We start from the raw sequence: 126,933 nt of genomic DNA on the forward strand, positions 1-126,933 counted from the left end.
ATCCCCGGTCAGGGAACTGAGATCCCACATGCCGCGCAGTGTGACAAAAAAAGAAACAAAAAGTCTGTATTTTCTGACTTCCAAGAGCCTGTGCACAAACAAAACACAAGAGAAACAAACAAAAAAAGACTGATTTAGCTGCATAAGAGGTGGCTGGGGCTCATTCTGGTTTGAGGTCAGAATGCTGGTGTTTCAGACTTGAATTAAAGCAAAAACACATATTTTCAGAAGTTTTAAAAAATTACTTCATTCCTGATATAAGCATGAACCTTAAAAGGTACCTTATATCTGCACTTGAATAAGCAGGTACTATCTGACATGCCCCATGGGTGTCAAAATATTTGGTGGGCTCTTGCATAATTATGTTTTGGGTTTATACAAATAAAGTCTTAATCAGTACCACAGAAATTCTGGAGAAATTTCGACTATTCACACTGGATGTTGTTTGTTGATATAAAGGGGACAATTGATATAAAGGGGACAATTTCAATGTGTTCATCTCGTTGAGTATATATCTGAACACAGAAGCTGCCTTTAATATTGTAGGGTTTGTATCATGTAAACTGTCTCTCTCGTCCTGGCATCAGGGATCTCATGCTGCTATCCCGCTGGCCCCAAGCCTCTTTCCTTCTTGCCATCCGTAATTATCTCAAGTACGTGCTTTCAAATGAGTTCAGTGCCCAGATACTTTGAAATTATTTCTTTTCTTATTGTACCATCACATAACCGAACCTCCGAACACCTCACTTCAGTGACTTCTGTTAGCTACTGCAGGACACCAGGGTGTGAACCAAAGATCAAATGTCCCATCTCTTCCTCTCCCTTAGTCTCGGCACCAGCAAATCTGTAACTCTCCCAGAAACCCACTGTTTAAATAGGCGAATGAATGAATCCCTGAAATCCGGAAAGGGAACTAGGCAATTAGTGGAAGGTGAGGCACGGTGATGAGAAGGAAAATTCTGGGCACTGGGTGGGGTGGGAAGCTTTCCTGATACCCTTGAATCACACTGCGTGCGCTGGGGCTTCTCCATGTTGGTCTCACCCAGTCGCAAGGGTCCAGCGAGAATGCTGATTCTGGAGAGGGTTTTAAGGGGGGTGGTAGATTAAAGGGGAAAAACCCCCAAAAGTGCAGGGCTCTTTTATGTTGAATGCCTGAAGCGCTCAGAACACTTTATAATTGTGATCCTATTGAATACATTTAGAACAATTAAGTCCCTTTTATAATGAAAACCAACGATCAATGGGCATTAAATTTATCCACTCTCTATATACTGCAGTAGTTTTCAATCTGCAATGAGGTGGTCTCTGCAAATCGGTCCCTAGCTTTTGTTTTTACCTTTTCTGTCTCTAATCTGGTTATAACATCTGTCATTTTTATTCTTCCTCCAAAGGGTAGAGCCTGCTTCTCTCTCTTTTCTCTCCCTCTCTGAGGTGTGAATCGTGTTTATTTTCGCCTCAGAGCTGATGGACAGTTTCTGAGCGATAATCCCGTTCTCCACTCTGCTATTTCCGTTGAGAACTACCCTCGCGTTCACAGCCAGGCTGAAAGACGTGTTCGTTCGCATTTTGAAGTTCCCAAAGTGGACCTGGCGCTCTTCTTGGCTGCTGTCGGCACGGCTGGACACTGCCATTTACTGAGAAGGCCAGCGCGCCCCGGAGCGAACTAGTGCCTCCAGAGCCCCGCCTCCTCCCACCTTGGTCAGCGCGGACGCCGCCAGGTGGATCCTGGCCTCCGGGGACGGTGACCGCCGGTGGGATCACCAGCACGGCCAAACCTCCCCGACGTCCTGCCCGCCCCGAGGGGGAGCCTCTGTACCCCGACTCCCCGCACTAGCCCGCCTCGTCGGGTGGCGTCTGAGGTGACCCTCCCCCATCAGTACTTACAAGCAGCTTTGGGGGCTGGTCGCGGAACCCACCTCGCCGGGAGTGGGGCAGCCCGGGCAGGGCTCGATCGCGCGAGGAGGGCGCGGGGGAGAGGCGGGAGTCTCGAGAGGTTCTCAAGGTTGCGCCGGGGATGGGCGCAGCGGTGGGGGTGGGCGCGGGGGGTACGGGGTAGGGCGCGGGGGGTACGGGGTAGGGGTCCACGGTGAACCGGGAACGCGGGGGTGAGCGCCGAAGCGCCGGAGGTCGGGTGGGCGCTAAGTGGGCGGGGCCGTAGGAGAGCCCGGGAGGTGGGGCGCCAAGGGGGCGAGGGCGCGGGGCGGGGACGCAGAGAGGGGCGGGGGCAGCGCGGCGGGGAGGGGAAGTGGGCGGGGCGCCGCCGGAAAGGGGGCGGGCCGCGGAGCCTGGGCCCCAGGCGGCGGCGGCGGCGGCGGCGGCGGAGGCGCAGGACTTGAGGGCTAGCGGTCTGGCCGGGCGTAATGAGCGGGCCCGGGGCAACCGGCTCGGTGCGCGGGCTGCGGGTGGACGGGCTGCCCCCGCTGCCCAAGAGCCTGAGCGGGCTGCTGCACTCGGCGTCGGGCGGCGGCGCGTCGGGGGGCTGGAGGCACCTGGAGCGGCTGTACGCGCAGAAGTCGCGCATCCAGGACGAGCTGAGCCGCGGGGGCGCTGGCGGCGGCGGGGCGCGGGCCGCGGCGCTGCCCGCCAAGCCTCCTAATCTGGACGCCGCGCTGGCCCTGCTGCGCAAGGAGATGGTAAGGGAGGTCCGCGGGCTGGGGCGGGGGTCCTTCCCCTCCCGGCTCGCCGTCCCGGGAAAGTTCGCCGGAAGTCCCCGCGACACCCGCCTGTCTCCGGCTCTTTTAACCCAAGCGCCGGCGCCGAAAGAGGGACGCTGTCCGCTCTGTGCCCGCGACTGGACCCTCGCCCTGGGAGGGCACCCCTCTCAAAAGGCAGCTTTTTGGAGACCGGGCTCCCCTAGTCCGGCCCCAGCTGGCTTAGAGACCCGGGAGGCGCGGCGTGGGGCTGGCGCTTGGCCTAGGGCCGGGGGCGGCTGGTCACCCCTCCCCAGAGGGCAGCAGAACCCCCGGGTCGGGGAGCGGCCGTCGCTGCGCGCGAGGGCTTCAGAGCTGTGTGCGATTGTGTTCTTCTGCCCTGAAGAGGAACAGCTTTTTGTCCTTGCGAGTGTAGACGGCAGATGGGAACAGCCCTCGCCCCTCCCCCGCGCCCGAGGCGGCGCGTGCAGAATTGGATTACGGCGGAGCGGCTCCGGCCCACAGATGGCCGTGAAAGCCACCGCTCGACCTGACCGTGTCCGCGCGGTACGGCGACACCCCGAGCCCGCTCGGGGGGAGTGGGGCGGTGGCATCCTCGCCGTCTGGGTGAAGCCCGTGCAGGTTCTTCAGGTTGTGTCCGGGCTCCAAACAATGGGGCTTAGTTTTTCGCAGTCGTTGGGAAGTATGTTAGGTGTTTGTGGACCAGGACGCACGACTTAGGGTGACGCCAGAAGCAACTCAAGGACAGGGATTTGGGTGGCAGGGAGCCTTTCTCCAGCCTTCTCCAGGCTTAGGCCAGCCTAGAAGAGAACAGAACTTCCTCCTTCTAACCCTCCCGCAGGGCCCCTGAGCACCTTCCCCTGGCCACCCTCTCTCTTTTTAGAAGTTGCCCATTCCTTTTACCTAGTGCAGGTTTTTCCCCTCTCCTGGCACAGGTAAATACTTTATTAAGGAAATCTGATATATGAAAACTGCTTTTTCCCCAAGAATAAATTTACCAAAAAATTTATAATAGGAATCCTTTAAATATGCGTCGAGTGCATTAAGATATTCTTCAGAAAAATTCAACTTATGAATTTTTTCAGGAGCATATCTGTTCTGAAAACTAAGAATTAAATCTAGAAAAACAGCCTTAACACCTTTTAATCAATTAGATATTGTCTTCCCGCCCCCCCCCCCCGTGGCTGCCACTGAAGTGATTTCCAGTTCTCTACGAAAAGATTTTTCTAAGCTTCTTACAGAATGACTTAAATTCCAAGCCAACTGTTCTAAATTCATTAATAAACATTAATCGACACCAGCATTGCACAGCTGGTAAGCTGTGTTTTAATTAGATAAATGTACACCGAGTATGTTTACAGCCTGAACTTGGATGCAGCATAAATACGGGGGTGAAATAGGAAGACCCATCCTGGTTAAGTTACCAGAACAGAGACAGGAAAACCTCAGAGAGGTTTTTTCCTGTTGTGAAGCTCTCTCTGCTTTGTGAAAGTGCTTTGGAGTCTCACACACTCCCAAGTGGGAGTAAACATGCCCTTCCCGAAAGTGTTTTTCCAGGTCCCTCCTGGTGCAACTGAAGTATAGCCACAGCCTTCTCATTATGCCTTGGACCAGAGCTCTCTCAAAGCCTAACTATCTGAAGCACAAGGAAAGTAAACAGCCATCTTAGGTCTGTCTGATATTTAGCTGAGAACAAGACAAAATATGGCTACAGGCCTTGACAGGTCCCTTCCAAGAAACATCACGAGGTCTTTCGAAGTACTCTGGTTTTCTGGCTTTTTGAGATTTACTAACCTAGGGCGGTGGGGTCTGAGTGGTCACCTCAAACTGAGGCTCCCACTGGGGGGCCTTGCAAGATCAGAACGGAGAGTTCGTGCCTGAATTATCTGCCTAGTAGTTTGTGTTGATCTATTGACTCTGAAGGCCTGAGGTCAGATCTGTGTCAAGGGACCTAACCAGAAGTCCTGGCAGAATGAAATTAGTTCCTTTTGAAACAGTCCTGTGCCAGCGCAGAAAGAGGGCTAGCTTCCAGCAGCAGTAGTGCGGAAGGCATCAGAACGTGGCTGCATTTTAAGAAGAGAGAGGATGAGAGGACTCTAGCAGCACAGCCAGCCCGAAGGGCGCTCCCATTGGAATAACGCAGGGGTGGACATTGCAGCTGCGAGGGGCCGGGGGCCGGGGCCAGGTGGGTTGCGGAAAGCCTCCAGTAGCAAAGGAAGGGGTTGAGCCGGAGAGCTGGCTTGGAAGCGTTGATGTGATAGCAGGGTGCTGAGGAGGGAGAGCTGGGCCTGGCAGACGCTAGAGGTATGGTCGGGGCAGGTGAGAGCTTCCAGCAGCATGGGGACCCGGGAATGGGAAACAAGAATCAAATGGGGACTACATCTCTGAAACAGAATCTGCAGGAATTGCTGATACAATGTTAGGAGTCAGGGACAGTGATGCTGAGGAACCAGAGATGACTTAAGTGTTTTAATGGAAAGTACAGCTAAGCAAAACAACGAAAAATTACAGTCCTAGCACCTGGAGATAGTCACTGTTAATATCTGGGTGTATCTCCCGATAGGCACAAGGTAAATGCTTTCCTTACATCGTCTTATTTGAATTTTATAACTTTTCCACAAGAGAGGTACTGAAAGTGTCTAGTTTAAAAAATATGACTCAGAATTTAAGTAACTCACCTAAGGCGGACAAACTCAACCAGATGTGTCCGGCCCCAAGACCCTGTTTAATCACTGCATTTTAGTACTTTTGGGGGGCACATATTACAAATATTTTCTAGGTCAGTGTATCCTATAATGTCTTCCCTCACTCCATAGTGTGCCACTATATGGCAGTAATAACCTTGATAAGCCATCATGGGGAAAGTGGGGTTCATCACAGCACTAGGGGCGTCAGGAGGAGTGGCTGCTTATGGGGGAAGGTGGTTTGCCATTACATCAGCGGAAGAGTATGTTAAACATTTCAGAATGTGGAGCTGGAGGCTGGCAGAGTCTGGCCTGGAGATAACTGATTGATGCACGGTGAGGGCAGAACCCGGGGAAGCTGGTGTCCAGGGGCGCCCGTGTGGGCAGAGGTTCTGTCCCATGACTGGCGACGCCCTGCTCTGCTCTGAGAGTGCTGGTTTCCTGTCCTCACAACAGGGTAACTCTGAAGTTCTGTGCTCCTGTGACTTCCCTTCCCCTCCCCTAGCGAGCTCGTTTGGAGAGCTGCGAGGGTCACACAGATGCTTCTTGCTCTTTAGACCTGAAAAAGTCCTTTAAAACAAGAAGCTGAGATTGTTGTTTGTTTGTTTGTTTTCCAACATCAGAGAATAGTTTTGGATCATATTCAACAGATGTTGACCAGGTGTCTGCTAGTTATAAAGTGTTGTGGAGGACACAGAGGTGAATAGGAAGTATCTAGGTGTTAAGAAGCTTATAACATCTGGTAGAGGTGGGCCTCTTTGCAGCAATATGATCGCTGTAGTTTAGACCACTTGTCATTTTTTCATGTCTGAAGACTCTGTGTTAGTAATAGAGACTCAGTTTGAACCAACTCTTGCAAAAGGAGAACCTTGTAGGGCTGCATGTGTACAGAGACAGACTAGAACCAGGGTTGATGGGGAACCTAGGAAGGCCACTGTATTCTCCTTTCCTCTCCTTTTTATGTAAAAAATTTTTCCCCTACATTTTGGAATGTGGCTGCCGAAAGTGTCCACACTCCCAGGTTCAGCCATGCTTCGTTTTTAAAAATATTTATTTACTTATTTGGTTGCGCCGGGTCTTAGTTGCAGATACAGGGCTCCTTAGTTGCGGCTCGCCGGCTCCTTAGTTGTGGCACGCAGGCTCCTTAGTTGCAGCCTGCTGGATCCTTAGTTGCGGCTTGCCGGCTCCTTAGTTGTGGCACATGGGCTCCTTAGTTGTGGCATGCAAACTCTTAGTTGTGGCATGCATGCTGGAATCTTGTTCCCCGTCCAGGGATCGAACCCAGGCCCCCTGCACAGGGAGTGCAGAGTCTTGTCCACTGTACCACCAGGGAAGTCCCTCAGCCATGCTTCTTACTGCCACTTTGAAAATACTGTGTGGAAGGATGCCAGTGGGTCCAGCTTGGTGGGGTCTGGCCAGCCTGGGTCAGCTATCAGTGACCGAGGGCAGGATGGTATTTTACTATGATGGTATGACCATGTGGATGGGGTTCAGGGTTGGGCATCCCTCAAAGAAAGAACAATTTGCAGAAATGGAGCAGGGGGCAGCTGTTGGACAGCCAAAATACTAGATGTCTACCGCAGACCTTTTTCTGGATAAGAATACTTTGCCCTCAAGGCCCCCATAGTTTCAAAGATTTTTATCTGCCACGCTGACAGGCTAGCTTGGCTCAGAAGATCTTGGTTGGCGTTTCAAATCCTTGCGTGTGGTTGAAGGACACAGGCGATTCTCAGGGTCCCCAGGGACCTGGCACACGCCTTTCCCTGCAGGGTTCTTCAGAGACCACTGGCCAGCAGCCCTGTGGGGTTAGCGCATCAAGCTTAGGTCCTCAAAAGCGTCCCACGGAAGCGGAGAGACACAACGAGTGCCTCAGCCGTGGGGCTGGGAGATGGCCGTGTCTGTCCTCGGAGACACGGAGTCTGTGTCTTCTTGGGTTCCACTCCTCAAACCAGCAGCACGTTCTAGTAGCTTTGAAGACTCTTGGCCTCATTTTTTTTCTTTTTTTCTTCAAACTGTCCAGCAGTTACTTTGGTCACCCACTTGTGCGTGAGTGGGAAGTCACCCGCGCAGAACTTTCGAGTTCCAGAGCTGCAGTGGTTTGGGTGAAGAATTTAATCTGAGAAAAAGGATTTGATTCCTGAGAGCAGCAAGACTTACCTTTCCCGCATTTCAGTTGAGACAACAGCTAAAGGCCTGACGAGCTTGTCCAGTGAACTGTATTCTAGGAGACAGGCATGAGCTTGAGTAGTCCAGATCCCTGCAGCGTTCAGTCCTCATCCTACACACGAAACTAGCGTCTCAGAGAGCAGGTTTGAGTCTTTAAATGGGTTTCTGGTTGGAGGTCCAATCTCGAGCCAGGCCTGTGAAATGCCATCTGAGGTAAGAGCATGAGCTCCCAGTGCAGCGTTCTTGGTCGACCTTGGGCAGAGGCGACTGGGGATGGCCGCTGGCCTTTAGTATTGTCTTTGTGTTTCCACTGGTCTTCTCACCAGTATGGCATATCTTGGTGTTCCCCAAATGGACCAGCAGCCCCAGAGTCCCCTGTGGTGCTCGCTAAAAATGCAGATTCCTGGGCCCCTTCCTATACCAACAGAATCAGAGTGGGGGAGAGGCAGAATCTGCATTTTTAGCAAGCTCTTTGAGAGCTGGGAAGCGCATGAGCCGGGCATCGAGAGCTTGGATCCTGTTATCCAATTATGTGATATAACTTGGGCGAGCCTCTTCGTTATTTTAGGCTGCAGGTCCCTTATTGGGAAAATGAGATTAAATGCCATAAAGGATCCAGTTGGCAATAGTAGTATAATTCTTTTCCCCTCATGTTTTTATGGGTCATTGTGGTGCCTATAGAAGACATTTGCTCTGTCATAAAATAACGTGGGCACGGGGGCAGGTCCTCCCTAATGCAGTGTGCTTAGTGCCCCCGAGGACCCTTGCACAGCTATACCTGCTTACAGATCCACTTAATGCAAAGGGCTGGGAGCAGAAAAGGAAGAAGGGTGTAAGTTTGCTATTCTTGGACTTGGTTCATCAGAAATTTGGCTGTCTACAATAGTTCTTAAAGATTTTAGGCCATTCTTACCCTGTGTAATACCTGTCTCCATCCCGGTATCCACCCAACAAAAGCAAAAGCTAAAAGTCTATATGATAGCAGACTTGTGTCTATGGGGTCATTGGCCTGGTTTCATTCCCTTTCAAGGTTATCTCTAAGTGAGATCATACTTATAGTCTTTGTTTTGTTTTGTTTTGTTTTTTGCGGTACGCGGGCCTCTCTCGCTGTTGTGGTCTCTCCCGTTGTGGAGCAAAGGCTCCGGACGCGCAGGCTCAGCGGCCATGGCTCACGGGCCCAGCCGCTCCGCGGCATGTGGGATCCTCCCGGGGCACGAACCCGCGTCCCCTGCATCGGCAGACGGACTCTCAACCACTGCGCCACCAGGAAAGCCCTATACTTATATTCTTAAGATTTGAAGATGTAAAGGATTGAAAGATATGTTTTTGTTCCACTTTCATCTTTTATCTATTACTGTACCTCCCTGTAGAGACTCTAAATTCACATTTTCCCTAACTCAAGTCTCTCATGAATAGCGCTGCCCTTCTGCTTTTTCTCCCCCTTTTGGTTAAAGTCATTCATCTGTTAAGTGTGGCTCTAAAAGTGCCCCAGCTGTTGGCACTTTGGGTGCCTCTTTGTTTACAGAGCCAGTGCCCAGGCCTTTCTGCACCCTGCAGCCATCAGTGTCTCCCGCTCTGGGCCCGGGCCTGACGTTGCTGTAGATCTTCGAGGCAAGGTGGGCAAGGATGTTCACAGAGGGCCCAGGACGAGGGCCACAGTCCTCAGGCAGTTTCTCCCACCCAGCAGTGGTCAGAAGCTGCGCAGTTTTGCTCCTGCAATGCCTGCCTCAGCACTACAGGGACTTCAGAACCCAATTTGAGAAGCTAAATTTTTCACGATACTGGATAAGAAACCTTATGGACAGATCACAGAGTCCCTGAGCAGGAAACCAGCCCTGAGACTGGCCAGGTCAGACGTTTGCCCCCTCTTGCCCAGTGCTGTTCTCCAGGGCCCTGGCCTCCTGTTCACCTCACTCCTTGCCCACATTCTCCAGATGTTTCCAAGTGATAAGTAGGCAGGGCTCACAAAGGCTGCTCCTTCTTTCCTGTGGCTCATTCCCCCACAGACATGACAGAGATGTTCATTCTCCCCCAAGAGACAAACCCTTAGCCTTCCTTGCGGAGCTGCAGAAATTGTTTAAGAGAGGTGGCCTTCTCAGTTTTCATGAGCGCTCTCTGTTCACTTCCGTGATGGGCCCTAAGGAGCCGTGGGCTGGCCTCGTTTTGCAGGTCAGAGAATCCTGTCTTCAAGTATTCGGGGAGGGAGGTGCTGTCCTTGACTGGAGAAGTGGAGGGGGTGTGTGTCCTCTGATCTCTGCTCTCTAGGGGAGGGGTAACGTCTGTGGGATGCGAGGCCTGTCCCAGCCTGGGGAGGCGGGGCTGAGGAAGATTACCAAAATACATATGGAGACTAGAAACTTGGAAGGAGGGTGTTTGGTGTATTCTTAGGTTGTCAGCTGTACTTAAGATTGGCAATAAAATAGCCAAGTTCATGCAGGTAAAGAGAACGGCAAGGTGTTTAAAATCCCTTATAACCACAGATATGCACATTAAAACAATAAGGTATCATGTTTTACCTAAAAGATTAGGAAAGATCGAAAAGAATGGTCATAGTGATGGTGTGGGTTCTGGGAAATAAGCGCCGTAAAACAGAATGGGCACCAACCTCTTTCTCTTGCTTCTTACGTCAGTTTTCTAAAAAACACTAGGTGCTGACACAAAGTTTTCTGTGTATTGTCCAAGAACTTGGTTTTCTGATTTTTAGCTTCAGATGCTCTTCCTTAACTGCATCTGCTCTTGCAGAGAGGCAATTTCAATTAGTTGGATATCATTCAAGAAAATGACAAAATGCAAGCTAACCTTCAAATGTGTGTTGAGTTCCAACGTGTCATTAGTAAGTTGTGTTTTTTCCTCTAGTCCCACCTGATTTTTAGCCTCAACTGCATACACGTTTGCATTCATCATCTTGAGTAATGAACTTTCAGGCCTTGGACACAAATCCTTGATGAATGGTCTGCTGTTTGTGGCCCCAGGATTGGGGAAGGACTGGAAGGAAGGCATCCCATTCCCCTTCTCTGCCTTCTCCCCTGCAATTTCATTTTCATAAATTTATCTTACAGAAATAGTCACACAAGGGAATAACAGTACTTGTACAAGAATATCTTTTGCAGTGATATATAGTAGTATTCTATAATAATAATATATAACAGTGATAGAATACTGTATAGTTGTTGAAAAGAATGTGGTAACTATGTAAATAAACATAGGTGTTCAAGGTATGGAAAAGTTAAGTTACAAAACAGCACATGTATACATGTGTGTATGCATGGTGTCTTGAGGGACATATGCTAAACAGCTAAAAGTGGATATGTTAAGAACAGTGGTTCTTAAATTATGGTCTGAGGACATCTAGGGGTTCCCAGATCCTTTCGGGGGTCCGTAATTATGTGGTGGTCACATTGACAAATGTGATTTTCCAAAATAGTACCTAAGAAAATGTATCAATATTTCGAGGAGCTAAATAATTCAGTGAATCATTTTTCCACATGTTTCACATAACCAACGCTTGACACGTGGTTAAAAGGTCCATTCAGAGTGCGAGACTGGTGGGTTTTAATGAAACAGTATGAAAAGCTCATTGTCCACACTGGAGCCACCTTAAGGATGAGGCCAGGTTTATTTCAACCAAAAAAAGCATGTTACAAGGATCAAGTACAGAGCAGATAAGCCAGAGATTAAAAAGATTTACAAAATCTCATTTATAAAAATGTTATTTATATTAACAATGGGTATAGTGTTTTGAATGGATTAATATTAAAGTTTCTCAGTTTCAATTTTCAATAAGGTAACTACTGATAGGTATAACCCACATAAACAAGAGATCTTGGGGACCCTCGATAATTTTAAGAGTATAAAGGGGTCCCAAGACCAAAACATTTGAAGATTGCTGCTTTAGAGCATGAAATTACGGAAGACTCTTTGTATAATTATGAGCCGTTGACTTTTTTTTTTTTTTTTTTTTTTTTTGCGGTACGCGGGCCTCTCACTGCTGTGGCCTCTCCCGTTGCGGAGCCCAGGCTCCAGACGCACAGGCTTAGCAGCCATAGCTCACGGGCCCAGCCGCTCCGCGGCATGTGGGATCTTCCCGGACCGGGGCACGAACCCGTGTCCCCTGCATCGGCAGGCGGACTCTCAACCACTGCGCCGCCAGGGAAGCCCCCGTTGACTTTTTAATAGTTAGAATATTTTATTTTTGTAATTGGGAAAGTTAAGGAATGTACAAAGACGTTTCTTAAAGACAACAGTTGATCGCTTTTCTTCATCTTCACCTAGGACACAACGAGAGGAAATGGGCTTCATTGGTACTATCATTACTTTAGGTCAGAGATGAGCAAGGACGTCTTCATGAGAACTGCTGAGTTGCAGAATGGGCTCCATCCATCAGTGCGGATGCCTTCTGGTGTAAGCAGAAAACTCCACTCAAACTGCCCTTCCTGGTCGAGGAGTTCACGGGAGAGTGTAGAGGTGGGCCGAGCTTTGGGTCTGGCCTAATCCCTGGCGAGGCCATACACCTGGTCTGTTTGCTGACTCTGAGTCACCGGGGCTCTTCCGAGGCAGTCCTCAGCTCAGTGGGGCCACAGTGTTAACAGGAGACGAGGCTGACTGATGTGCATCCCCCTGGGGAGGAGCCGTGTGACGGATGGAAGCCTGCTTAGGGAGCCCAGGATCACAGCATGCCGGGGAGCTCGGGGTCCTGCAGGGGCAGCTCTGTCCAGCTCCGGCTGCTGAGTTCATAGCTTTTTCTCTATTAGATCAACACCGATGAAGCTGTTCTCTTTGACTTTCCTTTTCTAAACAGTATGCAGGTCAGCGTCCTTCTGTCAACACATCCTTTATTCAGAAACCAGATTATGGTCCATTAGTTACTGCTTTATTGCATTCCAGTCCTGTGGGTGCACACTAGACACTCCCATTAAATTGGGGGCATTTACCAAGTCTTGTCTAAAATAAATTTACAAGCTGTTCATTGGATATGCTTACTCATTCATTACGTTTTCAAAAGATAACTTTGAAAGTTCTCTCGTTATGAATTAATACGTATTCACAGTAGAAAATCTGGAAAATTCAGAAAAGCCCCAAATAGAAGGCACTTGTGATCTCAGCAGCTTGCCGCACCGCGGCTGACATGGCGGCGTCTCCCCGTGTCGTCTGTGCAGGCGGGGAAGCTGAGGGTCCGGCATGGACGCTGGAGTCCTGCCACCTGCTTGCAGCCCCCTGCTCTTAGTGAAGGGCCTGCATCTTTCAGGGCTTCAGTTTCCTCATCGTAACAGAATCCACACCTACCTCACAGAACAAGGATGAGGATTACCTATTTGTGTACAGCTGAGATCTTCTACTCCACGGTCCCCAGAAATGAACTGGTTAGCTGGTTAAAAGTTACGTGAGGGACTTCCCTGGTGGCGCAGTGGTTAAGAATCTGCCTGCCAATGCGGGGGACACGGGCTCGAGCCCTGGTCCGGGAAGATCCCACGTGCTGCAGAGCAACTAAGCCTATGTGCCACAACTACTGAGCCTGTGCTCTAGAGCCCGTGAGCCACAACTACTGAGCCCGCGAGCCACAACTACTGGGCCCGCGCGCCTAGAGACCGTGCTCCGCAGCAAGAGAAGCCACCGCAATGAGAAGCCCGCGCACCACGACAAAGAGTAGACCCCGCTCGCCCCAACTAGAGAAAGCCCGTGTGCAGCAACGAAGACCCAACACAGCCAAAAAAAAAAAAAAAAAGTTATGTTTTAAGGCTTTTGATAGACATTGCCAGTGAGTCCTCCAGAAAGGTTTTACAAGCATGCAGCCCTATTATTACTAGTTTTTAAAATTAGGAGTAACGTGCTTGTTGGAAAAAAAAAATTAAGCAGTACAGAAGGCGGTGAACATCCAGTCCCACTTTCCAGAAGTAAATTCTGCTAACGGACATTTTCTCTTCTAGTCAGAAGCTTGCACATGTGTGTGCATAGATGTATAAAGTGAGATCCTACTAAACATAGTATTCTGTACCTTGAACTTTCGTGCCAAATGGTGTGTGTTGGTCAGTGTCCCACTCTAGTGCTTAGAGAGCTGCTCTGTCTTTTAAATGACTGCCTGGTTTTTATTGTATGACTATAATATAATTTCTTAAGTCAAGTTCCTATCATCCGTTATGTTCCGAACTAAACTTTTACCCGACAGACTTTTTCCGCGTCTGTCCCCATATTTTGGGGCCCCCTGTACTGTAGTTCCCGATTCTATAGCTTAACTTTGCATCTGTACATCCCTCGCCCCATGTGAGGCGGGGTAGTTTTCATCTTAGGTTGAGGAATCACAGCGATAGCAGATAGAGGACTACCAGGGGAGAGGGCTCATTGCCCACACTGGCACCAGATCTGCTTCCCCCTCCCCTGGGCCCAGGCTCCTATACGGAGCTGGGTACAAATGAGGCCATTTCCTTGTATGTTTGTCTTGTTTTCTACTCGCTGCTGTGTTTGGGAAGAAGTTGCACCAGTGAATTACCCCAAATTTTGTTTTTAGTTACTTCAATAAAACAGACTCTTTTTCTTAAATGTATTTTTGACTTCTGAGAAAATCCTAAAATTTTTCATGATGCTTTGTTTTCAATCAACATAAATCTCCCATGAAAGTCTTCTTGCATCTTCTAGGCCTTGTACCCTAATGGTAATGTTTCTATTATAATCTGAAAGTCAGGAAGAACTTCCTCCTCAACACCACCCTCCAAAGATATCCAGAGGCTGGGTGACCCCAGACCCAGCTGGGAGCCACCACCCTGTCTGAGGTGTATGCATGGGGCCAGCCCACTGTGAACTCTTGAAACCGTCGCGAGCGAGGGTTGTTCAGGATTATCCGGCCCCGTCGTTGGAGATGCCACGGGTTGGTGAGCACCTGTGCGTGCAGCAGGCAGCGTGCAGGGAGCTCTGCTCGTGGGAGAAGTTCAGGAAGGAGGCAGGAAGCCTGACCTGGGAGAGGAAGGAATCACGCTAGCAGTTTAAAGAGATGGAAACGAGTGGCTTGTTCTGAATTGTCTCAGAGGTGTAGACCAAGGGGCTGCAAATGGCAGGGTCTTAGAATTCTGTGTTTTTCTAAACTGAGCCTGTCTGAATTTTTCAACTGCACTTTCAAATAAGAGCTGCATTTTCTGAATCCAGCTGTGAATGAGGAGAGCAGCTGTCCTTTAGGGACCCGTGGGAACACGTCTGTAAGGTGACAGGCTTCTGCTCGCAGGGTGGGGACAGTGGCGAGGGTTAGTGGGCTTGCTGAGGGCATGTTCCCCTGCCTAGCCCCGCCCCCCCCCCCCCCCCCCACCGCCGCCTCACTTTCTTCGGGAATGATGAGAAGTTCTTGTTCATGGGTGATTTCATCATGTCCTAGAACATAATGGCAGTTGAGTTCTCTTGGCGCCAGTGTTGAGAGCCTGCTTTCTGGCCTATCATGAGTTTGTCTTCCAGCTGCAGATGGCTGGCTCTGTAACGAGCGCTCAGGAAGGAATCTTGGTTTTGTGCCTTCTCCTGTCAGGCAAGAGGTGAGTGCTTTTTTGATGACGTGGCGAGAACCACGTGGTCTGTGGCTTTCCTCAGGGGGACCTTGGTTTGGAGCCAGGGGCCTGCGGATCTTAGTGCGACCCACTGCCAGGACGCTGCCAGGCGTCCTCTGGGAGGGCACCGAGGTCTCCACGGCGAGGCGCTTTCCCTCAGGCAACCAGTATCCGAGTTTCCTCTGCAGGGTTCTGCGCTGGGTGCTGAGGGACCCAAAGGGCAGATGGGTCCCTGCCATCTGAGCTCCTCCTACAGTAGGAGAAGGAAGACCGTGTGTGTACCCACAGCATAAGGTAGGGAGTGATAAATGCCATGAGACAGGCAGAGGAGGCAAGGGAAAGCAAGGAGCGCTGGTGGCTGAGCCCATCCGGGTCTGAAGAGTGGAGGAGACCCTGGGGCTGGGCTTCAACAGATGTAACTGGAGACAGCCAGGGGACACTCGGGGTGAAGGGGCCTCAGCCTGAACAGTGCATGAGGCGCAGGGGAGCAGAGTTTCAGACCAGATCAGGGGATGCTGCCTAGGGATTTTCAATTTACATCTAGAAAATTCAAGTGAAAATGTTTAAACAAGCGCAGCTGGGGGAGAGGGGGGTCCTGGCTAGGAAGCTAGGTTGTTCCTAGCTTCCTGTTTACTTGCCCCATGTCCTCCTAGCTAATCTGGAGGATTGCTGGTGAATCAGAGGAAGTGGAACCTAGCACCCGAAGAAGGAGGCCCCGAGAAGCTGGGTGGGGTGTGGGCGTGTGCGTGCACGTGTGTTGTTTTTAAATCCCTGCAATCCTGCTCAGTTAGTCCAAACGCTTGGCATCCGCCGGCTTGTGTAACAGGCATGTACAGGGCTGCGCTGTATTCCTAGGCTGGTCAGACTTGGTTTCTAGGCCAGCTTTCTGCCCGATGACAAGGCAGCTTTGTGAATCACCAGCCGCCGCGGTGCAGAAAGGTCCAGGTCATGATCCGACTCCCAGCCTAGTGCGTCTCCCACGTAGGCCTGGGAATGCCTTGGAGAACCTTGGCACCTAAAGAGAACAGCCTGGAACCTCGCTTCGCGGGTAGCACGGCATCGTGGGAGGTCGGGGCCGCTGCAGCCTGTCAGGGGTTGTAGAGCCGTGGAGCCTAGTCTTCTGCCTTCACCTGTGCCCACTGCATTCCAGTGGCCCAGCAGGGTGACAGACCTGGGCCAGTAGCATGTCACTCCCTGGTACTTCTTTTTCCCTTAACAGTTTTGGGATTCCCCCAACCCTACTGGTATCAGAGTGACCCAGTAGAAGCATCTCCAGGATTCTGGATGAATGTTTGCTATGACTTTCAGAGCAAATACTGGTGTGCTCTCTGGAAGGTGTGATGACTTCCTTTATTAAAGTTTATGTCCCCTGTATAAAATCCTAGAGAAGGTAGGGCCGTGTGAATTTGCCAAGTCTGAACCTTGTGGCTTGGTTGTTGTATTCAGATCCGGATACCGTGGAGGAGGCTTTGGAAAGGCCAGAGGAAAGAACTAGATGGTTAATAGAACAGAGTCATCACGAATAGTGGAAGGACTGAGGATATTAGCTCGGAGAAGGCAAATGGTTTAGGGGGTGAAGGTGGTGGAAAGAGATTATCCTCAAATATTTAAAAGGTGGTTAAGAAAGAGAGTAACTAAATTTGTATGTGCAGCGGCGACACATAGCATCTAAGGGCTCGCAGAGTTTGACTTGGTATAAAGAATAATTACATCGGTTTGAAATGAACTAGCTGGTTTGCAAGGTCCTCCTTGTTGGGGTTTGAAGTAAGACACGGGAGGGCCTTTCCTCCTTGAGAGTCTGCAGTTACCACTGCTTCCCACAAAGCAGGCTGATGGGGAGAGCGTGCATCCAGTGTGGCCGCCCCGGCGACGCCACGCACACCCCGGGCCGGATCAGGGCTCAGCTGGCGGAGGAATGAGGCGGCACGCGGGCGCTGCCCTGGCCGGAGCCCCGAGGTCCCTGCCATTCCTTTCCAAGCTGAAACCCTGCAGGCCAGCAGAGTGGAAAAGAACAGTGAAGAGGGAAACAAGGGTGGCAGCAGCTGCCGCTCTTTTCAGGAGCTGAACAGTTGGTCTGCGGTGCTCTCGCAGCTTGGACCGGGCCGGCGGGTGGGCGCCCGGGGCCGCGCCGCGCCCTGGATGCAGCGCCGCGCCCCGGATACGGCGCCGCGCCCCCTGCCGGCCTGCGGTTCCGGGCGCCCAGGACAGTGCCTACACGTGGCCCGGGAGAGGCAGACGGATACTCCCGTCAAGAACCCTGGTTCTTCACTAGAACTGGACTTCAGGATCATCTGCATAATTTTTAGAACACAAATGTCAGGGACCCACTCTTCCGACATACACACGTATATTGTGCGCGCGCGCGCACACACACTCATTAGGAATAGTGGTGGTGTCTTGACCCGACAGTGGGACATTGTGGCCGCCGGTCACCTCTTGGTTTGCCTTCCCTGTTCAAGGTGTGCTTTGGAGAGTAGGATGCCTTGGGGCACGTCTGTCCTTCAGGAAAGCCTTCTCCCAGGCGCTCGCCATTCGTTGAGGACTAAGGAGCGGTGGTTTAGGACACAGAGCCCCAGTGTTTGCGTAGCCACAGATTATCTGGCCCGAAGCCTCCGTTTATTGACAGGTTGAGGGCAAGGGCCTCAACAAAGCCATGGAAAGTGCCGGAGCTGGGCCTGGAGGCCACGCCCCCGGCTTGTGGCGAGGTCTCTTCCTGGGAACAGCTTCTTTAGGAGTTCTAGGTAGAAGGAATTCTAGAATAGAGGGAAACGCTCCAGAAAGAACAGGACCCGCATCTCCGTCTGGGTCTTCCTTTGAACGTCCTGGCTATTATGCAAAGGCGGTGCGAGGGGCTCCGTTTCTGTGGTCTGTTCGGCTGTACTGGAGAGAGGGCTGGTGACTGGGCGTGGTTGACGGTGTGAAGAGTGACCTGGAGTTTATCGCCCAGTCTTGTCACCAGGTGACCGCTCCTTCCTGGGCCCTAGCTTCCCTTGTGCAGAAAATCTCACTGCTGGGTAATATTAAAGACTAACTCCTCTGCTACTCCCTGCGGTTTTCTGTGGACTGTTCCCTGGGCATCGCGACCCCTTTAGCCTAGCGCTTGATACACAGGAGGCATTTGACTCCTGTTTATTTAAATGGCTGATATTTCATTTGATCCTCCCAATAGATTAAGAGGAAGTATTCCATTTTGTCATCAGGTGAGGCATAGAGATGATAAATCTGGCATCTTGTTTAGAGTGTCTCCCCTCGAGACTCCGTGAGGTTTGCCACCCGGCAGCACTGCTCAGTGTTCCCGTCACCAGTGGCCTCAGGCCTGGGGCCCGAGTCAGAACCCGCAGGCTTAGCAAGATCCCCAAGTGGTTCTCATGCACAGGAAAGTGGAGATGCGTTGGTCAAGGCTGCATTTCTAGGTGAATTAACCCTTCTCCCTTTGGGATTGATGGAAACGTTGCATCCATCGCCTGTCCTGACTGTGCTCTCTTCCCTGGGATGGGCCGCGGGGAAGGGAGGAACCTGAGGGTAAACAAATACGTGACTTTTAAATGTTCTTAGTTCTGTCATCACTTGTGGAAATAGTTCCCAGGAGAATCTGGAGAGGTCCCGGGTCTCACTAGGCTGATTCGGTGGCCGCTGTGGCGAGTGATCCCACAGCCATCTCGGGAGGAGGTGTCCTCTTGTCCAGAGGAGAGGGAGTCTGACCACTTGTGAGCCTGGAGACGGAGCTGGTTGGAGGGTGCGCGCTCCAGGGGGCAGTGTGTGACACTGACTGGTGAGTCACTGGCGGTGGCAAGGAGACTGTTGGCCCAGGGAGGAGAGACGGCCGTAGCAGGGCAGGCACACGTGGGTCTTCTCTGAATCTGATCGTGGCAAGAGGAAATGACACCCTTGAGTCTTGCCGTCCAATGTGAAGCCAGCTGGGGCTTGCAGAATATGCAGAGCTGTTGCACCACAGGGCGTGCCGGGGCCCCCGCTGCCCTGCGGGTATGGCCCTTCCCTGACATGTTGAGTAACGTCTGAGGCGTGGGCATCACCTAATTAAGGTTTTCTCAGAACTGGAAATCCGAAGCATTCAGGTGATGCTCTGCGTCGTTTGCCGCGTGGATGGAATGTGCAGGCGCGAGCACATGGCTGGCTGAGGGTACAGCTGAGGTGACACTGCAGTGCTGACTTGTCGTTTTTACCTGCCTGCCCCTTCCCTCAAGGTTGGCCTCCGACAGCTGGACATGTCCTTGCTCTGCCAGCTATACAGCCTCTACGAGTCCATCCAGGAGTACAAGGGAGCGTGCCAGGCTGCGTCGAGCTCAGACTGCACTTACGCTCTGGAGAACGGCTTCTTCGACGACGAGGAGGGCTATTTCCAGGAGCAGAGCCCCCTGCACGACAGGAGGGAGCGAAGCCCCCCGAGGGACCCCTCACCGCCCGTCTCCCCGCTCTGCAGCGCCGACTGGATCCTGGAGTCCATCTAAAGGACCCAGGAGGGAGGCGACTGTCAGCGTGTGCTTCTCCTCTCCTCCCCTGCTGCGGGCATCCCTGGGCCAGTGGGACCTGTGCTGCCCGTTTAGTTTGCAGGCAGGGAGATCTGCCTGGGCGCGGGGCCTCGGGCCATTTCGGGGGCCGCTTTCTACTGAGGTGACTTGGAGGCGTTCAGCAATCTCCTCACAGCCTGGCCCTGCGGCCCTGCGGCCAAGGATTTGTACTGAGAGCATGATGAGAGGGTCCCTGGAGAAGACCTGCTCGGGTATTTTGTGCGAGATGAGAGGACCCGTGTGTAGCTGGCGGCTTTCTCACAGGTAGGGTTTGCCTCCAGTTTACAGTGTAAGAGAGCGAACACTTCCCTGCTGCCCTTCCTCGGTGTGTTCGACAGCCCTTCTTGCTGTTTGCTGAGCTCCGAAGCCACTGGGTTGAGCTGTATTTATTTGTCAGCTGCATTACTCATGGTCCAGTGACTCAGTAAAAGCTTTTCCCTGAAACAGTAAACATTTCAGGTCACACCAATCAAGAGAACTGCATTCTCTTAACCTGTCAGAAATTTTTGTATCATCGTTTGTCCATCAGATGTGGGAGGAAGGAAGATAGTACAAAGATACTTCAAACCGGGGGGAAAAAACTGGAGCAAGCCGTGTTTTGTGTCTCTCATGGTAAGGCGGTGAACGTTTCAGGTTTTAAAGATTCTGAATGTCAGCTACTATGTGAGAAAGCAAACTCTTCCACTCAAAACGGTCGTCACCTTAAGCCTTACTATATTTATTAAAATCTTTCGTGCACACTTTACGCTTTGTAGGTTACAAGTGAGGATAAAATGCTAAACTGTCTGTGGTTGTGTATCGATATTATTTTGGTCTGAATTAAGAATCATCAACTTGAATGCGTTGAATCCGATCAACTGCTGAAAGAAAATTGCAGTTTGTTTTCTTGCCATTAAGAATCTGAAAGCAGCTTTATTCCTCTCTTAGCTCGTTCCTGGAGTTGTTTTATCAGTAGACTGCGGCTGACAGTTCCGTCTCAGGGCTGTTCAGTCACTGAATACTCTGGGCCCCTCGCTTCTCTTCTCTTCTCTCCTTTGGTGCAGTAGTTGCTTATTAGCACCTCTCTGGGGTCAGAGAGAGGACGTAGAACTCACCATCGTGAAGCAGCATGTTGACAACCTGTCATGTACACAACCCCATGTCAGGGATTGGGGTGATAGGCAGAGAAGGAAAAGCCTTCCCGCTCATTTGCTGTGTTGAAAGTCACCGTTAAAATGAAGGGTGGCAGGAAACTGCCTTCAGCGAGTGGCGGGACTGTTCGGTGCGGAAAATTCATTTTATTTATTGATTTTTGGCCGTGTTGGGTCTTTGTTGCTGCGTGCGGGCTTTCTCTAGTTGCGGAGGGCGGGGGCTGCTCTTCCTTGCGGTGTGTGGGCTTCTCATTGCGGTGGCTTCTCCTGCTGGGGACTCTAGGCGCGCGGGCTTCAATAGTTGCGGCACGCGGGCTCAGTAGCTGTGGCTTGCGGGCTCTAGAGTGCAGGCTCAGTAGTTGTGGCGCCCGGGCTTCGTCGCTCCGCGGCATGTGGGATCTTCCCGGACCAGGGCTCGAACCTGTGTCCCCTGCATTGGCAGGCGGATTCTTAACCACTGCGCCACCAGGGAAGTCCTCGGTGGGGACAATTTAAAGTGGCAAAACCAGGTGAAGTCTGGTTGTCTACTGGAACCTCTTCCTTCGAGGCTGGGCCCCTGCTTAACAATGAGGTGAACCTGAGCTCAGCTGTTCTGAACCTTGAGAACAAGAGAATCACTTGGGGGAGATTTTAGAACGGTATCGAGCCCGGATCAAGACTTCCCCTTGTGCCCCCCTCGCGCCCACCCCACTCCCCGCTCCGGCCCCTATAGCATCATTCAGACTTAATTAGTAAGGAGTGAGGCCTGGGTGCCTGTACGGTTCTAAAAGTCCCCCCGACCCCGCGAGTCTAATGTGGATCTAGTTGAGATCTAGAATTCAAGATGTAGTCCGTGGCGCAGGCGTCACTGGAAACGTGGTGCAGAATCTCACCCCACCCAGCCTTCTGCCCCCGGCCCTGCGCCTTGACACGAGTCCTCCGACCATCATTCCGCACAGAGTTCCAGAAATGCTGCCTTAAGTGAGCCCAGCACCAACACTGCCGCTCTTGGAGGGCTGTCCCTGCAGCACTGAAGAATTGCCTGGCCTGCCCCAGGCGAAGCTTGCAGGGCTGGCTCTGTCTGGGGGAGCGCTCTGATTCAGAATGCTTGCGTTCCCTGCGTCTGCGGACCCGCAGTGACTCCTAGGGCCTGTGAGTTTCTGGGCCTTTGTCTCATCACGGTGGGATAGCCTGTCAGAGTCAGAAGTGGAATGAATCAAGGCGAGCAAGGGGCCCTTCCCTTCCGGCTGGGCTGACACATTCCTGGCTCCTGCAGTGAAGTGGCAGGTACACATAAACCACTGTGGGTGGTCAGCGCTCCATCTGAAATATATATAACTCACCCCAAACCTTCTCTTACTCTAAGTGTAGTACACTTTAAATACTGTAAGTACAGCTTGGCAAGGAATATTGAAGTTTCCCAAATCATAAAGTGTTTTCGAATATACCCTTCTACAAAGGTGCCACAGGTGACTAGAAAATAAATTCAGCTGGTTTCCTTTTTTGCTACCTGGCATAAGTCATTCTTGTAAGTTCAGGGTGGGTCTGTCTTGCTACTCGGTGACCAGCAGAGAAACGTAGACGATAAGGCAGTCCAGCATTACCGGACGAAAGCTGCCGAAATTGTGAACTACTCTGTAAGGCGACATCCGTAGTTGTTAAGGAAAACACCTCTAGCTTCCTAGGCATATGTGCAGTGAACTCAGAATTGTTGCTAATTTAAGCCTTGCAATTCACAAACGATACTGTTCCCCTTATGTCCCCAGGGGAATTCATAGTCGGTTAGCCAAGCTGACTCCTTGCTTTCATGCCTCTGTAACCTAGGGTGATGTTACTCCTTCAGCTAGCATTGTTATTTAGCAGTTATTGGGATCACGTTGATCCAGGCGCCCAGAACAGATGACACCGTGAAGAGCCTCTGGCCAGTTCTCCACTTCCACAAACAGCTTAGCACGGGATGTTGAGTCCTGTGATGGGGGAAGTACCGTGGGCCACTGAGTGCCAGAAGGAGACTCCACGGCTACTTGGGGATATTGGTGGAGCCATCTGAGCTGGCTTTGGAGGTTGAATGAGTCCCTCAAGAGGCCAAGAGTGAGAAGGCGGATGCAATGGCTTAAACGAAGTCTCCAAAAACTTTCACGTGCAGTGCCGTGTGCTTACATAAAACACTTTCCTTTCTCTAATTTAAATGGGTTAAGCGATTTGCCTAGGACCGTGGCTAAATAACGGCGGAGCTGGAGTTCTCAGACGCACTTTGTGCTTTACGCTTAAGGCGCAAGCAGGTGCTGGAATAACGTGAAATCTAAGGAGACTGCCTGGTACAGCCCCTTCACCTTCATCACAGTGCTGTATTATTTAATGATTTGTCGTGTAGTGCTTTCTACTGGATCTTGGTCTGACGTCTACATGCACAGGCCTGATTTCTTTCAGAGCCTGTGATGATAAACATACGCCATGTGCATGTGTGACCCAAAGACCCTACAGCAACCAACATCACTACACTGGAGGCGAGTTCTCAGTGGAGTCTCATCTCTCTGCCCAAGGAAAACTTAGCGATTGTCAAAAGCCCAAGCACGTCCAGTCCTCTTGTCTTCATGGATTGTACTTGCAGTTCAGAGAGATGTATCTGAGCCCATTCTGTACGGAGCTGGTAGAACTTCGGTTGGAAGGTGACACCTGGAGGTTACACCTGAAGAATGGCTGACACCTGCTGGGTCAGTGTCATGGGTGAAAAGGCTGTGGGAGCGTGCGGGCCTCCAGACCACCTAGTGTGGGCTTTGGAGAGGGTGTCAACAGCCTGCCTGATGCCTTTGTTCTAATCAACTGTGATAAGGATGCGTGATTTTCCACCTCACTCCTCTGGCCACCAGTTAACTGAGGACAGGTCCCTAGAGACCCAGCTTCCAACCTGGTTCTCCTGACTTTCTGAAGAACTCTCACAAGGAAGCTTAGCATCTACAGAATGTTGAGCACAACCCTTGTTAAATACACGAACAAAGCAAGATTAGCAGAATAAAAGCATGAAGTGATTAGTAGTTTAGGAAGAGTTATAGCCCCAGAGAGGCAGGTCCCTGTGAGAGGGGAGGACAAGAGGATGAGAGAATTGTGCACTGTCAACCTCAGGCAGAAGCTCAAAGACCCCCTCTCTCTGCTCTCCGTCCCATCTCCAAGACAGAAGCACTAATGAAAGTCAGTGACCAGTGGGGCCCCAGGAACGCAGAAACCATTGTTACTGGGAAGGCCGATTTTGGTGGGAGGAGTACTTGCATTAAAAATAGACGTGGTTAAAGCCACAGTTACCATACGACCTGGGAGCATTTCCCAAGTCTCTCACAAGGGCACGGGGTATCAGAGAAGAGAAGTTAGGACTTTGTTCTGGGACTTAGGGAAGAGAGCAGCTTACCTTTCATTCTCTCTCTGCTGCCCTCAGGGTGATGAGATGCCAGGGTGGGCTCAGGGAGAAAGGGCGAGAGAGGAAACCACTTAAGATGACCTCTAGGACATCATTTGTGTTAGAGGCAAGAGAGCTCTGAAATTCCTAAGTCCAGCACAATGATAGGGAAGCCATGGGGACTTGAGGTTGAAGGGCAGGCTGGTAATAGCGCCTATTCATCTGGTGTGTCCCTGTGCATGGACGCCTCAGGAATCTAGATGGAGGTGAGTTTGGAGAACGAGGAAGGTGCTTGCTAACCAGACTCCACCTGCAGTTGCTGTGTGTCCCCGGCCAGGCCATTGCCAGGAGTACTCCCCACTGGGCGCTGGTCCTCTCTGGCCGATGCCCATCTGCCTTCCTGGCAGAAATACTAGGGACGATAAATTCAACTCATTTCCCCTGGGGTCATACACTATGTGACTTTTCTCAACAAGCTATCAAGACACACCCTAAATGACCATTGATCAGTAATTTACACCAGCTCAAGCACGCTGCCCGAAGCACTTCCAGTGGGCTCGGACCTCGAATTGGAAGGAGCCCAGTATAAGACGTGGAGGTTGAACTTCTGTCCCCCAGCTGTGGAAGGAAGAGTAGAAACACGTCCCCTAGGGCAGAAGACACACTCTTGTACAGACATATGCCTGGTCACACATCTATGTATTTTAAATGGACTGGTACGATTTATTTACCACCTGTGTTTAAAAAAACGGTTTAAGGCTGCTTTATAAAAATTCACACAACACAATAAAATGCAGTTTTTTTTAAAAGTGGGTTTAAAAATCAGCGAAGGGAATACGAAGGCAGGAAAGGTAAGATGCAGCCAGGTGTAAAGTCAGCACCGGAAGCACGTGCTGTGAGAAAGACAAGTGGTTCTATTTGCCTGCAGAACATAAATGAGGGAGTTTCTGACCTTGAATTGAAATGAAGGCCACAGATGGATGGAGAAGGCTCAGCTCTAGAGCAGGTGTTCGCCTGGGTGTTTCCCTGCCAAATGAGTCCAAGCAAGGTGATTTCTGGGAAATACGGGAAGGAGCTAGAATGGCATTCTTTCCGTGTCGTGAGGGAGTCGTCATAGCTGCACGGAGTCCACTCCCGGCCAGTGCGGGGAGCCCCGCGCAGTGCGCTGAAATCTGTGTCCCTGGGACTCTGATGAAGCCACAGATAGAAGGTTAAGTTTCACGGGCGAGTCCCGCTCAAATTTGGGAGGTTGTGTGTGTGTTTGCTGGGTGTGGAGCTACTACTATTCGCCAGATGACTTTGTGATAGGCTGAAAAATGGCCTCCCAGAGATATCCGGGCCAAAGATACAGTCTCTGGAACTTGTAAATGTTACCTTATTTGGAGAAAAATGCCTTTGTGGATGTAGTTCAGGACCTTGAGATGACCAGATCATCCTGAATTACCCGGGTGGGTCCTAAATGCTATCACAAATGTCCTTGTAAGAGGGAGGCAGAGGGAGGTTTGACTCACGGAAGAGGAGGTGATATGAAGATGGAGGGGAGATTGACGTGCCCAGGAGCCAGGAACTGGCAGCAGCCACCAAAACCCGCAAGAGGGAAGGAATGGATTCTCCCTTAGAGCCTCTGGGGAGGGTAGTCCCGGCCACACCTCGGCTTTGGCCCAGTGAAACTGACTCCGGACTTCCTTCCTCCAGAATTGCGAGAGAATACATTTGTTGTCTTAAGCCGCAAGCTTGTGGTAATGGGTACAGCAGCCACAGGAAACTGACACAGATTTCTGGGCACCCTTGTGTTCCTCCCGCTTAGCTGTTTATCTCTGTTGCGACAGGACAGCATCATTTAATCTGCCAGCCAAATACACTGTGCCCCCCCCTTTCAGAATACCCAGGATGCATTTCCCAGTGGGCTCTTAGGGTTATCGTGAGGGTGAAGTGCGTTAACGATTATAAAGCCCCTAAAACAGTGCCTGGCGCAAAGTCAATGGTATATATAAACTCTTCTTAAGCAGGAATGAATAACTGTAATCCTGTTTGGGTACTGAGGTTCTTGCTTTTGCAGCGTATTTCCTCTACTGGCTTAGCCAGAGAACGCTATAATTTAGTCTTGGGTTACTAACTCTCCCTGCAGAATGAGTCGCCAGCTTTGGAAATAAGGTTATATCGGAAAGGTACAACACATCTCTTAAGGATCGCAGCAATTCTGAGGAAAGAATACAATACAACGCTCATTTTCTTCTGCAGCTTCTTCCTTGGAGGCAGAGGACTAATATTTAATCTGGTTCTAGTCATTTGAGTTCCCTATTTATTTAAAACTCTGTTGTTCTCTATTCCTAACTGTATTTGAAGACCATTGTCCTTTTTCTTAACAAGGTAAGAATGACTGCAGTACCCCTCATTAGACTAGGGGTGGAGACCAAGATAGACCCAGGGATCCACCCTTAGGCTAGGTAGTAGTGACCAAGATAGACCCAGGGATCCACCATTAGACTAAGTAGTGGAGACCAAGACAGACCTGGGGATCCACCATTAGACTAGGGAGTAGTGACCAAGATAGACCCAGAGATCTCCCATTCAACTAGGTAGTGGAGAGCAAGATAGACCCAGGGATCTACCATTAGACTAAGTAGTGGAGACCAAGATAGACCCAGGGATCTACCATTAGACTAGGGGTGGAGACTAATATAGACCGAGGGATCCCCTGTTAGACTAGGAGTGGAGACCAGGTTTTAGTCCCAGTTCTATCCCTATATGCTTCTGTGACCATGAGCGTATCCCTGAACCATTCTGAGCTTCAGTTTCTTCATATAAGACTGATTTTAAAAATATCTTCAGCTTTTCTGACTGATGTTTGCCTTGTTTTGTTGTAAATACCTAAAAATACGCTTTCTTTGGCTCTCATGTACACCGTGACGTTTTCTTCCCGATTTAGTTTAAAGGCTTCAAACACTGTGACGGAAAATCTTCCAACAGAAGACCACTTGTCCGTTTTCTCTGTGCCTTATTCGTCTATATTGTGCTCTCATAAATTGAGTATTTTTTCTCCTGGTTCTTGGCTGTGTTGAAAACTCAAGAGCCAGCAGTGGGCTGTCTGTGTAGCCACTGTGACGGTAACTGACGCGTGATCTTAAGGTAGCTTTTCTAGGATGGCTTGGGTGCGTATGCTTTTTCAATAAAAGTGTGGATAAAAGTAATTTTTATACCTTCAAGAGCATTTTCATATAAATGCCTTCTTTGTTGTTGTCAGACCATGTTTCAGTGACTGGGGGAGAGAGAGGGATGGCTTGGAAAACATAAACATCATTCTAAGGCCCAAGCACCACCACTGCCTCATCTTCCCGGCACAGCTGAAAATTCTGCCGTCTCAGGAATCACGGGGCAGAATGTAACAACTCTAAAACCTCGGTGGCGGATAGGTGTGTTTTCACTGTACAATTCTTCCAACGTTTTTGTATCTTTGAAACTTTTCATGACGCATGTTGAAAAAGTAGGGCCACTGATAGCACAGAGGTAAGATGAACTCCTGTGCCGGGCACTGGGGCACGGCCTGGGCGGCGGGAGAACTGGCCACCTCGCAGTGACCTGGAAGGCAGTCTCTCTCCCCTGTTCCTGGAGTCTTGCCCTTTCTTTTCTCACTCCAGTGAGTGATGTGGTAGATAGGCTGAGTGGAGTCCAAGGTCAGAGCTGATCAGATGGGTTTCCCTTGCAGTCCTTACCACACATTCTGCAGTGCTTAGCTACCTACCGCTCACGGATACCTCACCGACACCCTGGAAAGGGGTTTCTAACACTTCCTTCATTTTGAAAGATTAACAAGTACCTTTATGGTGATCAAGACAGCCTGGGAATGTATTGAGTACGAATTTATAAATGGGTGATGTGTGTCTCTTTATCTGAGTCAAAGATTTGAAAAGATATGATCAGTGTAGGGTTTTTTTGGTCATTTTTTCCCCCTATTATTTGTTTTCCAATTGCTTTTTTCTTTTGGTTGTATGCCTTTGAACCATGTTTTCTACCCCCTCCTTAACATTTACAGGCTCCATCTGGTGGCCAACGGTCCTCTCCAGCCCTAGGCCGGAGACATTACGGCTACGGCTGTTCTGTGATGTTATCCCAGTTGGTTTTGTCCTGTTTCTTTTTTACTTTGGAGTCTTCTTTTTAACTATCTGTGTTGGTTTCATCATCCTTGGGATAAATTACAACTCACGAGGCCCTTCATAATCCGACCTTTACGTGTCTTCCTAGTGTCCTTTGTAAAACTCCCACTGCCCACGTTCCACCCAGTTGGACTATTCGCTTTCAGCGCCTGCCTGTGCACATTAGCACTCTGCTCTCTGGGAATGTACGTGCACTGGTATCCTCTCTACCAGGGGTAATGGAAAGTTCGTGTCCTTTCCCCTTCCCCTTGGAAGACTTTCTCGACTTCTGAGACTGGAACAGGTGTTCCCACTCTGCCTGTCCTGAGTACCCTATACTCACCCCTTTATAACACTTATGACACTGTACTGCAATTACCTACTCCTGTTTCTAAATCCATCACTACTCGGTAAATATCGAGAGGGCCGTGTCTTTTTTCCCACTGTATCCGTAGTGTCTGACCCAAACAGAGTAGGTGCTCAGTAAACATCTGGTGAATGAATAAGTAAATAATGAATGAAAGAACAAATGAATGAAGCAGGGAGAGAGAAAAGGAGAGAGGTGATATTTATTTAATAACAGCTCTGTTGAGATATAATTCACTCCCGTTAAGTGGACAAATTCAGTTGTTTTTAGTTATTTTTGGATCAGCTGATTTTAAAGAGGAACTTAGTTACAGGGGAAGATACTGAATTAAATATTCACAAAAGCTCAGTTTATTGTGACTGCATTGAGAGAAAAGCGTTTCTCTTGTTTAAGAACACAAAATATTATTTTAACCATTAACATTTAAATGTCAAAGGAACGAACAAAGATCTTTTCTTCTGTGTGACGCATGAATTCACGTTCCTTCAATTCAGATGCTTACCTGAACCATCTATAATGCAGATGGTTCCTTGTGTTTGTGTGAGTGTCTCTGTGTGTGTCCCTGTGTGGTTTAGTTGTTTCCTACATGTAGGGGTGGGGTGGTAGGGTTAGGAGTCCCCAGCGCCATAACCGTTGCTTTCTTTTTCAGGAAGTGTATCCAAATCTTTGCTTCATTTTACACAACAATAACGAGAAGCTTGGTTTGTATTTTACGCCTTCTATTTTACGGATGCAGCTGGTCATGCCCCAGAGAGTAAAAAAAAAAGGACACTGTGGCTGATGAATGAAGTATTCAGAGCGGCACATTCTGCTGAAGATCAAACCAGTAGATACTAGGGCAGGCCCTGTACTATGGGAGAGACAGTTAACGCAGGCATGGCCTCTCCCGGCACCCAACCAGACTGGGGGAGACGAGCATAAAACATGGAACAACGTAAGGGACGTTAAAGACAGGTGACCTTCTCCTAACCAGAAGCTGTCATGGGTAGCCTGACAAGTGAAGCGCTAACAGAAGGAGGGGACAGGCGTTCAGCACCGGAAGGGTCTCAGGAGCGCCGGCAGCGTGACTGTGCTGAGCTGGGCACCGGGAGGTCTACGGAGGGAGTGAGCACGGCAGACTGGAGTGTGGGGAAGGGCTTCGTTCCACGGAGAAGCAGAGGTGACTGGACCTGGTTAGGCGGAGAAGAGGCCCCTCCAGGTCCTGGAGAGGGTGTGACATCTCTGGGGAGGGGGAGAGTGCAGTAGAGAACGTGGGCAGGAGCATGTCTGCAGAGGAGAAGTTAGCACTAGAGCTCAGAGAACACTAAAAGGTGTTCCTCAGGAAGAGGAAGCTCCTGTCCACAGTAGGAAAGGATGAGAAATTCAGAGAGACACCAGGAGCGGTGCTCAGGGAAGAGAGGCAGAAGGTGGGTGAGGCTGTTGTAAACTGTGAAGCAGGAGACCAGGAGGCTTGGGCTGGGGTCGGAGTGACAAGATGAGAAGCCGTCAGGAAGGTTCTGTTTCCGTGGGGACGGGCGGGCGGGGTACTGAGTTCGATTTTAGAGGTAATGGTCACACCGTCCTGGCAGTACCTCGGAGGCAGTGGAAGGGCATGAGTGACCTGGCAGAGGCGGAGGGCTAGAGGTGTCAGATCTGGAAAGATCTGGAAGCAACCTGCACTGAGAGATGGGCCAAGGCGTGCGGAAGCCGGGCGTCTGCACGGCAGGAGGGAGAAGCGGAGGGCCGAGGACGGAAGCCGGGCACAGACAGGGAAGTCGGTGACAGAAGGGGCCCGGGCGGCCTGTTTCAGAAGCCAGCTGCTTCCAGCGCAGGGCGGCGACAGGGAGGAGCCTGACAGCCGGCGGCGGCTGCCTTTGATCGCAGGAGCAGCGGCTCGGGGGACTAGGGAGGAAGGACGTGTCACCAAGAGGGAAGGCAGTGGAGAAAGAGGCTCAGGGCAGCTGCTCGCAAGTGGAGAGCTGCACGTGTCTGCTGGCAGAGGGGAGGAGCCGGCACAGACGAGGGAGGATGGAGGGAGCGATGCCTGGCGGGTGGAGAGGACGAGGCTGAGCTGAGCAGGGCGGAGGGCGGGGGGGGTAGGGGGAGGCCGAGGTACCGGGAGAGGCGGAGAAGGTCTGCGGGACGCGGAGGACGCGCCCGCCCGCAGCTGCTCGCTCCTGCCCCACGCTTCCCTCACCAGCTGCCCCGCCTTCAAGTCGCCCGTCCTGCCTCAAGGCGGACTGCAGCTGTGGTCCAGACCCCTGAGGGTGACCAGAGGCGGGAGGACAGCTGCAGGGTGGAATCCGCCCGGGGTGCGGGGCGTGGAATGCTGAGCAGGGCTCCGAGGCGGGATGGAGGGAGGAGGAAAGAAGGCAGACGCCAAACAAGTTCCGGAACGGAGTGGGGACACCCAAGGAGTTGGTAAGTCTCAATTCTCAGCAAAGTGACAGCAGAGGCGGAAGGAAGGAGCGCGGGAAGACTTCAGAACAACTGCTCTAAGGCCGCTCTGTGTGTGTGTGTGTGTGTGTGTGTGTGTGTGTGTGTGTGTGTGTGTGTGTGTGTGTGTGTGTGTGTGTGTGTGTGTGTGTGTGTTGGGTCCCTAGAGGTGTCCTCGAGACAGGAGCGCCACCCGGCCGTGCTCTGTGCAGACACAGGGACCGCCTGCCAGGCTTCACAGAGGAAACGGCTGGTGGACTCACCCCAAGAGCTCTAACGGGGGCGCTGACAGAAGGGTAGGAAGCTGGCTCGTTTCCAGGGACTAACAGGATAAGGCAACAGCTGCCTCTAGGTTCCAGGCACAGTCAAGAGAGAGGCAAGGGAGGTGAGAAGTAGAGGAAAGTGAGAGGTTTAGGGAAGAGAGGTACAAAAGGCAGCAAAGGCAGGGTTCAGGGGAGGGAGGGAGTGGAATGGTTGGAAAGGGCGGGAGACGGCTGTCGTTCAGAGTCCGAGGTCTTAGGACGAGTGCGTTGGAGGGAAGGTGTTACAGAACTGTGAGAACCGGGCCCCAGAAGCAACAAAAACATAGCTATTGATGTCACTGTGGATGACAAAAGACCCCGAGGGAGATGCAGGTGACCTCGAGGCACCCGGGTGCCGGGTGATGTATTCTGCGACGACATCTGTCTGGTTTGAGGAGGACGCGTGTCTGCGTGCGCGAACACTGCGAGGTGCTCTCTGTGCCTCTGCAGAAGTCTTGAGACTTACGGATGGCAGTCACTTCCAACAGCCCGTGCCATCCTCTGGAGGAAGTAGACCATGGCGCTCTCCACCAGTAAGCCACTCAAGATGGCCAAAAAGGAGAGCTTGCGGTTGACGTTTAGGGTCACTGAAAAAGAGAAGGCAACTGATAAGTTCTTAAGAGTTTAATGAAATGATACTGGCATGTAAATTATGTGGTAGTGTGAATGGAGTTGTTCTGTAAAGCTGTTTTTAGAAAATCTGTTTGTTCTTATTAATCTATGCTGTTACTTTTCCATCTGCAAACCTTCTGAGAGAACCAAAGCATCTGCTTTTAACAAAAACACTGAGCCTCTCCTGCTTGCATCAAGACACGGACTCCCATGAATATTACACAGGAAAATGAAAGATTCTAAGGTTATAAAGAGAGTAACAGAAAAAATTTGCTACTCTTGGTTTTATAGTTTACAAGATGATAAACATTATACAAAGTATCAGATAATAGGTCCATTTAAAATAGCACTTCTCACAATGTGTGGGAAAAAGGAAGACACACAGGGCTGCTTACCCCTTCCTTGAACTGTCCTGAGCTGGGAGGCAGGCTGGCACCCTACCCTGGCCTGATAACTGCCGGCCATGTAACCTTGGTCAAGTGCCCACGAGTCATAAAGTGGAGATAATAATGGCTGCCCTACAGACCCCAGGGGATAGATATAATGCATAAAGAAGGCATTTTGAAAACTAAGGAGTACCATGTGGTTAAACTGAACAAATACCGAATGTGTGCTATATGTAAGGCACTATAGAGATGTTAGGCATCGTGATTATTCTACGAAGAATTCCAGCGTTTAACAGGTTATATAAAAACTACTCTATAGGGCTTCCCTGGTGGCGCAGTGGTTGAGAGTGCGCCTGCCGATGCAGGGGACACGGGTTCGTGCCCCAGTCTGGTGAGATCCCACATGCCGCGGAGCGGCTGGGCCCGTGAGCCATGGCCGCTGAGCCTGCGCGTCCGGAGCCTGTGCTCCACAGCGGGAGAGGCCACAACAGTGAGAGGCCCGCGTAGCGCAAAAAAACCCCCCAAAAAACCCAAAACTACTCTATAGAAACAAGACTTCAAGCTTTCAGATGGGTTGAAAGCTGAGAAAACAATAAGACACGAACATACCTCTAACTGCCTGAAAATTTGACGTAAGGACAAATACTTTAATGAGTCTGAGGCACAGGGGTGTGTAGTCATGTTCCCAGATGACAGCTGGGATGAGCAGGAGTTTTCCGTAGCTGGATAATAACAACGCTTTCAGCAGCAAAGCGAAGTTGGGGTTTTTTTTCGCTGTTAGGGGTCGTTCTACCCACAGGAAAGTAAAGATGCCAGTAAAGTAGGCAGTTTGTTCTAAGGAGGAAATGAAAAATAAAGATATGAATGTCCAATCCAAAGCAGAGCCCCCTAGAAGCAAACCCACAATTCCAAAATGCAGCCATCAGCTGACCACAAAAGAAATGCTTCACCAAGATCAAAGTTTCTTTTTTGTCCCCTTTTCTTCTTCTTTTTTTTTTTTTTAAAATAAACCCCTGTCTCTTGTGTCAAATCCTGTATGATTTCAGAAACGTATTTCAATAATTCTTTCATGAAATACTTCATCATCCTCTGGAGACAAAGTAACTCCATAAGAACTGTAATCATCAACATTCTAAAGTTCCTCTTAGGAAGTAAGGTTCTGTGTAAACAGCTTTAGTCCTAGCGATCTCCACAGAAAGAACAGACAGGAGAACGGACGCTTTTAAATCTGAAAGGTGGGACCCAGCCTAGGAAGTACCTATGACGATGTTTTTCGTGGTTCATTCTTCTACTCTTTATTGAGTGCCTGTTAGCCATAAGATTCTGAATACTCTGTTAGCTAAATTTAAAACTTCCCTTATTCATTTTAACAAACTTCTTGAGTGTAATTCCATATCCTTCCAGAAAGCATTCAGAGACAGAGTCCAGACTAGAAGAAGCAATAGTTCCCCTGGTGTCCCACAGTCAGAATAGGGCACAATCCGCTCTGTCCCCATCAACTAGGGATTTAACGTTGCTTTGAACTGCACTCTTCTTTTTATGAAGGTGGTTAGTGCTGACTTCCCGGCTGCATACATTCTGCATGGTCTGTCCCTAATTCTGCCTGAAGGTTTCTGCAGGATCAGGTTTTTCTGGAACACACGTATCATATTACAGGAGAAACAACTGTATTCTTTCTAAGATGTTTTATAACTGAATCTAGCCACAATAAAGAGGTTCCAAATATAGGTGATTAGGATCGATCAACATAATTTAGGATGGTTAGCCCACATGAAATTTGGTATATTCTTCAGGAGAGACACACTACCTCAGAAGGACTGAAGGGCTTGTCAACGGCAAGGATCTGTTCAAACAGGCAGATCATACAGCCTGGGTTTTGGACCAATAATAATAATAATAATAATAAAGAACTCCCTAACAACAAGAACCACCTAACGATGGTGGGTTGTCTCCTGTCACTGGGGATACTCAAACCCTCTTGCAGGAATCTAGAGAGAAGGGTTTCTTGCACTGGACAGGAGGGCTGACTAGGTCACCCTCCATAGCTTTCTAGCTTAGAACTTGGGAGACTCAGGGAACTGCAGCTGCCCTTGGGCTCTGCACACTCCTTCACAAGGCAGATGTTGGAGAGCCCCTAGTACTTAAGGCGTTCGTGATCAGGTGGCTTCAGTAGGAGCAGCGGTGGAGGAAATGGGAGACAGGGCGCCAGGAGACCTTCCCCTGGCTCTGCGCTGACGGTAACCTGCGGGGGGACTTAGGGTAAACCATTTGCCCTTCCTGTTCCTGTGCTTCCACAGCTGCGGATAGGGAAGGAGCCCCACCTACCCACCGAAGAGGATGGTTGTGAAAACTGACTTGATAATACCGTAAAAACCGTGTTTAGGTTGTAAAATACTGTGTTTGTGTAAAATATTCTTTATGAGTTGTTTTAGGGATTCGAAACCTAACTAGGGATTAGATTAAGACACATAAAAAAGTTAAGTAACAGTAGAAAAAAATTTCTGATCAAGTGTCAAAATGGCCACTGTAGAGTTGGTGCCACAGAAATTCCAAACTATTTGAAAACAAGCCTGGTTTGCTTTTTAGAGATTATGGACATAGAGCAGTTTATCTAGAGCAATTCTAAGAGGCTTTGCTTTAAAGCTTAAAATTATATTAGGTTCTGGTTCTTGGTTTAGGTGATGTGTTCAAGGATGTTTTTAATATTATTACGTACATTTGGGAATTCTCGGCATATAGATGAATTTTAAAACCTCTGGGACTGGATGAATTTTAAAACCACTGGGCTGAGGGAGTAAGGGCAGATTGAGAAGAAAAAGGGATAAAAGAGGACACACAGTCCAGAAATATGACATTGGAGTGGACTGGAGACAACATTACTAAAATAATATTTCAGTATAATGAAAAGATTGTAGAAGCAGAAAAGCATGGAAACCAGTGAGTAATAAAATAGTCACAGAAATTAATTCAACCCAATTCTGACCTAAGTCACAAATGCAATTCGGAAGAAAAGCCATTTCAGAACTTAAAGAATTTGGGGGAGTAGCCCCTTCCCTGCATGCAGCCAGATATATAACAAGTTTCCCCTATTAAATACATTGCATTAGTACAAGACAGTCAGTATAATACATTGAATAATGCCTGACAATTATCAATCTGTTTTAATAAAGATGAGATTCAGGCAATCTTCAGATTGGATAATCAGAACTTAAATTGAAGAATTTTACTAAAAATACTGTGTCTCAAAATACTTTAGGAAACACTCTGATCTGATAAGCATAATTATTTCCATGCCATATGTGTGGTAACAAAAAGAAAGCAGGTGATTTATACACACTCACCTAGCAGATTAGTGGTACAGATGAAAATTTAGTCTCAAGTCTTCTGACTAGCTCCTCTTTACCAGTGATTAAGACCACACACCTTAATTTTAAAATCAAAATGTTAGGTCAACTAAGAATAGAAAGCATGGCTTCTTCCTACCTAGAGAAGCAATTGCAAACATTCTATAGAAATCCCACTCTTTAGCATATCTGATAAAGTCGTCAGGATCAATGCTCCGGCTCGAATCTTGAAGCTGCCACCATCTCAGGTACGCTTCACAAAGCAAACAAAACACGCAGAGTTTTCCGTGCATCTGGTAGGCAAAAAGACATTGCCATGCAATCAGGTAAAGAAACAACTGTACTTAACACCAATAGGCACAGACAGAGCTAACTTCTGTGGTTTTTGAAGGATGTCCCACCTAGTAGCTTGTCAAACTCTGAACTGCCCAATTAAATGCCAACTGTATTCAGTCTGTAACCAGTAGTTCTTAATCAGCAATGTTCAGCAGAAGCATCACATGGGGAGAGTTTTCGAAACACAAATGTCTACGCCCCAGTCCTGATTCAGAATCTGTGGAAGTAAATCCTAGGCACGCATATTTTGAAACAGTTCCAGGCAGAGGGTGAATTTTTTTTTTAACATCTTTATTGGAGTATAATTGCTTTACAATGGTGTGTTAGTTTCTGCTTTATAACAAAGTGAATCAGCTATACATATACATATGTCCCCATATCCCCTCCCTCTTGCATCTCCCTCCCACCCTCCCTATCCCACCCCTCTAGGTGGTCACAAAGCACGGAGCTGATCTCCCTGTGCTATGCAGCTGCTTCCCACTAGCTATCTATTTTACATTTGGTAGTGTACATATAAGTCCATGCCACTCTCTCAGTTCGTTGCAGCTTACCCTTCCCCCTCCCCGTGTCCTGCCCCGAGGTTCTTCATAACCTTTTTTTTTTTTTTTTAGATACCATATATGTGTTGGCATACGGTATTTGTCTCTCTCTTTCTGACTTACTTCACTCTGTATGACAGACTCTAGGTCCATCCACCTCACTACAAATAACTCAATTTCATTTATTTTTATGGCTGAGTAATATTCCATTGTATATATGTGCCACATCTTCTTTATCCATTCATCTGTCGATGGGCATTTAGGTTGCTTCCATGACCTGGCTATTGTAAACAGTGCTGCAATGAACATTGGGGTGCCTGTGTCTTTTTGAATTATGGTTTTCTCTGGGTATATGCCCAGTAGTGGGATTGCTGGGTCATATGGTAACTCTATTTTTAGTTTTTTAAGGAACCTCCATACTGTTCTCCATAGTGGCTGTATCAATTTACATTCCCACCAACAGTGCAAGAGGGTTCCCTTTTCTCCACACCCAGAGGGTGAATTCTAATGTGCACCCCTGGTTAAGAATCACTGCTTTAAATAGGAGTTCACCTTCCATTATATTTTCAACATTCATCTGATACACGGAATCCAGCAAGAATTTGTGTGACTCAGGAGAGATGGAAGCAGCAATAAGAGAACAGATTCAACCTGAAGATTTCATGATTCCTCCGAAGAAACGATTAGTCTGAACATGAATTTCTTAAAAAGTGCCCCTAGGTTGGATGAGTATAAATGAAAATAGTGAAAGCAATTAAAAGCTGGAAGTTTTAAAGAGGCTGAAATTTTGGTAAAAACAGAAAATGCTAGGCAACAAGAAGTGGCTTTGTTCCATATATTTCTCCCATGGGTTGACATTTATCAATATAAAGTGGGGAAGAGAAAGTGTGTGTGCAAACTCAGTGTGGTCCAGGGACGAGCGCGGGGTGAGCTGCTCAGGCCCCTCCAGCTGGCGCACTGGCGCTCCTGGCTGCACTCTGGAATTGCCCAGGGAGTTGTAGAAATACTCCTTCCTGGATCCCATCCCCAAAGATTCGCATATAACTGGTTCTGGGTGAGGCCTCGGCGTGGAAGAATTAACTGCTGTCCCCTCCGTCTCCCCCAGGTGGTTCTAATGTGTAGCAAGGTTTGAGACTCAATTATATTACTAATATAAACACTGCCCGCGTTGTTTAACTTGGGGGAGGAGGCACCGGGAAAATAAATTGCACTGTTACTGTCCCCGTTAGCCCAAAATTAGAGGTGCCAGATTTGGCAAAGAAAAATACAGGACACCCAGTTAAATACACATTTTAGATAAACAGCAAATACTGTTTTTGTGTATGTATGTTCCATGCAATACTTAGGACATATGCTAAAAAATTTATTGTTTATCTGACTTCCAAGTTTAATTGGGTGTCCTGTATTTTATTTGTCAACCCTAGCCAAACTATTAAAAGAGTTCACAAGTCAGTACATTAAATGTATATTTCAAAAAAAAAAAAAAAATCCAACTTCATATATTAGGACTTTTCTGATTTTTCACCTCATGTGTTCCCTGAACAGCAGAGTATAACATGCAATAAGTTAAGTTTTTAAAACTTTTTCTTTCAATGTTTGCTTATTTCTTTTAGGTATAATTCTCTCCCTACCAGGTTATATTTAATTTTATTCTGTTCAAAATTATTGATGTCTGTTTCAAAAGGTAACCTACTAAAAGGCAATCCAGATTATGGTTTGTCAACTTCCTGCTAGTGCCCATATTCTTAAACATACACTAAACACTGTACACTTTTTTAAAAAGCAGTGCCTGCTATTTCTAGAAATTTCCAGACACTGTTGAGATAGAAGACCCACTCTTGTTAGAATTTCTTTGTTTAAATAATATTCTTTAATTCTGTTCAAAATTGTTGATATTATTATTTAAAAATGCAAAATCATCCAGTAAAATTAGAAAAGAAAAAAATTATAACAACTTACATTTATTTTGGTATTGAAAAGAATATGCCTGTAGGCCTGGGCTCTGCATAAAATAGCATTAATCAAGATGATAACAGGATCATACTCGATATATTTGTCTACAGGTTTCTGGCAGGATTTCTGAAATAATGCAAGATAACATTAGAATAAACATATTCATACATTCTGAAATCTTAAAGGATTTCAAAACAGAGGAGTCTATTTTGGATTTGTATGGCAATAAGGTTGTATCAGCATTTATTTAAATAAACTTCCATTCAGATACAAGATGTTCATCTGCATAAGACCTGGTTTCAGAAATGCCTAAATAGAATCTTCTAGGCTAAAAATATTAATCTTTTAATCTCATATTTAAGAAGACCCAAAAGATATTTGATTTAAAGACTGATTTTAGGCAGGAAAGTATCTCAGAGCACGCTACTTTCAATTTGTAGGAATTATTATAAAATAAGTAAGTTTATAATGTACTTTCATTGCCTGTTGGCTAGATGGCCCCAACTTTGTGGTTCTTGAAACATGATTTGGAGAAAAGGGTTCAGAAAAGTAACCCTGCACCCAGAGCTTCTGAGAGCTCCAGGCAGGTAGGAATCCTCGGGTGGCACATACCAAGAGAAGCCTGTCTTTCTCTCCATGGAGAACATGGCAAGAAAATGGTCCTTCTCTGCCATAGTAGACACTGGAGAACGCTGGCTGTATGCAAGGAACGGGGTTGTGCCGCCTGATTCTGAGTTGCCCAAATCAAGGCTCCCTGGGCTTTCAGCCATTCCTATTAAAGGGCTTTTTTTTTTTGGACACGTGATTACAATGTTATGAAATCCCAATACCATCAGAACATATAAAATGCAGGTATAGGAGAACAAGCTCATTAGAGATGACATTTGAAAGAGAGTATTAGCTACAAAGTTGCATCAAGTGTCCTATTCACTGCATAAACTAATGGCTACAATTGAAACACAAAACATTTTGAAACTTTGAGGGGATAAAATAGAAATAGAAGAAGTGATAGATATGCAAACACACCAGGATGGCCTTTTAATTATATCAAAATGCTAGAAGAAGAATGGAGTGCGTTGAAGAATATGAACCCTGCCTTCCCAATGTCACCAAGTTAGATTCAATTCCAATTCAAAGCTTCTCCACTTCACTCATGTCGTTACAAGAAGTGTGTATGTCTGTCTAGTCATCAGGTGAACCAATGAAGGGAGATGTGCTATTACTCCAAATTTAAATCCACCTAATAGATCTGAGGTTTAAGAGGTTAGGCTTTTTAGCTGAGCAAAGAGTAAGCCAGTATCTAAACAGAAGCCACAGAATCAGAAATTCTATCTACATGACAGAGCTGTTTTCTAGAACCTCTCCCTGTGCTCCTCATGTGGAGAACACTTCCTCTCTTTATACAAATGAGAATGGAAGACCAGAGATGCTACTTCACTTTAAAATGAAACTGCAGACTGGTCAGGGATCCTCTCTTTGTCCTTTAAAAGTTCCCTAAAACCCATCTTCTGACAGCATCACAAGTCTAAGACAGGAGGTAGGCAGAAACCAGCAGCAGGAGACACAGCAGCATAGTTACTCCTTTTGCAATCATTTGTCTGACATACGTGTTTGGAGTGCCTATTACACTCACAACAGCTCTCTTTACTTAGCCATGTCTATGGACCAGGCACTTCCACAGTGCTAGATACTTTCCTTGAGACGTAGGCTCTACCCTCAAGGACCTTACAGTTTAGAAGGGGAAGTCAAATACACATGCTACCGTAAGTGCTACAATGGAATGAGCACAGGGTGACATGAACCCCAACAGAAGAGGCAGCTGCTGGTATCATGGGACATGCTATGTGCTCTGCCCATCTCCCTTTCCCAACATGCTGAGTATTTTAGAAACATTGAGAATTCATTAAAGTCTGCTGGTTCCCTCCCTATCAGTTTAGGCCACATTTTCTCCTTGTTCTGCTTCTGTTATTTGCTTTTCCCTTGAGTGCTTCCTTCACCTTGAACGTAATGAGTCAAACCACACACACACGCACAAGACGAGCAAATGTGCTAAAACGTCCGGCTGGGAGACAGCTAAATGCGGTAGAAATGCTTTCTTGTGCTGGCAAGATGGTTCTATTCCGTATCATTTATTACTCAACAGACAAGTATCCTGAAAGAGAAAGCTGTCCTCTAAGAAATCCCTGCAACACAGGGACCGTGCGCACCCGGGGAACTGAAATACTGCTTCCACCAGCTCAGTTTTAACATGGATATGGCTTAGTTTCTGCTGCTATGTTCTCTAATTCTATAATGAATCACATCTCTTTCAGAATATAAATTGGCCATTTTTTTTCATGAATATTCTTGCTGCTTCTTCCTGCCCATCATCTCCAGGACTAACCCCTTCCCCACTCATTCTCAAATTTTAGCTCCACAATAAGCAAACATATCTGAGAAGTGGAACCTGTGAGGGCAGTGCTGTCTTATTCATCTTTGCACCCAGCACCCAGGGGTGAAAACTGCATCTTGTTGCCCTGAACAGAACTAAAACTTGAGACAGTCTCAAAGGAGTCTTGTTTTGTTTTGTTTTGTTACCATTATGGATTTAGCAAATATCTGAGCACTTAAAATAGGCCAGGCTCCTCAGGATATTAAAAGTACAATATCTTTAATATAACTCTAATAAATTGTGAAGCGCTGAAGCAGAGAGAGTGACTAAAAGCAAGGGACATGCTTCCATTAGAAGAATGTTAGAGAAACACAGATAAGCAAGCTGGGAGAAATGGCAGGAAAAAGCAAGAAGAGCAAAGGGAAGGGAGATTAGAATGAAAAATACTGGTAGGAGATCAGGCTGAGTATACTGCTGACTCCAAATACAGCAGAGAAGAGATCAAAGTACCTATAAGTTACCGGCTGTAACCACTTAGAAACTTTGTATATTTTTTCCCAAGAAAGAGCCTGATGTCTAAACACTTTTTCCTTTTAATCCCAGGACTTGGGCTGCCTTTACAAAGTTAATTCATTTATGGTTTGATTTTCAGAGCCTGGCATCACATGAATGATTTATCTGAGTAATGCAATCATGCATATCATTAAGCATTAGCATGATATAAACAAGGATACTACCTACTCTGTTTCATTAGGGAATGACTGTACAGTAATCCATAATGTACAGTGCCACCGTTCAGTATTCCAAATATTACTCTAAAATCTGTCTCCTGGGTGAGAAAGTGCAATGTCTGGGGGAAAAAAGTGGGGGAGAGTATAGCTGTTGACCTAAACAGCTATCCAATAATTATTTTCTCTTTACATAAGTAAAGGTATAGAGAAGCCAGCGTCTGATGATTTGAACAGGGATTTTGTTGTTGTTAGCTTAATGCCAATTTTTTTTAAAATACAGATTATTACAAATCACTGCTAACTAAAATGCATAGGCATTTACTAGCTTTTCTTTGGACAAACTATATTCACAGTTACGTGGCTGTCGTCTTTTAGACGGGCCATTTAATTGGCCTAGTCCAAAGCCATTAAGTTTAGACCACATATAACTTACTGTTCTCTCATACCGGGATGGCCTAGGATATGATCATCTAAAAAACCTAGAAATGGTTCACTCATTCAACAAATATTTATTTAATACCTACTATGTGTCAGACACTGTCCTGGGTGGTCCAACTACATTAATGAATAAAATATACACAGTCTCTGTCCTTGTGTCGCTTACATTCCAGTGGGAGGAGACAGGCAATAAATAATAAAGTCGATTATATACAATATTAGAAGATGATAGGTACTATGGAGAAAGATAAGCAGGGAAGGATGATAAGGTATACCAGCCTTGAAGGGGGGCTCATCATTTTTAATAGGGTGGTCAGAGTAGGCCTCTCTATAAGATATTCGAGAAAAGTCCTTGAAGGAGGTGAGGGAATGAGCCACACAGATACCTGAGAGAAGACTGTTCCAGGCAGAGAATTTTTACTTCCTCATTTTTGGTTTTTATATCACCAACGTCTAGCATCGTACTTTGTACATAATACTCTACATGCAAAAACCACAGCGGATGAAGCTTGAAAAAGTATTCTAGGAGAATTTACTATAGGTTATGAAGTGTAAAGATGGTAACATCTATCAAAGGGAGAATAAGAATGAAATAGCTTTGGCGTGAGCCCAAATGTCACCCTAATCCGATCTTTAAATTTCTACGCACAACACCTGCATCCATCTCCGTCCGAGGATTCGTTCGCCCGGAGCAGCAAACGTGACCGGCATGAGAAAAGCGCTGTAGGGTATGACTTCTCTACCACTACAGGGATTCATGCAAAGGTTCTACTGAGCAGGAACGGGAATGTCAAGCATCGAACTGAAGTCTGTATTAGAGGACCCTGAAACTCGTTGGTTTTTTATTTTTATCACCCTAAAAATCTGGTAGAGGTACCATGGGCTCTCGCGGTTCCCAAACCTCGCTGCGCCATTTCTTCCCCAAGGACAGCCCACACCTGACACTCACACAGATGGTTATCTTCAGCACGCCGTGGCTGTAGTCTCGGTACAACTCCTTGGCCTCTTGGTTGCATTCGATGCACCTGTACTGGCAGGAGGCCGAGGCAGCAGCAGTAGGAGGAGTCACTGCCACCCCATCCGTCTTCCCCTTTCCAGCTGTCACCCCCTCGGCGTTCCCCTTGCCGGGCCGAAGCCCACTCCGCCCATCAGTGCTCATTTCCACGCAACTGCGGGCCAGAACTTCCGATTCAGTGGCGGGGAAGACGTCAGACGCCAGACCGGAAGCCTTGCGCGGCGCGGTGCTTACCGGGACTCGCAGTCCCAGCACTGAAAAGGGGCTCGCAGGCTGGCTGAGCTGGGACTACAACTCCCAGGAGGCGTTGCCACTCCCCTTCTCCCGCCCCCTCGCCACGGCCCACCTGCCAGCCGCAGGTTCAGGCTGGGAGGCCGCAGTGCGCGGCGAGGGCCGCCGCACATGCGCCCTGAGGGAAGATGGCACCTGCCGGCTGCTGGTGCTGCGGCTGCTGGGGCGGCGCTGTGGCCGCCGCGGGCGCCGCCCGGCGAGTCTTGGTTCTGCTGCTGCTGCTGCTGCTGCTGCTGCTGCTGGGGGTTCTGTCCAGCGGGCCGCGACCAGGCGCCCTAGCCACCGAGCACTACTCGCCGCTGTCCCTGCTCAAGCAGGAGCTGCAGCACCGGCAGCAGCAGGAGGCCCCGGCGGGCGGCGGCTGCAGCCCGCAGTCCGGAGACTGGGGGGACCAGTACTCTGCCGAGTGCGGCGGTGAGTGGGCGGCGGCGGCGGCGGCGGGCGGGCGTCCGGGTTGCCGCGGAGCGCCGGCGCGGTGGGTCCGGGGGCTGCGGGCCCCGGGGCCGATGTGTGGGCCGCCCGGGCCTCGCCGGCACCGGCCGCGGCGCGTGCCCCTGCGGGAGCCGGCTCCGCGAAGTGTCACGCCGGGGCTGCTTCCCGCCGCTCACACCCACGCCGCTGCGCGCCCTCCTCCCGAGACCGCCGTGGGGAGGCCGGTGGATAGTGAAAAGAGCTGACAGCATGCCCCCGAGGCCAGGGCGGCCTCTCTGCAGCCCTGGCAACTTTTGAGAGGGTGGAGGAGGAGATGGCAGGTGGCCCGGGGCAGCCCCAGTCCCTGCTCTGGCCCCCGCGGGTGCTGTGGGAGCGAGGGAGGGACCGACGGACAAAGAGGACCGGACCCGCGCCCGGAGCGGGGCTGTCTGGCCCATCTTAGGCCTGGAAATCAGGTTTCCTGACCTCCCGATTGACGTATTGTATCAAACATAGCCTGTAAAAATGTGATCCCTGGGAAGAAAGGAGGGAACAGAAGAGTAACCCCATTGAATCTGTTCATTGACATCTTGCTCCCAGGCGTTTTAAGGTTGACCTGTGATCTGTCAGGTGTCTCCCAGAGAGTCAAAAGGGCCCTGTGGGCCTGTGTACGTCAGAGCTGTGTGTGTGTGGGAACTGGGCCAGTTCATTCATTAAGATTGGGCGCTATTGGCCTCAGTTTAAGGTCCTGGGCAGATTCCTCAGGGGCAAGGTAGATATGTACATGTTTCGTTTTGAAGGTCTGTAGTGAGTCTTTTTACTCTTTAATCCCCTCCCTTGTCCTTTCCCTTTCCTCTTGCCCTCCGTGAGTTCCCCTAAGGCTCGCTGTTGAAACGTCCGGGTCTACCTAACTCACTAGGAGCTGGCTGGTTGCTTTTATGGCCGGACAGCAGTCTAGCATTGTGTACCTGGGAAGACAATAAGTATTTTTTGGTTGAGATGAAATGTCGAGGTTAGCACAGTCAGTCTGATTTCCTTTCAGCACAATCTGACTTCCTTGAGGACGTCTCGCTCACCGAGGGCTATGTGACTTCTGTATTTTGAAGTAAGCCGTGGCTGGTAACAGCATGAACGCCATGGCCAGCACTGCACAGTGGCAAGAGGATGGCTTTTACCCTCTGTCACTTTCTGTGACTCCGAGCAGGTTGATTGCCTGTCTTTGCAAAATTGCCTCCTCTGTAAATTGAAGACACTGTTCCCCAATTACAGGGTTTTATTTTCTTCACAAGGATGCCGTGAGGGAAATGGGAAATCGCGATCGTACACGTACGCGGTGCTCGCTGTGTGCCCTGTGCCGTTGTGACAGCCTTAGGTTGGTTAGGCAGTACCCTCAGCCTGCCAGAGCGCTGGTAACTACATCATTGGGTGGTAGCTCCTTTTCTCAGAGGAGAAGACGGGGGCACAGTGAAATCATCACTTTCCTGAGGGCCCACAGCTGGAAGGGGAGGAGCCCAGGTGGTCAGACTCCAGACAGCATTTGTCTGAAGCACTCAATGATTATAGTTAGGGAAAAAGCATCTGTAATATTTACAAACATACAATAGGTAGTGTGTAAATCGTCCTTTCCTTTCCCTTCCCTCCTGTATTCATGTGATGCTCACTGGCTAAGGGAGACCCAGATTCTAGGCGATGAAAGATACAAATTATGAAATCAATTGATACTATTGCTATAGGTGGCTCATTTCACTTTGTAGCGTCAGGCTTACACCAATGGTTAAGAGTCCTCGTTTGAGCCACCTCTGACTTGTATTATGCTTTTCACCCAAATCGTGATAAATGTAGGTTGTTAGAACCGGGGCATTTGGAGGAATCCTGTTCATTCTCCGTTCCCTCACATATGGAGACCATTATCTAATGTTCTCTGCTTCAGAGGACAAACACTGTATTATGAGGCTTTAAGCATAATTTATTTAAATGTTTCCATTTTCTCTTTATCCCCTCCCTGTAGTACTTATTTTCTTAGTTTAGAGTTAAGAACGTGCTGTTGAAAATTGGTGACACGTCTTCCAGACGGCCTTCCCTGGGCTGACGTGAGTGTCCCAGTGGCTGCCGACAGGTGCTGCAGTGGCTTTGCTGTTCCCGCGGCCACCTCAGGAAATGACCCCCAGGGTCAACTGCTCATGCTACCTGGGCCTCCAGGTGTTCCGCTTAGCTTTGCTGGCTGCAGTGTGTGACAAAAGCCGTCTCTTTTGTGGTAGAAACTCACCCACCTGTCTCTCATTTCTCCTTCCTTGTCCTAGACAGCCAGGTAGAAGCAAGTGAAACCTGCGTCAGTCCCTCTCTGTTCCAGGAAGAACAGCAATTCAGGGTTTACAGCGAGCCAGATTGTCGCCTGAGGGGTTCATGCTCTGCATCGAGAGCCCCCATATGGTCGGCATTAGGGTCTAAGCAAGTGCTGGGATCCAGAACTGATCAGTTATTCAGAATCAAGCCCTGCCCTCACCAACTATTTATTAATCACGTCACTGGCCCTGCTGGCTCATCCAGCCCAAGCCTATCCCTATGCAGAGGGCAGCCACGGCTGCACAGCCCCTTTTCAGAAGCCTGCCCCCTGCTTTTGGGTATAAATGACTGAGTTGATGCCTGCAGGGGTCTGAATGTGCACACCTTCAGATGAGCTGCGTATGTATTCTCTTAAGGCGGAACCTCCAGTGATTGTAGGGCCGAAGAGGACGGCTGGTGGGAGCTGTCTGGACAGCAAAATGACAGTGGCCGAAATCCAGGCCCCAGGGAGCAGCCTCAGGGGGCCCAGCTGCCCAGACGGCAAGCACGGGTGGTCTCAGTGCCACGACCTCAGCCCGGCTTTCCTGTTCCCCAGCCCCCCTTCAGCTCTTTCTCCTCTAGCACGTTTTTACATTTCGCTTTTTATTTGAAAAGCATGTGTAACCACAGACTTCGGATATTCTGTTTTCCCGTGGTGAAAATTACCTTGCTCTTTTAAAAACACGAACACTGTAATGTACATATTTTTCAAATAAAAGTAAATGTCCCCTCCCTTCCTTGTTACCTTTGCCCTGTTTGTAGTTTGGAACTGTGGGAAGAAATAAGGAACAGAAGTTTTCCCCTAATTCTTTTCCTCCGGTTTATCCTTGTCAACACTGCATCCTTATTTCGCACAGTACTTGACACTGAAGTAGGTACTGTTTTTGTCTCCGTTTCATGTAAGGGGAAACTGAGGCAAAGAGAAGTTAAGAATGGTCACGCAGAGAGTCGAGCCAGGATTTGAACCTGGCCTCCCGACCGTTTGTAAACTTCCCGTCAGTAATATTTGCGTGTTAGTATAATTTCGTACTAATATAATTGATAAAGTCCTATGCCCTTAAGCTTTGTTTGTTGTAAGTTATAGTCTTAGGTAACTTGTCCTAGAATTTTATGTTTACGTTATGTGCAAGGATGCTCCATTGAGCTTAATACTTGAACCGTAGAGGGGACTGGATCTGTTCTTTTTTTAAAAGATTTATTTATTATTTATTTTTAAATTTTATTTACTTCGGCCGTGTTGGGTCTTAGTTGCAGCACGTGGGATCTTTGTTGAGGCATGCGGGATCTTTCATTGCGGTGTGTGGGCTCTTCATTCTGGTGCGTGGGCTTCTCTCTAGTTGCGGCGTGTGGGTTTTCTTGTCTCTAGTTGTGGCGCGCAGGCTCCAGGGCGTGTGGGCTCTGTAGTTTGTGACACGCGGGCTCAGTAGTTGTGGCACGCGGGCTTAGTTACCCCACAGCATGTGGGATCTTAGTTCCCTGATCAGGGATCGAACCCTCATCCCTTGCATTACAAGTCAGATTCTTTACTACTGGACCATGAGGGAAGTCCCTGGATCTGTTTTTTACCTTGGAAACCTGTTTGTGTGCCTCCTAGATTCTACTCAGTGTTGTAGACCCTGGGGTTACAGCACGGTCGGCTGAGTTCCTCAGTGGAGCCTGTGTTCTGGTGGGGGAAGGAGCAGTGTGCAATAGGCCTGGTGATAAGCGCCTTGAGGAATAGAGTGGTGTGGGGATGCTTCTTTGAGAGGTGGCCTGGGAAGGCCTCTGCTAAGGTGACACGAGCAAAGACCCGGATGGAGTGAGACTCAGAGAGAGAGCTTAGCCATATCTTAACTTGACCCTGACCCCCTGATTGTCACAGATCTGGTAAAGTAAGATCTAGTTAAGTTGTAACTTGTCCACTGATTCAAGAATTCAGGTTTTCTCATCTGCTCTTCCTACCAAAGTTAAGCTGCATCTTATTCCAGTGCAGCATTCGTCTGTATTAAATGTCTTTATGTGTTCTTTATAGATGGTCCACCTGTATTTTAGTTCAAACATATGCATTTCTAGTACTTGTTTCAAAACGACTTTTGTTTTCCTTATTTGAAAATGTATTAATAAGAACAGTGAATTTATGTGTTTTTCTTTTTTTTTTTATTTTAACTGCCTTCTTGAGAGTTTTTTGTCTGCTCCTAGGTGAGGTAGCTTTGTACTTGATGTCTTTGTGGTCGTTTTCATCTAACTGGTGACATTAGCACTGTCCATGCTTAATGCCTCAGTGGAGTTCAATGATTAATTTGCAACCTGAAGTACTTTTCTTTAGCTTGTTGAAATTAACAATCCCAGATTTGAGTTTATTTCATTTTCCCACTGTTCTTTGTGGAGAACGGAACATTAGTGTCTGTCCGATTTGGGAGCCTTAACTGCCAGAAAAACAAGGAAGTAGCTGTGAACCTAGCTCTGTGTTTTTGACAAAGTCAGTCAGACTTAAAGAGATTGTCAGTATTTATGGTCTCTCTCTTAACTGAGGGATTGGTTATTTAAATACATGCAATCGGTCTTAATGCTCACAGCCTTAAATTACTGCCGTGTCTTAGAGGTGGTAAGGAATCAATAGAGGGAAACTTCTATAATGAGAGCTGTTTCCTCTTTTGCTCTGGCTGCGGGGAAGTTTAGAGCCAAGTTTTTTACGCTCAGTTACGGAAGCTGTGGTAACCCTTACTGATAGTGTATTTGCTTGATCCTTTTTCCCCTTGGCCCTGATTTTCTGCGTTAGTTATCATATCCAGTTTTGTGGCAGATCTCTTCTGATCTTTTCAAGACATACACAGTAAATTTGACGGTGTAAAGGAACTAGCTTGTTTTGAGCACAGAGACTGAGGCACAGAGTGATGAAGAGATTCGTGTATTGTTACCTCAACCAGCCCAGACGACTGATCGCTGTGAGGGGGAACAACATTTTTCAGAAAGTCATCTGATTCAGGGGTGGCTCTTTGTCGTGAGAGCCCTGTGAAGCTGGTAGCCCATGGTATTTGCATACTCGTTAGCTTCTTCCTGTAGATACGTTGTCGTTAAGAATTACATTTACCTTTAACAAGTTTCTGTGCACTGGTAGATGTGTTCAGCTTTGGGTGACAGAGGTTAATTCTCTTCCCCTCTGGATGAGGGCAAAAGATATGTGGCCTGGTTTTTTTTTGATTTGTTTGTTTGTTTTTTTGCGGTACGCGGGCCTCTCACCGCTGTGGCCTCTCTCGTCGCGGAGCACAGGCTCCAGACGCTCAGGCTCAGTGGACATGGATCACGGGCCCAGCCGCTCCGCGGCATGTGGGATCTTCCCGGACCGGGGCACGAACCCGTGTCCCCTGCATCGGCAGGCGGACTCTGAACCACTGCGCCACCAGGGAAGCCCTGGCCTGGGTTTTTAAACCTACATACCTGGAGCATGTGACTACAGGAAGTGGCAGAGTACTTTCCATATAAAAACTTTTCAAGGAGTCTCTTTTACAGCCTGTAGAGACAGCTTGGTTTCTTTGCACTCAGTAGATACTTGCCTGACTGACCAACTTATAAAGCATCCCCTCTTCACAGTGTAGTGTTTTAAAGAGGTCATCTTATCTTTTTGTTTGGGCTTGTTATCTTGCAGATAGAATAAGTACAAAATTTATTAAAATAACAGAATTTTAATACTTTTCCCTTCGGGTTAATGCTTTCCAACATTTTCCTTCTGCTGTCTTTATTTTTACTCTTTATTGAAATATGACATATGCAGAAAAATGCGTGCATCACAAGTGTAACGCTCCATAAATTTTCACAAACTGAGTAACGCGTGTAACCAGAAAGAACCCCAAAGAACCCCAAATCAATAGCTGCTATCTGTTTTAAAGCATGCTAAGAAAGTCTTATTCTACGTCACCCTTGTTTCATTGGGAAATATTTGCTGTGGCTTCATTTCTGCCTCAGGAACCGGCACAGTGCATGGACTCTGCTCAGGCACTGGCGTTCTTCACACAGGTGCCCGGGGGTCCTGTGTCAGGTGGTCTGTCCTCCACCTGGCACGACTTCTGCACGAAAGACCAGTTGACTTCTCTTGTGACTTTTTCCTGCCTGTGTTTGGAGTGTTCTAAGTGACACTGTGTTTCCTTATCTCTAACGGTTTCACATCACTGCCTAGATCTGCTTCAGCTTTCCCAGTAGAGCTGATGACGTTTGACAGTACGTGTGGGCTTATGCGAAAGTCTTCAGCTCTTAAGAGCGCGTGCCACCCTGAGCCTGCGATGCATTTGCAGCGCAGTTTATAACCCCAGGCTAAGTGAGCAGCCTTTGTGGTTACGGCCCGCTGCCCAGTATGCTGGCGGCAGCACCTGCCATCCTGTTCTGTTCCTGGATCGGCGCCCCGTAACTTGCTTCCATGCTTCTTTTTCCATTCTGTGCAGCTGACCAACTCCTTTTCTTTTGGTTTTATACCTTCTTTACAAGTACTTTACTTTTAAAATACTTTACTGAGTTAATACAGCTTCAGTCAAATTACATTCATGTTTTGCTAAAAAGCCGTCCTGTCTCTTTTAAGATGGCTTTTGCAGATCCTTGTTCTAGAGGACTAGTTATGTGTTGACTTTATAATCTAATTCTCAGTGGGCGGCCTCTAATTTCAAGTTGTTTTATGATACCTTACACATCTCAGGCACTGATGAATAGTATTTTATTAGAACAAAAGAAGCATATAAATTCTTCAGAGGAGAATTTTCCCTGTTATTACTTTTCCTGGTATTACATTCTAAAGGAAAAGTACCACCTGGGACCATCCAGCAAGGTAATCTACAACGTCCTTGTTACTGAACCGAACTTGAGTCTGCACGCCCACAGCACCGCAAAGCCAGTCTGCTGACACCGGGCTGTGGTGAAGGAAAGTTCGATTATCTGCAGGGCGCCAAGCCAGGAGGGCTAGCAGCTTATGCTCAGAAAGTCCAAACTCCCCGATGGCTTTCAGGGAAGGGTTTTAAAGGCAACATTTGGGGTGAGAGTTGTAGCCTGTGCACTTCCTTCTGATTGGTTGGTGGTGAGGAAATAAGGTGATGTTTTGGGGATCTTAATCATCAAGCTTCTGGTTCCAACCAGTCTGGCTTGTGATCAGCAGGTCGTCACCATCGTCCACCTGGGTGGGGTCTTAGTTTCTGCAGAACAACTCCAAGGTTATCGTCCTTTAGGAGGAACTAGGACTTCTGTCGCTGAACTGTTTAAGCTACCATTACGTTTCTTGCTTGACCTTTTTTCCTTAGTTTCTGCATTCCCTCACTTCCCTAATTGGTAACTGCTTGAGTCTGCTCTTTGGAACTCAGGGAAGACCTAGGAGACTAAAGCCTTTTTCCACAAACAAGGAACAGGTGACATGAGGGGCTTTGGTACCCGGGAGGACCCCGCAGGGGTCAACCCTCCCCCCACCTTTTCTTTGATACGCCTCAATCTTGAGGGGGAACAGGGAGCAGGATAGGAAAGAGAATAAAGTCTTGGATAGGAAGGTTAATCATAAACTTGACAGGCAGCTTGGTTTCAGGGGGGCCTAGCTTCACTCTCAACAGTGGTTGTCTTACAAATGCAGAAACTGATAAAAGCGAAGTTTCTTGGGTTTTAAGCTCTGAAATATATATCACGTTAAACTTAGTCATGGCTGTTCTAAGATGTACTTAAGGAGAGAAGGAATCTTCTTGTTCATTTTTTATATGTGTTTTATACCTGCATATCTGTGCAAAAACGCTTTTACCAGAATTACTCATTAAAGTCCAGTTATTGACCAAAAAAAAAAAAAAAGCAAAGGTACTACAAGTTGATGCCGTGTAGCACCTGTTTGACCTTCAGGGAGCTCCTCCAGCCACGGTAATGCGGTCTACTCTTCCCGGGTTACCCTACACCTGGGACCAGAATTGTCGATAAATATGTGGTCCTGACTTCCAAGTTCTGGCTCCTCCATGGGAAAAGCCCAGTCATCCTTGTGTTCAGGTGAACCTGGCCCACCATCTGTTATACCTAGAGCCAGGTGGTCAAGTGATGGGCACAGAAGCAGCTGTGGAATTCCTTGTGAAACATTTTCCTTCGGGGAAACACAAACTTTCAGTCAGCTTTCCCTTGCAGGACAGGAATGTGTGACACACGCATGCTCTTTGCAGTAACACCGCCTCTCCTCAGCAGGAGGCAATGCTGTCCTCTTATTTGATTGAGAATTTCCACGCTTTCCCACCATTCTAGCTGTCAGCCCGCCCACAGCTGTACTTATAGCCTTTGCCTGCGGTCCTGTCTCCTTGGAGGACCCGTGGCTTCTGCCTGGTGCAGCGCCCATCTTGAAAAAACAGGCAACAAAGACAGGACCACCGAGTCCTTCCAGCCACCACCTCATCTCTCTGTTCCCTTTTACAGCAGAATTCCTCAAAGAAGATGTTTATATATACTGTCTCAATGTCCTACAGTCAGCTCCTGTCTCTCCACCAAAGATGCTCTTCTTAAAGTCAGCTGTGTGTAAGGTTGAGGGCGAGAAGAAAGAAGTTGGATGGCATTGCTGTAGTAGACTATTACAAGGACCCCGCTTTGGCAGAATGAGCGGTGACAAATGTGCCGTGTGCCCCTATCGATGGGGTGTCCTAGAGCGCATCTGTGGCGAATCTTCGCTTCATTGTTTCTTCATTTTTGTGACCTTAAACGTGTCCATTAACATTGAGCATCATTCCCCACGTGTACAGTGAGCCCAAGGTATGTTCCACCAGCCTCAGAGGATGGAGGACCAAAAGAAATAATGTCTGTGAAAGTATTTTGAAAGCTGTAAAGTACTGTGAAGGCCAAGATAAACTTCAGGAAAGCAGGAAGAAGAAATTTACAAGAAAAACCCAGCAATTTTAGCCTAGATGTATATACTAACATTTAACAATCATTCTGTGAACTGTGGGCATTACGTCTATTCCTCACAGTTGCCCTAAGAGGGTGTGTGGTGGTAGTTATTCCTGTTTTACAGATGAGGCATCTGAGGCTAGGAGAAATTAAAGGACTTGCCCAAAGTCAAACAGCCAGTTGGGCATCTCATCTGAGTCAGTCTGCCACCACGGCCTGTGCTCTGAACCCCTCTGTTACTTTGCTGCAGAACTAATTAATTACATTTGAAGTCAGGGAAAGAGGCGCTTTAAGTAGAAGAGCTGGTTGTTTGAAAATAACTGGTGAAGTTTAGACAATCATCTAGCAAGGGTAATCAAGGAAAATGAGAGGAAACATACAGCTGACCCTTAACCGGCACGGGTTTGAACTGTGCAGGTTCACTTACACGTGGATTTTTTTCAGTAGGAGATACCACAGTGCTACACAACTGCGGATTCGGAGGGCGAACTACAAGTTATACACAGATTTTCAGCCGCATGGAGGATTGGCACCCCAAACCCCCATGTTGTTCAAGGGTCAACTGTATTTGCCTTTAGGAATCACTATAACTCTGTATAGCTTTATGACAAAGATGTAGAACAGTTCAAAGAAATAGGTAGCTCTTTAGAAAAAAGGTAAATTATCAAGTTGATTCTCCCTCCGCCTCTTAAGTATCTTGTTCCCACCAGGGTCAGCTCTTTTCTTCTCATTAAACTTAAGCTTCCTAAGCTTCCTTAGAGATCCTACCTACATTTCCTGCTTAATCATCTACCATCAGTTAATGATTATCAGATTTATATCTGTAGCTCTTTCTCTGGAATTTCCTAACTACATGCAAGACAGCTTCCTGGTTTAGCATCTCATGAGCAATTGCTTAAACCCAGAGTTAGCGCTTTACTTCCCTCTAAAAGCACTCTTCCTCTTAGACTCCCCACTTCAGATACAGGCACTACCCCTCTCTAGCTGCACAAACGGGAAACAGTGCCTCTTTCCTCTTCCTGTGCCCAATTTTCTCAAAGCCCTGTCCTTTTTCCTTCATATCTCCTTCTGTCCCCACTGTCTTTGATCTTTCTTCCTCACCGCTGTGGCCTCTCTCGTTGCGGAGCACAAGCTCTGGACGCGCAGGCTCAGCGGCCATGGCTCACGGGCCTAGCCGCTCCGCGGCACGTGGGATCTTCCCGGACCGGGGCACGAACCCGTGTCCCCTGCATCGGCAGGCGGACTCTCAACCACTGCGCCACCAGGGAAGCCCTCCATGGCATCTTAATACTAAAGAAGAAAGGGAATAAATGAACTGGATACTAAACTTGGGAAACTAGAAGAGGAAATAAAGGAAATTGCAGGGCTAAGAAGACCAAAGCCAGAATAAATGAATTAGAAACAGAGCAACAACGGAATGGATCAATAGACCCAAGAGCTGCTTCTTTAGAAAAGAATAAAATAGATGAATCTGATAAGGCTGACGTGTAAGTAGGGAGCAGATGCAACTGCACGTAATGAATGAGGGGGCATGTGCGCAACTGTAGCGGCCGTTAGAATTTAAGAGACAACAGTGCAGAAACCTCTGCTAATAGGTTAAAAATAAGAAGCAGTAGAGAAATATCCAGGAAGATGATGCAGAAGAAAAAGATGAGATTCTATAATGTGTTTTGAGACTGTTTCTGCAGTAATCACAATGACATTACTTGTATGACCTGAACAAGGAAGAAAACAGACTTTTCCTAATTTCATGGAAATCTGTAGCATTTAAATACAGCTGGTTGGGTTATTATTTGAAAATAACTGAATCCATAGTGAGTTAAATATTTTTAGATTAAAGAACAAATTTAACCTCCTGTTCCAGACAACTCTAGTTACAACTAGAACAAACTAGTCTTGTATCACAGACCTTACCAAACCAGCAAAAACACTGATGTCAGAATCTGATAAAGTTCGGGGGCAGAAAAGAAAGCTATTAACATAGTTATAGAAATCCAAATTAAATATTAGTAAACTGAAGCCAGCAAACAAAAGAATAATCTGCCTTGATTACTTTATTCTAGAAGTACAAAAGATGGTTCAACTTTTTAAGGAATTGAGTTAATCACCTTGATAGGTCAAAGGAGAGAAATGATGATTATCATAAAGAAATATCCAAAATCGCTTGATAAATTTCAGCCAGCTTTCCTGATGTAAAATTTGGGGTAAAGCAAAGAATAGGAGAATTCTTCCTTCATATGGTAAAATGCATCGATCTCCACCCTTCCTTTATATGGTAAAATATATCAGTCTCAAAATAGGCACATAGAGCAGCTTCCCACTGGATGTTTGTAAATGTTAAAAGCGTTACTGTCAAAAGTTGAGGAAATTCTGGGTCATCAAATGACATGTTAACGTCAGGACTAAGCAGGAGTGCCTTTTACCACGAGTATTATTGAGCACTTTGGGGAGGTTTTGTCCAGTAAAATAAGATGCTAAGTGAGTATAAATATTAAAAAGACCTTGATGTAATTACGTGTAGATGGCACAGTTATCCAGTGTGTAAATGAAGACATTAATAGAGCTGTTAAAAGTTCAATAATGTGGACCGATAAAATATTCAGCTCTAGTCAGCTAAGAAGGCAAAAGGTTGACAGTATGCTGCATCTCTGCCTGGGCCACTCTCCCGGTCCTGCCAGCCTCCCATGGACCTTCACCTGTGAAGTCCTTAACTTCGCTTAGATCTGCCTTCACTCTTTCATGGCAGGCAGCCAACCAACACCTCCATTGCTTTGCTGGAGGGTGGCCTTTTGCAAATTGCTTAGGCTATGTCGGCCTCGTTTTCCTCTTCTTTAAAATGGGGATTGGGGGCTTCCCTGGTGGCGCAGTGGTTGAGAGTCCGCCTGCCGATGCAGGGGACACGGGTTTGTGCCCCGGTCCGGGTGGATCCCACATGCCGCGGAGCGGCTGGGCCCGTGAGCCATGGCCGCTGAGCCTGCGCGTCCGGAGCCTGTGCTCCGCAACGGGAGAGGCCGCAGCAGTGAGAGGCCCGCGTACCGCAAAAAAAAAAAAAAAAAATCACATAATGTAAAACCAACCATGTTCAAGTGAACAGTTCAGTGGCGTTTAGTACATTGACCAGGCAGTGCAATTACCTCAGAACATTTCCATCACTCCAAAGTAAACTCCCTTGCCCGTCAGGCAGTTTCTCTCCATTCCCTCCTTCAACCGCCAAGGTGCATACTGTGTCTGTGGATTTGCCTATCCTAGACATTTCATATAAACGGAATCATACAATATGTGACCTTTTGTGTCTAGTTTCTTTCACTTAGTTTTTGTTTTGGAGGTTCTTCCATGTTGTAATATGTATCAGTACTTCATTCTTTTTTTAAAAAATATTTATTTAATTTTGGCTGCGTTGGGTCTTAGTTGAGACGTGTGGGATCTTTCGTTGTGGCACGTGGGTTTTCTCTCTCGAGTTGTGGCACGCAGGCTCCAGAGCGTGTGGGCTCTGTAGTTGCAGCGCGGACTCTCTAGTTGTGCCACACGGGCTCAGTAGTTGCGGCGTGCGGCTTCGTTGCCCCGCGGCATGTGGGATCTTAGTTGCCCAACCAGCGCTCAAACCTGCGTCCCCTGCATTGGAAGGAAGATTCTCAACCACTAGACCACCAGGGAAGTCCCCACTTCATTCATTTTTAAGACTGAATAATATTCCACTATATGTATATACCACAATTTGTTTATTTGTTTTCTGTTGATGGACATTTAGGCTGTTACCACCTTTTGGTTATTGTAAATAGTGCTGCTGTGAACATGTGCGTATGTGTGCTTGTCTGAGTCCCTGTATTCAGTTCTTTGGGGTACGTACCTAGGAGCGGAATAGCGGGACCAGGTGGTAATTCTATCTTTAACTTTTGGAGGAACCAGCCAACTCTACAGTGGCCACACAGTTTTACATCCCCATCAGCATTGCACAAGGGTTCAATTTCTCTGCCTCCTTGCCAGCACTTGTGATTTCCCGTTAAAAAAAAAAAATTATAGCCATCCTAGTGGGTGTGAATTGGTACCTCCTTGTGGTTTGATTTGTGTTCATTAGTTAATAATGATGTAGAGCATCTTTTCATGTACTCAGTGGCTGTTTGTATATCTTCGGAGAGTTGCCGGTTCAAGTCCTTTACCCGTTTTTAAAACGGGGTTGTCTTTTTCTTGTTGAATTTGAGGAGTTTTTAGATATTCTGGATACTAGATCCTTAGCACATACCTCTTAACATCAGGTCTTCCTGGCTTGACTTTGTTCCCCTCTTTGTGATTTTTTTTTTTTAACCTCTGGGAAATGCTGCCACATCAGAGGTATCCCATGAAAGGATCTTAATAGCTGTGTTCACTGTTGTGAGGACAAAATCACCGAGGCGTGTGTGAGATACTTGGAAACTATAAAATGTTACCCAGTTGTAGAGGTGGAAGACAGGATGCCCCTTTTAGTGTTTTTTTACACTTGTCCTTGTTTTGATTTTGTGGATTCTTCACATTGCAATTCATAGTTAAGCACCTAAGAGCCATACATCTAAGGTAAGGAGAATAACAAGGACTGTTTGCTTTTCAGAGTCATCCTTTTTGAACTTCCATGACTCCGACTGCGAACCCAAAGGACCACCACCCTGTGACTCTTTGCTTTCTCTCAACACTGAAAAGATTCTGGTATGCATCTTCTATGCCTTCTGTTTTTGTGACCTGAAACATGGTGATACGAGTTCCAAAAGGTAGAGATTGCGTCTGTTTATCAACTAGGAGTTGAGTCCAGTTGCATAAGATAAAGATAGGTCATCTGGTGTTTAGTCACATTGAATTATTATGTCTTATGCATTGGATGGTTGGTCATTCTGGACCTAGGACTCTTTACTTTCAAGTTCCAAGAAATAAAGGAGATCATGGCTGAACCTTATTTCTAGGAGCCTTACGGATTTGAAGGTAGCGTATAATCTTATTTTTCCAGCCTTTGCCTGTGTATCTTTTGTATCTATGTTTTTTAAATCAGTACCAGCTAAGCTGTACCAGAGACCTCTCCATTCCGGGGACGAGCACCTGGCCCCGTGCCACGTAACGTGCATCTACCCATCGTGCTAGCGCGTGTCCCCCTCTGGCCCGGCTGCCTCAACGTGCCAGGGTATTTTTGTTCACACTTAATTCTGTGAGGCTGCTCTTCTTTCAGTGCCCAAGGTTAACAGTTTTTCACCAGGCCATTTCCTTCAACATCCACATAGATATTGTTGGCTTCTTTTGTTTAAAATTTCCCTTTAGGGATACTCTTTTCTTTTCCAGACAAAGCTCTTCTGCCTTTTCATGTAAGAACTACTCAGTATGGGTAGAAACTGCAAACTAGAGAATGATCAACTGATTTTACTTAACTCATTGCATAGTCGTCAACGTGGTATATGGAAGAACTTTTGAATTAGACTTGTCCCAAACCAGAATGGGCTAATTCGTGAAGTAGTGAGTTGGCCATCACTGAAAACATTTAAATAGAAACTGGATCATCTCCACCTTGGAGAAGTGATTAGATTCTTAGAGTTATTAGGGACCTTCTTGCTGATAGTAATTCAAATATTGCCTACTATTTGCCTTTCCAGTTTAAGATGGTACTAGCTAGTAACCTACGGGAGAAAGCTGATAAGTCTAGGCCTTTTGTTTTCCCTAGGTTGAAAATATGGGAGTTAAACTCTTCATTTATTCATTCATTTTCCAGATATTTATTTTGCACCTATTTTTGTCAAGCGTTGAGCTAAGCAAGTACTTAGCCAGGGAGTGGTGAGCCAGAGAGGCTTGGTCCCAGCACTTAGGGCTCTATAGCTACTAATCAAATAATTATACAAGTAGGCATAGAAGTATAATTGTGCAAATCATATGAAGGAAAAACAAAGGGTCAACATAATCTCCCTTAAGTTAGGGGTATCAGGCAAGACAGCTTTCAGGAACTGAACCATGAGCAGGGACCTGAAAGGTAGATTGGAGTTAGTCTACTAGCAACGTGGGGTTGTGTGTTTAAACTTCCTTGATCATAGCTGCTCCACTCTGTCCACAGAAGATATCTCTAGTTGCAGTATTAGACGTGGGGAAGATTCTTTTTGATCAGGAAATGAATTTGTCCCTACTATACTTTGCCTGCCCACTTCTGTTATAAATTTTATTTCTAATATAATACAAACCCTTTAAAATCAGATATGCTCTTCAGCATATTCTTATTGTTGCTTAGTAAATGATTTCTTCTTCTTATGGGATTTCATTTCTCTTCTCTTCCCATCTTTTTGCACAAAGTCTTGGCAAATGGTGGCCAAGACCTTCGTTGAACACTGGATGAAATGATGAAAAGTTTTTGAAGTATTAAAAGCGTTGTTTATTGACCCCTTTCCTTGGCTCTAAGCTATTTATTAAGTAGAAAATGTTTTGCACTTATGTGTTTGTCTGTAAGCAGCTGGTAAACAGGAAGGACTTGTGTCTGGTCACACCTGGATGTATGTACAGTGCTGTGCTGCCCTCACGTGTTGTGGAATCTACCACTTCCTAAAGAAGCCGAATGAGGTTCCCATGTGTGGAAGCTCCCAGCTACAGAGCAAGGCAAGAAAGAGCTGACAGAGTTCCCCTCTAGCCATCAAGGTTTTACTGGAAGAAATAAAGCATAAACATTCCCAAAGCGGTAGAATTTTCAGGTGTTTCATTTGGTTTGGGGTCCTGAATGGGATGAAGCGAGAACTCTGAGTCTCCTGAGATGGGATCCCTTCTGACCTGTGTCTTTTAACTTGTGTTCTAAGTAGAGGTCGCTTATTCTTGACTTGTTTTATAGGCAAACCCAAAACCACTCTGTATCTGAACATCAATCTTGACTTTAAGAGTGTAGGGAATGTAGGTGGAAATACCTGTTACTCTGTTGAGTCAGTGAAGCCCAAGAGACTATGGCTAATGAGTACCAATCATTAGCCAAAGAGCATATCCATCAGTCAGAAGAGTCACCTGTGTAGAATTATTTGGCTGTCATACATGCCTGTAGGCATCTGTACAATGGATTAACAAAAAGAGGAATTCAAATAATTGAGATGTCACTTGGTTCTGATCGTAAAGTTTTGCCAAAAGCGACATCTTTAGTCTTGTATTATCTTAGTTTTTCCTGTCTATGTGTGTGTACAAGTTTTAATCATATCTTAGGTGAATCTGGTATGAAGTTATCATTTTAATGTGTACCCTGTAGGCTAAGCATATCACAACTTAGTGTCGACAGTCCAATCTTCTGGCAAAGTGACAGCTGTTTGCATAATCAGACATGATTTGTCTCCAAAACACAATAGAGCCGTCATTTTGTATGTTGGACCGTTGCTGCCTATAAAATCTTTCCAATTGCTAAACTAACTTACTTAGTTTTTTCCTAGCTTCCGCTTTTGCTTTAGCTTTTCTGCCAAGTGTGCATGTGCGTGTCTGCGTATGCATCAAGTAGTATGGTTATGTTCATCGCCTGCTCTGCGTTATTTAATAGCATGTCTTGTTTCTTGGTCAGGTTTTGCTGGTCCTATTATGGTGTCATCCCTGTACCACCTATAGCTTTTTTTTTTTTAAAGATTTTTTTTGATGTGGACCATTTCTAAAGTCTTTATTGAATTTGTTATAATATTGCTTCTGTTTTATGGTTTTTTTTGGTTTGTTGGCCACGAGGCATGTGGGATCTTAGCTCCCCAACCAGGGATCGAACCTGGGCCCCCTGCATTGGAAGGCGAAGACTTAACCACTGGACCCCCAGGGAAGTCCCAACAAACTGTAGCTCTTACTTCTAAACTATTTTTAAAGTTTAAAAGGCAGTATTCTGGGGGACTTCCCTAGCGGTGCAGTGGTTAAGAATCCACCTGCCAATGCAGGGGCATGGGTTCGAGCCCTGGCCCGGGAAGATCCCACATGCCGCAGAGCAGCTAAGCCCATGCACTACAACTACTGAGCCTGCGCTCTAGAGCCTGCGAGCCACAACTACTGAGCCCGCGAGCCACAACTGCTGAAGCCCGCGCCCCTAGAGCACGTGCTCCGCAACAAGAGAAGCCTCCGCAATGAGAAGCCCAAGCGCTGCAGTGAAGAGTAGGCCCTGCTCGCCGCAACTAGAGAAAGCCTGCGCGCAGCAGCAAAGACTCAACGCAGTCAGAAATCAATAAATTTATTTGAAAAAATATTCTGTTATCAAGCCACTTTGGAGACCAAACACTAGAGTGTGATCTTTGTAACATGATCGATGTCATTGAGTAGTGTGGAGGGAGCTTTGAAACAGCCGGGAAGATTAATCCCCATGAAAGTAGAAAGATAGGTGTTCCCGGAAACCAAAAACCACTAGTGATAAGAAGAGGAAGCAAATCAGTTACAGCACAAATTGTGTCCCTGAAGTACATGATTGATGTGACTTAATGTGACTATTTTCTTGCTTTCATATAAATCAAAGGTAGCTTTAATTCTTTTAAATACAGGTTTCATGGTAAGTTTCTCCTCATCTGCGATGAGCTAAAAATGTATGTTTGTTTTTATTTCAGAGCCAGGCCAAGTCTATTGCCGAACAAAAGAGATTCCCATTTGCTACTGATAATGACAGCACAAATGAAGAGTTAGGTGAGACTTGACTCGGGGGCTGTTCCTGGGATATTTGCCTAGAACTTATGATCAGATGCAGAGCAGGTAGGCAGGATGGTGAGACAGAAAGAGCACAGAGCCTGGCTCTGCCAGCACGAGAGGTTTGATCTTGGGTAGGGAGGGCATTCAACCCTTGTGAGGGTCTCGGTACTATAAGTCATAAAATAGAAGGCCTGGATGGAATCCGTGAGGACTGTTCCACACCTGTGTTTCTATGGATATTAATAATTATGGTAACGAGTTCTTATGAGCTACTAGCATTCATTAGAAGGTTATTTGTGTGCTGTCATCAAATATGAACGATAGAGAAGTAAAAGCAGGAGAGAATCATACTACTTCAGTCTTCTTTGTTAATAAAATAGCTAGGTTTGAGTTAATTTTACTGTGGGGCCAATCAGTTATTGTTGGGTCTAAGCATGTGGGTGTAGAAAGTTGAGTTCATTCTAATCTGCAAACGGGTCATGCAGTTTGGCTTGTTCAAGGCGTGTCTTAAAACAGTCTGGTTTCGCCAGTGTCTGATATGCTCTGGGTGTGTCTCCATCAGTGCCTGGTCAGCTCACACTTGAAAGAGTGGAAACAAAATTGAATAGAGGACTGAACACTGCAGCTGGACAGATTTCACATAAGTGCATTCTCCCACATGTTGCCTGGTGGCCCAGAGCACTTGCAGAAATTTTTTTCTGTCTGATTTACACATAACCATTTTATCCTTTCTTCTACCATATGCATTTTATATTAAGACTGAGCACTTCTTGTATTGGCGTCTTCCTTTGTTAGTGCAGATAATTGAGAGTTGACTATTTTGAAAGTATTAATCACTTTTTGTTTATATTCTTTGAGTGGGCTTTGAGAATTAATTATCCTTTAAGGCATCAGATTTGGTCTCTGTTGTAGTCCTTGGATTCTGTTCAGCCTTATATTCATTTATTAAATAATGAATTAAGAGTCTGACGTGTGCCAGGCCTGTCCTGTGCTCTAAGAATAATCGTAGTACACCCTGGGATAGGATAGGCCCTGAGCTGGCTTAGGAGCTCTTGAACCTCAGTATTTTTTTTTCTTGGAAAAATGACCTCTGTCAACATACATGTTGTGGGGAGATGTGGAATTGCTGGTTATGAACAATTTCAGGGAGATTCCAGCTATCCTAGTTTTTTCTTTATGTCTTTGAACTCCCACAACCAAATTTAGATCCTAGTACGAATAGTTATTTATATTTGTCCAAGATTTAGGTTACTTTTTAATGCATACTTTTGGGTTTTTCTCAAAAAAAATTTACTTTTAGATGGAAATATTTGAGAGCTGCATTTGATTTTATTTGAGTGGAGTTCAGTAGGCTAGCCAAGGACGAAAATTTTCAACATGTTGCCAAGTATAACATTTATCCGCTAAAGCCGTATTTGTTTTTATGGGTCACTTATTCATTTGTTCATTCAACAGATATTTACTGATTATGGGAAGATAGATAGGGAATTCTGAAAATTTAGATCTGAAAGGAATCTAAGAAGATTTTCTACAGGCTTGTTAAGCAAGACTCAGAGAGTCATGAGAGCGACTGAGGTCCCTGTGGTGACACAGCCAGCGAGTGGCGGGGCCAGAATCTGAGCCCAGTTCTTGGCTTTCTAAGGTATCTTCCTACACTCAAAAATGCACAAGTTTATGTTTCAGTCCCTGTTCATCCAATCAAGAAATTCAAACCATTTTGCAGTCCAGCCCCGTGCACAGTAGTTTCAGTGCAGCCCAGATTTTTCTCAGGGTAGCGTGTTGGTGAGATGGTTGGGTCCTGGAGCCAGGCAGCCTGTTTCCTTTGTCTCACTGCGTGCTGCCTTTGGACAGTTTAAATGCTTCATTTCCGTGTCTGCAAATGGGGATGACAGTTGTACCTACCTCACTGCGATTAAGGAGTAAATGGGTTATAATGCATGTATGTAATTAGGATTGTGCCTGGCACGTATTAAGAGCACTGTACATGGAACTATTATTGTTGTTGTTGTTGTTTTTACTACTAATGCCGCTGACCCCCGCCGAAGAGGTCTCTGGTTATCTCATTGTCTGCTACAACTACCTGAATAGTATCCATGCCCATTATTCTGAATAGGAGTTTGAGTTTAATTATCTTTTCAAAAAAATTAGGATGAAAACAGTCCTCTTTTCATGTTGATGAATGCCCCCCAAAGCTCTTGTATTATTACGATACTCGATGTTTCTGAACTTTACTTTTCTCAGGTTAGTTATAAAGATACTCTAAATCTCTTTCTGCATTTAATGTTTTGACTACTTTTTAGTGTCAAGGAATTTAAACTCTGAATGACATTAAAAGTTTTAGTTCCCCATCTTCTTGAACACGTAATTATGTCCTTGAATCAGAGGGTTGCATAAAGCTTTTTTTGCAAAGAAATATGATCAAAATAGTATTATATTGAGTTAGGAATACAATTTTTCAGGGATATTTGGGACGTTAGGGAGTTAGGGCAAATATTATAGATAAAAATGTAATCTAGAATATTAAAATGTATTGGTTTTTTTGACAGGTGAAAAAGTTCAGTCTAAGTTGTGCCGTGTTTTAAGAGATATTCATGGCTCTAATTTCAAAATACCACTTACCTAAACAATTTGATTAAAAACTATTTGTGATCTTTAGAGTATATTTTGAGTAGTGTCTTGACTATATTTTGAATAGAAGAGCTAGGGAAAAGACTAGTGGTCTTTTGCAGTGCTGTGGATTATATCTACAGTTAAGCACTATATTAATATATATTAATTGGAGCCTCTGTTTTTGTTCTTACTAGGTAATTGGCAGTAAATTCAGCACCTGCAGGAATCGAGATATGTGATGCTATTGGGGTATTTCTTCTAACTTTCACAGTAAAGTCACATCGCCATGTTATATGGACATTATTCAGGCTTATTACTAGCTCTTTTGTATATATAGATAAGAAACATCGTAAAGACTATTTGGTATTTGAAAGTGAGTGATGGGCTTAGAAAAAGATAATTACTTCTTGTAGGCAGGTGTTTTATAGATGGCTTTAATAATTTAAATCTAGATGGAACTAGAAGACTGATTAGCAAGTGCTGAGTGGTAGGAGAATTCAATTACATCTTATTAACTTCCAGGTTTTCTTTAACTGCTTCTAGTCCTTGGAGCTGCCTTTTAAGATTTGGTAAAGAATTTAGTTACCGATTCCAGTCTGAGATCCTTTATTCGTTCCTTTAATGTTTCTGTATTTTTTCATAGCTATTGCATATGTGTTGATTGGCAGTGGTCTCTATGATGAAGCAATAAGACATTTTTCAACAATGCTTCAGGTAATTTTTCTTCTTAATTATATGATTGCAAGTTTATAGTCATGACAAAAATATGGACTTATGCATAGCTAAAGTGCTGCAATAAAACATGGATTTTAAGATTTTACAAGAAAGTAAAGGAAATCAGCCCTGACTGAGCACTTTCTTAGTGCAGGCCTTGTAACATGCTCTCATTTAATCTTTGCAGTATTACTTTATTTTAAAGGAGGAAAATGCGATCTAAGGAGATCAGGCAATTTGCTTGTAGTCTCCCCACCATCAGGTGGCAGAGGTGAGATTCAAACCAAGTTTCAAAAAGACAAACGTCAGCTTCAGTTCATTTTCCTCTCTACCTTGATATCTCCTGTGAGATGTGGACACTGGAAATTCTTGGAGCTACGGATGTTTACTCTCCATGCAGGAGTTGATCTACACGCTTAAGTCCATTCGTGGATTTGTTTCTCACCTTAAAGTATAATTATGAGACTCCTCAGTGGAAGTATTGGGCCTCTATTGATTGATGGCTGTGTTAAAATCCGGTACAGACCAAGTGCTTTCATACGCAAGTGTTAAGAGTTGCATAGGAGACCTGCAATGCAGCCTGACATTGCTGGCTGTGTATCTCAGGTCGTGATTTAACTGTACTCTGGTAGATGCCTGGCCATTATCCATTCTCTGTCCAGGAGGGTCAAGTAGAGTTAGAAATACCCAAGTTCTCATCTACTCTGCTGCTTACTAGCAAGTTATTTAACCACCTGGATTATGGGCATAATAATAACTACCTCCAAAAATATTCTCGTTCAGTTTGAATGAAATATCTTAAAAAGTACTTTACTAGGTGCCTGGACATAGTAAGTGCTCAGTTAATCTCAGCTATTTGAAGGACCATTCTGGCATGTTCATCTATGCTAATACAGTAAGAGCCAATAGATAGTTTTCAATCCAGCAGGCAGACTTAATTTTAAAGTATTATTTTTGAAAGTTTTGCTCCGCTTTTGTTTTCTCTTTTTAAACATATGATTAATTCTGTTGACAATTCTATCTTCACTCTCAAATAATCAATAAGATATTTTTATAGTTATTACTTTAAAGTGCTTAGATCCAAGCGGCTATGTGTTTGAGTGGTCATAGGGAATAATATTCTTCAGTGGAGTTTAAAGTACGACGGGTAGATTATAAAGTTTTAAAAATCGCCTTTCTGTTTAGCATTGCAGTATTTAAAAAGGTAAGAAAGCACTTTAACACCCTGGCTTGAAAGGGAGGTTTTGATACCTTTATAGGAGCAAATGTCAGTTAATTTACGGTAGCCAACAGAAGACAACAGTACAGGCTTGCAGACGTATTAGCAATTCATTTAACTTTTTGAAAAATATTGTTATCAGTCTAGCTGAAGGCAAGATAACAACGTTAAAGAAAAAACTTTAAGTAATGAAAAATTTCCTAATTCTGCCACTCTACCATTATTTAAGTTTATGACCTTTTCAAAGTATGCATTTGTTTTTTATAATCTGAACTTATGTACTATTTTGTATTACTTTTTTACTTAATTTTATAAATGTTTTTCAGTCTTTCTCTACAATCATAATTCTAGTGACTCCATAATATCTCTGTTGTCCATTTATTATCGTAAAACATCTTTTCCTTGCAGTCGCATTCAGAAAGTAGATCAGAATTTTTCTCTTTGTGCTAAGAAAAGATATTAATATGTTGAAGTTTGATATAACATTTTCATCTATCTGCGTTGGGTTGCTTTCGACTGGTAAATTTTTCTTTGAGAATGTGTGGGTTATAAGGTTGGACTGGTGACTTTGGTGATTCAAGCTACGATGGGGCAGGAATAGAGGATGATGGAGCAGCAGAAAGTTCAAACGCTACGGGCCCGCAGAAGACGAGACTGCGTTGTCATTCATGACGCGTCTTTACATGGGAATTCAATGCCTTTGGCTTTCCTGCCGGTGCTCTTCTTGGGGATGTCTCTCTTCCCCTTTGTTTCGGTGCTTCCCAGCCTTTTCTGCCTTATAACACATGTGGAAAATCATGACACGCTGGAGTAAGCAGGAGCAAATTTAGAGACATCCAGATAGAGCTTGGTGAAAATCTGTCACATTTTCTTTACGTTATATGACTATGCTAAATGCAAAATACCAAGATTTGACATTAAGTGCTAAAATTCTTTTTGAAAATTTTAATAAGAGACTTGATCCTGCTTTTCTGGACATAACTTTTGCATTTAGGCTTTATGTTTGAAACTGATGCACATAATTCCTGTTTAAGAGCTTTTCGTGGATTTCTTCAAATCTTTGATAGCCAATCTCATCAAGAAACTGCACAACCACACGGTAGCAAGTGTCCAAAGATTAGTTATTGCTACTTCTCTAATTGACCAAAACTCCTTTTCTTACCTTGAATCAGAATTTGCATAAATCAGTCTCTTTATATTGTATTTTTAAATTATGACCATTCTTTAAATCTAACTGCTCTTCCTTTTCTTTTATTGGCAAATGCAGCAATACTGGGTCTTGGCAGTAATGAAACTGAGTTTTACCCCAGCAATACTTTTTCGTATCCAGTATTCAGAATAGTGGTAAAGCGTTTCTTCAAGCATGGAGGGATGCCAGGTTAGGACTCAACTCAGCATCACCAGAGGGTCATTTGTTGTCAGTACATGCTATCAGATGTTCACCTGTTCCTTGCAGGATCTTTCCACATGTGCGACAACTCTTTATTTATTTATTATTTAAAAAAATTTTTTTTGCGGTACGCGGGCCTCTCACTGTTGTGGTCTCTCCCGTTGCGGAGCACAGGCTCTGGACGCGCAGGCTCAGCGGCCATGGCTCACGGGCCCAGCCGCTCCGCGGCATGTGGGATCTTCCCAGACCGGGGCACGAACCCGTGTCCCCTGCATCGGCAGGCGGACCCTCAACCACTGAGCCACCAGGGAAGCCCAACTCTTTATTTTTAAGCCAATAAACATCGTTTAACAAATCTTCAGTGATAACTGTTCACAGATAAGCTTTTCCAGTTTTTTTTAGCTTGTTATCTCCCGACAAAGTGTTTCTCTTGGACAGCCCGCGGACTCCAGGGTGAAGCAGGAGTGCATAGAATCGGACTTCATTCATAGAAAGCCGAAGACAGATGGGGCCATGGGGGCTAGGATTTTATTATAGTCACCATTTATATAAGATCATTTAATGTGAAATTTGGATCTATGCATGAGGGCCACTCATATTCCAGAGTGACCTTTTGATGTAAAGCTTTTATACTTTCTTGTGGTCTCAGCTCCAGCATCAGAGAACAAACTTAAGGGCTATTTCCGTAATCTTTGTTGTTTCAAACTGTTCCTTTGAATATTTATCCAAGTATGGGGTGTTTGGCACGTCTATAAAGGAATACAGTGTTCCTTGAGCATCAAGGTTTCCAACAGAGCACAATTTCAAGACTTAATAGATCTGTCCGTCTTCATTGGAACCTCTTGATTTTAAAAGTGTATCAGTCAGTATTGTCTCCACGTCAGTGTCCTTGTGTCACTTCCACATGTGTCAGCACCTCCATCATAGCGTTCTTGAAAGTGGAACCCTTTCCTGTTGTCTGTGCTGCTTTGATGCTCATGCAGGGCTGGGTGACGTAAGTGCTGTGACAATGTTATGAGGCAGTTGGCCTTTGCTGTTAGTCGTGTGACCTTGAGCTCATCTGATTCTGATCTGATTCTGGCGGAATTGAATTCATGAAAGAACTTTGCATTAGCAGACAAAGTGTAAAACATTCCTCTGCACGTGATCTTGTAACCATCTTTTATGTACATATGTATGTGCGCCTGCCGCTTACACAGAACTTAATCCTTGCTACATTGCTGTGCGGTGACGTTTTTGACTTATTCGTTTGTCTTTGATCCAGTGACTTTCGAGTTTTAACAAAAAGCCAGCCTTGTGGTGGAAAAATAAATATTTGTAAATTTTAAAATCACTATGTAAATAATATAATGAAGATGGTAAATTAGACTTTTATGTGTTTAAAAAAATTGATTCTTTTGAGAATTGAGACATTTAAGTGGACATGATCCAGTAAGATAACAGTCTTATTATACCATGATTTTGTATTTGCATAAAGTGAGTGATATTGGACGATTGAAATATTAGTTTAATTTAATTCATTTAAAATTCTGAAAACCTTATAAAGTGTAAATATTATTAGACTTGTGTATTCAAAAATACTTTGAAATGATATTCTGAGCTCAATTAGTTTTTAGAAATAAGCATTGTTTTTTATTTGAAACAATAATTCATTGTGACATTTCATAAAGAAAGAGTTTTGACTTGTTAACATCCAAAGCCAGTGATAAAGTAATAAAGTTGTATCAATCAAAAAAAGCAATAAAATCTACTATTTAAATTTAGGAACCTGTAATACTAGGCTATATCGTGGTGTGGTAACAGCCACAATAATTATAGATCCTTCTATGCTGTCGAAAAGAAATTCTAAGAAGAACGTGTAAGTTGAATACTAGAGAAAACAAACGTGCATCTGTAACGTATTTAGGTTTTCTCCATGCGACTGACTCTTCAGAATTTTCTTGCAACCGCACAGAAGGATGTTTAGTTATTGCGGTAGTTATCATAGTTATAGTCTAGTCTTACGGGTTCCAAATCGACTGCCTGCTCTCCCCTGATCCCACCAGACCCTCCCCAGCCACAACTGAAAAAGAATTCCTGCTCGTATCCTAGTGTCGCCAAGCTCAATGAATGGCACAGGGTTATGTGAGGCTACATGTTCCACACACATGTGTGCCACTTACTTCATCACCAGCTCTGTCTGTGTGCCTCCTAAGTATCTCCTTTGTCCATCTGCTACTCCCGGCTCTGTTCAAACCACGGCTGAGCCACTTCCACCTGCCAGATGACAGATGGGGCTCTCGGTTCCTGGCTTCTCTCCTCACACCCTCCACACACACTCACATGTACATACCATACAAACATGTACTTTAAACACACATATACTTTGCTGCTACTTTTAGGTTAGAGATAAAAATCCTTAGTGAGGTCCCTACCTGCCTCTCCAACCTCAACTTGGAGATGCCGTGTTCCCCGCGTCCCTCTGAGCCTTTGTACCGTCTGCCCCTGCTGCCTGGACCAGTCATTCTGGGATTCCCCCATCCTCTACAGATCTCAGCCCAGGTATCGCTTCCGTAGGAAATCCTTCCTAACCTTGTTTAAGTCTTTATACGTTTTCTAAAAGCACCATTTATCACTCTAGCATTTACTGAAGGTGTAACTTTACATTTATGTCTGTGATTCTTTGGCTGTGCTCCAAGAAGGCAAGAATCTTTTTTGCCTCCTGTGTTGGTTCTCGCTTACTATGGTATTCATAGCACATGGGCCGGGACATGGCTCATAGCTGGCCCTGAGTAAATATTTGTTGAATGAATGACTCACATCCATATGACATACAGTGGAACAGAGGAGAGGGGCGTATCTTATTTTCCAGGGGCATCTGGAAGGCGTCAGAAGAGAGGGTTCAAGGATTGAAGGACTTTCTTGGGCACAGAGGCCGTGGGTGGGTGTTTCAGGCAGATGAGAGCATTTGCAAATGCCCCGAGCTTGGGAGACCCTGTTGTATCTAGGGAACTATCAAGTAATGCCAATTATTATTATTTATTTTTTTTAAGATTTTTTTTTTGATGTGGACCGTTTTTTAAAAGTCTTCATTGAATTTGTTACAATACTGCTTCTGTTTGATGTTTTGGTTTTTTGGCCGTGAGACATGTGGGATCTTAGCTCCCCAACCAGGTATGGAACCCACAGCCCCTGCATTGGAAGGCGAAGTTTTAACCACTGGACCACCAGGGAAGTCCCATTAAGCCAATTTTTTTTTTTTTTTTTTTTTTTTTTTTGCGGTACACGGGCCTCTCACTGCTGTGGCCTCTCCCGCTGTGGAGCACGGGCTCCGGACGCGCAGGCTCAGCGGCCATGGCTCACGGGCCCAGCCGCTCCGCGGCACGTGGGATCTCCCTGGACCGGGGCACGAACCCGTGTCCCCTGCATCAGCAGGCGGGCTCTCAGCCACTGCGCCACCAGGGAAGTCCCCATGCAGCCAATTTTTAGAGTATGAATTGTGAGTGGGCAGAGGAAGGAGGTGAACAGAGAGGCAGGAAAATGATCAGTACTTTTTGCAAAGGCATTTAGATGTTACCTCGCTGTTTTTTAAATTATGAGGCGCTACCCTTTAGTGGGCCCTGAAATTAATTGGTGAGTCAAGACTAGCATTTTTTTAATGAAATATACCAGACGAGGAAGTACCAGATTACACTGTGTGTAGTAAGGCTCTTGATGTGACGTTAGTGAAACTTGTTTCTGATGTGTTTGTGTGTATGTTTATGTATATACGTACGAGTGTACTGGGTTACGGTGTAAAATGTATTTCTTACTGTGGATGAGAGTGAAAATGTTCGAATTTTGCTAGTGTAGGTGCTGGGGGGCAGTGAACAGTCTCCGCCAGGGGAGTGTCACGATCACCCTGAGGCGGCTTAGTGTGGGCCTGGAGACGGGATGGGAAGAAACAGGAGCGTGCTTAAGGCCATTGCAGTAGCCAGGTGAGAGGGGAAGGCTGCAAACTGGACAGTGGCTGATCGATCAGCAGGTGAAAGCACCGGGATATCTTGAGTAGATATGTTGGCTGGGGACATGAGGACGACTCCCAGGTGGCTGGAGTGGCCACTGGGTGTATGGAGATGTCCGTCACGCAAGTAGAATAACTCGTTATTTAAATGCACTTTTTTTCTAACCTCCTGTCGTCTGGTATAAAATTTTCCTCAGTTGAGGAGAAAAGCTTCTCTGAAAGTGGGGTTTCCTCTCCCTGGAGGCCTGTCATCAGCAGGTGTGAGCTACGTGGGCTCACCAGCCCCACCCAGCCTGGCCGAGGTGCTGCTCTGTTGACTGTTCTGTCTTCTGGCAGGTGCCGTTGCTAGGGAAAAACGTGAAGACCGTCTGACTTTGATTCCTCAGTGGGGAACTCTTTTTCCTGCTTCTCCTCACCCTCTGTACCTGTATCCCTCTCTCAAACTACTTGCTCTGCCTTTCTTTAAGCCAGGAGGAATATTTATGTGTTATTTATTTATTATTTTTTAATTTTTATTTTTGGCTGCGTTGGGTCTTCGTTGCTGCGCATGGGCTTTCCCTAGCTGCAGCGAGCTGGGGCTACTCTTCATTGCGGTGCGTGGGCTTCTCAGTGCGGTGGCTTCTCTTGTGCAGAGCGCGGGCTCTAGGAGCGCGGGTTTCAGTAGTTGCAGCATGCGGGCTCAGTAGTTGCGGCACATGGGCTCTAGAGCTCAGGTTCAGTAGTTGTGGTGCACGGGATTATTTGCTCTGCGGCACGTGGGATCTCCCCGGACCAGGGCTCGAACCTGTGTCCCCTGCATTAGCAGGCGGATTCTTAACCACTGCACCACCAGGGAAGTCTCCAGAGGAATATTTAAATGTTTAGTGTTATCTCTGGGTGACAGGATTGTAGGATGCCTTTTACCTTATTTTTTGAGCTTTTCTTCATCTCCTAAATTTTCTATAATTTATAATAAATTTTCTCTTTATTTAAATATGATACTTTCAGTTGACAGTAAAGTTTTCTATTATTTTCTGTAATATGTCTCACTTAACACATTTTTTTTCTGATTATAACTGTATGTGTGTTTGTTTTAAACAATTAAAAGGAATGCATCAGTGTATTAAGCAGAATAGGAAGATACCTAGTAATCCCACTCTCTAGAGAAAACTACTGTTAGAGCTTTTTTTCTGTGCACCTACTGGCCCACCTAATCCTATATAAGTATTATTTATAAGAGGTGACTACCATTCCTCTCTCGTTCTGTAACTCACACTTTTTCCCATTTAGCAAATAGCATGGACAACCTTTCATGTCAGTTACACATACGTTATGAATCAGAAATCCAAAACTCTCTGGGAGCCAGAGAAACACATTAAATGAGCAAAGTGAATTGATGTAGTGTAGAGACCATGGGTGGGCTCATGGTAAGCTGGCGAGCACACACCCTTCATCGCAATAGGCAGCCGGTGCCTGTGTTTTTGTCACGTTCTCGCATTCCCATGCCCGAATGTGGGTCTGTCATTGTTGGATTTTTTTATTTTCCAAGAGAAGCTAGAAATCTGTAATTATTTACTTGAATTTTTCCAATTTTCCATATACCATGAGGCCCATCTGCTGGCTGGGCTGTAGGCAGTGATGCACCCACTTGCTACCTGAGGTGATGTACCTGATTCTGTTTATATAGTAGCCTTTTTTTGTTTTTCAGTGCATAGCATCTTATCCTTTATTTTTTCGCACTTTCTCATCATTGAAGTTGATGTGTCTTTTTCGGCAATACCCGCAGACACCCGATCTCAGATTTGAAACTGATAATAGATTAGCCTCTAAAATAGCTCATCTGCTGTAGCCCTGCCAGGTTCTTCCTTCAGGACCTTATAGCCAGAGGCTGTGTACTCTTCTTTCTTAAATATGCAGGGAAGCATTCAGAGAAGAGGCTAAGAATTGCACAGGTTAGATGCAGACGGGAGTTCACGCCACTGCCCCACGCGTAGGGACTTGATGGCGGGGGCAACAGACGCCCTGTCCTTGGGCCTGAGAGGCGTTGCATCCAGTCCACATGGGAGCAGGTTGCAGAAAGGGTCTGGTTCTCACTCTGACCCCTTAGAATAAAGGACTGTATTAATCCCCAACAGTCTGTGGAGTCGACTCACCTCTTCCTCCTTGTTGTGCTGGCTCCGACGGGTTCTCTCCTTTTCAGATGATTTCATGACTCCCTGAAAGCAGACCAACTAGGAGGGGGCGTCACCCAGGCCCTTTACTCCTGTATCTGCTTCTCCGAACCTCCGTTTTCTCTCTGAGCTGTGTTTGCTGGTGGCCCAGCATAGAGTTGCTGAGAGGATTGCATTTTAAGTAAGACGACTGTGCGAAAGAAACTAGCACAGCGCTCAGCAATGTTGGTTTTCTCTATTTTTAAGTGTTTTTTTTTTTTTTTGATGTAAAACTCTTATTCATGTCTCATTCAAATGAGCTTTAGAAATACAGACTTCTGTGGTTGGCGACTGTGTATTGACTGACATGAGCAGTGGGAGCATAATGCAGAGCTGTCATTTGTGGCGTTAACGTGCTTTAAGCAGAAACTGATTTGTTTTGTTTTGTTTTGTTTATGGTTTTTGACGTGTTTCTGTTTTGGTCTGAATAGGAGGAACCTGATCTGGTTAGTGCAATTTATGGCCGAGGGATAGCCTATGGAAAGAAGGGATTACATGTGAGTATGGAATAGTTACGCCTGCCATAGTGTCTACGTGATCGGACTCGGACCAGGGTTCCCATAGAGCCCCTCACCGCTCCCCGGGCTCTGAGGGAACACGCAGTGGTGTCATTCCAGTTCACAGATGAGACCATGGCCGTAGGGGACTTCTCCAAGATCAAGTGGCTGGGATGTGGGGGGATGGGAGTTTCTGCCCAGGTCTTCTGAGGTTACTTTCTATTCCAAAAGGACAGCCTTTGGCAGCCTAAACTTTATTTCATGATGAGCTGGACATAAGCCTAGAAAAACACGAGAGCTTGACTGAATTCCTGAGGAAACACTCATTGCTGTAAAAGAGAGACGGGGCATCAGTAGTGTAGTAGGACTTCGAATCTGAGTTCCTTCCACAATTTTTAAAGGTTGAATAAAAGAACAAAGGTTTTTTTGTAAAATTTATTTTTAATTTGTTACCATACATTATACTTTCCCAGATAGATATGTCTCTGGAGGCTTATTCCCCTTATTTCTGAGGAATGCAGGAGGAAGGTTATAATAAGTATTGGATGGCCAGAACGTTCGTCCGGGTTTTTCCATAAGATGTTCATATTTATTTCTAAATAAGTAGTTATGTCATTACTAAATTACTGGATTTTTCAGAAAATCTATTGAAGCTGGTTTTGAATAACAGTATGTCTCATGATGTTACGGAAAAACCCGGATGAACTTTTTGGTCAACCCAATATATTTTGGTCAAACAAAGGCACTATGGTATAAAAATGAAGACTTTTCCTGAGAGTATATAGTAAATAATGAAGTGGTCTAAGATCAGATGTCCAAATTTTCAGTCTTGAACATTCTACGTAAACTTTTTCTATTATTTTATATTAAAAATATTCAAATGAAATTATGTCTTGAGGGAGAAGTGTCACTTTTGTATCTTTGCCAATTAAAAAAAACTGTCCTAATTGCCTGCCGGCCTACTGGAGAAATCTTGTATAATATTTGTATATTTCTGAGACTTGAGAAGGAAGACTGAGCAGGAACCCAGATTTGGGAATGAAGATGTTTAGGAAGGAAACAATGTTACATTCAGAGCATCAATAAATAGCCCTAGTTAGGTTCAGGGCATCAGTAAATGACCTAAGTTGCCCCAGTAAAGGTCAGCGATGAAGTGCTTCTTCCTCATTCTCATCTCTTTTAATTTTATATCTTGATGTGAAATTTGCTTGTATCTTTAATGCACTTTTAATGTAAAGTAACATGCTCACATATTTTTGATATAAAGTGATGTGTAAATTGTAAAGAGAACAGGTTTACCTAGACTTCTCCAGGTGTAGGTGTGTAGGCCTGGGGGTTTTGACTGACACTGACACGGCTCCTCTCTGTTCCCTCATTGCCACTGGGCAGCATCACTTTGCACACTGGTATCCATATATGTTCATCCCTTGAAATTTGTTGATGCGGTGTTTCAATAGGTTAAATTGAGAAAATGTCTCGCCCTCTGTGGAACTTGGGATAGGTAGCCAGGTCCCATGTGCTGCTGATGGGTAGGTAGACTTGAGTGAGTTAAGTAATCGTAATAGAGCTTATTTAACTTGGCCAATCTCTTATTTAGAAGCTAAGTTCATATTTATTTCTAAATAAGTAGTTATATCATTGCTAAATTATTAGTTTTTTCAGAAAATCTATTCAAGCTGGTTTTGAGGAACAGTGTATCTCACACTAAGCTAATGCCTTTTCAAGGACATTAAGAATGCTGAGCTTTCTCTGTTCGAACTGAGCCGAGTAATTACCTTGGAACCAGATCGTCCAGAGGTATTTGAGCAGCGAGCAGAAGTGAGTGTGGCTTTCTTTTTCCCTCTGTTGTTATTGGATTAGTCGAATCTCAGATTTTTTTCCTATTATTTTATTACTGAGAAATTTTAAAACTCCCGTATACCTATTGTGTTTTCCTCCATACATACATAACGCCTTTAAACACAGTTGAAATTACTAGAAAACTATGGGCCGAGTGATACTCCTGATTTAACATGTAACAGTAACATTTAGTATTAAGGTGTACAGTTTTGATGTGTACTACCACTGTCAATGTTTGTTGAAAAATATGTCACCGTGTTTATTGTATACGTGACATCCTTTAGCAAAACAATATGACAGTATGGTCAAATGAGATTCACAGCCTTTGGAAGCATGTGTGTGTGCGTGTGTGTGTGCGTGCGTGTGCGCACGCACACTTGCATGTAATTTTTATGAGATATACCTATCTACATAGACATGTAGATCAGGTAAGGGCGACCATAACTGGAACTTGGGACTCGCGGTGGAGACAGAGAGGCAACACGTGGTGACAGTTCCAGGTAACGTGTGTGACAGTGGACACCGGGAGAGGGGCTGCTTGGTCAGGAGCAGAGAAGCATGGTCTGCTGGAACCCTGGGACAGATTGGCAAGGGGAGAGGCGTGGGCGGTGTTTGCAGAGGCCTCACTGAAGAGGTGATGCTGGAGCTGGTCAGAAACCATGTCCTGGGGAGCAAGGTAGAGAAGGGCGTTCAGGCCAGAAAAAGGAATGTGTGCAAAGGCACCCCTTTTAATGTTTTTAAATGAAATGGGTCCATTTTACCATTTTCATAAAACAATAGTAAACTATCCAGGTTTCATGTTGTATTTATTTTACTGCACATTTAACCATGTGAAATGCTTTAGAATTTATGTTAATGTTTTCAATCTGAATAAAACGTAACCTTTAATTATCTGATCTGGTGGGATTTCATAGTTGGACAAAAGGGACAAATGACTTTTTCCCCCTCTCTTGGGGGAGGAAACTTAGCAAGCAAAGGGCACACTAAGTGTTTTAGTAATTTTAAAACTGCATTTGTGATGTTTGCATTTGTGATGTTCTCAAAATTATAGTGTCTGAAGTTACAGTTCAGTTTCTTAAAATGAGTTGTTTGTTTTATTGGGGATTTGGCTTTCTGAAGGAAATTCCTTCTCAATTAATGAAAGAATTCGTTTTCTCATGGCACTTTTGGATTGTAACCCTAAGGGCTAAGTGACCGTAATCTGTTCGCTGCTGCACGAGAGTCCTGTTGGTTTTTAGGGTGAGCGTTTGGTGGTTCACTTGGTGACCTTCTGCTCCAGGGGCTGGGTACTGTGCTTTTCCCCGCCATTACGCTGGTGCTGTGCTAAATGTTATGATAAAGCATGAATTTACTTAAGCACACTTAGAAAGAAGACTGAGTTAGCAGCCTTAAAAAATCTGTGTATCTAATAAAACGCTAATCGTGTACCCCAAATGATGTTAGTAATCAGAAAAGTGATTTCCAATGATCTTAAAAATATATAGTAATATCCCCCTTTTCTGGCATCATCAGGCAATAATGTCATGACATAGTGATTCTTCCAGCTAAATTACAGGGTACCATTTATATACGTCAGGCATTATTTTATAAGAAAGCTTTCACTTTTATACTTTCGGAAATAGTCTATATGTAGTGAACATAATTTAACCTTTTTTAGTTACTCTGGTCATTATTATGCGTATTGATTGTTGTGCTGGGGTGTGATAGTTCACATGTCTCTAGGGGTTAATATACTGGGTTGGGATGTTTTTCCTTTGAAGATATAACCCTAGACCCCTATGCTTCTTGAACTCTAAGGGCATATTTTCCATTTCTTTCCTCTCTCTGAGCTTTCTTGCCCCTGGTCGTGTGCCTGCCTGAATCTTCCCTCTCTTGCTGCTTTTAAGTTCCTGCAGAGGAGGAAACCAGTTAGTAAAACTTGATGGAAATGACCTATTATAAGAACAAAATTAACCCTAATTTAAGGACATCTGTTCTGGATAAATTGCTTGAGCTTGACTGCATGAATACTGATACCCATTTTGGGTCTTCTTATGTCATTTGGGTGAACTTCTGCATTCTGAGCTGTCTTCTGTATTGTCATGGTTGCCTGAACACCACCGACGGCTCCATCAAAAGAGCATTCAGAACAGGCCTGCAGATGTTCCTTCACGGCCTTGCAGATCGTGACTGCTGAGTTGAGAGCCGTTCACAGAAGAGGGCTTACAAAACACCTGGAATCCTAGAAATTGCCGTTCATCACTGAATACTCCAGACGGCCTAGCTAGACGCCATGGAGGACTCCAATCCGTGTTGAACAATTCCTCTATTTTAATGGTTCAAAGTTATCTTTCAGGTTAATTTGACATGCCAAATTTTGTTTTGAAAGGTAAATGATAGGTTGGGGAACAAATGGTCACACTTCAAGAAAAGCAACATCTGCTTTGACCTAGAACATGAAACAGTGACAAGGCAATTGCCACGGTCATAGGTCATCCGCCTCCCCGTGGCTGGACAAGATCGGCAGCCCCTCAGCTGTTGACTTTGAACCTCACTGCATAGTACGTGGGGTCAAGGGTTCTAGACTGCTGAGAGGGTCACATTGTGAATGTGGGGTGGTGAAGTGGAATTGAAAAGTCAGAAACATTGACGGTTGTAGGGGCGATCGTTGGGACTTTTCTCCCCTAATTACATTTTTGGGTTTATAGATTCTGTCCCCTCTGGGACGAATTAATGAAGCAGTGAGTGATCTCACTAAAGCTATTCAACTTCAGCCCTCAGCACGGCTGTACAGACACCGCGGGACCCTGTACTTCATATCAGAGGTGAATTGTTCTTGCCTTAAAACGTGCCCTTTCATGATGATAAAGATTTCGCCTTTCCTTCTGCTTCAGAAAGCTGCTATTGGATAGATTTGGGTTTGGGGCTGTATTATAATAGTTCGTGATACAAGACAGTTATGAAAGCATTTTCTTTAGCTGAGGTCGAGCCCAGTGGAGAAATATTAAGTATCAGGAACACATTTTCGTGCTTGAACTGTCAGCAGTAACTAATTCTGGGCTGGGGGAGAAAAGGAAGAGTGAGAAACAGAAGAAGAGAAATTTGGTTTACAGATTATACCTTAACTGTGCTTGCAGATGTCAGCATAGAGAAGCAGGTATGCATGTTGTCAATGTGTGATCATTAAACTTAGAGGTACAATTTGAATTTCTTTGGGTATCCCAACCCGAAAACCATAACCTGAACTAATACGGCTTCCCAGACTGTAGCTTCTCAATGTAGCAAGATCATCTTTTATCGTTAGAGTGGTATTTATGACTGCCATAGCTGTTTTTGTGGGCTTGCAGTCATTTTAATAACAATTTTCTATTGCAAAAGAAAGTAGATTTAAAAAATCACAACATAACACATTTTAAGGTTGATCTATGTCCTAATTATTTTAGAATTCAGTATAATAAAATGCTAGTACCAGAAAATAATTAGTAAAATTTCTGTAACAGATTATGGCCTTAATGGAATTTAAAATAATATTCTTTTCTGTGGCTGAGACAGTGTGCTTAAATTAAACCTTTGTGAGCTTCTCCTGTCAATTGAAATCGACTCTTTCAACAAACAGTGTAACATTCTTCTAATATTCGTGGTCATGAAATGTCTCCTTTAAAGCCAGAAAGGGCACAAGCTAAATTGGGATTTCTTTTCCTCTATCAGTCGAAAGTAGGACATGTCCAAATATGTAACGAATACTACTTTATTTATTTTTTTTCATTCTCCTTTTTGTAGGACTATGCAACAGCCCACGAAGACTTTCAGCAGTCCTTAGAACTGAACAAAAACCAGCCCATAGCTATGCTATACAAAGGTTTAACTTTCTTTCACAGAGGACTTTTGAAGGTGAAAGTGCTGTGCAATATGTGTACCTACAGCAATCCTGCTTCTCCTTTGCGGTGAACTGAGCGGGGTTAAGTCTGGCAGGTTTTAAAATGACGTCTCAAGTGTCTCATTGGTTTATTTTAGAAAGTCGTTTGCATCGAGATATTTATTGAGCGCCTACTATCTGATAGGTACTTGGAGGAGGGTGCAGAAGGGGAGAGGGCGAAAGGTTATAAGGGAGAAATAATGCTTTACACTTGGGACGAATACAGTTTCCAAAGGCTTTCCCCACAGATAACTTATCATAGGGTGAACACACGAAAGAAAGCAGTAGAAGCAGAGTGCTTTGGAAACAGAGATGAGAAAGATTCATTTGAACTCGGGAGTTAGGGAAGGTCCAGAGAGCAAGTGGACTTCGTCCTGACCTGGAAGGCAGAGCAGGGCTGGGAAGGAGAAGGGCTCTGAGGGCGAGAGGAAGTGTGAGTGATGACGTGGGGGGCGGGGCCATGGTCAGGCCCTTGAGCAAATAGGCAGGCTGGGTGTGAAGGGCTGCAGCACGGGGAGGGGCCCTGAAAGGTCTCAGGTGCGGACTTGAGTTGCTAGGCCCAGAGGGGCTGTGAAGTCTAGATCTGGGGGGAAATACAGAGTTGAGACCCAATCTGTATTGAGGAAGTGGTTGCTGATGCAGTGGTGGCCGAGGAGGGTAGGGACAGGGGGAGTGCTGAGGGGGTCGCTGGCCACGTTCAGGTCAGGGGCGGCCAGACTGCCTCGGGTCCTCTGGGGGCTGCAGGAGTGGTCCCAGCACTGTCCCTTGAAGGCTGCTGTGGGAAGAAGGAGGCGAGGGACAAAGGAGAGGCTCTGTGTCAGCTGAGTGGGGCAGGGACGTCACTGCCAGCCTGCCTGCCCCTCCTCCTGCCCGGGACTCTCCATTCTCCGAGCCTGTTTGGGGAGCCTGTCCTACAGCAGCTTCTTTCCGGCCAGGGTGAGGGGCAGAAACACGGCTGAGAGTGGAGCTCTGGCTCTCACCCAAGGCCTGACACTCCAAACTGCCCGACTGAAGACAGCCGGCCTGAGAGTCACAGACGGTCTGCCCGCCCGCCTAGGTGAAGACACTCATTCTGACCAGGAGGTGGAGAATTCAGAGTAGGCTGCACTTAACCCTGAACTTGGAAAGGTGGGAAGAGCTTCAACAACCTGTGGCAGAGAAGGGTACTCTGGCAGAGAGAGCATGCGTGTTATTATTAAAAATCGTTCTGAGGATCTGACACACACATAAACACACACACTGGGAGGGTGGGGAGAGGGTTTACCTCTAAAAAGGCCACAAGTTGTAAGTCCTCCGTGTTACAGACAGTGCCTGTCGCATAGTAGGTGCTCAGTAAGAATCAGTGGGGTAAATGCATGTCAAGGGCAGAGAGCGGAATCGGAGTTGGAAGGCCTTGCTCTGAGCTCTCGCTCTGAATCTTATTAACTGCACTGCTGAAGCCGCTGCTTGAACTCTTTGAGCCCGTCTCTCCACATTTATCAGGCAGAGATGATGGTACCGTCTGCCTCTTGAAGTGAGAGTGAGGCTTCCATAAAACAACATGTGTGAAAAGCCCTTTATAAACTGTAAACCTGAATCAGGTATTGATTATGATACAGATTATTTTACATGTGGGAATGTAGTTTCATCGAAGTTTTGTGGATTCTAAAAAATAACTCCCGTCCGTTAAAAACCAAACTAGAAGGAATTTTGCAAATCTTACTTCATACACCTCATCTCCGGTTTGCAAGTATGTGGAGGTGGTCCTAACAGGGACCCTTTCCGTCCGCCTTCGAGGATTCGGACAGGCAGTGCGGGCTTTGAGTTATTTAACATGTGCTTTGAGCAGCTGCCAGGTGACGTCTTCCAGTTTATTTTGTCTCTGCCGTCTGTCTTATCTTCTCTCAGTCCCCTTCAGTTAAAAAATTGAGAATCGCAATGCTGTGTTCAGAGTCTCTCCCTTGAGTATCACGTGGAGGAGAAAGAGATCTGAAATAGAAAAAAAAAAAAAAAAGGCCAATTATTAGTACTAAGAGGGTCCAGATAATTTTTAAAGTAAACAAATGCAAACAGTTGATTTCACTTTTAACTGTAAAGCCATGTTTAGGAACGTGGGCAGGGCCCTTTGTGTTATTTCGAAATGAGAGTTTTTCAGCAAAGAGCCATAACAGAGACACTAAGTAGAAAATAGACATGGACCAAAATTCAGTTTGGTTTATTCCAAACCTCCCGGATGAAGACCTAGAAACAGTGCTTTCATTCTCTGAGTGTTGGCAGCCCCTCAGTGAACCAGTCTCACCAAACGGTTTGGTCTTCCCTCCTTTTCACCATGCCCACCGACACAGCAGCAACGTGTGTAATAGATGGGAACTTTTTCTTTGCATTTTATAGATCTGCCGTCCGAGGAGGTCAGGGTGTTTCCGTAGCATCTCACTCATCCCCAAAAGCATCCCCGTGAAGTATAGAAGGAGCAGAGGGTGTCCCAGTTACAGAGATTGGAAAACTGAGTCAGTGGTGAAATGCCTTAATTAAATTAATGAACTTAGTTCAGATATCTCTCTTTCTCTCGTTAACTGTAGAGACGAAGTATTAAATGGACCCATGAGTTTGAGCTATCTCTGTACCGTAAAGGTGGTCTCTCCAGGTCAACAGCAGTTTAGAAACAGAGCGGGTGATGGCTTATTTACTTTATGATATAATACATTAGAAATATATTAGGATATATTACATGACAAGTTTCACAATTGTCCAATTCAGAAGATATATCAGACATTCTGGAAATTCCCAGGGAGTAAAACAGCAGGAACTTTTCTACTGAATTCTACCCATGTTGTAAGGATATTTCAAAAATTGTATATTATAAGCCTTTACTTTGAGAGTTACCTGCGTTTGTTCTGTTCAGTTATACCGAACAGCCCCAGGGCGATGGCTGCCCTTTAGCTAGTAAAGAAGATGGTGGCCTAAGTGGTGATGATTGCATTCACGATGCCAACGAATTCAGAGCCAGTTCATGTGCTTAGAGATTGATTCAACAAACGTAGTTTCTTTGTTCCCAATGGCTCAAAATCTTGATTCTGCTATGTCCCCTCTTTGGCAGAATGAGGTAGAGAGCTGTGCAGTGATTAGACAGGAACCCCGAAACCAAAGACTTAAAAGCTGAAGAGAAATCAGACTTTGAAGAACTGTGGCGTCCAAGCATGCAGTAAGTGCAGTGGGCAGCAGCCGCCTCCTGGGCATCTCCACGAGACGTCCACAAACACCCCAGACATCACACGCCCCAGTGGACTCACGACCTCCCCCATACTTCCTAACATTCCTTAACGCCTCCCTCCACCCGGGCTCTCAGCCTAGACTCTTCCTGCCCTCTCTTCTCCCTCCTCCCTCCCTCGTACCCAGACAGCCACCAGATTTTCTCTTAGTTTGCCTTTAAAGCTCTCTCCCGAATTTGACCCTTCTTTCCCTCTCCTCAGAGGCACTGTCTCAATCTGAGCTTGCATTATCTCTTGCCTGTTCCTTCACAGCCGCCTCCCATCTGGGCCCCATCCTCTCCCCTCTCCAGCGTGTCTTCTCCTTTTTTACCAGCATTTTTCATGTTTACGAAGAGTAAATTTTGTGAGGTCCCACACCTCCTCAGAGCCCCCAGTCCTCGTTGCTTCCTTCCTACTGGCCCCGGCTTTCCCTCTTCCCCACTCCCCCCGACCCCATGCCCCCTGCACTCCTGCCCCTCCGGCTTTCCCAGCGTCGGTGAGCGCTCTGTGCCGCTGTGCGGTGCCCCCGGCCCCGTCCCAGATGCCCTCTTGCTTTACCAAACTCCTCGTTCTTTAAGACCCAGCTCAGTTGTCAGCGCCTCTGTACAGCCTCTTCTGGTCTCCCAGGCTCAGTTCAGTGGTTTCTTTCTCTTCATTCCCAGAGCCTCTTCCTCACATCTCTGCTGTAGTTCTTAGTTTGTATTCTAATAAACTGGTTACCTACTTGGCTTTCTAATGACACTGTGAGTTCTCAGAGTACAGAGGTAATGACTCACCCATCTTCGTGTCCCCTTACCTCCTGCTATCCCTGGCACATAGTAGGCGCTCAATACATGTTTGTCGAATTGAAAGTGCAGTTGTACAAATCCTAAAAGGTCGAGATCATGTCACGGCAGGAAGCCCAATGAAGAATGCCCTTTTACGTTTCTTCGGTGTTAAAATTTATCCGTTCTCATCTTTCACCCAAACAGTAGCTATTCAGTGGCATTTCTTCGTGAGGCGATTTTGTCCTCAGTTTTGCCTTTGAAGAGTTTCAAAGCCAGCCTCTCTTGCCCTGCTGGCCCCTTCTGAGAAAATCAAGGAGCAGGGGCTGAATGACTTTCTGAAAAGAATCAAGATTGTATAGCTTTTGCAAAACTATTTTGTGTGCCTACCGGGGCACTAAATATTTATTGAGTGCCTACCATGGGCAAGGCATTTGATATCTTTAGTGGTTTTCTGCTCTGAATTCTCTAATCAGGTTGAAATGATCTATTCCAGAAGTTTTAAAGTCAAGTGTCTCTCAATTAAAGCTCGTAGAGATTGTGAGCCTTTATAGCCGTTAAGTCAGATATGTCTTTTCCTCGGGAAATGTGGGAAATGTCTTCGTAATTTTTTTTAATCACAATAACTAGAGTCATAATGAAAAGTACGTTCAATCCCAGTGTAAGCCTAGGATGTTTATTCTGAAACATTTCATCACCCATTTTTATTTTATCACCAATTTCCCCAGAGAGTCCCCCTGCGGCCAAGTGCACTGTGGTTCTGAGGGCTCCCCTGAAAGCGTAGCGTGTGCAGCTCTGGGCCCTTAGTGCCGCCCTGAGCCGTGCTGGCAGGAGTCATGCCCACCTGCCCCCAACTTGAAGGCTTCTCCTGAATCTTACGGTTTCTTTTTTCCTCGTAGATCATGGGAGTCCTTCAGGTGGCTATCCTGGGAGCCTTTCTTCTTGTTCTATAAATAATTTCACATTGGGCTTGCTTCTTTTGTCTCTTCTATTGGTCCACTGTCCAATGCTGCTAGCTGTGATCGTTTTGCATCATTTCACACAGCTATTAGGCTTACTTTTGTTCCATAGGGTTTTTATTAATTAAGGAACTGATATTAAAATGCAGGTGTTATCAGTACTAAAGTCCTAATGAAAAAGATAGTGAGAAGCTGTTTTCCCATTTTGGAAGGAGAAGCTTAAGGCTCTGTTGTTGTTCATAGTAATGCATTTGTTTACTATTGAAATTAAATCCTCCAGACTCATAGTTTATTGTACTTCCTACCTCTCTCTTTTTTTTGAAGTCCTCCTATTTAAAAAAAAAAGTACTCAGAGACCATGTATTTTATATATATATCTATATATCTATCTATATATATATATGTATGTCCTTTAGTGATTTGAGAGAAACTCAATTTTAACAGTTAAGCAAATGAAATAATTTTCTATATACTTTTTACAGGAAGCTATTGAATCCTTCAAAGAAGCTTTGAAGCAGAAAGTTGATTTTATTGATGCATATAAAAGCCTGGGGCAGGCCTATAGGTAAGTAAAGTACTAATAGTTGGGGTAGGAGGGAGGGCGTAGAGTGGGATAGCCTCACATAATAGTGATTTTTAAAAAAAAAAAATGCGTTTCTTAACCAAAAGAGACGGTCATTCTAAATCACATAGGCATTCACATATTTTTTAAGATCTTCTCTGGAACATAGAACCACGGGTAAGAGGATCTCGTGATACCTGTTACTGTGTCTTAAAACAGCCTCGGTCTGTATGTATTAGTCTAGAAGACGTTAGTCCTTCAAGAGTTGTTGCTTTGCATAGTGGCATCATAAGCTGCTGAGTTACAGACGCTGCTGCCTTTTTAGGCAGTACCTAAGGTTAATACCCACATCACTAGGATCTGTTTGAAGATTCCTAGAATTGCGGGATGGAAATGTTACAGTTATGATGCATCTCTGTAGGGTATGAGTAGTTGTGCCTGGACCCTGGCTTCCTGACTACATGCATTGCCCTGACCAGCAAAGCTATTCTGACTTTTGGCTTAAAATGTTTTTAACATTCTGACTCGTATAAAGGTACTGTAAAAGTTAGGAAAGAGACAGACAGTCATGGAAACCCCCTGTAAAACCCTGTTAGGTGCCCTATTCAGGAAGGGTTACATTTAAGAGCTTATTTATCTGATGCCATCGTTGGAAAAGCTCTCATACTAACTTGGAGAAAGTGTGTTTGGATTTGTTCTAGGTTTAAGGGATGATATTTATCCTTCCTGTCGCACAAAATTGTTGGGTATATAAATTGAAAACAGATTTGAAAACACCTAGTAAATAGTAAAGTGCTGTAGAAATGTAAGTGGGTGTTATATATATATTTTTAAAATCTTCATTATTTATAGAAAGTTGACATATGGGATATTTTGAAGGTTCTTCAATTATTTATAAAAATGTTGATATATAAAAGAGGGCAAGGCTGGTCAGTAATAACCATTTCCACTCTGAAATGATCACAATTCTGAAATATGCTTCTTATTTCAGAATTTTAAAGTAGATAATGATTTACTGGATTTTAAGTGAAGTACCTTCAGTGACAGAAAAAATTGTAAGCCTATGAATTTGATTCGCAATGATATACCTCTGTATGATTATAACCTACTTACTTTTTTCCAAAGGAGAAACATATGTTTCTATCCAGATAACTAAAATTTACACAAAGTTTTTTTAGGGGTTGGAGCTGATCATGAGTTGGGGAAAGGGATTTGAATAAGCATTTGTCTTTGGAAATCAATAAATTAATTTTCCCCCAAAGAATTTCAAGAGCTCTATGGTGATCCTATAATCTGGTAAGATTTAGAAAAAGCAAGTCGGATATGATGCGTCAAAGGCTAAGTAGCTATAAAGTGGTAAAATAAAAAAGCAAACTCCCACATTAAAGTATCGTATTTGTAGACTGAACCATAATTCTGAGGATAACTTATTCTGTATGTTTACTGAAATGCCTATACTATGTTTATTACTATTGTCGAACACCTAGAGAGCTGGGCAATTTTGAAGCAGCCACTGAGAGCTTTCAAAAGGCTCTGTTGCTGAACCAAAATCACGTGCAGACCCTCCAGCTTCGGGGAATGATGCTTTACCACCATGGCAGCTTGCAGGAAGCCCTTAAGAACTTCAAGGTGAGCATCCGTAAGTGAGAAGCAGTGTAACTGCAATTCTGCGTCATTCTTCAACAAAGTTCAGTGAAATGAATGGGGTCAGCGGGGAGGGCGGGCAAGAATAGTGCTTATACTTCAGCAAAAAGAAAGAGGAAAAAACCATGGCCTGGTCCTGTAGACCGATTTACTGAGGATGTATTTGGTCTGATTTAACCTGGAGAGAAGACTTTCCTAATTCCAGATTAAAGAAGAAAGTACTTTAAAGTTTCCTTAAACTGTATTGATTCTAATACAGCATTTTCTCCTTCGATGCCTCAGCGGTGTCTGCAGCTGGAACCGTATAACGAGGTGTGCCAGTACATGAAAGGACTCAGCCACGTAGCAATGGGACAGTTTTATGAAGGGATAAAAGCACAAACTAAAGTTATGCTAAATGACCCTCTCCCAGGCCAGAAGGCCAGCCCAGAGTACCTTAAAGTGAAGTACCTCCGAGGTAAGTCAAACAGCTGCAGAATCACTGACCCTGAGTGCTTGGAGTAGGAGTGATACTGCTTGTGTCTCTGATGTTCCGTGTTAGGCAGTTGAGTCTCAGAGCAGCTGCGTGACTTGTCCTCAGCTGCCCCTTGGTTAGTGGTGGTATCTGGACTAGAGGGACGAGCCCATGTCTTCTAAAGGCCAATCCAGTGCTTTTTTTTTCCTCTTCCTCACATTTTTTCTTTCTAAAGTTAAAAAATTTTACTTATGCCAAAAAAACATATTTTGACCTAAATGTGACAATCATCTGGGTATCCATGACTTGTCACACCTCATCCAGAGATATAGGAATGATAGGAAAGGAACATTTTATGAGGTTTTTACTGTTAAATAAAAACTTGGTATCTTTGAACTGTCATTCCTTCATATCAGAATTCCCACATAGTTTGGAGAATTTAAATTGAGATGAAGAAGAAAGCAGATCTTTGGGTTATCCTTTTATTAGTCAGTCTTACCCTTTCTCTGCCATACACAAAGACATTTTTGTTTTTCATATAAAGCCCAAATCTTTACTTTTATTCCTTCTCTTTCCTTTATCATTAGCCCTCTGTACTAGCACTGTCCAAGTGAAAACATTTACAAGCCATGTGTGTAATTTTAAAATTCTAGTAGCCACACTAAAAAAGTAAAAACGGGGGCTTCCCTGGTGACGTGGTGGTTGAGAGTCCTCCTGCCAATGCAGGGGACGCGGGTTCGTGCCCCGGTCCGGGAAGATCCCACATGCCGTGGAGCGACTGGGCCCGTGAGCCACGGCCGCTGGGCCTGCGCGTCCGGAGCCTGTGCTCCGTGGCGGGAGACGCCACAACAGTGAGAGGCCCGCGTACAGCAAAAAATTAAAAAAAGTAAAAACGAACGGGTGGAATTCATTTTAATAATATATTTTATCTTATTTAACTCGGTACCTCCACAATATTAGTTCAATATATAATAATATGAAAACACTCTTTATTGGATGTTTTACATTTTTGGTACTAGTCTTTGAATGTGGCCTATATTTTACACTTACAGTTCATCTCAATTTGGACGCTACATTTTCATTGGAAATACTTGATCTGAACGTAGATTTCATAAAGTTTAAAGTTGTAAAAGTAGACTGATATACGTAAGTTGTTCCAAACCTACGGCAGTTTTCTAATAATTGAATAAAATATCAGTTTTAAGTTTAAATTAATTCAAATTAAGTAAAATCTAAAGTTCAGTGCTTCAGCCGCACTAGTCACCCCTTCAATTGTCAGTAGCCAGCTGGCTAGGGATTACATTTTCGACAGCATAGCTCTTTACTCTAAATTGTAATTCCCTCTATTTTCCTGGTTTAGGAGAACTTGGACTTGTGAACTATAGACTGAAGCTCGGGGCACTCCATATCCTGGACACCGCGTCCCTAGAGATAAGCAGCAGTTGGTCAGTCAGTTGATGAAATCGCATACGTAGTCAGTAGATCTATTAGTTGAGAAGGAAGCAGGCTCTGTCTAACACTGAACTTGCATTGCCAGACTCTGGAATCGAATAGTGAGATCTTTGGTGTTGCTTATGGAAAGGTGGTTAAAATTTAGTCGAAGTGGACCCTGATTGGCCGGCTTGTATTTGACCCTGGTAACTCAAGTCAGTGGCAGGCCACCTCCGTTATCATATAAGAGTGACTTGCTAAAATTTGGAGTCTCCATTTAGAATGCTTGTAATTTTTTAAAATAAACTTATTTATTTATTTACTTTTGGCTGCGTCGGGTCTCCGTTGCTGCGCGTGGGCTTTCTCTAGCTGTGGCGAGCCGGGGCTACTCTTCATTGCGGTGCGCCGGCTTCTCATTGCCGTGGCTTCTCTTGTTGCGGATCACGGGCTCTAGGCGCAGTGGGCTTCAGTAGTTGTGGCATGTGGGCTCAGTAGTTGTGGCTCGCTGGCTCTAGAGTGCGGGCCTAGGAGTTGTGGCGCACGGGCTTAGTTGCTCCGCGGCATGTGGGATCTTCCCAGACCAGGGATTGAACCTGTGTCCCCTGCACTGGCAGGCGGATTCTTGACCACTGCACCACCAGGGAAGTCCCAGAATCCTCATAATTAAATAACGGTTTGTTATGAAGTATTTGTACAGACTGGCTATAAAAAATTACAGTTAGCTATAAAAACCGTCTCTTTGGCATATCCGGGTGTGTCAGATCCCATTTCCCATCTGCAGAGTATTCTCGATATCTTCATGCCCACCTTGATACTCCCCTTACGGAATATAACATTGACGCGGACCTGCCCGGGAGCTTTAAAGACCACTGGGCTAAGAATCTGCCTTTCCTCATAGAAGACTACGAAGAGCAGCCAGGGCTGCAACCCCACATAAAGTGAGTGCTTTATTTATTTGTTTATTTTTTACATCTTTATGGGAGTAGAATTGCTTTACAATGTGGTGTTAGTTTCCACTGTACAACGAAGTGAATCAGCTATATGTATACATATATCCCCATACCCCCTCCCTCTTGCGTCTCCCTCCCACCCTCCCTATCCCACCCCGCTAGGTGGTCACAAAGCACCGAGCTGATCTCCCTGTGCTATGCAGCAGCTTCCCACTAGCTATCTCTTTTACGTTTGGTGGTGTATATATGTCAGTGCAACTCTCAAAGTGAGTGCTTTAAATGAAGATTTTTTTTTCTTTTTCAACACTGAGCTGTAAGTTCATCATAATATCTCTTGGTCAGTAAATGGCTTTCTATTCATGTTTCTGATGAATTTATTTTTGAATTGGATATGTCCGCAAATATTTCTTTTAGCTTACCTTTGGACATCGTCTTTCCTTTTAGCGTGACATTCCCTGCTAATGTGGGGTAACTTCAAATATACTTATACTTCTTGGTAGCAAGAAGGATATGCATTATTCCTTTACCATGTTACTTTAAAACAAATTTCTTAACATATTAAAAGTTTGAAATTAACTGGCCAATACTGCTGCAATATGGCAAAATGGATATGCTAAAAGGCTATCCCATTACAGAACAATTAGATTTAGAATAGAAATTAATTCCTGGCAGTCTAGCAGTGTCCTAAAAATTAGGAAAAATCTGTAAAGATCGGCTCCCTCTATGCCTAAAAAGAAAGAAAAGAGAAGGTATTCAAACTACAGTGATGGATGGTAAACACATTTTAACGGAAGAAGGCATCCTATCCAGTGGAGTGCCTTGAGACATGGCGGGGTGGGTTTGTTGACCTTCAAAGGGCTAAAGTGATCCCATATTGGAGGCATTCCCAGGATCTCAACAGAAGCAGACGCAGATCCTTCCTGGGGAGAAATTAGTGCCAACTTGTACCCCCAGTATTCCCACAGATTAAGATCATTAGTGTGAGAATGAAAACCAAGATGACCGAAACCATTTGTGAGAATCAACAGAAGCCACAAACAATAGACTTTGACCCTTAAGGACTTCAGATATTGGAATTGTTGAAAACAGACTCTACAATAACTCCAAATGAAATGCTTGAAGAAATTATGAAGAGATCACAAACGTGAGGAAGAGACATGAGATTATAAAAAATGACCAGACAGATGCCACAGACCCACATGCCGCAGACCAAAAACATAAGCTCTAGGAATAGAAAATATAATCATTGAAATGAAGAATTCAGTATACAGGCTAAAAAGCAGATTAGATATAGCTGAGAGAAAATTGCAGAATTGGAAGACAGAGCACAGAGAGTCAAGGAGTTAGAAAACTTGAAAGAGAGCAGATACGTAAAATGTAAGAAGGGCTAACACTTGTGTGTGTAATTGAAACTCCCGAAGGAGAAAATGGAGGAGAGGCAGTATGTGAAGAAATAATGGCTAAGAATTTTCCAGAACGAAGGAAACACATTCATAGATTTTTTTTAAAAAAAGCAGGGTAAACGAAAAAAAATCCATTCAGACACATCATAAGTAACTGGAGAACACCTAAGGTAAAGAGAAAAATCTTAAAAATAGGAAAGTCATATCACCTACTTAGGGTCAATTATTGGACTGACTGTAAACCTTTCAACACCAACAGTTTCTGCAAATAAAAGTCAAACAGCTAATTAGAACAGTGCAAAAGACATGAACAGGTAATTTCATCAAGGGGAAAACGTGAACGGCAAGCATATGAAAAGATGCTTCAGTTCATAAATATATAAGACCACATGAGATCCTTCACCCACTAGGTAAACAAATATTAGCAATACAAAGTCTGATGATAGTAGTGTTGACCAGGAGGAGGATATGGGGAAATTTCATACACTGGGGTATAAATTGCTCCGTGAACTTCTGCCAGCAGTTTGTCCTTATTGTGTAAAATCGAATATTTGCACGTCCTACGATCTTTAAGTTCCGCTCCTGTGTATATTCAGGAGAGAACCATGTACCTGTGCACATGTCTGCTTGGAGACCTGTTGATAGCAGTTTCTTTGTTCACAACTGAAAACGAAATCATCCCAAATGTTCATGAACAGAAAAACGGATAAATGTGATACGGTCGCATAGTGGGGTATTATACAGCAGTATAAACAAATGACCCAAGCAACGGTGTGGACTAATTTTGAAATATAAAATTGAGTAAAAACAGCAAGTTGGTACACTGCAGGGTCACATCATTTTCACCATAGAGCTCATAAGCAAAACTATAGAATATATTGTTTGGGGATATACATATGTAACCTATTTTTTAAAAGAAGAACGTCAAGGAATTGTGAACACAAAATTCAAGGTAAGTTACCTCTTCCTGGGAGGCAGGAGGATAGGACAGGAAAGTGACATACAAGTAGGTAGAGCTACATAATTGTTCAGGTCCTTTCGTTGAGTGATGAGGTTGTATGCTTTCGTAAGTTTCAGTAATCAAGATAATAAAAACCAAATAGATTGCTCAAAGAGGTATGTATGTTCTCTAGCATACATACTAGAGAAATATTTATGTGCAGGAAAGCGGGGGCGCCTGAAGGGCTGTCCTTGGAGAGACCTGCTCACCAGGCTGGCCCTGGGCTGGCGTCTGGGAACGGGGATTTCGGGATCTCCCCCTACCCCCAAGTGCCCAGAGCTAAGAATGGCTCCCAGCACCTGCGCCATGTGTATGAACAGTGTGGTTCATGCTGAACACCTGCCCTCCTCTGGGGGCCTAGGGTACCTGCAAGGCAGGGGTGCTCACGTGGTCAGCCCCCAGTACAGTCCCTGGGCACGGCGTGTCCAGTGAGCGTTTCACTCGGGGAATTAGTGCCACGTGTCTCCCCAGGGTCCTGGAAGTGCGCCTGGCTTCCTCTGGACCTTGCCCCACGTGCCTTTTCCCTCTGACGATTGTGCTGTGTCCTCAGAGCCACGAGTACAACTGTACACAGAGCCTGGGAGTCCTCCTAGTGAATTACTGAACGCTGACACAGTCTGTAACTTAGAATTGCAGTCTTTGTTATGAAAACTTTTAGCAGGTTGGCGGGTAAACAGTAGCAGTCACATACACAGTCCCAAGTACACTTGGCATCATGTAACTTGGGGCCGGAGCGGGAGATGGACGTAGGGTCGGGTTTGGTTGCTTGTCAAAAGAGGCAGTCCCTGTGTTCTGGAGAGGTTTACAGAACAAATAAGGCTCAGACGTGTCTTCTGAATTGCAAACTAGTTATCAGCGTTACTAACAAGCACGTGACAGCGACTGTACACACACTGTCATGAAGAGTCCTGCTTTGAATTTGTGTCTGGTTGGGTACAGACCACTGAAGTAAAGATCATGTGGTCAGAAGTTCCTTGATTATTTTTGCACTGGAAGAAGCGACTGCTTTTCAGGTGAAACTGGATAACCAGATATCTGTGGTAAAAGTCTTTATCATGTACGTAATGTTTCTTCCAGAGATGTGTTACATCAGAATTTTGAGAGTTACAAGCCCGAGGTCCAAGAGCTGATTTGTGTAGCTGATCGTTTGGGATCTCTGATGCAATATGAAACACCTGGTTTCCTGCCAAACAAGAGAATACACAGAGGTATTTTAAAACTATCTGAAAATGGGAGTGTTTATGACAAAGGAGCGGAGGATTGGTAAAACCACGTTGTACTTTTGAAAAGAATCATATGTTGTGCTTCCTGAAAATCTCCATGTGATCAGAACAGAAATGTATAGATTCATTCACACTGAATCTGAGAGAAGAGCGCTTCCAGCGTTGGCTCTCATGCTGTTGCTTTGGTGTAGATGTAGGAGGTAGGTCTTCAGTCATTGCTGTAAATCAGACAGCTCATCCACCAGAGCTGTCTCCTTACTGTAGGGTGAGGAGGGATTTGAACCTCAGTTCTTTCAGGATTGGGAGCAGACAAGTGTGAGGTTGCCTCCAATTTCCTCTGATAGAGTTGAGCTTGAGTCAGGCCATCATGTAATGCATCTATGGTCCTGTTAAATTACCAATACTTGTGATTCTTTTTGTTTTCCCTGGTTTACTTTCATATTTATTTTAATTTTTATTCTTTTTTTGCCTTTAAAATTTTTTGTCATTTTTTTTTAACATCTCTATTGGAGTATAATTGCTCTACAATGCTGTGTTAGTTTCTGCTGTATAATGAAGTGAATCAGCCATATGCATACATGTATCCCCATATCCCCTCCCTCTTGCGTCTCCCTCCCACCCTCCCTATCCCACCCCTCTAGGTGGTCACAAAGCACCGAGCTGATCTCCTGTGCCATGTGGCTGCTTCCCACTAGCTATCTATTTTACATTTGGTAGTGTATATATGTCCATGCCACTCTCTCAGTTCGTCCCAGCTTACCCTTCCCTCTCCCCGTGTCCTCAAGTCCATTCTCTACGTCTGCGTCTTTATTCCTGTCCGGGCCCTAGGTGCATCAGAACCAATTTTTTTTTTTTTTTAGATTCCATGATTCTTTCGCCGAGTTGTCGGCGAAGATCATTCCCTCTAAAGGGTACCTACAAACTCTGTTTTCCCCACATTTCCTTCTTTTAGCCATGGGTTTGGCAGCCTTAGAAGTCATGCAAGCTGTACAGCGTACGTGGACCAGTTCAAAGGTTCGAATGAATGGGAAAACGCGGCTGATGCAGTGGAGAGACATGTTTGACATCGCAGTGAAGTGGAGACGGTAACTGACGTTTCAGTGAAAATAAGCTAGACGTCTTATCATTGTCAGAAAATGTTAAGTCTCCTCTAGTTCACAGGTTTTGAATCCCATTTTATTTACTAATAATTGCCCTTGTAAGTTACGTTTTCCTCTCTACAGTTTGTCAGAAATTCCTGACATCATTATTCTTTGAAATACACTTGACGAATATTTATGAAATAGGAATTGATCGTTGCCATGCTTCCGAGCACATTTCTAAGTGAGGTGTTGTAGAAAAAGCGGTCTCTCTGGAAGAGCATATCGTTCATTACCTGTGGTACCTTTGAACGAGCTTCAGTGCACCAGTCTTCTTATGCTTGAAGTGCGGGCCTGGCCAACCAGCTACAGTTTAGAGGGGGAACCGCTGATACTCATTTTCATGAGAAAAATCCTGCTCTACTAGTAAACCTGTACTGACATCTTCCTTGGTCCAGTTAGAATATCTTTTTGGAATTTGCAGGTTTGTGTTTCATACTTTTAGATGTAATGGACTGAGCAGTTGTTTTCCAAAGACCTCTACATGTTTTATTTTGAAAGCTTTTGAACATTTCTAGGTTTTATAAGGTCTTCTTTTTTTTTTTTTTTTTGCGGTACGCGGGCCACTGTGTGGCCTCTCCCGTTGCAGAGCACAAGCTCCGGACGCACAGGCTCAGCGGCCATGGCTCACGGGCCCAGCCGCTCAGCGGCATGTGGGATCTTCCCAGACCGGGGCTCGAACCCGTGTCCCCTGCATCGGCAGGCGGCCCCTCAGCCACTGCGCCACCAGGGCAGCCCCGGTCTTCATTTTTCAATGAGCTCCCTTTTACAGGATTGCGGACCCAGACCAGCCAGTGTTATGGTTGGATCAGATGCCAGCACGAAGCCTCAGCAGGGGCTTTAACAACCACATCAATTTGATCAGGTATGAGCATTCTGTGTATCTTTCCTGTTCTCATAGGAGTTTATTTTAAATCGTCAGTTCATGGAGACCACGAGCAGCCCAGTGCTCCCTCCTCGGTGACTTTTTGACACAAATCAGCTCTGCACCTGCAAGGTCCTTCCCGCATTCCTCTGAGCTAGCCTGGTCGCAGAAAGAAATGCTGTGCCCCTTCTCCAGGCTCTTTGCCGCAGAACTCAAGTGAAGGGTAGAGTGCCAGATTTTTGCCTAGATGTCAGTCTTTAAAGGGCCCTAAAACATCATAGAAAGTAATTAGATGGAGAATATTACATTACCATAAGATCCCGATAATATCAGGAATTCTTGTGGTGAGGGAAAAACTCCCCCTTCCAACCCTGCAACACCCAAGGCGGTTGGATGAAAAGCGCTGTCTGGGTGCTAAGCTGCCTTCCTGGGAGGATGAGCCAGGTTACCTGGAGAGCTTTTGTTTTGTCCAGAGGCTCTGGCAAGTTAGGGGCCTGGGTGAAGTGCTCACCTCGTTACCGGACCCTTCATGTGCTTAGCCACCCTCTAGGTATATGATGAGCAAATATTAAAGAGTATCAGCTTCAGTATCAGACCCACTGAATTTAATTTTAGGTAAATTTTACACCTATGGTAGTTGTGTCACATCTAAAATGCTTCAAATTCCAGAACCCTGAATCAAGAAAATAGTATAGTATACAACTTTGACATTTAAGTTTAATGGAAATGTTCTTAAGACATTTATTTTTTTAATTCCTAGAAAATAAATTTCCTTTCCCCTTGTGACTTGTATATTCCTGTTTCCTACAGAATAATTTGTGACATTCACAGGTAGACTCAACTAGCTTTAACTAAAGGCCACTCTCCATGTGCTGTGCAGCACGATGGTGATTGAGCCGTGACGTACAGCCTCTCACGGCAGAAGGCTTGTAGCTTAGTGACGAAGATGGACCTCACTGAGCTATGAGCCTACCGTGTAGTGTGTTAAGAGTGGTGGTGGTCACGTGTACAGGATGCCGGAGGGCGGGGGTGGGGTGGGGTGGAGGGGGTCCCAGTCCAGCCTTCAGGTGATGCTGTTTGGAAAGATGGAAAGCAGAGAGGGGGGTGAGGCATGGCCGCACCTGTGAGTCAGGCATGGACCCACCTGTGAGTCAGGCATGGCCGCACCTGTGAGTCAGGCGTGGTCAGGGAGGTATCACTAATTCATTATGACTGGTGGTTAGTTTATGATTAAGGGGCTGTCAGCAGTCGGGGCTGGAAAGACAGGCAGAGGCTGAAACATAAACAGCTTTTTTTCCCCCAAATATAGCTAACATATCCATGCTCAGGCACTTTTTGTCCTGAAATAAAAGAGAGTCATTCAGAGATCAGAAGCAGAGAAGCGAGCTGAACAGAATTACACATTTGGGTGATCACTTTGGCCACAGGTGGCAGAATAGATGAGAGGGCAGCGACTTCCCTTGGAGGCGTGGGACTGGTTAGACAGTTGTGGAACATTCCGGTGCACTGGTCCCGAGGTCTTGAAAGCTTTGTGGAAGTGAGCTGGAGGGGAAGAGTGGATACTGAGAAGGCAGGGTCGGAACACTGGGGGTGGGTTAGAAGTGAGGGCGAGCGTGAAGCTGCGGGTAGGCGGTCCCATTGCCGAGCGGGCACGTGGTTGCCCCAGTAGGCCAGGAAGCCCCAGGGCAGAACGTAGGTGAACACACTGGGGAGCTGGGGTGAGTTCCTGAACCTGAGGTTTGACTCGCCTGCGGGGAGTCCAGGGAGCCGTGCCCGGGAAGCAGTCGGCTGTGTGTGTTGCCGGACACGTGCGTCAGCTGGATGGGTGCATCGGCGTGTTGGCTGTACGTGAGGTTCTGGGAGAGTTTTAAAAATGGGGGTGGGGATAGAAGCGGGAGGAAAATACTATTTAGAGTGGTAGAGGAGATGAAGACAGCTAGTAAGCTGGACAGCAAGGAGTATTAGCCCCTAGTGCTATCAGGAGCCCTGAGGGGCAGAAGGGAGCATATTGCCGAAAAAGGGAAAGGATCCATAAGGGGAAAGGGACATACAAGTCTGAGCCCCGTTTAAGTACCTGAGGACTTTTCTTGCTGTTTTGGCATCTCCAGGGCTGAGTTTGGTGCCTTTCCCACCAGAATAAGCCCAGTCGCTGACCATCAGTCTTGCTTAGACAGGTGTTTGTTTCTCCCGTTCTTTGGCTGCAAACAAGCGAATTTCCCAGCTCTCTTATTGTCCTTTTGAATTAGCTTTGAAATTAGATATTGTGTGGAACATATTTCTTTGTAAAAACATTCTTAATTGTTTTTTCTTACAGGGGTCAGGTGATCAACATGAGATACCTGGAATATTTTGAGAAAATTCTTCATTTTATTAAAGATAGAATTCTAGTTTATCATGGGTAATCTTTCAATTTTCTTTTCATAGTAATGGATAAATTTTACGTATTTTACATTAGTTATATTTATGAAACTTGAAAACCAAGCCTATTGACAGACCAAACAAAATGTGTCATATTTTTACATATTGTTTGGAATCATAAAACCTTTCATAATCATTTATCAACCTTCTTTTTAAGAGCTCCACAAAATCCATCGACCTTAACTGAGTATTTTTATCTTACACACATTGCTGTGACTTTTCTAGCCTCTTTGAAAGTGTCTAGCCTTTCTTTGAATTCAAAGCAGGATGTTTCTTTGAATTTCTTAATTAGGGATTAAATGAGGGATTTTCACCTTAATACTCATTCTCCCTCAACTGAGAGGCAGTACAGTATAGACAGGACAGTGGACAGAATTCTGGGGAAAAAGGAATTCTGAATATTAGTTCACCAGGTAAATATAAAATTGGTATAAGAGCTTAGTAGGATACTTCCATTTGAGCAACTTTAGGAAGAAAAACCATTCACTTCTAATTTCATAGTTGGAATAGGAGAATCAAGGTTTTCTGACCAAGCCCAGACCCATGCATGTCCACACAGACATTGGCTGTCCATCCTTTCAGGTTTTCCCCAGTTCATGTTCTAGACAGACTGCTGTCTTGTTTCCTTAATTCTCATCTGTAGCCCAATACTCATTAGATTAAACCATCCCATTATTTCAAAACTTTGTTTGTGGTTCACTGTTTTGAATATTGAGCCACTAGTAATTAAGGATGATTTATTTAAATTAAAGGTGAGAGCATAATTATTAATTTCTGTATTAATTTTAGTTGCCATCTCTCTTTCCCTTTTTAAGAGCTAATAATCCTAAAGGATTGTTGGAAGTTAGAGAAGCTCTGGAAAAGGTCCACAAAGTGGAAGACCTCCTTCCAATTATGAAGGTAAATTTATCATCAAAATCGCAGTAGGCGTTTTTAGGGGAAACAGTTAGTACTTTTTTTAAAATTAATTTATTTTATTTTTATATTTATTTTTGGCTGCGTCGGGTCTTCGTTGCTGGGCTTGGGCTCTTTGTAGTTGCAGCGAGCGGGGGCTACTCTTCATTGTGGTGCGCGGGCTTCTCATTGTGGTGGCTTCTCTTGTTGCAGAGCACGGGCTCTAGGCTCATGGGCTTCAGTAGTTGTGGCACATGGGCTCAGTAGTTGTGGCTTGCGGGCTCTAGAGCACAGCCTCAGTAGTTGTGGCGCATGGGCTCCGTTGCCCCGTGGCATGGGGGGATCTTCCCGGACCAGGACTCGAACTCGTGTTCTGTGCATTGGCAGGCGGATTCTTAACCACTGCGCCACCAGGGAAGCCCAGTACTTTTTACAAAACGAACTCGTAATTATTAAATGCCTGTTCGTTAACAAGTATTTTAAGTTTTATAAAGTGTGCTACTTGAAAACACTGATAAAAACACCTTCTGCAGAATAACGAAAATAAAACAAAACAGACCCTAGAAGGTAGGAAAATGGAATAAAGAAAACAAAGTCAGTTCAACTAAAAGCTCACAGAAAGAGAGGGGGGAAAAGGTAAGGAGGAAATGTCTGTAGTGGATGCTGGGTCTCAACATGACGTGAATAATCGAGCCCTCACTGAAAGAATGAGCATCTCAGATCGGTATTTTAAAGCCCAGCTAGGTTCTGTTCACAGGAAACACCCACAACGAGATGACATTCAAAACATTGAAGGCGGAAAGGTAGGCAGGCAAATGCTACTGAAGAAAAGCAGGTGTGGCAGTATCAGAAACATTGGAATTCAAGATAAAGGGCGTGTCACGGGACAGCAATTATATTGTTTAAAAGTACAATCCATTAAGAAGTTATAATTTTATGCACCTTTTCTCCACCTAGGAACATAACTACCCATAATGCACCAGCAGCAGGTTGGTTTGGTTTTTTTCAGTTAATGGTTTGAACTATAACATAAAACTTGAATCAATGTTCTCCTTGTAGCTATAGTAGATGAGATTGATTTACATCAAATAAACATTAAGAAATTTCTATGACTGACTAAAGCTTATCCATTTCGAAAGAATAACCAGGAAGCATCCCGTCATGGACAAAGCCGTGAGCTGACTCTGTACCCAGGGTCCAGTCTGCTCGCCGGGTTTGACAGGCTCTCCCGGTCTCATCCCAGGCTCTCATGTGTTGGAGAGCCGTGATTCCGGCCAACCTGCTCGTTGTGAGGGTCTCATGAACTGAGGCAGTGGTTCTCAGTCTTCTCAGACCCGTCTTAACTCAGTAAACATGTTCAGATGGCCCCTTTACTGCACTAGAATGAAATTCATAAAGAATGTATCCCACCTACTCAAAAAATTCTTTCAAAAGTCACCACAGTGCCGTAAGGGAGTTCTAAAAGGTAACTTGTTTATAGTAGAAAACCATGTATTTCAGTGTGTCAACATTCAGGCATGTCTTCATGAGAAGCCACAAAGAAGTAGCCAGTTGCTTGCACAGATGTGTATAATCTTGGTGAACGTGACAGCGACAGATGCAGCCCTGTATCCATGTGTCATTTGGTGACTCAAGTATCACGAGCTACGATGTTGGCGATAACGGTTTTCTGTAATGGTAAACCGCACTTAATAAAGTTCCACACGCTGTAGAGTATCCTCTTTCCTCAATGTATATGCTGTTTGTATTCCTAGGAAAGTCAGCGTGTATTAAAATGTAACCAATATTTAGCGTGTGAGTGTAAAACGGAGTCTGGCTCCAGGCCTAGAAAATCATTACATTATAAACAGTTCCTCATCTACATGGACGTCCAGTGGGAGTCGCGCCTGTGTGGCCGTCCCCAGCACCTCGTCCCCTCAGCCACCACATTATCCCATAAATTCCCCAGACGCCCCCGAAGGGGCAGAAGGGCCGCACCGAGGGCCGCTGGATGTGCCAGAGAGAAGGAAAACTAGAGCCTGACTCAGGTTTTAGTCTTTAGCTGTCCTGTGGGTATTTTAGGCATTTAAATTTACTATATTAGGCAGAATACAAAATCAGCTTAGGGATATTTTAATATATGTATATCTTTGTCTAAAAAGAAAAGCGCAATGGACAAAAGGCTGCAGTCGCCTGGAGAGCAGCTAAGGGGCCGGGCATCGCCCGCCCAGTGCCTGGCTCCCAGTGCAAAGTCACGGCCTGTCTGGCCACATCTGGGAGTGGCCGTCCCACTGTGGTTTTGCTCACCGCACCTCCAGCCAGGCTGTGGGCACACTGGCCTTTCTAAAGGCACACGTGGAAGTATATAAAAATACGCCTTTGTGTTTAAAGTGCTTGGTGAATATGATGCCGTGACAGCCTCCACTGAGATATAGGTACTTCTGCTGAAAGGTACGTGTACTTTTTCAGCACATTCACTTTTGCTTTCTGAAAAGCCAAGTTCAGATGTACCTGAGCTCCCCTCGGGGCAGCTGGTTAGTAAGTTAGGGGACTGGACGTCGAGAGGGCCTGGGTCCCTGCTTCCACTCTGCCACTCCCTCGTGCCAGCTCGGGCCAGACCTCACCTCGCTTCACCTCACCAACTCGGTTTCCTCACCTGTAAGATGGAGGTCGTGTCCTGTCTTATGGGCACGCTGTGGGCATGAAAGAGCATGGCACATACTAAGTGTTAGCGCCTTCTGCCTCTACAAGTCTCTGTCCTCCTACGGGACACCTCCCGTCTCGGTCCCTGCCGCCCGCTCTCCTGCTGACGTCCCTTCTTCTATGTCCTTCTCTGGACCTTGGTGAACGCCTGCTGGCTGTCGCTGTTTTGGGGCAAACTTTCCCTCCAATATCTTATGCGAAGCACGACCTCTTTTAATGTTACCATTGATTCTCTTATTCAAGTCTGTCAATCCTAAAAACATGTTGGCTACACTAAATAACCGAATTGGGGAGGATTTTTCTGGAGTGATTTATTGGCATTTCACTTCGTCAAAAGTGTTTTCAACAGAAAGCCGTGTTCATACTCATCACCCTTAAGGGCCACTCTGATCTCTGTGTAATTCCTTTAGAATACTTTGCTTTGTCACTCTGTGGTCTGCGGAGTTGGGGTGTGTGCATGTGTGTGTATAAAATTCTCAGGTGACAAAGTTCTGAGTATTTGCAGACAGATGAGAGTCTCCTTTGAAGAAGCAGTAGAATAAACACAAGGTGCTCTTTCGAATCATAGGATGTTGAGCACAGCTATTCTGCAAAGTATCAGTGTGGCTGCCGCTTAAGATGAACAAGAGAAAAGACCCCAAGGGAGCTCTTAGCAGTGAGCAGGGCCTTGCCATTGCAGGGAGGCTGTGCGCCTTTTGCTCTGAGGTTCTCTGCTGCCCTCTGGCAGGGGCCACGGGGAGCGTGACTTGGGCTGGGAGTCTGGGTTGGGGCATGGGGCCAGGACAGAGAATACACGGTGTCTGGCACACCGTGACCCTTCTTAAAAACATGAAAGTCGGAGTCGGCGCTGCACAGTGGCAGTTGGGAATTTACAGTGAATCTCACCAGTAACGTGAATTTTCTTTTTCCCCGAAAGCAGTTTAATACTAAAACGAAGGATGGGTTCACTGTGAACACAAAAGTTCCCAGCCTCAAAGACCAAGGGAAGGAATATGACGGCTTCACGATCACTATTACAGGAGACAAGTACGTGTGCTTCCCACGTGCGGGTGCGCAGACGGGGGCTGGTGTCAGAAGGCATGCAGATGCTTGGCGCTGCTGCGGGAGATCGGACCTCCTGGGCTTTGGCTGTCTCCTAAAACGGAGATTATCAAGGTCCAGTGTGCAACGAGAACCAGCTTTTTTTTTTTTTTTAACGTGACATTTAGATTATTACACCAGCAGATAGATTTTCTGACTGTGCTACATCTAACAACTTTCTAGATACTAAGTATAATGTCTGATGTGGTTTGTGGAAAGCGTTCTTCCAGGCTCTTGAAGTTTGTCGTGGGTAAGACGTTTACTCATTAAATGGAAAAAAGATGAGAGATTGGCAGGTTGAAGGCTGTTATTGGATTTTTAAATATAGGTTTTAAAGTAGTATGAGAGTGTAAGTGCAGTCTTATTGAAACTTTAGAATACAGATAAGCAAAGATTAAAAATTTTAAATCATTATTTCCTTTAAAAACTGAGATTATACTGTACATATTGTTTTACAACCTGTTTGTTTTCTAGCCTTACTACGAACATTTCCCCATATCCTATTCTTAGAAGCATTTTAAAAAATTGCATCGTATTCCATTTTAGGGATATTGTAGAGTTGCTGCTACTAATTTTTTTGTCATTGATCATTCAGGGTGTTTCCCATTTTTTCACCTTATCAGTAGTAGCGCCGCAGTGACCGTTTTTATTAATGATCATTTTATTTACATCTGAAATCCACACTTCACCTAGGAGCCTCCGTATCCCTTGAGTTCTGGGTGGAATGACCTTGACCCTCTCCATTCACTGCCGTCCCCGAAACACCGCGCTCCTCAGTTGCTTCCCTAGGAGGCTCCACCACTTCTGCATCAGGGACTTCCGGCAGCTCAGCGGCGGGAGCCATGTCCTCTCAGCCCCTGCTGGGCTCTGGTTTCCTTGTCCAAACTTACACAGGCCTTCATGAGGAAACCCCCGTTTAGCAACTTCCAGATTCTATGACTCTGCCACGTCGTTGAGGTCTCCGTCTCTAACCCAAGCCACTTATCTAAGTACTTTCCCAATAAGGGTCATCCTCCCCCCAGAAGGAATTCCAGGGTCTTCTGTCGAGGTGAAATTTTTTTCTCCTACCTCTTCACCCAGGCAGAAATGCAACTGCCGAGTAAGAGTCCATAAGTCCTTCCCTGAAACACAGCGTCTTTGCTCAGCTGTCTGTCTCACCCCATTTGTTGTCAGTCTCGCTCGGGGCCTCCGACCCCTACTCATGACCCATGCCTCCATCTCCGGTCTCCTGTGGCTGGCCCGTGCATCCTCGGGTCCTAAGGCCGGGTCCACGGGGCGCCCCCGTGGCTCCAGAGCTCCCTCCCCAGTCCATACCCTGCTGTTGCCTGTTGACACCAACATCGGCCCCCGTGCCGTACATTCAGGCCTTTTGTAATCATGGCCTCAAACAACGCCTCCTGCCTCCCTGAAGCACTTTCCTGCCAGCGCCCGGCCTGCTAATTCAGCTGGACTGCTTGTTCGCCGAGGTCACCCCCCACCTCCTGGCTCTGCGCTCTGGCATCGCCGTCCTCCTCTTCAAGACCCAGGCTCAGGCCCCTTCCTCCGCAAGCATTTCCTGTTTTCTTCCCTGTCTTCCAGAGCAGATCAACTCTCTCTCCTTGGGACCTCTGATGAACCGTTACGGCTCTACGCATGGGCTCATAATCTGTGGCCTCGTTTCCCCTCCGTCCCTCCATCAACGCGGCAGCTCTGCTGTGTTGTCCTTTAGAGGGTCTGAGGAGTATTTTCAGCGTTTGGGTACCGGCGTTATCCAGTAACTACCTGTTGCATAGAATTTATATCCTCCACAGAGCCTCCCGTGGAGCTCATGCGGCAGAAGCTTAATAGAAAAGGAAACAGCGGAGGCCCTGAACTCGCTTTCAGGGCACAGCCCCGGCCCCTGCTCTTCTATTGTAATAGGGTGCCTGTCTGATAAAATGTTTCCTGGGCATTGAAATACATTCTACTCTGTGTAGTTTCCTCCTCCTGTGTTAGCTGAAGCTCATGTAAGCAGGGCCTACACTTAGACTGAGCAAAACCGTATTTTGTGGAAAAGCTGCCTGCTGTGAGCCACGCCCCATCTGTCTGCTCAGAGAGGCAGAGACAGTCTTCCTTGCGTCCTGTGCCCCCGTCGCCACGCTGCCCTCCCCACCCTTCTGTGCTTAGCTCTTTGAACCATATCATACGTGCCTTCGACACACCTTCTTGTATTTTTAGGGTAGGCAATATACTATTTTCCGTGGAAACCCAGACCACAGAAGAAAGAACACAGTTATATCACGCCGAAATAGATGCACTTTATAAAGATCTAACAGCGAAAGGAAAAGTACTGATTCTCTCATCAGAATTCGGGGTAGGTCTTCGTTTATCTTCATTTCATCCATGCTGCTTCTGATTCTTTTGTACACTGCTTAAAGCCTTTACCCTTTCCTTGGGATTACACAGTTTATGCTTGAAATCAGCTTTAATTGAGCGGTAAATATTTCTTTTAATATTCTTGTAGAGACAATTCCCGTATTTAGTAAGTACAGAAACTGGGGAAGGGGAATGATACATGTATGTAGTGACTGTGTCATAGTATCAGAAATTTGGGCTTTGTCAAGATTTAAGAGAACAGGTTGGTCCACAATGGACATGACCTGTGCTGCATCTAGTGATGCTCTCCTGGACTGTGACCTCTGCCCTCCGTTGCTTCCCCGACTCAAGGTGGGGCTCCTTGGTAGCAGGAGCTGCAACGTCACCTCCGTCGCTGTAGCTGTCCACTGTGTGGAGAGTGTAGCGGCCACTCGATCCGCGTTCTGGAATGGATGCCCGTGGCCCTTGGGAAGTTACTTTGTTTCTCAGGATCTTAATCAGTTTATACCCATAAATTAAGTACACTGATCACCTAAATCTCAGTGGGTGGGGGTAGGGCACTAATCAGAACCCTGGAGTAGAGAGGCCTGTAGTCTGAGAAAGTGTATTCAGTATTAATAAGTGCTTTGTTTTATTTTAATCTCAATGTATATGTCGACATTTCAAGTAACATTATAGACTGAAACAGATGTCTAGGTTTATCAGAAACGGTTGCAGTTTTAAAGGCAGCTGGGGACGTACTGCTCTAAACCGAACTGAATGTATACCCTCTCGTGAGGTATATCATTGGGAAGAGTATAAAATATTCAAGGATGTGGAAAGTAGGTTCTTGTAGAAGAAGAAGGAAATAATCCTCTTCCTAATGTAAATGCTTCTGATGTGTCTTGTCACCTGATAAGAAATGAGTTTATAATCTGTTATTTAAGTTCATAAGCACATGTTTTTTTTTTTCCCTAGGAGACTGATGCTGTTGGCAACTTAATCTTATCCTTAGTTTATTACTTTTATAATTTAATGCCGCTCTCTCGCGGATCCAGGTGAGTGATATCCTCTAATCTGACAGTTTTTGGAGTGAAGAACGCACTCCTTTTGCTTACATCTCCTGTGGGGCCCTGGGTACAGGTACCCCAGCAATGGTGGGAAGACCTCTTGGTTTTTTTCAAAGTCCACCCAAACGTGATGTCCTTGATCTACTGCACCACCAAGAGTCTTGGAAGGTACTTTTAAAAGAAGGTGCTTGGCGTTTATGGGCTGGAGCTCGAAGTCTCACTGTGTGCGCACGTGTGCGCCCTGTGCTTTAATTCCTGATATTTGCCCAGACTGTACCCTGCCCTGTTCTCCCCTCGCCCCCAAGTTTTGACCATTAATTGACCTTTAGCCCTAACGTTTAATACTTTTGGGTCACCAATCATTGCAAAGTATTTTTGTTATTATGAATGAATTCTTGCTACTTACTGAAGTCACCAGGCATCTTTCAGGTGTCACTCAAACAAGGGTGCGTCTGTAGAGCTTTCTTTTTCTCCCCTTTTCCCTGGTACCGTGCACAGTAAATCATGCGAATGGCGCGTGCCATCGTTAGCACGTGTTTGACTTTAAGACGCTTTGGCTAAAGTAATACAGTTAAATGTCTTGATCTTTAAGTACTACTTTAGAGAGTAAAACTCTCCAAAATGTGGTAGTAAGTGTTGTTATAATATGACAAAAGCGTTGGGGGCGGGTGGGCGACATGGGCGAAGGGGGTCCCCTGTGTGGTGATGGATGGAAACTAGGCTCGTAGTGAGCACTCCGGTGTAGACGGGTGCGTGCCCTTACGCGGAACTTACATAACGGTAACGACGGCATTGAAACCAAATGGGAACATAAACCTTGTGCCTTCGGGACAGTCGTCATTAGATGTGCCTGCGATGCCCTCCACGTGCCGCCTTCCGCCCGCCGCCCTCACAGGCGCTGTGCACGCGCGTGTCCTCACAGCGGCTGTGCCGCCCTGCTCTCTGCCTCCCCACGCCCCCAGCCCATGCCCACACCTTCCTGTCCCCCCCCCCCCCCGCCGGTCCGCTTCCCCCTCCTCTGCCTCGGGGGCCCCGCCCGTGGCCCTCGAAGATGCAGCGCATGTGGCCGCGGCCTCAGTGAGGGCTTCCCTGGCAGGCGACCCCGGGGCGGGCTCACTCTCTCTGGTGTCCGCTCGCCGGGGCAAGACGTCTGTCTTAGTTGTCTTCGTCCTGGGCTGCCTGGCACAGGGCACAGAGCTGGTGCCACAAAGACGTCAGGATCCAGAGTGAGTCCGGACATGCCGGGATGTCCCCGTAGCGCAGCCGGCTTCGGGCCAGTCTGTTAGTGCGTTCTGCAAACGCGTTCTGCTTGTTTCGTCTTCGGGACCACAGTGTTTAATGTTTAAACGATAATATTAATATGTTTGCATTTACAAAGTATATCGTATATATTGCGTTTTAAAGCCAAGCCTCATGAAGATGTTAAAAATACAAGCAGGCACATTTTCTAATTCACTCTTTCACAACGAGAAAAGCCAAGTGAGGAGAAAACTCCTAATTAAAAGATACTTTTTGTTCTCAGAAAAATATTATTCTTACACGTTTACCCTTAAATTAGTAAATCAGTAAATAGTTTTATTAGTAAATATTTTTAAGGCAAATGAAAATATTCTTATGTTTAATGTCCAGAGAATTCTTAAGAGAAATAAAATGTCATCTCTTAGGATGGAAAATCCGTGGTAAGCTCTAACGTGGTAACTGTCCGTGGCCTGGGACTGACCGGTAATTGTTCTTTACCTAAACAGTGTGATCGCTTACTCAGTGATTGTGGGAGCCCTGATGGCGAGTGGAAAGGAAGTAGCAGGAAAAATTCCCAAAGGGAAGGTATGTCGGAGCTGGAGCTGGAAGGGAAGCGTTTAAATCCCAATCTGGGGTTTTGTGTTGAGACACACGAACGGATCCCAAAGGGAGCTTCCCCTCCCTGTTGGTCACATTGTTAAATTTCTTTCTTTTTCAGTTGGTTGACTTTGAAGCTATGACCGCCCCTGGTTCAGAGGCCTTTAGCAAAATAGCTAAAAGCTGGATGAACTTGAAAAGGTAACTGCTGGATAGGGGTCAGACAAACGGATGTTACAACTGGAAAGGGAAAGAAGGGGCTCCCCGTTACCTTTCGAGCGTCGTGACACTGGACTTGTACTCATTTTTACGAGTTATGATTATACAATGAATGTAATCCACTTTTCAAGGTTAAAGTGTTTTTGCTGTTGCGTAAGACCCCTTAACAGGTGAGTATATGCATAAGCGTGAATAATGAATAAAGTAAGGAAACCAGTTTGTGAAGAAAGGGTTACAAATGTCTTATTTATATAGTCAGATATCCGTATCTCTTGCCTAATCCGCCCTTTGTCCCAGACTCTCAGGGTCAGTATTCGGGAGCGACTTTGAACGCTGAGCTGCACCCGATTCAGACTGAGTCTGGGTGGTAGTGCCTGCCCTTCAGCTGCATTTTTCCTGCACTCTAGGTTTTGGGAAGGTGGTACTTTATTGTTATTTAGGTGCGGAATACACGTGAGTCAGGAAATGCTAGCCAGAAATTACCCCTGACGATTACGGTGGGAGAGCCTAGCAGACTCTCATCTTTCCTGGCCCTTGTTTTCAGAAGCACCACGGGGAACGTGTAAATTTGTGATGAAATTAAACTCACAGATGCTTTCAGAGTTAGTTAAGAATGAGCAAATCTCACTGTTCAATCTTATTTATTCCTTTATATCATAACCACTTCCAGTTCTGCCTTTCATTACCTACTGAACACAGCAACCTCTCTAAAAGTTGCTGGATAATTTGTGCTCTGTTTAAAACAGAAACTTGTGTCTGTAGGACACTTTTGTCCGGTTAGCAAGGATTCCATGAGCTCTGTAATGGAAAGTCCTAACAGCTACACCTTGTTGCAGTATATTCTTGTTTCACGTTTACTAGTTTACACATGTTTTAGTAACACGACCATAAGGTCAAAGCCCTCGCCTCTGTTTCCTACATCATTTTACAGTGTTGATCTTTCAACAACTCTTTAAGGAAAAGATAGCAACACTACCCTATGTTGTGCAGCTGCTGTTTCACAGCGTACCTTGACACCCGTCCCATGCTCCTGCTAGCTCTGGGAGTTAGGAACCCTCTCCCTCTTGCCGCAGATATGGGAAGCGGGGCTGAGAGGAACCCCTAAAGCTGATAAGGGTCAAGGCTGGACCCGAAACCTGTGTCTTCTGGTTCCATGTCCAGCATGCGCCCCAATGGGACGTGTGTGCGTAACGCTCACTGTGCAAATTGGGGGTTGATTTTTCTTTCTGAAGACTGGCTGAATTTCCCAGCAGCTCATGGTGGGAGCCTGCCCGTACCCCAGATCAGCACTGCAGCAGGACCTGCTCTGTTCACAGCGCCCCCTGCTTTGTAACATTGTCTGCTGTCGTGCGTAGGGAGTACTGGAAAGTGAATATCGTAATAGGAATTAATAGACCGTAAGCTTTGCCTTTTTTGTACAGTTGTGTTGATTTTCACACCCTTGCTTTTTGTTTTTCTTTTTCAGTATCTCACCTTCTTATAAGACTCTTCCGTCCGTGTCTGAGACGTTCGCAACGTTAAGATCAATGATCGAGGTGCTCAACACGGACTCCTCCCCACGTTGTCTTAAGAAACTCTAGTTACGCTGTGGTATTTATACAAGTAAAGGGCCGGACCTCTTGCTTCTTAAGTTATTTTTTAAAACATGGAATTATAAAGAAATTAGGTCCTTTATTACTTTTGATACCAATTTTTGATAGGAATTGAATACTTGAAGTCATTTTCCTTACCTTTCCGAACCATAACAAAATTCATGGAAGAGGGTTTTGGGGCGACAGAAGAGCTCTGTGGGAGGGGAGGCATACGTATTAGCCAGCGGCCTCTTGGTTTCCACTTACAAAGTCATACAACCCCTTCCTCCCAGTGAAGAAAGTTTATTCCCAAAACCAAAAATCAACAACAGAACAGGAGTGTTTTCATTCCTTTGAAGATTTGGGTATTCTTCAAAGACCTTCTTTGTAGGCACATTGTGAGAAGGCATCTTGTCCTCAACTCACATAATCCTCATGCGTGGGCTCTCCGTTTCGTTTGAACCACGGGAGGTTCGTGGCCATCAGAGTGTTCCCGGAGCTCGTGGCCGGGAACGTTGAATGAGGCAGACAGTTTTTGCCAGTGATTCAAACACTGAATTGTGGAAACATGTTTGTTTTTCTCCTCTTTGCTGGAAAAAACAAACGGGGGTGATTTCTGTAAATCACCAGTTTTGGACACTGGATTATGTACGTTTCCATTGTGTGAGCCAGTTTCACTGTCAGGTTGTAAGAACAGTCAGAAAATTGCTGATTTCCTTTTTCAGACAGGGTAGATGCCAGTAAATGGGTTCAATTAAACTGTTGCCATTTCCAAATCATTTTCATTTTTCTTTGATTTTTGTTAAAGAGTTAAACTAGCCACTGCTTCTTTCCGTTATTTAGTTTTTGTCTCTCAGGCTTGCACGAGAGGGACACGGCAGTGTCTGCAGGCGTCCACGCTCGTCGGCAGGGACTTAACGCTGGGCGCTGGCAGAGTTGTCTGTGGTCCCCGCAGAACGTGGCCAGATAGGACTTGCCCTTTGGACAGATGCTGTTCTGGGTCTTGACGTGTGCTTCAGAGCAGCCACCAAGATTGGCTCGTCTTCTCCTCTCATCTGGGTGGTGATAGAAATTGTCAGGCACACCTCACTTTAGAGAGAGATTTCACACCCACAGGCCAGCTTTCCCCTGGGTCTTCATTTTCATATTACAGATGAGGGAGCTGAGGCTCGGGCAGGTTGATGACTCTCCCGGGTCCCCCAGCGATTAAAAGCCAAGGTGGTAGGATCCAACCAGGCCTCTCTGCCCCCGGGGCCTAGCCTGCCTCACCACGGTCTCGAGGCCCCAAGGATTCATTCGCAGGTTCTTCTCAAGATTCAGAGTACTTAACGCTGTTCCGTGCAAAATCTCCACCTATCTGTTACATTTCTCTGGACTCTCAGCTTCAGGCTGTTTGACCAAACTGGGCTGCCTAAAGACTCCTGAAGCCACAGAGGAGCTGCATCCACATCTAGCCTACAGCACTGCAAAGTGAGATAGGGATTGCAGAGATTAAACAAAGGAGAAATGAATACGTTTTTAAACTTTTCCCTCTTTTTTGCTTATTATCTTAAAGGCAAAATCTTTCAGCTTTATCAAGGACTTTTCTTTACTTTATCACCAACTCTTCAAGATTTTTAACTGTGAGACACCCATCTTTCAGTTGGGGAAATGGTCCAAATAAATTAGCTGGCTTTTCTAAAATATACGACAGTGTGTCGAAACGCCAGAATTAGTATGTAATTTTTCCTTGAAACTTAGTTTACCAACTCCAAATGACTACGTTTCAACTTTCATTTAAATAGCCCAGTTTCTCCTTATGCGAGTATTATAACTATCATGTCATTAGACATACTGAAATGCCAAATTCTGTGATCCCAAGATGTTCTGGGAAAACCTTTCATCTTCTGCTCCAGGTCCCAACCTGGAGCCAACCTGACTGTGGTCTGAACAGAGCAGGTCTGTTTGGTGGCCGAGAGGGTACTGGGCTCCCTTTCCCATCTTTGAGGGTTCTTGTCTCGAGAAGGTCATGAAGATTTGGAATGCATTTTTTATATCATAATGTTTAAAGTTCTCTCATCACATCATCTGTTACATTGAACAATTTCCCCTAAAAATCAGAGTTGCATCATACAAGCTGTCCTCTGTTTAAAACTTTTTTAAAACATTTAAGTCTTTAAAATCAGAATCAGGTTCACCTTTATCCTTAAAATTTCATATAGAAAACTTGATCATTCTGCAGAAACAAGGCTGCTCCGTGTCTTCTGTCTGTGTTTGGTTTTTAGCTCATCAGATACCCTGATCCTTTCGATTTCGTGGCACAGAAATCAGGGCTCTCCTGCTCGGCCTGTGATACCCTGAGCCTACCCCAGTTGGTCTAATTGTGTACCTGCATTTTCGTTCTCTTATGCTACAGCTATTACCATTAGATATTCTTTGAGTAACTCATTTGCCTGTCTCAGGACCCGTTTAGCCCCTATATGATTTGAAGTGTGTGTTAGAGGGGGCTGTGCCTGGTTCCGTATGGCAGCCGCCAGCCACGTGTGACTGCTGAGCGCTTGAAGTGGGGTGGGTGTGGCCGAGGAACTGAACGTTTAGTTTAAAGAGTTTAAATTCATATAGCCACATGGAGCTAGTGGCTAATATACGGGAGAGCACAGCCTAGAGAGTTCTGAATTAGACTAGAAGAAGCTTTGTCATGGGAATAATCCCAAATGGTGTCCTCCGGTGGTAATCAACTGTATTACGAACACGTTGTTATAGACTTTTCCAAGTATCTCAGCTCTATTTGTAAAAAGGCTCCTAGGAACAACACGTTCAAACTTTCAAAAGACCAGAAGATCCTATAGGTCAGACTTGTTCGCAAACTAGGAGTTTTGCGTGGAACATTATTTCTGACGAGGAAAGTGTGAGGGACGGGAAACTAAGCTCCAGCTCTCCAATGCTTGCCTTTCAGGCAAGATTTATACGAATCAGAGCAGAGATCAGCAAAGTCACCTGGAGAAACCTGTGTGTCCCAGACCAGCAGGAGTTGGCTGTATGTTCACGAACATTCTCAAGATGTCTGTCTTGGAGCCGGTGACTCCTCACCCCAACGTCACTTCCTTCCCCCACTCTTCCCTATTCCCTAGGTGACCCCTTCCCACCCAGCAGCTCCGGCCAGAGCCCCAGGGGCCTCCCCGAGCCTGCCCTGGCCCGTCCAGTCGACTCCAAAGTGTCCCAGATATGCTCTTGTCCAGCCATCATCACTGTCACGCCCAAGCTATTTAAATTTAAAGCAATTAAATAAGATGAAAGTACACACTTGTTCCTCAGTCACTCTTGCCCCATTCCGAGTGCCCAGGAGCCGCCGGTGACTGGTGGCTGCCCTATTGGACGGGACAGAGACGGGAACATTTCCATCATCACAGAAAGTTGTGCTGGACGGTGCTGCTACCCTGAAAACAGACCGCCCCTCCACTGATGCTTGTGCGTCAGATGATAATTAGAGTGGGAGTCCCTGTGGTTTTAAGCAAGAGTACAGGTTTTGAGGGGTTTGGGGTTTAAAAATCACAGAGTTTAGTTGTAGCGCAGGGAGATGAATGGGAGAGGGGAGAGAGAAAGGAAATCACCACCACCAGCTTGAAAAATCTCCACCGATTACTGACTCGGGGATCTGCGGATAGGCCTGGGGTCTGCGTCTTCCCCGAGGAGATTCACACACAGGTGGTCCAGGAACCATACGTGAGAAGCATCAAGCTAGGATATGAAAACGTGCCTCGCTGCCTTGGGAGGTTTTTTTTCCCTCCCCTTTATGAAACCCCATAGAGCCAAGTATCTTCTTGAATAACAGCTGCGATTAGAATTATGGTGGCCCTTCTGTTCTTCAAGCTACGTTCCCACAAATATAAAATCACTTTAGTTCTCCAGGTTGCAAGCCTCAACTTTACCAGTATTGTAACTGGTAGTCCACGAAAGTTGCGTATGCAAACGTATATGAAACTGGTATTTCTCTCTAATTGAATACAACTCAGTTCACAAGCTCCAGTTTCTACCAGTACTGGAAAATGTAACCCAATCACCGAATCACGGTGATTCGGACATTTCCAGTTTCAAGCTGCTTTATTGGGGGACTTTCCTGGTGGTCCAGTGGGTAAGACTCTGAGCTCCCAATGCAGGGGGCCCGGGTTCGATCCCTGGTCGGGGAACTAAGATCCCGCACGCATGCCGCAACTAAGAAGTCCGCATACTGCAACCAAAGATCCCACATGCCGCAACTAAAGATCCTGTATGCCACAACTAAGACCCAGCACGGCCAAAATAAATATTTGAAAAGAAAAGAAAAGAGCTGCCTTTTTGAAGCTCCCCGTCAAACAGGACAGGACGGTCTGACCCAGAGTGGGGCGGCTCAGCTGCCCAGTGGACCCCACTGGGTGGAGCGTGTGCCCCTTGCTCACTGGCACCGGCTGCGTCTGTGCGGCCACTGTATCTGGCCATCGCTGGCCCACCGGTGCATGCGTGGCCTCTTCACCTCCCCTTCCCCTCGGCATCCACTGGACACCGTGCTGCGCGAGCAGGACGGGGCTGAACCGTCCACCCACACTGGAGGCTGCCCCATCGGCTGTCGCTCCTCTGCTCTCGGGGCCTGTGCTGGGCTGGGGACTTCTCCATGGGGCTGGCTGCCATCTTCCCCGGGGGAGGGCCCTCTGGAGCTAACACATCTTGAGCACTTACTATGGCTGGCATATGTCCAAGTAAGCACCAGTGTTACCTCTACTTCGATGGCTCAGATGGGGGAGTGACTTGCCCATCACAGCTCTTGAATTTTGCCTGAGTGCTTGCCACTGAGTAAGCAAGCACGTACTTGGGGGGGCGGGGCAGTGGGGATGGACTCCGGTACCCTTGGCCTTAACCCCTGAATACATGTCCGCTTACTAAGTCAATCAGATAAAGAAAAATAGAGTTACAATATGATACATCAATCCCACTCCTGGGCGTATATCTGGAAAAGACAGAAACTCTAATTCAAAAAGATACATGCACCCCAGTGTTCATAGCAGCACTAGTTACAATAGCCAAGACATGGAAGCAACCTAAATGTCCGTCGACAGATGAATGGATAAAGAAGATGTGGCACATATATACAATGGAATATTACTCAGCCATAAAAAAGAATGAAATAATGCCATTTGCAGCACCACAGATGGACCTAGAGATGATCATACTAAGTAAAATACTTAGACAGAGAAAGACAAATATCATAGGATCACATATATGGAATCTAAAATATGACACAAATGAACTTATTTACAAAATAAAAAGAGAATCACAGACATAGAAAACAAATTTATGGTTACCACAGGGGAAAGTGGAGGGAGGGACAAATTAGGAATTTGGGATTAACAGATACACACTACTATATATAAAATTGATAAACAACAAGGACCTACTGTATAGCACAGAGAACTATATTCAATATCTTGTAATGACCTATAATCGAAAAGAATCTGAAAAAGGACATGTGTGTGTGTGTGTGTAGCTGAATCACTTTGCTGTACACCTGAAACATTGTAAATCAACTCTACTTCAATTTTAAAAAAGTATTAAAAGGAAATAAAATGTGAAAATTACCATGTTTCATTGAAAAATAAAATAAAACTGCCTTGAGCACAGCAGGCCCAGGGATGAATGCCCCCTGGGATTTGACCTGGGTGGACAAAGGAAGGAAGGAAGGAAGGAAGGAAGGAAGGAAGGAAGGGACGGAGGGAGGGAGGAAAAAAGCTGTAAAGTGCACTGACTGCTTCCCGCCATATACCAGGTAGAAATGCCACCATGTTTTTAGAGGATCTCCCAGCGGTCATCCATTGGGGACCATATAGGTTGGCTTGTAATTTAATGCAACTCTGGAGATTGCCTAAGAATGAACAAATTTGTTAAGGCTTATAGTCTCAACTAAGACTAACAATTGTCACTTGCTAGGATCAGAATCTAAAATAATACATCTCTGACCAAAAATAGATTCTGAATCAATGAATCTTTCAGTTAGTAAGTTTAGTAGGTCTAGAACAATTTTTACATGCAAATTAAGTCCTAAGTTACCATTGTTGTGTAAAAGTCACTTCTGCTTCAGGTAAATATGTGTATGTTAACTATCCATCCCATTTCACAAAGGTTTAAAGTAATGCATACAAATATATGCAATACAGAAGAATAGTACAAGGGGGGAATCAACAAACCATTAAAATACACACTTCAGGGCTTCCCTGGTGGCACAGTGGTTAAGAATCTGCCTGCCAGTGCAGGGGACACAGGTTCGATCTCTGGTCCGGGAAGATCCCACCTGCCGCAGAGCAACTAAGCCTGTGCGCCACAACTACTGAGGCCATGCGCCACAACTACTGAAGCCTGTATGCCTAGAGCCCGTGCTCTGCAACAAGAGAAGCCACCGGAATGAGAAGCGCAAGCACCACAACAACGAGTAACCCCCGCTCGCTGCAACTAGAGAAAGCCCCCGCGCAGCAACAAAGACGCAACACAGCCAAAAAAAAAAAAGAAAGAAAAAGAAAACTTGAAATACATGCTTCCCGTTTTAAGGGACATGCCTTTCAATGCGTCCAGCAGTTTAGAATGTAAAGGGTTCCCAGATTATCTGGTTGAGCTCTTGCAATTTGTAACGGAACAAACTGGGACATGAAGAGGTGAGTTTCCCAAGTTACACAGTGAGGGCTGACAGGGCTATAAAGGGCACCATCGCTGATTCTACTGCACAATGCCTCTGACCACTCCACCCCATGGGCCTTCTCCTCTTCAGGCTAAATCGTCCCTTATATTACTCTTCTCCCTTCCTCTTTAAACTTATACCTCCTCTTCTTACTTCTTAAAATGAAACATTTATAAAAATAACAGTCCAGCTATGGTCTGGCCAGCGCAGTGTGTAAAGGAGCTATCTTTTTCTTTTGAAAAATCTTTTTGTTGAAGTACAACATAATACGAAAAATGCACATATGTGTTCACATCGATGAATTGTCACAAACCCAACACACCTTTATAAACAGCATCTACATGACGAAACAGAACATTACCTGAAGCCCAGGAATTTATATATGTATATATGCATGGTAAATATATGTCATAAATTTTATATAAATATAACAAAGACTGCAGTAATTCTGTGAGACAGTTAATCACACTACTGACCTAAGTCAACCAAAAACCCCTAACCTAACTCTTCCCTAACTGTGACTATGTTTGTTTAATAAAGCTTTACCATTTGATCTTTTAATCTCCATCAAGGACAATCCTATCAGTATGGGTCCATGCTTTCTTATACCTGTTTTCTTTTTTTCACTTCATTACAAAATCTAGTTGTCATTCAATACACTACCTGCCCTTTTAGTTTTGTGTCAGCAATAATTGACTTCCTTCCTTTCTTTTTTTTTAGTGTGCTCACAATGTTTTATTTGTATATGATTTCATCAGCTAATGGATGAGGCAGAATGTACCACTGCAAACCCTGCCCCATTCACTGCTTTCCAGCAGTTTCTCTCCAGTATGTAATGACATGTATTGAGGGAAGGGAATTCCCACTCTTATATTTTTACCCAGTATAAGCTCACTGATGACCTATGGTGATCACTGATGATAGGGTCTATCTTCCAAAACACAGCTTTCCTAACCTCTGCATTCATAGGCTTTCTGATTATACATAACCATAGAATCAGCTATACATTACTGCTCAAGGCTTTTCCACATAGAATGTACCAGGTTTTCCCTATGTGTTTTTTGTGCCATAAAATAAGATGTAATTGGCCACTGCAGGCATAACCACATTCAGCGCATTCATGCGCTTCCTCTCCTGCACAAACTTTCTGTTATGTCCTGAGGGTGCAGCTCTGGCATCTGACTGTTCCATAAGGACTACATTCCTATCTGTGAGGAGCCCACTGATGTGTAATGATGAGTGAGGGTTTGCAGAAGGCATCTGCACAGTTACCATATTAACAGGGCTTTTCCCTTGCAGGAGTTCACTAGCATCTAATAAGCTGTGACCCTTTATGGAAGGATATTCCACCTTCACTGAATCTACTTCTTTCTCTCTTGTGTGTGTCCTCTTGTGTTTAACCAGGCATGGCATGTGGGAGAAAGCTTTCCCACACTCGTTGCATCCATAGAGCCTCTCTCCCGTGTGAGTTCTTTGGATGAGCATTGTCTTTGTAGTGAAGGCTCTCCCACACTCGTTGCATCCATAGGGCCTCTCTCCCCTGTGAGTTCTTTGATGGACAATGAGCATTGTCTTTGTAGTGAAGGCTCTCCCACACTCGTTGCATCCATAGGGCCTCTCTCCCCTGTGAGTTCTTTGATGGACAACGAGCATTGTATTTGTAGTGAAGGCTTTTCCACAGTCACTGTATCCCTAGGGTTTCTCTCCTGTGTGAACTCTCTGATGTTTAATGAGTCCTGATTTCTGTGAACAAGATTTTCCACAGTCAGTACATATACACAGGGAGTCTTTCCTGTATGAAATCACTGATGCGCTATGAGGCATGCCTTCTGGCTGAAGGCTTTATCACATTCAGTGCATCCACAGTGTTTCTATCCAGTGTGAGTTTGTTAGTGTATAATAAGACTGCCCTTCTGTATGAAACTTCTTCCACATTCACTACATATATGAGATTTCTCTCCTGTATGAACTTTCTGATGCAAAATGAACTGTGATTTTCTGGAGAAACCTTTCCCACACTCATTGCATACATGGGGTTTTTCTCCTCTTTCATTTCTCTGATGTATAATGAGCTCTGCCTTCTTGCAGAAGGCTTTGCCACATTCAGTACATTCATAGGGGTTCACTTCTGTACGAGTTCTCAAGTGTTCAGTTAGCTTGAACTTTCTGTAGAATGCTTTCCCACATATACTGCATGCATGGGGTTTATTTCCCATATGAGTCTTCTGATGTTCAGTAAGCTAAAATTTCCTGAGGAAGGCTTTTCCACACTCACTGCACACATAGGGTTTCTCTCCTTTGTGAGTTCGCTGATGTTCAATGAGCTTGAACTTGTTGGAGAAAGTTTTCCCACACACACTGCATCCATGGGGTTTCTTTCCTGTATGAATTCTCTTATGTTCGTTGAGCCAAGACTTCTTGAGGAAGGCTTTCCCACATTCAGTACATTCGTGGGCATTCTCTATTTTGTGTATTTGCTGATGTTTAATTTCAGTATAAGTTTGCTCATGATTAGCATGGAGAAAAGATATCCCATCTCCTTTAAACTCAGCAGGCTCCTTTTAAATCACAGCTTCTACTCTGGTTGATTACATCTGAAAATGATTTCAAAGTTTTCCTCTGTAAATCAAATACATCATGATTTGGCCTTAAAGGAAAACAATTTTTGCTCTGACAAATAATATTTGCAAATGCATTCTGTTCATAACACTGTTCCATCCTCTTCAGCATATTTTGGTTTTGCCAGCGTGGCTGCACATGATCATCCACTTTCTCAATTTCTGGAAGGGGGTGACTATGAACTTAATCTTCTAAGGTCTGTGGAGGTTCTCTTTGTTCCAGGTTTGCTAACTTGATACCCCACTGACACAGGTGGTTCTCCAGCATCATGTCTCGGTACAGGTCCTTCTGAGCAGGGGTCAGGAGCTCCCACTCTTCCCGGGTGAAGTCAACAGCCACATCCTCCAGTGTCAGTGATCCCTGAATTCCTCTTGATCCCACTCTGATCTCCTAGTGGCTATACTTAATTTGTGAATTCTTTCATTTCAGGTCCTCTCAATAAGCAATTTCTTATTAGGATTAATCCAATGAGAAAAACTGTATAATATCTCAAGCTTATTCCAGACTTTATGCCTCCAATTTTTTAAAAAAAATTCTATCATTATATAATTGGTATTATATGTCTGTTTGTGATTTTAAAACTCTTTGGTCTATGAAAATTTGCATCTTAAGTGCCTTTATTGACTATTAAAGTCTTGACTTCTGCAATGTATTCAGTATCAGGAACACCTTCATTAAAATAGTCTTCACCTATCCCTATGTTCTTAACCTCTCTTCTCTCCCTTTCTATATCTCCTTCCTCTCCACCTTTGGATCAACTAAACTATACCCTAATATTGGTGATGCACTTGCGTGGTAGCCCAGTCCCAGCCCACCTGGTGAAACACAGACTGGTTCAGCCTGAGCAGTCCCAAGCTTCCCAATACTCTGGTGGCACAGGATGAAACCAGAAAGTATTGAGATTACACACTGCTACATTTCTCCTAAAATTTTTTTAACACCCACCCATGTGTAATAATGATTAAACTCAGTTGTCTGGGACTTCCCTGGTGGTACAGTGGTTAAGAATCTGCCTGCCAATGCACGGGACACAGGTTCAATCCCTGGTCTGGGAAGATCCCACATGCCACGGAGGAACTAAGCCTATGCACCACAGTTACTGAAGCCCGTGTGCCTAGAGCCCGTGCTCTGCAACAAGAGAAGCCACTGCCATGAGAAGCGCGTGCACCACAACGAAGAGCAGCCCCTGCTCGCTGCAACTAGGGAAAGCCCATCCACATCAACAAAGACCCAACGCAGCCAGAAATAAATAAAATTAAAAAAAAAATTATAACTTAAAAAAAACCTCAGGTGTCTGGTATTTTGCCAAACTTGGAACATATAAAACCTGTACCCTTACACATATTTTTCCTTTTCGGTTGTTATTATGAAATGTACCAAGATAGGAGGACATAACATATTCTATTTGACAATGGGTTTACAACCTCCAAATATTTAGGCATATGAAATGTGGGCTTCCGTCTCTAGTCTTGCTTCAGGCCCTCAGAATGTTAGGGCCGGGCTGGAAGGTGGCGGTCCCGTCTCTGCTCCTGTTGCTGTCTGCAGACCCTCGGTCCCACGTGGTAGGCTCAGGGCTACCACAAGCACTAGGCTTTGGTCCAGGACCCAAAGACAGGCCATCAGCCTCAGTCCTAGTTCCAGGATGGTCTTAGGGAAAGGACTCTGATGGGCCAGCTGAGGTCAGGTGACCATTGATGGCAGAAGAACCATCAACTGTGGCCATAGGGTAGAGTCCTGTGATGACCCTGTAATGACAACGAAAAGGGGATGGACATTGCTGGGCTGACAGTCCCCACCTTGTCCAATATGCTTTGATAGAATGTAGTTGTTTTATTTTGTTCAGCAGACCTTTCTTCTTAGTGGTTTCAAGTCATACATTTACCTGTATTTAGAATAATGTATCTTTTCTAACTGAGCATGATTTCCAGAGGAGAAACTTCCCAAACCTAAGTCACAAGATGGGTGGCCATACAGCCCAGATTGCTCAGAACAGTCTTGATCTATGCCTGTTGTCCCACTGTAATTATTAATAGTGCCCCTTTTCATTCAGAGGTATTCTGGTTTAGATGGGCGTTCATACAGCGCCTCTGATTATAAGTGGCCTTTTGTTCGGCGAGCATGAACGTTAACTTATATTCCTGATTGGTCCACATGGCGCCTTCCTCCCAGACACCTTTGGCCATCATTGGGTCCCAGCAACACTAGAGGCCAAGCAGTGTCCTAGAGAGTGGAGTTGGAGTTGAGTAAGAAACCCTGTCCCGAAGGAGCCCATGGCCCTACTAGGAGAGAGAACACAAATTAGGTCGGTATAATACAGCCTACGAAATCTGGTGTGAACAGAGCAGGGAAGAAACTCTGCTGAGGAAACTGGATGGACCAGGTGACATGAACCTCAAAATTGCTGACTCTGGCATATTGGCTTGTGCCTCTTCTTTTTATCGGCTGCATAATCCAAAGCTGAGAAGTTCATCATCACACAGATGACTGTTGACAAGAGAGCCACATCAGGATGCCTTTCTGACAGTGAATTTGGGCCACCTCATCCAGGGTCAGTCCTGCACTGGGTGTCTCAGTTCCTGCAGTTAGAGGAGCAGACCGGGATGTGCTGTGCCATGTGTGAGGACACCAGAATGTCCCGACGTCCCTGTGAGATTTCACAGTCGGGACCCCCCTGAGGTTGCTCTAGAAACAAGGCAGCCACATGAGCTGTGCACAGCATCCAGTCAGGAGACCGGGTTCCAGAACCGGCCCTGCCGCCTTCCACCGAGCAAATCACTTAATCCTTCCAGCCTTAATTTAAATTTAAATGAAAGTGTGAACCTCAACAGTCCACAGTGTTTCTTCTGGCCCTAAAACTTTTGCTTGTTGCATAGTCAGCCAACTACAAATTCTTAAATCAAATGATCTCTAATTAACTAATTGGAGAAGATTCTTTCAGAAAAGTCAGAGCTACTTTAAAATAGTTTCTCCTTTTTATATGCATTTGGTGTAACCACAAAGACTTTTATACCGATAAAACCTCTACCCAAGGCCTCTGCATTTTGAATCCTTCGTGGCAGACGTGGGAGAAAGCAACCACTGTTGTAGTTTGTACCGCTTTGTAGACCAGTCCAGTTCTGGCTCTCACTGTCCTTAAACCACCCTGTGTTGGGCATAAGGGCCATAAATAATTTCATAGTCTAAACTTTGGGTTTTTTCTGCCTCCTCAGACTCACTCTCAGGAAAGCCTTTCAAATCCCTCACTCTGTCCTAATGTCAAGAGTTGGATGAGATTTCCCTGGTGGTCCAGTGGTTAGGAATCCACCTTCCAATGCAGGGGACATGGGTTCGATCCCTGGTCGGTGCACTAAGATTGCACATGCCGCGGTTCAACTAAGCTGGCGTGCCGCAACTACTGAGCCCACGCCCCACAACTACTGAGTCTGCGTGCTGCAACTAAGACCCGACACAGCCAAATAAATAAATAATTTTTTAAAAAGAGTAGGAGGCAGAGTGTGTGAGTGCGTCTCACTGCCTATCCTCCTTTGCCCCCTGGTTACATAGCTGCTTCTTTCCTCCTCTTGGTAGAGCCTTCTCTGCTCTATCCAGCTAGGCTTTCTTTCTTGATCTCTCTCCCCACTCCCCTCTCTCCCTCCTTCACTCCCTCTGTCTCTGTCTCTGTCTCAATCTCTCTCTCCCTCTCCAGCCCCCAACTTTAACAGCTTTTCTTGTGTTTATTGGCCATTTGTATTTCCTTTTTGAACTGTCTTCATGATCTTTGGCTATTACTTTCAACTTATTAAACAATAAACACAAGGAGTATAAAAAATGATACACAAGCACCTAGGCACTCACCACCTGGCTTAAGAAAACAGTTGGAGCCCTCCATGTACTCTCCCCCCATTCTCATCAGCAGCCCTTGTCATCCCTAAGAGGTAACTGTGACCCTGAATTGTGAGATCATATGGTCCATGTATCTCTTTGTATTTTATTACACATATGTGTTTCTCTGCTATTTCTCTTTTTTTAAATTAATTAATTTATTTTATTTTATTTATTTTTGGCTGCATTGGGTCTTTGTTGCTGCACGCAGGCTTTCTCTAGTTGTGGCTCGCGGGGGCTACTCTTCATTGCAATGCACAGGCTTATTGCGGTGGCTTCTCTTTTTGCAGAACACCAGCTCTAGGTGCACGGGCTTCAGTAGTTCTGGCACACGGGTTCAGTAGTTGTGGCTCGCGGGCTCTAGAGCTCAGGCTCAGTAGTTGTGGCACATGGGCTTAGTTGCTCCATGGTATGTGGGATCCTCCCGGACCAGGGCTTGAACCCATGTTCCCTGCATTGGCAGGCGGATTCTTAACCACTGCACCACCAGGGAAGCCCCTCTGCTATTTCTTTTTGCTTGTGGCTATATCTGCAGCAATTTGCATCATGAGAAAACAGATTCTGTAGAACCGAGCTTTTGTTGAGATAGCTAAACCCATCGCTCTTACCTAGTCTACCTTCTTGGTCGTAAGTGTAGGTAGGTAGCTTTTGTCTGGGGAAAAACGTTGGTGACTATGGTGAAAAGATAGTCCTCAGACCATGACACAGTAGACAAGGGACACAGTGTCCACCTAACAGGGATGCAGAGGAACCTGTCCCTACACTGGTTCTCAGCGTTACACGTGTCTTTCCAATACAAGAGAAAAGAACAACATGGGACACAGGACACTGCTTACACTGAACGGTCTGTCTCCAGTTCATACATTCTTTCATTCACCCTGTCCATCCAACCAGTAGATGTTTACTGAGAACGCATCATAAGTGCCAGGCGCTGAGCTAAGTAAGCGCTGGGGAACAGAAACGAAAAAGACATAATCGCTGCCCGCTCATAGCTGAGTTACAGAAAGAGACAAGCAATCATAATAGTCACAGCTGAGAGCCGCTGAGCATTTACTATCTGCCAGGCACCGTGCTAAGCACTCACTTGTCTCGTTTAGTCCTCCTGTGAGACACGTAGAAGCGGAAATAAGGTAGCACCTATGTAAAAATGGAAGAGGAGAAAAAGAAAGTCGCTTCAGATCACACAGCCAGCAGATGGCAGAGCTGGGATCTGAGCCTTGGCCATGTGACCCAGAGCCTACGTCTTTACCATCTTCAGCAGGTGTCTCTGGAGAAAATCAGTAATGACGGCTAAGTGAGAGAAGGGCTGCGACAGAGGAGTGAGAGGTGGCCTGAGACACTGACATCTGCAACGCAAAATTGAAAAGGGCTTGGGGGTGAGGTCCAGCGAGGTCTCGGTGGAGCAAAGGGCGGCTCTTCTCTCTGCGCAGACACGTGATTCCGTCCTCGCCCGACTGACGCTTCAGGTTTCACTTTACTTTCATTAGTTTGGTGTTGGGACATTATTAATAAGCTAGTTTTGAGGGTTGGGGAAAAGTCATCCCCCAACTTGCTAACTTTGGGCAATTGCGAGGTTCCCTGTTTGTAAAACGCAGGGGGCGTGGCTCTTGCCAGGTGTCAGTGGGCGGATACCCGAGGGCCTAAGAGATGCAGGGGAATTTCTCCTTTTTAAAAGGAACTCAGGAAAGCAGGCTGAGCTGTGTGGTCCAGCCAGACCCTCACGAGGCACATGAGGCTCTTTCCCTCACCTTTCTCTACTATGCCTTGGTGTGAAGTCAGTGTCCCGCTACTAAACCAACAGACGGTTAGAAGACACAAGAAGCGGGACCTCCCTGGTGGCAGTGGTTAAGAATCCGCCTGCCGATTCAGGGGACGTGGGTTCAATCCCTGGTCGGGGAACTAAGATCCCACATGCCGCAGAGCAACTAAGCCCGCACGCTGCAACAAAGAGAAAAGAAAGAAATCACAAGAAGCAAGAGGTGGCAAGTTAATAAAAGAGCGAGTCATGGAAGGTTTGAGCATGAGGACTCATGAACACCAGGGTAATGACATCTGTGGGCCATACCGTGGACATGGCCACCAAATGCTGCCTCACCTTTACTGGGCTTCAGTCCTCCTCTGGAGAGACCCCCTCCCCAGGAAATGGTGAGTTAACCTTTAGCTGCTAAAATGAGCTTAGATGACAGCAACGGGCCCCCAAGTCTTCTACCTCTTTGCAAATGGGCTTCGATTACTGCAAATTATAGGAACAGTTCTCTGTTTAACATTAGTCAGGAAAATTACCCCAGCCTCAGCCTCTCACAAGGAAAATTCCAGTTGTACTCTGGGTCCTGTACGTACGCACGTCCACTTGATTATAGCATACATCCCTGTAAATGCAAGTTAAGGCTCTGTTGATACCTTGCAAACAGATAAGCTTGTTCCTTTCCCTTTGGTAGCACTTAATGTTAAACAGTGCACTTGATTCCTAGCAAGAACTATATCCAGTAAAGATCCTCTGTGCTTCCCATGCAGGGGCTGTTGGTTAAATCCCTGGTCAGCGGAATTAAAATCCCACATGCCGTGGGGTGTGGCCAAAAAGTTAAAAAAAAAAAAAACTTGCGATGTTCTATTTAAATGCTTCTTTTAAAGTCAAGAGTTTGAAAAAGTTCCTGGCCTGAAGTCACATTGTTTTAGAAATCAGGTTTTTAAATATCTTAAAAAGCCATGTCTTTTTTTAATGTATAATTTAAATACTGCATGCAAATTAGGAATAACAATAACTCTACTATTAGGAATAGTAGAGGACAATAGGACAGCAGTAGGAAAAGGTGGACAAGTCAGAGAGAGAAACATATTCAGTGGGAAAATGACAATCACATTGTCCTATATAAACCATTGGTTTTTCTTTCTTTACAGTGAAGTGAGAGAATTGAGGCGCAAGAAACAATTTCTCAGTTGTTTAAACAGCTATGGTGCGATCAATCTAGGTGGACACTTCTCGCATTACTTAACCAGCATTTAAAGCTTCAAAAAGACAATAAAACCACTGAGGGGAGCATCCTATAGGGGGTTTTGAAAGAGGTTTTACCAGGAAACTTGGTGATATGATCAAATCTGGAAAAGCTGGGAAAGGCGTCAAATGAGTTAGAAAAGTGTGTTATGAAATCTCAGGAGAGACAAGTGTGTCTGTCCTCATTCTGTTCCCCAACACCACGAGTGCAGAGCTCCTGGGAGATCAGAGAGGGCTCCGAGAAGCATTTCCTACCAGCTGCCATCACTGTAAATCAGATGCTGTCACTCCGCCCAGACTTACCAGTTCTGGACTGTGCTCTGTGCTCCGGCCTCACCGGCAGATGGTCTCTCGTTTCTACCTTAGCCTCTGATTTGATACCCTTGTCTTACTTTGTCCAGGGCCCTAGCATTACCCTGGCTTTTGCTATTTTCCAACTGCTTTCTTGTTGGGTGTCTTTTCTTGCTTCCCTCGCCTGGATTGCTTGATCTCGGGCTTGATTCAGAAGGAAGATAAATAATAAAAAACGATGGTGACTGTGGAAGAACAAAGTGCTGTGGGAAAACCAAAAGGACCGATTTATTTCTGCCTAAGTAGATAGCTGGGAGATGGCTACTCAGAGGAGGTGATGAATGTGTTGGGTCTTGGAGGTGAATAAGAGTATGCCAGGTTGGATAGAAGAACCTTCCTAGAAGCGGCAAAATGGGGAGAAAATAATCACAGATGTGAAAGTGCCCGGCACCTTGAGATGGCTTTGTAGATGGGGCTGGAAAGGTAGTGTGGAGCCTACACTTGTACTTGTACTAAGAGATCTTGCACTTGTACTAAGAACTGTGGACTTCGTTCTCTGAGGGAGATGTTAAAACATGGCAATGACTTGATTAGATTTGTTCAGAAAGATGGGCTTGGGACTTCCCTGGCGGTCCAGTGGGTAAGACTCTGCGCTCCCAGTGCAGGGGGCCCGGGTTCCATCCCTGGTTGGGGAACTAGATCCCACATGCATGCCACAACTAAGAAGTCCACATGCCACAGCTAAGAGTCCACACGCTGCAACTAAGAAGTCCGCATGCCACAACGAAGATCCTGTGTGCTGCAACTAAGACCCAGTGCAGCCCAAATAAATAAATAAATACATAAATAAATATTTTTTAAAAATAAGGAAAGATGGGCTTTACCAAGTCTGACTGATTTCTGACATTTATGCCTCCCGGTCCTACTTGAGACCTCCATGCTCTTATAGGAACAACAGCCCCTGTTCTCCT

The 126,933-nt window shown here is 45.5% G+C and overlaps 3 protein-coding genes and 1 pseudogene across 12 annotated transcripts; 2 read left to right on the forward strand and 2 right to left on the reverse strand.

The window, feature by feature from the left end:
- The first annotated feature begins 2,296 nt into the window (after positions 1–2,296).
- FAM89A (family with sequence similarity 89 member A) lies at positions 2,297–57,548 on the forward strand. 2 transcript variants are annotated; one of them, XR_009522491.1, is made up of 3 exons: positions 2,297–2,633; positions 19,227–19,814; positions 57,454–57,548. XR_009522491.1 is itself a non-coding variant. In XM_060035098.1 (2 exons), the coding sequence occupies exons 1-2, from the start codon at positions 2,361–2,363 to the stop codon at positions 19,488–19,490; spliced, it is 537 nt and encodes a 178-aa protein (XP_059891081.1). In that variant the 5' UTR covers positions 2,297–2,360; the 3' UTR covers positions 19,491–28,158. The 2 variants fall into 2 exon arrangements, 1 of the variants encoding a protein (XP_059891081.1); XM_060035098.1 differs by lacking the exon at positions 57,454–57,548 and having other exon boundaries at positions 19,227–28,158.
- Positions 28,729–43,154, reverse strand: ARV1 (ARV1 homolog, fatty acid homeostasis modulator). The gene is given in 6 exon segments (XM_060035087.1): positions 28,729–31,741; positions 31,743–31,854; positions 32,875–33,099; positions 35,749–35,902; positions 38,444–38,563; positions 42,927–43,154. Coding segments are annotated over 6 exon segments (999 nt in total). The 5' UTR covers positions 43,137–43,154; the 3' UTR covers positions 28,729–31,563.
- TTC13 (tetratricopeptide repeat domain 13) lies at positions 43,348–113,221 on the forward strand. Of its 9 annotated transcripts, none has more exons than XM_060035088.1 (23): positions 43,348–43,697; positions 57,454–57,548; positions 61,403–61,478; positions 64,735–64,805; positions 74,017–74,082; positions 75,808–75,900; positions 78,609–78,725; positions 79,681–79,791; positions 85,249–85,331; positions 86,816–86,957; positions 87,255–87,429; positions 89,639–89,795; positions 93,288–93,418; positions 94,386–94,518; positions 95,345–95,437; positions 97,752–97,835; positions 98,671–98,755; positions 102,348–102,457; positions 104,708–104,843; positions 105,803–105,882; positions 107,640–107,718; positions 107,852–107,931; positions 109,415–113,221. In XM_060035088.1, the coding sequence occupies exons 1-23, from the start codon at positions 43,412–43,414 to the stop codon at positions 109,527–109,529; spliced, it is 2,598 nt and encodes an 865-aa protein (XP_059891071.1). In that variant the 5' UTR covers positions 43,348–43,411; the 3' UTR covers positions 109,530–113,221. The 9 variants fall into 9 exon arrangements, with proteins under 9 accessions (XP_059891071.1, XP_059891072.1, XP_059891073.1 ...); XM_060035089.1 differs by having other exon boundaries at positions 102,351–102,457; XM_060035097.1 differs by lacking the exons at positions 43,348–43,697; positions 57,454–57,548 and adding exons at positions 60,836–61,314; positions 62,937–63,123.
- Positions 113,222–117,249: 4,028 nt separating this feature from the next.
- LOC138414291 (zinc finger protein 350-like) lies at positions 117,250–119,088 on the reverse strand (annotated as a pseudogene).
- Positions 119,089–126,933: the final 7,845 nt, after the last annotated feature.

This window comes from Delphinus delphis, chromosome 16 (genome assembly GCF_949987515.2).
Source record: "Delphinus delphis chromosome 16, mDelDel1.2, whole genome shotgun sequence".
Taxonomy (NCBI): Eukaryota; Metazoa; Chordata; class Mammalia; order Artiodactyla; family Delphinidae; genus Delphinus; species Delphinus delphis.

What these genes read in the sequence shown, in the direction of transcription:
- FAM89A (XM_060035098.1), top strand. Translation starts at nt 2,361, where the DNA reads ATGAGCGGGCCCGGGGCAACCGGCTCGGTGCGCGGGCTGCGGGTGGAC. An exon ending in CCCTGCTGCGCAAGGAGATG is followed by an intron (nt 2,634 to 19,226) that starts GTAAGGGAGGTC and finishes CCTTCCCTCAAG; the next exon opens with GTTGGCCTCCGACAGCTGGA.
- TTC13 (XM_060035088.1), top strand. Translation starts at nt 43,412, where the DNA reads ATGGCACCTGCCGGCTGCTGGTGCTGCGGCTGCTGGGGCGGCGCTGTG. An exon ending in ATGGAAAGAAGGGATTACAT is followed by an intron (nt 74,083 to 75,807) that starts GTGAGTATGGAA and finishes TGCCTTTTCAAG; the next exon opens with GACATTAAGAATGCTGAGCT. An exon ending in ACCTCCTTCCAATTATGAAG is followed by an intron (nt 98,756 to 102,347) that starts GTAAATTTATCA and finishes TTTCCCCGAAAG; the next exon opens with CAGTTTAATACTAAAACGAA.